Source organism: Triturus cristatus, chromosome 7, assembly GCF_964204655.1.
Source record: "Triturus cristatus chromosome 7, aTriCri1.1, whole genome shotgun sequence".
Classification (NCBI taxonomy): domain Eukaryota; kingdom Metazoa; phylum Chordata; class Amphibia; order Caudata; family Salamandridae; genus Triturus; species Triturus cristatus.
This window is the reverse complement of record NC_140590.1, coordinates 4938836-5083014: the sequence shown is the minus strand read 5'-3', so window position 1 is coordinate 5083014 and position 144179 is coordinate 4938836. Positions and strand designations below refer to the sequence as shown.

Below are 144179 nucleotides of genomic sequence, written 5' to 3'. Positions count from 1 at the left end.
AGGGAGAGAGATGTTCACACTGGTCTACCCGGTAAAGACTTTCTAAAGCCCTGGCATCACAAAATGGATGCCTCTGCCACAGACACGGGTCTTGGCTTCTGCTGCTGACTGAATCTCCGCAGGGGAGGCCTGGACAATAGGTTTCCTTTCTCAGGGAGGTGTAGCCACCTCCCCAGACAGGCATATGTGTATTGGGGCTGGGCGGGAGCACTCTCTGGTGCTTTGAAGTCCTGCACTGGGGGCACACTTGGTGTCCCTGTGCATAGTCCAGTTCAAACCGGTTGAAGGGGCTACCTGCCCCTGCTCTGGTGCAAAACTGGCAAAGGAAATGGGTGTAACCACCCCTCTTTCCTAACCCTCCCATAGGTGGGTCCCTAGAGTATGTCCAACCCCCAAACTTAGTTTAAGTATGGGAACCCAGTCCTTGCGACTTTAGATTACCCTGGGCGAAACTCTGCAATATATATCCTGGACCTCCGACTTTCTATTTCGACTAAAAGACTGAAGATATCTCCCTTGGGGTCAAGGATTGACTCCCCTGCTTGGCAGGCACCAAAGAAGCAACTGACCGGTATGCATCCCTGAAGCTCCCGCCGGACACCGAAGTCTTTGCATCACCAGAGGTGGATTTTCAGCCTTCCCCAAGGCTAGCCTGAGTTCACAGCAAAACTGAGGCCCGTGGCTATAATGGGTGACGTGGAACCTTGACCACTGTACAAAGTGATCTTTTGCAGCTCCATCATCTTCCTTGTCTTCCTCGAAGTTGTGGTTTGGGCTCCAAGTAGCCCCAGCCTTGAGCACCTCCTGCACCGAAGATTTCTGGCCTCCACTCCACGAGTGATCCGTAGGCCAGTTTCCAGTGCGACCGCTCGAGGCTCCTTTGCGATCGCTAGCCTGTTGGCTACTAGGTCCCTACGAAGGCAACTCCACCTCTGATTGGGCTTTCCTGGTTGCTCCAGATGTGCCCCGACTTACCCTCGCTGGGTGAGTTCCCCAGAGCTTGCTGGTCTGCACCGCTTTCCTTTCTCTGATTCCAAGGGACTTGCCAAGGCTTGTTGGGTCCAATCTGGTCTCCGACACTGCAGCACTTGACAGACTTTGTGTTGCAGCTCGAATCCAGCTCCTGGTTGTCATCGGCACCTCCTGGACCTCATGGCTGAAGAGTCAAGACATCCGTCAACTCACCTGAAGCACCCGACATCTGTGGGCATTGGTCCATTGTGCCCTTGGTCACTGGTAAGTGACCTAGACTCTGTCCCCTCTGCTTTCAGGTTCCTTCCATCCTAGATCCAGACTTGGATCACTTCGGACACTTCTCCTCTTCACGGCAGAAGCACTTGTGCGCCAGCTTCCATTGAAATCGACGACGCGACCCGACACCAAAGACACCTATGCACCCGGCTTCCCTGGGTGAGGTAACACGAGTATTCCGATGCTCCCATGGGTGCTAGCCCTAGAACTTCCAAAGTCCAAAACAGTTTGGTCATGACTCATTTCTAAATGTCCCTAACCTTTAAATTTCCAACTGCGACATTGCCCATAGAAGCTAAAGGGAACCCGCGGCTGTGTTCACACACTGCACACGGCCCCGTGGGTCCCCTATGTCCTTACCTTGCGTGGTTCCTTGGGGTCCCAGCGATTCTACAGGCTCCAGGCCTTGTGTCTAGTTCATTCGTGGTTCTTGTACCACTTTATGGGTATATGGTTGGTACGCCCCTAGGGCCCAAACGTGTATTTGTGCTATTACTGGTGATTGCTAACTTGTAACTTAAGTACTACGAACTCCAGCCTCATAAAGGGACTAGAGGGGTGTGTTTTATCTTAAATACATATATTTTAAATATATACCTGGTGTGGTTGTCCTTTCATTTGGTAATTCAAGAGATTATAGACTGGTAAAACAAGCTGCTTTACATTCCTTCAAGACTTAGCCTGAAGGCTACTCTCCAAAGCTACCACTAGGATAGCTTTCAATAAAGGTTGTCTTTAACCTATCACCATAAGGGGTTGTTTGGACTGATACAAGGTGCTCACTAGAACTAGTGGACAGCATATATCAGGCCAACTTCTCACAAGCAGTATCTGCAGATTCTATAACACGACAGATTACAAGTGCGCAATACCTGCAGATTCTATAACACAACAGATCACAAGTGAGCAGTAGCTTCAGATGTTATACCACAACAGATCACAAGTGGGCAATACCTGCAGAGTCTATACCACAACAGAGCACAAGTGAGCATTAACTTCAGATTCTATACCACAACTGATGACAAGTGAGCAGTACGTGCAGATTCTATAACACAACATATCACAAGGAATCAACCCTGCAGATTCTACAACACAACAGATCACAAGTGAGCAGTACCTGCAGATTCTATAACACAACAGATCACAAGTGAGCAATAGTTTCAGATTCTATACCGCAACAGATCACAAGCGAGCAGTACCTGCAGATTCTATAGCACAACAGATCACTAGTGAGCAACCCTGCAGATTCTATAACACAACAGATCACAAGTGAGCAATAGTTTCAGATTCTATACCGCAACAGATCACAAGTGAGCAGTAGCTGCAGATTTTATACCACAAGAGATCACAAGTGAGCAATACCTGCAGATTCTGTACCACAACAGATCACAAGTAAGCAGTACCTGCAGATTCTGTACCACAACAGATCAGAAGTGAGCAGTAGCTGCAGATTTTATACCACAAGAGATCACAAGTGAGCAATACCTGCAGATTCTGTACCACAACAGATCACAAGTGAGCAGTACCTGCAGATTCTATACCACAACAGATCACAAGTGAGCAATAGCTTCAGATTTTATACCACAACAGATCACAAGTGAGCAGTAGCTGCAGATTTTATACCACAAGAGATCACAAGTGAGCAGTACCCGCAGAGTCTATACCACAACAGATCACAAGTGAGCAATAGCTTCAGATGTTATACCACAACAGATCACAAGTGAGCAGTAGCTGCAGATTTTATACCACAAGAGATCACAAGTGAGCAATACCTGCAGATTCTGTACCACAACAGATCACAAGTGAGCAATAGCTTCAGATTTTATACCACAACAGATCACAATGAGCAATAGCTTCAGATTCTATACCACAACAGTTCACTAGTGAGCAGTACCCACAGAGTCTATACCACAACAAATCACAATGAGCAACCCTGCAGATTCTGTATCTCAATAGATCACAAGTGAGAAATACCTGCACATTCTAGTACATGACAGATCAACACTGAGCAATAACTTCAGATTTTATACCACAGCAGATTACAAGTGAGCAATAGCTTCAGATTCTATACCACAAGAGATCAGAAGTGAGCAGTACCTGCAGATTCTGTACCGCAACAGATCATAAGTGAGCAGTACCTGCAGATTTTATAGCACAAAAGATCACAAATGAGCAATACCTGCAGACACTATACCACAACAGGTCACAAGTGAGCAATACATGCAGGGCCCGATTCACAGAATTGACTTAAGACAAAATCCTAAACTTACCACTTTTGGTATTCACAGAATGGATTTACGACTACTAACTTTACGTCCGCACTCGGGCTGGCAATTCCGGCCCGGAGGCGGAGCTTCCGGCCCGGAGGCGGGGCTTCCGGCCCGGAGGCGGGGCTTCCGGCCCGGACGCGGAGCTTCCGGCCCGGAGGCGGGGATTCCGGCCCAGAGGTGGGGATTCCGGCCAGTGGCGGAGATTTAGCCATGGCCAAAATCTCCACCTCTGGGCCGGAAGCTCCGCCTCCGGCCCGGAAGCCCCACCTCCGGGCCGGAAGCTCCGCCTCCGAGCCAGAATTTCCAGCCCGAGTGCGGACGTAAAGTTAGTAGTCGTAAATCCATTCTGTGAATACCAAAAGTAGTAAGTGCATTCTGTGAATACCAAAAGCAGTAAGTGCATTCTGTGAATACCAAAATGGTAGTAAGTTTAGGATTTTGTCTTAAGTAAGTTCTGTGAATCGGGCCCGCAGATTCTATACCACAACAGATCACAAGTGAGCAATACCTGCAGATTCTAGAGTAGGACAGATCATAAGTCAGCAATAGCTTCAGATTATAGGACACAACAGATCACAATTGAGCCATACCCACAGATTCTAGGAGATGTCAGATCTCAAGTGAGCAATACCTTCAGATTATGGGACACAACAGATCACAAGTGAGCAATAGCTTCAGATTCTAGAACACGACAGATCACAAGTGAGTAATACTTGCAGTTTATAGAGCATGAGTGGTCAGTACCACAGTGAATGTTTGTAAAAACCTGAATGTTAAAGACTATTGGCTGGTAATGACTGATCTACAAAGGTCATAGGTCACCAATTTCAAAAGGTATATGCCACCAGTGCACCCATACTCGAAGCTTGCAAGCTTGATGTGAGTAAACTTGGTCTTTAGAAAGCTCAGGTAGACAAGCCCTTAAGGCTCTAGAGCATGATACAATATTCCATTTATTTTAGGATTTGTATATGGGATGCTAATAGACATCCAGGTTCCTGGCTGCAGATTCCTGGTCATCTGAAAGAAGAACTGGGTTTTAGGGAAGATTAGAAGTGAGGTCCAGACAAAGAGTGAAGGAGCACCACGTTTAGGGTGTCAGCGTGGTGCACCATCCTCTCTGTGGAGGGTGGGCCCTCCTCTGTACGGCTGCAGTTGAATCCAATGAGGCATGAGAAGGTAGGAGTTGCATGAGTGGGGCATGGGTGTTCCCACGCAATACCCATGGATTTTGGAATATTTCCTGATTTACGATTACTGGCATTCCAAAGCACACACATGGAGAAGAATGCCTCATGGGATTTTCTCTGTGCCTTAAGGTATGAAGGAGTACAGAAACACAGAAACAATCCTACATACAGTGGAGGCATCCTTGCACCATGGTTCAAGAGAGCCTGCGTTGGCACTAGGCTGCCCATTGTGCGCTAGTGATGAGATATTGTAAGAAATATGGCCCATTCCTGCCCATTCCCTGTAACAAAGAGCAGCACAGCAAGGCTACTTGCTGTGCTGCCCTGCGTTACTGTTTGAGGAGTATGTCCCTAAGTGTGGGGCGCTCACAAATCAAAGAAATTACCACCCTATTCAGGTTACCTAGAAAAAGGGAGAGGTACTCTTCCCTCACTTGTCTAGAGAGAAAGCTGGTTTGCCATCTGTTAGAAACCAGGGGCTTATTTACAAGTCCAGTGCACTGCCGAAAAGTCACTTTTAATGACATTCTAGTGGCGCACTGGGCTTACCCATAGCTACGAGGCCTCGCAAATCCACACCGCATTGCTTTTCATGGCCTTGTAATATGGTGTGAGGCAAAGCAGTGCAAGTCACTGCGTTGCCTCATAGTGGGATGGGGAGTGATTTCATGGGTGTTACGGTGGGTATACCTGTGGGAAAGTGGCCCCAGATAAGTCCCTTGTAAAAGCTACCACAGGGACCAAGAGCACTGAGACCAGAGAAGGCCTCTAAGGGCTGTAGCACTTATTGTGCCACCCTTAGAGGCCCTGTTACTTTACACTCACACACTGCCATAGCAGGCTGTGTGTTTTGGTGCAGAACAAAGTGAAGAGTTGACATGATACACATACATCCCTGTGTGCCATGCCTACAATCCACTGCCATGGCATAGATCAGTCACCCCTTTAACTGGGTGCCCTATACCAGTGATGAGGGTACAGGTGCATGAGCCCTGTACCCCTACAGTGTTTAAGTCCATTCTTAGACATTGTAAGTGCAGTAATGCTATAAAGAGTATATGATATGGGAGTTTGTCATTACGAACTCCACAGCACCACAATGGCTTTACTGAAAACTGGGAAGTTTGGTATCAAACTTCTCAACCTATTAAACACACGCTGATGCCAGTGTGAGATTTAATGAAAAATCTTAGATGCCCCCTGAAAAACACCCTAACTCTAATGTCCTGGCCAAGTGGCTGCTTGCCAGCTGCCACCACCAGACATGTTTCTGGGCCCCTGAGTCGAGAGCCTGCCACTCTGGGGTCCTGAAACAAAGCACATCCTGGGTCGAGAGCCTGCCACTCTCGGGGTCCTGAAACAAAGCACATACTGGGGCAAGGTGCCAAGCCTCCTCCCCCAGGATGGGCAGGGTCCACAATTAGAAAGCTTCAAAGGCTTGCCATCTTTGTGAGCTACCCCAGCAATTTGCTGCTTCCAGCAACAGAAACTGTCCCCTCTGGTTCTGACCCCCACCTTGGGTGGGGTTGAATCGCGAGAAAAACCAAGACAGGAAGAGATGTATGCCCACCTTTGCTTGCCCCACCCCTCAGGTGGGGGAGGAGAGGTGAGGCTCAACTCTCAGTCCTCGCCATCTTGAAGATGAGGGACCCTAGCCAACCAGAGTGAGGCATATGCCCCTCCTACTGGAGGGTGGCATACTATGGGGTGTCCCCAACCCAGGAAAGGGACCCATTGGTTTCAACATTTTTAGCTACCTGTAAAGCCCCTAAATCTAGTATTTAGGGGCAACCCTGAACCTTGCCACCTCAGACCAGAGCAGAAAAGAAGAAACAAGAAGAGAAAGGACCGAACATTTGTATGGAGAGAAGAAGAGGAGGACACCCACTGACTTGGCCCCAGTCCTACTGGCCTGTCCCAACCTCAGACTCCTCCAACAGACCCTCGGTGTGTTCTGCAGCCAGCAGTCCTCAAAAACCCAGAGAGCCTACCCTGCATTGCAACTTAAAAGCATTTTGTCTCCAGTACGCAACGGACTTGCTCAAACCAAGTGTCTCTGACTCTGGCCGACTCCGTGAGTCTCCCGCACTCCGCTCCCGGCGACCAGATCCCGAGTCCAAGTGAACCCACACACTAAGAAAGCCTTCCCACCGATCCTCGTCTGTGTCCCAGTGGCTCCTGAACCTCAACAAGCTTCCAAATCAAACCTGTAGGCAACAACTAGAAGGTCCCATCCACAGTGACCGAAGGCGACACCCGAACCGACTACATAACTGACGCGGTCCAGCAAGAGCAACCACGACCATCCGACCGACTCCGTAACTGAACGCTGCAGTCACAAGACGACGACTCCCTAAGCCCCATTTGCCACAAAAGCATCTGACCAACTCCAAGGGAACCGCGGCCAAAACTGCAGCATCAGCCAGGACCACATCCCACACCTGGCCGCGCCGGCGCCGCTGGTGGTGTAGTTCTTGTGTTGGCCATTGGGTCCTACAGTTCTGACCTCGACCCCATGAGCTTTTTTTACTCCAGTCTGGTGGCCTTCTCGCCGCAGTCCCCAAGCCCACGAACGTGCTTAGCCTGTTGGCCAAAGTGTGGTCCCTGCACTCTGCACCCAGCCGCTTCTGTGCCGCTGGTGGTACGACTCGAGTGCCCATTTGACCAAACCTTTCCCACAGACCTGTAAACCCAGTTCTGCCCTCTCAGAACTAAATGTGGCTCATGAGTAATATTGAAAACCTCTAATAAGATTTTAAAACGCATTAGACCTATTTTTCCTTTCCCTCAGGAAATGCACCAGCCTTGTATCTAGAGATGCCTGGCTAGGTAAGAAAAGTAACTAAAGCAATTCTACTCTAACTGATGCGCTGCATTCAAACTGCATTTTTCTATATTGACTTGTACTAGACCTGGCTTGGTTCTAGAAAAAAAAATATAACTAATTAATATTTTTCTATACACACCCATTGGTCAGAGTTCACTCCTTGAGTGTGTGTCATCAATTCAATTTAATTCAAAATAAGCTTTATCCGATTTAAAACATGAAATCATAAAAGCATGTTATACAAAAACAATCGTGATATCATACAGGTACATTGACATGCATAATATGTAACACTCATATCGGCTTGATATTAAAAGATATTTGAAAAATAATCTTTTCAGTAACTTTAAAAAAAAAGTTCCATTGTTCACATTGTTTTGGTACTTCTAATCACGCCTTTCAATTATTTAATTAGAGGGCTAGTAAACACATCATGCTCTAAAAGTTGTTATGTAAAAAAGTCTGGGCGGCACTGTCTCACTCCTAACACCCTCAATATTGGTAGCATCCATCTTTTTCTTAACTTAGAATCAAATTTACAAAAGAGTAACGTGCATTGTAGATTGTGTAGGTATATGATCACATGGGCACGGCATAATATTCTCGACCAATCGTTCATGTTTGGAAAGGTTGTTTCCTAGACGAAAACGGGTCAACAGCGTCTTTGACGGTTACAAGATAGGGTTGCACACCAAATTGTAGTAGTAGCAATTGATTTTCTCTAACTGTAGATTTTACTATTTCGATGGAGAATCTATTTGTCTCCAAGAGCGCTAAACAATCAAACTTTAGTGGTTTCCTAGAAATTGTGGTAATGCTACCCGGGTCATCAAAATATTCGGGGTGCCCGAGATTGGTCATGAAGTTCTTGACATTTAATCCAGGGAATGTGAAGCGTCCTTTGTAACTTAACAAAATCATTTAGCATGTCCCGGTTCAAGCTAGAAAATGTAGTTGCCCATAGCTTGTGCCATAGCAAGATCGGTTGAATCTTGATTAAATCTGATATATATGGCAGCCCAAGTTCCTCATGGCAGATATAGGTAGCAGTACTATCCGGGCCGCTAATAGATATCTCAGGAAGGCGTTGTCGATTAGTTGTAAAGATTGTGGGTCGCCACAACCCCAAATACCGGCACCATACATGGCAGTGGAAACACACCTTGCTTTGTAAATCTTTATTAATCCCACGATAGATCTTTTGCTGCCGTTGCTTTTGCAAATAAATGTTTTCTGGCTAAAGTGGCGTGTGACCAGGAGCTCTTAAGTCCGGAGAGGATCCCCAGATATGAGAATCTATGGGTGAATCCTCCTTGCTGTTATTCATAAAAATGTTCTGACATTTTACACTAATGTTTCCGCATTCCATGATGTATGTTCTACGAGTATTAACTTGGAGACCTAAGTTAGTCACAAAGGCTGGAAAGCTGGACGCAGCTCTTTGTAAGCCTGGTTGTGTACGAGACATTAAAACAGCATCACCGGCTGGAAATGGACGATTGTCTACGTATGGGAAACCCTGGCATTCGCTGGTTAAGACTGGACCGAGGCCATTGTTATACAGTGTAAAAAGGAAGGGGCTAACATACACACATGCCTCACCCCCTTTCTGACTGGAATCTGGCCCTCCTAGGCCTCCGTAGCGGACCCTAGCATGCGCATCTTGATATAGCTGTTTCAGGAAGTTTATAAGTTGCATTTCCACACCCAGGTCCTCCAAAATACTCCAGAGTTTGTAATGTATAAAAAAATCAAATGCGGAGCTAATATCTATGACTGCCAGGAAGAAGTGCCCGCTTTTAGGTTGCCCCAGATGATGTTCGGGTTTAGCCCCTGTTCGGAACCCTTAGTGGAATTCTGAGATTATGCCCACGTCTGCGAGCATTATTATTATACACATTTCAAAAGTGGCGCGCCCACAGGTCCTCTCCGAGGGGTATCTCAATGGTTGGTAGATGTTTGATGCTAGAAAAGGTGGATTCATAAGCTTTACAGAAGCATGTGTGGTCTCTAAGTTTGGATGCTTCTTGTAGAGCCCGCCGTGACTCTTCTCTTAGATCCTTTCGTTCTTTACATGGAGAGTTTTTCAAGGCCGTATGGGCTTTACAACACTTTGTATCAAACCACCCCAGCTTTTTAATATGGGGTTTTGTATTATCCACGCATAGATTCTTTTTAATCTTGGAGGATATTGCCGAAATGGAATTCAAAATATCAGCCTTCGCAGCAGTCTCATCGAGACAGGCTGCAAAGTCTGATTTACAGTTAGTGAGAAGTGTCTTAGTAAATTCTGTAGGATCCGTCCTAGACCAACGGATAGAGCATCCATTGATTTTCTTTAAGACAATATCCTTAACAAGCTGTTCGATAAGTCTTTTGATGTTTAGCATATTATGTGGGAAATCAAGGGTGACGCTTATGGGAAAGTGGTCACTAAATGCAAGAGGGTGGGTTTTAATATTATGTATTCTGGTAGAGTGTGTATTTGAGACCAGAACGTAGTCAATAATAGAGCACGTCCCTTGACCATCGAATTGCAATTAAATGGGACTATGGGGGGAACATAATTAATTTGCAAATCCAAGATCAGATGAAAACTTGATTAAGTTTAAATGGTCCCCAAGTGTTGAATAAGAAAAGTGGGCAGAATCGAAACCATCGTCAGGCGTTAGACCACATATACCTCCATTGGCGTGCGGACGCAAGGCAGAGTTGAAGTCCCCCCCCCCCCAAATTACACGCACATCCCTTATTCATCTCATTCTGCGTAATATTCAAGTCCCCCTCAGCCTGATCTTGTGGTATGTTACTATGAACGTTCAGCGGGGCGGTGCAGTGCATGTGATCAATATGCAGGATCAATACCTGGTAAGAAAAGATCTGAAATCAAGAAATCTATCTTTTTGACGTTCACTCTATGGGAGACGTTTGTGCATAAACCAGCCTTGTTCCTCCCATGAGATGATGATGCCGCCGGGGAGTGAAAGGTTTTATGGCCATTTATGTGTAGGGTATCCTCCGCCCAGGTTTCTTGCAGGCATAGGGGCATATCAACAAGGGCTTTATCTCTGCTTTTTTGGCGTTAAAAGCCAAAAAAGCAGAGATAAAACTAGCGCCCTATCAACAACAGGGTACTAACATGCAAATTTGCATGTTAGCACCCTTTTACTCTACGCTTCCCCTTGCGTCTCTAATGAGATGCAAAGGGGGCGTTCCAGAGTAAAATAATAGGAGAAATGTCGCTAAGCGACATTTCTCCTATTATCAAGAATGTCGCTAACCCTGTTAGAGACAAAAAAAGCAGCGCTAACCGCGGTTAACGCTGCTTTTTTACGTCTGGTATTTTTCTGACTTAGCCATGATATCCTATGGAAGGAGGATATCATGGCTAAGTTTGCCTGTCCCTATCAACAAGGTAACGTGAGATTATCGCTGGGTTTCCAGCGATAATCTCACGTTAGCCTGTTAGCGTGAGGATATTTATCGCTATTGAGATAAGCGTTGCTAATAGCACGCTATCTCAGCGATAAAAATTCACGCTAGCCGGCGATAATTATCCTCACGCTAAGGGCGCTTAGCAATAATTATCGCCGGTTGTTGTTGATATGCCCCATAGTACGTCAAAATCCTCTACAAAATCTTGCCATTAGAGAGTCTAGCGCACAGTCCCGCCACATTCCACAATAATCCTTTACATGTTGGAGTCCTTCCGTGATCACAGTAACCGCGGTCTTTTCTCCTATTGTCAAGCACTGTAGTGAGAGGCTGTTCTGCGGGTGTCAGTGGGTTCTGGCTACAAGCTGGAATATTTATATCATAGATTAAATTGTGCCATTGACAGAGAGTACCATGGCAACGAGAGGAGACGAGTTTGCGATAGTGTCAATCTGGCCCTCGTCCTTTTTTTGGGGTTACACCTGTGTTTGAGGTCTCAAGTCAACCGATGTCTTCCCAGGAGGGTAATATATCGAAACGGCTCTGCTTGGGGGTGCTGTGGAGGTGCGGTGAAGTACCATGAGGGCCTCTCCTGCGTATTCTTATCTGATGTTAGTGGATGGTTGATAAAAATATCCCAGAGGCGTAACGTTAATATCCGTAGTCATGGCGTCTTCATTGCGAGCTCCAGTGAGAATCTCTCGAGTCCGTTGCGGCGATTTAAATGTCACCTGGAAGTGTTTTGTGATCCCTACCGACCCACCCAACCCACCGTACCATCTTGAGTTCACCAAATAAGGCCTCTGTTAGCCCAGTTGTTGTGCCCAACCAGAGGGGAGCTTTATTTCTCAGTGAGTTCCATGTTTCTTTTGCCTGAATTGGTAGGTGAGGTACCATATGGTGTGGCCGCAGGTGGCAGGTCCCACCTGGCTCCTTCTGTGTCTGGGTCGCTTAAGTGTGATGGTGGACTTTGGGGCATTGTCCCTGTGCTAAGGTGGCTGGTGCCCTTAGTTCCTAGTCCTTGTTTTGTATCCATTAGGGGGCGTTGGACCCTTGTCTCGGAGGCTATGGTCGGGTATGTCTATTGGCCCTGTCTTCATGTGTGGTTCCTTTTAGTAAAACCCTCTTTCTGTCTGTTCGGCATGCTTAGGGATAAGCTGTTATCTGGGCCCCTGCTGGATTGAATGTATTAGTCTTAGGAGGGTCAGGATATACTCCTAAGTGGTCGTGAAGCGCGCCTTCGATTCCTACCACCCTGGCCCTTAGATTTGATGGAGCATCAGTAAATATTTATTGTAGCCCGTCTATTTTAAGTGATACCTTGTTGGAGTCCTCAATATGACTATTTGTTTGAGCATTAGATAGAGGCAGTCCTCTTCTCCCATTATCGGATTTAGGGCCATAATATCAAGATCAGCGTTAAAATGATCGCTGCTTTAGCGGCAGGAAACTGCCGCTAAAGCAGCGATAATGGGCTTGATAATATGCCGTAGAGAATTCCCGTAGAAGCCCATGTTCTGGTGTCAACCTGGGCTTCTATGGCAATTCTCTGCGGCATATTATCAAGCCCATTATCGCCGCTTTAGCGGCAGTTTCCTGCCGCTAAAGCAGCGATCATTTTAACGCTGATCTTGATAATATGGTCCTTAGGGGCATATCAGCAAGGGCCGGCGATAATTATCGCTAAGCCCGCTTAGCGCGAGGATAATTATCACTGGATTTTATCGTTGAGATAGCGTGCTATCAGCAACGCTTATCTCCAAAACGATAAAATTTCAAGCGCAAGCTGCCAAATGTGCGATTATCGCTGAAAATCCAGCGATAATCGCACAACGTTTGGCGATAGCTTGATGATAGGGCAGGGCAGACTTAGCCATTATATCCACCTTCAATTGGATATAATGGCTAAATCAGACTGAAAGCAGGCGTAAGGAAAGTAGCGCTAACCGCTGTTAGCGCTACTTTTCTTATCGCTACGCAGGTTAGCATGCAGCTTGCTGATAGGAGAAATGTCTGTTAGCGACATTTCTCACATACTTTTGGAGAGGAACGCCCACGTTTTATCTCATTAGCGATGCAAAGATGAGCGTTGTGGAAATGGGCGCGAAAGCATTGAAACACGAGATAGCGTGTCTTTGCTGATAGGGCGATAAAATTATCGTTGATTTTCGCCCGAAAACAGACGCTAAAGCGGCGATAATTTTATCGCGGACCTTGATGATATGCCCCCAAGTCTGTTTGGTAGTTTTTTTAACCCTTTTTTGTTAAAAAGTCAGACCTGGAAACAGGTGGATCACCATCAGGGGTCTCTAATACAAACCCAGGGTTTCGAGGGCGCTTTGAAGAGGGTTGAGATTTGCGTTCCTGGTCGGACGCATATATGTGGTCTGACACTTCCTGTCCTCAGTATTGGCTCTGATTCTTGCTATGGGTTCATTTCTGGGCTATGCATAGAACCCTCAGGCTGCACGCCCAGTCCTTAGGTTTGGTTCCAGTGCTCAGCTGCGGGCCCAGTCCTCAGTATTGGCTCTGATTCTTGCTATGGGTTCATTTCCGGGCTATGCATAGAACCCTCAGGCTGCACGCCCAGTCCTTAGGTTTGGTTCCAGTGCTCAGCTGCTGGTCCAGTCCTCGGCTACTGGTGCAGTCCAGAGGTTTGGTTCTATTCCTTGGCTGTGAGTCCAGTCCTCGGCTGTTTGTCCAGTCCTCGGCTGCTTGTTCAGTCCTCCGGTTTGGGTCCAGTCCTTGGGTGCGGGTCCAGTCCTCGGCTGCTTGTTCAGTCCTCAGGTTTGGGTCCAGTCCTTGGCTGTGAGTCCAGTCCTCAGCTGCTGGTCCAGTCCTCGGCTGCTTGTTCAGTCCTCCGGTTTGGTTCTAGTCCTTGGCTGTGAGTCCAGTCCTCAGCTGCTGTTCCAGTCCTCGGCTGCTTGTTCAGTCCTCCGGTTTGGGTCCAGTCCTTGGCTGTGAGTTCAGTCCTCGGCTGCTGGTCCAGCCCTCAGCTACAGGTTCAGTCCTTAGCTGCGGGTCCAGTCCTCGGGTGCGGGAACAGTCCCCAGTCACGAATCCAGTCTTCAGGTTTGAGTCCAGTTTTATGCAGAGTCCAGTCCTCGGCTGCTGGTCGAGTCCTCGGCTGCTGATTCAGTCTTTGGCTGCAGGTCCAGTCCTCAGCTGCAGGTCCAGTCATCGGCTATGGGCCCAATCCACAGATGAGGGTCCAGTCCTCGGGTTTTGGGCCACACTTCAGGTTTGATTCAAGTTCTATGAAGAGTCCAGTCCTTGGCTGCTGGTCCAGTCCCCAGGTTTGGATCCGTCCTCGGCTGCTGGCCAGTCCTTGGCTTTGGGTCCAGGTCTTCTTCTTTTGTTCCAGTTCTTGGCTGCTGGCCAGTCCTTGGCTTTGGGTCCAGTGATTGGCTGCAGGTCCAGTCCTCAGTTGCAGGTCCATTCCTCGACTGCAAGTCCAGGCCTCAGCTGCAGGTTCAGTCCTTGGCTGCTGGTCCAGTCCTTGGCTGCGGGTCCAGTGATTGGCTGCAGGTCCAGTCCTCTGCTTTGATTCCAGTCCTTGGCTGTGGGTCCACTCCTCGACCTCAAGTCCAGTCCACTGCTACAGGTCCAGTCCTTGGCTGCTGGTCCAGTCCTTGGCTGCGGGTCCAGTGATTGGCTGCAGGTCCAGTCCTCTCTTTGGTTCCAGTCCTTGGCTGCGGGTCCACTCCTCAACTACAAGTCCAGTCCCCAGCTGCAGGTCCATTCCTCGACTGCAAGTCCAGGCCTCAGCTGCAGGTTCAGTCCTTGGCTGCTGGTCCAGTCTTTGGCTGCGGGTCCAGTGATTGGCTGCAGGTCCAGTCCTCTGCTTTGATTCCAGTCCTTGGCTGTGGGTCCACTCCTCGACCTCAAGTCCAGTCCACTGCTACAGGTCCAGTCCTTGGCTGCTGGTCCAGTCCTTGGCTGCGGGTCCAGTGATTGGCTGCAGGTCCAGTCCTCTGCTTTGATTCCAGTCCTTGGCTGTGGGTCCACTCCTCGAGCTCAAGTCCAGTCCACTGCTACAGGTCCAGTCCTTGGCTGCTGGTCCAGTCCTTGGCTGCGGGTCCAGTGATTGGCTGCAGGTCCAGTCCTCTCTTTGGTTCCAGTCCTTGGCTGCGGGTCCACTCCTCAACTACAAGTCCAGTCCCCAGCTGCTGGCCCAGTTCTGGTCTGGTTCTCTGGTAATGTCCAGTCCCTGGGCACTGTGTTCAGTCCACATCTGCTAGTCCAGTTCTGGTCCGGTTCTCAGCTAATGTCCAGTCCTTGGGCCGCGTATCCAGTCCCCGGGCCCATTGTCCAGTCCCCAGCTGCGGGTCCAGTTCTGGCCCAGCTCTCTGCTAGTGTCCAGTCCCCAGTTGCTTGTCTAGTTCTGGTCCGGTGATTAGCTAATGTCCAGTCCCCTTGTTGTTTGTACCGTCCCCAGCTGCTGGTCCAGTTCTGGCCCAGCGCTCTGCTAGTGTCCAGTCTGGTCCGGTTCTCAGCTAGTGTCCTGTCCTCAGGCCGTGTGTCCAGTCTCCAGATGCTGGTCTGCATCTAGTCAAGTTCTCTGCTGGTGTCCAGTCCCCGGGCTGTGTGTCCAGTCCCCAGCTGCTGGTCCAGTTCTGGTCCAGTTCTCAGCTAGTTTCCTATCCTCAGGCCGTGTGTCCGGTCCCAAGCTGCTGGTCCAGTTCTGGTCCGGTTCTCAGCTAGTGCCTAGTCCCTAGTCCCCGGGCTGTGTGTCCAATCCCCAGCTGCAGGTCCAGTTCTGATCCGGTGATTAGCTAATGTCCAGTCCTCTTGTTGTTTGTCCAGTCCCCAGCTGCTGGTCCAGTTCTGGTCTGGTTCTCAGCTAGTGTCCTGTACTCGGGCTATGTGTCCAGTCCCCAGCTGCTGGTCCAGTTCTGGTCTGGTTGTCTGCTAGTGCCCAGTCCACGGGCTGTGTGTCCAGTCCCCAGCTGCTGGTCCAGTTCTGGCCTGGCTCTCTGCTAGTGTCCAGTCCCCAGCTGCTGGTCCAGTTCTGGCCCAGCTCCCTGGTAGTGTCCAGTCCCCAGCTGCTGGTTCAGTTCTGGCCTGGTGATTAGCTAATGTCCAGTCCCCTTGTTGTTTGTCCAGTCCCCAGCTGCTGGTCTGCTTCTAGTCCAGTTCTCTGCTGGTGTCCAGTCCCCGGGCCCCGTGTCCAGTCCCCAGCTGCTGGTCCAGTTCTATTCCAGTTCTCTACTCATGTCCAGTCCTCCAGCTGTGAGTCCAGTCCCTAGCTGCTGGTCCAGTTCTGGCCCAGTTCTCAGCTAGTGTCTTGTCCCCAGCTGCTGATCCAGCTCTAGTCCTGTTCTCTGTTGGTGTCCAGTCCTCCAGCAGTGAGTCCAGTCCCCAGCTGCCGGTCCAGTTCTGGTCCAGTTCCCTGCTAGTGTCCAGTCCTTGGGCCACATGTCCAGGCCCCGGGCTCATTGTCTGGTCCCCAGCTGCGGGTCCAGTTCTGGCCCAGTGATCTGCTAGTGTCCAGTCCCCAGCTGCTGGTCCAGTTCCCAGCTGCTGGTCCGCTTTGAGTCCAGCTGCTGCTGGGTTCCTTTGTGTGCGGCCGGGCTTGTGCTCCGCTGAGCACACTTGCATCAACTTTCCCCCTCAACCTTACGAACGGCCGGGTTTGGCTCCGCCGATAGGGACTTCATTTCCCAGCATTACATGGTAACCAGGTAACGCTCCCGCTCCCGCTGACGAGCTTTCCCGCGCCTGGAGGCGTTCAAATCTGAGGGCGGTGGCGAGGACTCTGTCGGGTTCCTCAGCTCCTCAGGATCGGAACGATGCTCGTTATTGTCCACCCCTCGACAGCTTAAAATCTGATGGCTATTACAGCGCAGATTATTGAAGTGGTCGAGTGAGGGAAGGAAAGGGAGGGGACAGCGGGGAAGGAGATCTGAAATGATATAAGAACAGCACGTGAAACACTGATCCTCCACCCCCCCTCTCTCCTCTACTAGGTCGTATGTGCGTGCAGTTCCCTCACTATCCACACTACCTGTAAAGGAAAATAATGAAGTACAATGTTCGTCAACTGAGGCCTTCAGTCTTTCACCCTCAGCTCGAGGGTCCGGAGGACTAGGTTTGTTCAAGTAATAACAGTGAGGTCCCACTACAAGAGAGAGAGCACAGGATGGATTATACGCCACTACAACCCTTTAGAGTATTCGCAAATTTTCAGTTCTAATCCCCAACGTACCCACGTGTTATAGACGTTCTGCATCACAGGGGTAGTATGAGCCCTTCACCTGTCAACCACATACCCCTGTTAAGAAAACACAATCAGGACAGTTTATGTGCAATGACCTTTTTGTAAGGTGATATAATAACTCAATCAAATAATATAATTCCACACTCCTGTGTGTAGAATACACGTGACCAAAGTTCCGTGTTAACGACACACGGTCTTGTTACTGGTTCCACAAATGCTAAATGTTCGTGGAAGGAATGGGGTTCCGACACTGGTATTCCTGCAACTCGCAATAGCCTACAAAAGTGTGGCCCTCCAACGAGGAGGAACACCTGGTGCGAGTATTCCACTCAAAGCCTTGCATAGTTCAGTTATGGCTAGGCGTATCCAAAGTTCGCAAGAAGGGTGTTAACCCTAACGGTGGTAAATGGTTAACACGAGGTGGTGCACAGCACCCTTACCGATACCCCAACCGGAGGGAGAGAAACACCAGCTCTACAGGCGTCGCCCGCTGCCACCAGGCTGCTGCAGAATAGGGACCCCAACCGGAGGGAGAGAAACACCAGCTCTGCACGCGTCGCCCGCTGCCACCAGGCTGCTGCAGAATAGGGACCAAGAACCAAACAACCGGAGCCCACAGCTCCGTACGGTTACCAAATTCCAAGGACTAGTTGAGGATTCGGACGAAGGAAGAAGACTGCAACCGAAACACGCTGTGTCTTCTCTGCTAACAGAATAATCGGCAACGCCGCCAGCACGGAAGTGCTCTTTGAAGCCTTCCGCGTTTGCGCGCGCATGCCGGAGGCGCTAGTGATCATGGGAGATGTAGTCTCTAGGTCTTACGGCGCTGAACGGAAGAGACCCTGTGTTTTTGAGAGGGGGCTGCGTGTGTCCCTGACAACTCTGTGCGCTGCTGCTGGGTTCCTTTGTGTGCGGCCGGGCTTGAGCTCCGCTGAGCACACTTGCATCAACTTTCCCCCTCAACTTTACGAACGGCCAGGCTTGGCTCCGCCATAGGGACTTCATTACCCAGCATTCCATGGTGACCAGGTGACGCTCCCGCTGACGAGCTTTCCCGCGCCTGGAGGCGTTCAAATCTGAGGGCGGTGGCGAGGACTCTGTGCGCTGCTGCTGGGTTCCTTTGTGTGCGGCCGGGCTTGTGCTCCGCTGAGCACACTTGCATCAACTTTCCCCCTCAACCTTACGAACGGCCGGGCTTGGCTCCGCCGATAGGGACTTCATTTCCCAGCATTCCATGGTGACGCTCCCGCTCCCGCTGACGAGCTTTCCCGCGCCTGGAGGCGTTCAAATCTGAGGGCGGTTGCTCGTCCCGCGAGGACGCGCGCGGGACGCGCCGGGCTAAGCCCGGGCAAAGGGCGGGCCCTCTGTGGCCTGAGGAGACTGGACTGGGCCAGAGACTCTGCATGTGCAAGTATCATTGTTATCATCACTTTCAGTTTAAAGATCGTTGTGTACTTAGTTGTTGTACTGCGCGTTCAATTGGTAACTCCCCGCTTGTAATTAGTGACCAATTGTATTGTCACCTGATGGCAAAGGGTAACAACGCGAGTACACTGCAAGGGGCAGGCACCTTGGATAATTTTCTAATTAAAAAGGTTAATTTAATCAACTCTGCTCGAAGAGCCTCCCTGGGAAAGGATGCTCACATTATCTTATCTGAGGAGTTGGCTTCCACCCCTGTAGATATACACACCTCAAGTGATCCTAGTGTCAATGTAGGCAATTCTGTACTGACATTAGCACAAGTGCACGATAATATACATGTACCTCAACTAGTCAACCCCAAGGCGGACGCCGATTTGGACTTGCTATCTGTCAAGTCGGCACGTAAATTCAAAAAAGCTCTTCGGAGACATAGGGGGAATGTAATTCAAAATAAAGTATTAGCCACCAAACACAATAGAGTTTTGTCCACTGGGGGCATAGGATCTGAGATACTCTTATCGGCCAATCCTATTACTCCCTCTGGAGATCATCTAGATTTACCTAACTCTGGGGTTGTAGAGGAGGTGGAGGATGCGGGGGTACTTTTGGGCAGCCCTCGCTTGGATCATTCCTTCAGTTCGCCTGACATAGATGGTCAGTTGTTGCCAAGTTTTTCTATTAGTAGCGATGGAGGGGGCTCATCGTATTGTCCGGGTTTTTCTCCTGCGTCTTTTTCTTCCCCTTCCCTAAAGAACACATCCTTACACAAACTTGATTGTAAGCAAAGAGGGGGAGGATCATTGTTAAAGCCACAAAGAGAAAATCCTACGAGGACCTCATATCCAACCTTGAAGACCGCAAGAGATCTTACAATCCCCTGTGAGGTCACTCGAAATGTCACCAATGAGGGGGACCTTATAGGAAAAATTGAGTTTTTGATTAAACTTTCTATGAAACCCCTCTTTGAACAAATTACGAGAATTAATACGCACTTGGATCTGATCGAGAAGAAAGTAGACAAAAATTCATCCTCACTTTCCGGTCTGGCACGTAATTTAGGTAACATGAACCCTAGCAAAGCTCCTGTAAAAGTACTGACAGTGTCATCATCTATTCCATCATGCCCTGCGGCTACCCTTAAACCTACTCAGAGTAGACAAATCTTATCTTGTCCTTCCCAACTTGAGGTGCCAACCGCCCCCTTGCCAACTTCAAAGATTGTCAAGAGGACGGAATCTTTTAGTAAAATAGGAGATTCAAAAATAGTTAACTCGACCCAGGAAGAGAAAATTGAATTCTCTCAACACAAGGCAATTAAAGCCAATAAGGGTAGGAAGGTAGGTAATACTAGCAATAAAACTAGGTATCCCCATAGCACTGTAGATTTACCCCCGGAAGCTGCCCCATACGTGATTGTTATGGTGGGTGTCCCGGAGCTTCCTCTTGAAAATAAGGAAGATCATCAAGCTCTAAGGAACAAAGTTATTTTTTGGCTGAGTAATAACAGACCTCTGCCCGCCCACATTAATGGGGAAATCTTACATGTTAGGCGCTGCAACTGGGTGGGGGCTCGCCCCAAAGATAAATTAGGTGACGTGATCATTATAAATTTTAAAGATCACAGAGCCGTTAGGCATATTGGGGACTGGTTTGTCTCAAGTAGTAATGATTCCATTTCCACCTATTATCTAAATTATTTCTATCCTTATCCTTTAGCCCAAAGTTGTAAGAATTATGAGACAAGAAGGTACCCGATGAGTAGGCCTGTTTATACGTGTTACGACCCTAGCTGGACCCCATCGTGGCAACCAGTTAATCTACCCAATTCCTATCCTAGGCACCATTTTCCCCTTATCAGAGGTTCGAATTACGGTGATAACCCCCTACGGGCCACTAGAGGCACGGCTCCGATTTTCCACAATATACCAACTTATAATCGTTTTGAGGCCTTTATGGACCTTGACTGTGTGGATTGACACGAGAAGGCCTCTTGTGACAGATCACTGCTAGCCTTAGGGGGGCATGCTAATATTCTTAGTGACAACATTAACGTGCATAGGTCCTTGATTTCTATTGAGGGCTGCTCACAAACTCAAATAGTTCTCAATGTGTCTAAAATCGATATTTTTAATAACTGCTGCGAGGCAGGAAGTAAATATGATGCCAAGATTGAGGGTAAAAATGAAGGCTTCCGCCTCAAGCATATTGGAAAGGTTATGGTTAAGGATCACCTATGTGAAGACCAGGTTAACGAAATAAGGAAAACCTGCACACTCCTCTTCTGGAATGTGGCAGGGTTAAAGGAGAAAATTTTAAATCCTTCCTGGGAAACTGTTACAGTAGGGCATGATATACTGTCCTTTCAGGAAACCTGGTCTATAGATCCAGTTTATTTTAATGGGTATAGAAGTTTTGTTACCCCGGCAGAGGGAAGCCAGCATGGAAGAGCTAAGGGGGGCCTACTTACCCTGGTATCAAATCAGCTCAATTGCGCTGAGATTCAGTTTACGCCCAAAACTAGTTTTTATCAACTAATCAGCCTAAGAAACAAGAAGGGGTTTAGTATTGTTCTTATAAATCTTTATAACAACATTCCTAGGAAAGAAATCCCTAGCATCTTAATAATGCTGCGGGAGGATATACAACATGAAACAGATAAAATTGGCAGGGATTTTAGGATTTTATGGGGAGGGGATTTTAATTGTAAACTCTGCCCTAGGGGACCGCAGGGCATTTGCGGTTTATCAACAGAACAGGACATAAATCCATCTCACTTTAATCATTCCTTGCTTGGGGACTTACTAAATGACATACTGTTCATGTATGATTTGGGCTTTGTAAATGAAATTGCACAGATACCTACACCTTTTGTGCCCACATTTATTGGTAGAGGAGCTTATTCCACAATTGACTTTATTATCGCCTCAAATAACTGTAAACATAAGATTCTTGACTCCAATATTTTGGAATTACCAATTAGTGATCATCTGCCCCAAATAATGGAGGTTGAAAATTGTTTTAATCTGCACGAAGATGTACCCATTGTGCGTACTGTTCCTGATGTACTTTTAGGTAGACAGAATGGGTATAACTTAAAGTGGAGCAAGGTGGTCCCGGAAATGTTTTTGGGTAGGCTGGTGAATGCCTGCCCAGATAGCTTCTCCATCTGTTTGGACCAAGAATCTAATAGCGAGATGATAATTGAGCATTTTAACATAATAGCTTCCGCAATAAAGGACAACCTGTGGGTGGAGGTAAGGAAGAGGACTAAGGGTAATAAAAGCTGGTTTGACAATGACTGTACCCGGTCTCTTACTGACCTTAAACGTGCAATTCACAGGACACCTCGTAATCCCTCAGAAGTGAGAGACTGTAGGAAAAAATACAACGCAGCTCTAAAAAATAGGAAAAATGCCATTAAAAAAGAGGCCCTGGTAGCCCTATGTGAAGCATCACAATTAAAGGATGCATCTGCATTCTGGAGGGCCGTAAATACCCCATTCCTCTACGATAATTCTAAAGCACGTATAGAGATTGCTATTGCGGAGGAGGGTTGGGTGGAGCATTTTTCATCCCTTTACAAATCACAAGACATATGCCATGTTATAGATTCTCCAGTAAGGGCCATTGAGGATGTAGGGAATGAACGACTCGTAGTGACGTTGGAGGAAGTCATTGCGGGCTTGAAGGCAATGAAGGGTGGCAAGGCGGCAGGGCCGGATGGGATCCCTGTAGACCTGTTTAAGGCAAACCTTGAGGTCTGGGGTCCATTGCTGGTGCAGCTCTTTAATGCTGCACTAGCAGGGGGCCTAAACCCGTCTTGGCTCACCTCGATCATTGTACCCATCTTCAAGAAGGGAGATAGACAAAGCTGTGCTTGTTACAGACCTATCTCCCTCTTGGACTCATCCATAAAAATTCTGGGGAAAATCGTCCTGGCAAGATTACAAAGCTGGACTGAGGAAAATGATTTAATGAGTGATTTGCAGTATGGATTCCAAAAGGGCATCGGCACAATTGAACAATGCCTAAATTTAATGATCCTCCAATCTAAATATACAAGGATTAAAGGCGAACATTTGTACTTTACGTTCGTGGACCTTTCCTCGGCCTTCGATTGTGTATCTCATGTCAAATTATGGGCAATTTTGAAAGAAATGGGTGTGGAAGACCCCATCATCTGCTTTATTAAAGACTTATATTCTGGGGCCACGGCTTCGGTCCGTTATGGTAACGGGGGTCAGTGCACCAGAAGATTTGTGGTGGGTTGGGGTGTCCGCCAGGGCTGTGTCCTGGCCCCCTTCCTATTTTTGCTATACATAAATGGTCTGGAGCGCCACTTATTGCAGGAGTGTGAGGACTTGCCCAAGGTTGGGAGGAGGTCTGTTCCTGCGCTCCTGTATGCGGACGATGCGGTCCTGATGGCCCGCACCCCTATGGCATTGCAAAATCTGGTTAACTCTTTTGAGACCTTTATGACTAGTCTTGATCTGAAAGTTAATTGTAACAAAACCTTCTCCATGTACTGTGGAAATGGTTCTCGAAAGCAGAAAAAAAGAATGTTTTTGAACAATGTTCCCTTGGAAGTTGTCCCTACTTTTTCATATCTTGGAGTCTTGTTCCATGACACTGGGGTATGGTCTAGTGCGGTCAAGGCCAGAACCTTGTTGTTCCAAAAAACTATAATGGCCTTGAAAAATGTTATTAAAAAACTGGGTAAGAAACCAACAAAGGAAATTTTAACAATATATAAAGCTACTTGCATTTCGGTAGCTATGTATGGGTCGGCCCTTTGGGGGTATTCCAACATCGACTCAATCCAAAAAGTTGAGAATAGGTTTTTGAGGTATATTCTGACTGTCCCCCAAAGTGTTGCGACATATATATGCCACATTGAATTGGGTTTATCGTATATTTCTGACATTATTAGAATTCAACCCATACTTTTGTGGCACAGGGTATGGACTATAAGGGAGTGCGTCATGAACCGGGCCATCCTACGGGATGTATTAACCCTGGATAATGTTGGCAGATCTGACTGGTTAAATTATGTTAAAAATGTTATGGTTAATATTGGATGCCAACACTTTTATGAAGACCCACTCTCAATGGTCAATATACCTAGAAACCTACTGTTTAAGTTATGTACGGAATACCTCGAGGACAAAAGAAGACAAGAGGAAGAGAAGAAAAATTCAGTAACCCTGCACCTCTGTGTGTCAACCCATCGTAAAGTACAGCCTTATTTAACCTTGCCGTTGTCTAATCATGATCAATTTCTTTTGACTCGCTTTAGGTTGAATATTCTGTTTAGACTCCTGACTTTCCCAGTAATGAATTTATGGTCGCGTAATCTCCCCATGTGTCCGTGTGATGAATCCTCACTCCAATCTGATATCCATATTTTATTCTTCTGTAAATTTTATTCTTTACCTCGTAGGCAGTTAATTATACCACTTCTTAAAGAAATGAATTTAAATCAATGTCGTCCAGCTTTTTTAGCATTCCAACGAATGGAAACTGTCCTATCTGTCACCGTACTTTTAAGCTTTTTTTAAATTGTTTTTAAACTTCGGAAAACGATTGGGCTGGGATGAATTATAATATGTTCCGTCGTTTTTCTATTTCTAACATTATCCTTGTGTAAATCTGTATTCTGATGTTGTAGCTTTCATGGTTTTTGTTTTTTAAACCGAATAAAGTATTTTTGAATTGAATTGAATTTGAGTCCAGTTCTCTGCTGGTGTCCAATCCCCGGGCTAGTTGTCCAGTCCCCAGCTGCTGGTCCAGTTCTGGCCCTGTGCTCTTCTAGTGTCCAGTCCCCAGCTGTTGGTCCAGTTCCTGGTCCGGTTCTCAGCTAGTGTCCTATCCTCGGGCCACGTGTCCAGTCCCCAGCTGCTGTTCCACTTTGAGTCCAGTTCTCTGCTGGTGTCCAATCCCCGGGCTAGTTGTCCAGTCCCCAGCTGCTGGTCCAGTTCTGGTCCTGTTCTCAGCTAGTGTCCTGTCCTCAGGCTGCGTGTCCAGTCCCCAGCTGCTGTTCCACTTTGAGTCCAGTTCTCTGCTGGTGTCCAATCCCCGGGCTAGTTGTCCAGTCCCCAGCTGCTGGTCCAGTTCTGGCCCTGTGCTCTTCTAGTGTCCAGTCCCCAGCTGCTGGTCCAGTTCTGGTCCTGTTCTCAGCTAGTGTCCTGTCCTCAGGCTGCGTGTCCAGTCCCCAGCTGCTGTTCCACTTTGAGTCCAGTTCTCTGCTGGTGTCCAATCCCCGGGCTAGTTGTCCAGTCCCCAGCTGCTGGTCCAGTTCTGGCCCTGTGCTCTTCTAGTGTCCAGTCCCCAGCTGTTGGTCCAGTTCCTGGTCCGGTTCTCAGCTAGTGTCCTATCCTCGGGCCACGTGTCCAGTCCCCAGCTGCTGGTCCAGTTATCTTCCGGTTCTCAGTTAGTGCGCAGTCCCCGGGCTGTGTGTCCAGTTCCCAGCTACAGGTCGAGTTCTGGTCCGGTGATTAGCTAATGTCCAGTCCCCTTGTTGTTTGTCCAGTCCCCAGCTGCTGGTCCAGTTCTGGCCCAGTGCTCTGCTAGTGTCCAGTCCCCAGCTGCTGGTCCAGTTCTGTTCCAGTTCTCAGCTAGTGTCCTGTCCTTGGACTTCGTGTCCAGCCCCCAGCTGCTTGTCCAGTTCTGGTCCAGTTCCCTGCTAGTGCCCAGTCCCCAGGCTGTGTAACCAGTCCCCAGCTGCTGGTCCAGTACTGGTCTGGCTCTCTGCTAGTGTCCAGTCCCCAGTTGCTGGTCCAGTTCTGGCCCAGCTCCCTGCTAGTGTCCAGTCCTCAGCTGCTGGTCCAGTTCTGGCCCAGTGATTAGCTAAGGTCCAGTCCCCTTGCTGTTTGTCCAGTCCCCAGCTGCTGGTCTGCTTCTAGTCCATTTCTCTGCTGGTGTCCAGTCCTCCAGCTGTGACTCCAGGCCCCAGCTGCTGGTCCAGTTCTGACCCGGTTCTCTGCTGGTGTACAGTCCCTGGGCCCCGAGTCCAGTCCCCAGGTGTTGGTCCAGTTCTAGTCCGGTTCTCTGCTGGTGTCCAGTCCTCCAGTTGTGAGTCCAGTTACCAGCTGCTGGTCCAGTTCTGGTTCGGTTCTCTGCTAGTGTCCAGTCCTCAGGCGGCGTGTCCAGTCCCCGGGCCCCTTTTTTCCAATCCCCAGCTACGGGTCCAGTTCTGATCCGGTGATTAGCTAATGTCCAGTCCCCTTGTTGTTTGTCCAGTCCCCAGCTGCTGGTCCAGTTCTGGCCCAGTGCTCTGCTACTGTCTAGTCCCCAGCTGCTGGTCCAGTTCTGGTCCAGTTCTCAGCTAGTGTCCTGTCCTCGGGCTTCGTGTCCAGCCCCCAGGCTGCTTATCCAGTTCTGGTCTGGTTCCCTGCTAGTGCCCAGTCCCCAGGCTGTGTGTCCAGTCCCCAGCTGCTGGTCCAGTTCTGGTCTGGTTCTCAGCTAGTGTCCTGTACTCGGGCTATGTGTCCAGTCCCCAGCTGCTGGTCCAGCTCTGGTCTGGTTCTCTGCTAGTGCCCAGTCCCCGGGCTGTGCGTCCAGTCCCCAGCTGCTGGTCCAGTTCTGGCCTGGCTCTCTGCTAGTGTCCAGTCCCCAGCTGCTGGTCCAGTTCTGGCCCAGCTCCCTGCTAGTGTCCAGTCCACAGCTGCTGGTCCAGTTCTGGCCTGGTGATTAGCTAATGTCCAGTCCCCTTGTTGTTTGTCCAGTCCCCAGCTGCTGGTCCAGTTCTGGCCCAGTGCTCTGCTAGTGTCCAGTCCCCAGCTGCTGGTCCAGTTCTGGTCCAGTTCTCAGCTAGTGTCCTGTCCTCGGACTTCGTGTCCAGCCCCCAGCTGCTTGTCCAGTTCTGGTCCGGTTCCCTGCTAGTGCCCAGTCCCCAGGCTGTGTGTCCAGTCCCAAGCTGCTGGTCCAGTACTGGTCTGGCTCTCTGCTAGTGTCCAGTCCCCAGTTGCTGGTCCAGTTCTGGCCCAGCTCCCTGCTAGTGTCCAGTCCTCAGCTGCTGGTCCAATTCTGACCCAGTGATTAGCTAATGTCCAGTCCCCTTGTTGTGTGTCCAGTCCCCAGCTGCTGGTCTGCTTCTAGTCCATTTCTCTGCTGGTGTCCAGTCCTCCAGCTGTGAGTCCAGGCCCCAGCTGCTGGTCCAGTTCTGACCCGGTTCTCTGCTGGTGTACAGTCCCTGGGCCCCGTGTCCAGTCCCCAGGTGTTGGTCCAGTTCTAGTCCGGTTCTCTGCTGGTGTCCAGTCCTCCAGCTGTGAGTCCAGTTACCAGCTGCTGGTCCAGTTCTGGTTCAGTTCTCTGCTAGTGTCCAGTCCTCAGGCGGCGTGTCCAGTCCCCGGGCCCCTTTTTTCCAATCCCCAGCTACGGGTCCAGTTCTGTTCCGGTGATTAGTTAATGTCCAGTCCCCTTGTTGTTTGTCCATTCCCCAGCTGCTGGTCCAGTTCTGGCCCAGTGCTCTGCTACTGTCTAGTCCCCAGCTGCTGGTCCAGTTCTGGTCCAGTTCTCAGCTAGTGTCCTATCCTCGGGCTTCGTGTCCAGCCCCAGCTGCTTGTCCAGTTCTGGTCCGGTTCCCTGCTAGTGCCCAGTCCCCAGGCTGTGTGTCCAGTCCCCAGCTACTGGTCCTGTTCTGGTCTGGTTCTCAGCTAGTGTCCTGTACTCAGGCTATGTGTCCAGTCCCCAGCTGCTGGTCCAGTTCTGGTCTGGTTCTCTGCTAGTGCCCAGTCCCCGGGCTGTGTGTCCAGTCCCCAGCTGCTGGTCCAGTTCTGGCCTGGCTCTCTGCTAGTGTCCAGTCCCCAGCTGCTGGTCCAGTTCTGGCCCAGCTCCCTGCTAGTGTCCAGTCCCCAGCTGCTGGTCCAGTTCTGGCCTGGTGATTAGCTAATATCCAGTCCCCTTGTTGTTTGTCCAGTCCCCAGCTGCTGGTCTGCTTCTAGTCCAGTTCTCTGCTGGTGTCCAGTCCTCCAGCTGTGAGTCCAGTCCCCAGCTGGTGGTCCAGTTCTGGCCCAGTTCTCTGCTGGTGTCCAGTCCCCAGGCCCCGTGTCCAGTCCCCAGCTGCTGGTCCGGTTCTATTCCAGTTCTCTGCTGGTGTCCAGCCCTCCAGCTGTGAGTCCAGTCCCTAGCTGCTGGTCCAGTTCTGGCCCGGTTCTCAGCTAGTGTCTAGTCCCCAGCTGCTGATCCAGCTCTAGTCCGGTTCTCTGTTGGTGTCCAGTCCTCCAGCAGTGAGTCCAGTCCCCAGCTGCCGGTCCAGTTCTGGTCCAGTTCCCTGCTAGTGTCCAGTCCTTGGGCCACATGTCCAGTCCCCGGGCCCATTGTCCGGTCCCCAGCTGCGGGTCCAGTTCTGGCCCAGTGATCTGCTAGTGTCCAGTCCCCAGCTGCTGGTCCAGTTCTGGTCCTGTTCTCAGCTAGTGTCCTGTCCTCAGGCTGCGTGTCCAATCCCCAGCTGCTGTTCCACTTTGAGTCCAGTTCTCTGCTGGTGTCCAATCCCCGGGCTAGTTGTCCAGTCCCCAGCTGCTGGTCCAGTTCTGGCCCTGTGCTCTGCTAGTGTCCAGTCCCCAGCTGTTGGTCCAGTTCCTGTTCCGGTTCTCAGCTAGTGTCCTATCCTCGGGCCACGTGTCCAGTCCCCAGCTGCTGGTCCAGTTCTCTTTCGGTTCTCAGTTAGTGCGCAGTCCCCGGGCTGTGTGTCCAGTTCCCAGCTACAGGTCGAGTTCTGGTCCGGTGATTAGCTAATGTCCAGTCCCCTTGTTGTTTGTCCAGTCCCCAGCTGCTGGTCCAGTTCTGGCCCAGTGCTCTGCTAGTGTCCAGTCCCCAGCTGCTGGTCCAGTTCTGGTCCAGTTCTCAGCTAGTGTCCTGTCCTCGGGCTTCGTGTCCAGCCCACAGCTGCTTGTCCAGTTCTGGTCCGGTTCCCTGCTAGTGCCCAGTCCCCAGGCTGTGTGTCCTGTCCCCAGCTGCTGGTCCAGTTCTGGTCTGGCTCTCTGCTAGTGTCCAGTCCCCAGTTGCTGGTCCAGTTCTGGCCCAGCTCCCTGCTAGTGTCCAGTCCTCAGCTGTTGGTCCAGTTCTGGCTTAGTGATTAGCTAATGTCCAGTCCCCTTGTTGTTTGTCCAGTCCCCAGCTGCTTGTCTGCTTCTAGTCCATTTCTCTGCTGGTGTCCAGTCCTCCAGCTGTGAGTCCAGTCCCCAGCTGCTGGTCCAGTTCTGACCCGGTTCTCTGCTGGTGTACAGTCCCTGGGCCCCGTGTCCAGTCCCCAGCTGTTGGTCCAGTTCTAGTCCGGTTCTCTGCTGGTGTTCAGTCCTCCAGCTGTGAGTCCAGTTACCAGCTGCTGGTCCAGTTCTGGTTCGGTTCTCTGCTAGTGTTCAGTCCTCAGGCGGCGTGTCCAGTCCCCGGGCCCCTTTTTTCCAGTCCCCAGCTACGGGTCCAGTTCTGATCCGGTGATTAGCTAATGTCCAGTCCACTTGTTGTTTGTCCAGTCCCCAGCTGCTGGTCCAGTTCTGGCCCAGTGCTCTGCTACTGTCTAGTCCCCAGCTGCTGGTCCAGTTCTGGTCCAGTTCTCAGCTAGTGTCCTGTCCTCGGGCTACGTGTCCAGCCCCCAGCTGCTTGTCCAGTTCTGGTCCGGTTCCCTGCTAGTGCCCAGTCCCCAGGCTGTGTGTCCAGTCCCCAGCTGCTGGTCCGGTTCTGGTCTGGTTCTCAGCTAGTGTCCTGTCCTCAGGCTATGTGTCCAGTCTCCAGCTGCTGGTCCAGTTCTGGTCTGGTTCTCTGCTAGTGCCCAGTTCCTGGGCTGTGTGTCCAGTCCCCAGCTCCTGGTCCAGTTCTGGCCTGGCTCTCTGCTAGTGTTCAGTCCCCAGCTCCTGGTCCAGTTCTGGCCCATCTCCCTGCTAGTGTACAGTCCCCAGCTGCTGTTCCAGTTCTGACCCTGTGATTAGCTAATGTCCAGTCCCCTTGTTGAGCATAAGATGCCTTTGCACACGTCAGCAAGTCAATTATGTAAGTACATATAGTAGTGGAGAGAGCACAAGTACAAGAAACACTTAATAAGTCCGATAAGGTGAATATTTCTTGTTTTAATATGGTTCCGTTGCCCAGCCAACACGTGTTTCATCCGGGTATGAACCCACGACGTCTTCAGGGCTACAAAAACATATAAGGGTACAATGTAGATATGGTTGTAATCTCAACATACAATGGTTGTTTAGAACGTAAGGAACACCAGACACCGCGACAGTGAGTATATAAATAAAACACCCATGAAATGGAAAATCTGTTAAAAGGATCCAAAGAAAAAAGAAAGAGAAGGCACCTGAAAAGGATAGTAGAACCTAACATGTGATACCATAAAATAGGTGCATGACAGAATAGTGCAGAAAAGACCCATAATCAAAGGCAATACAGCGAAGATCCTATACAGGCTTGAACAGTGTAAATTATACATCAAGAATGGATGAATCAATCTAATAGTGAAGGTAAGGTCATATCGGACCTTAGTACATTTAAGGCTATCAGTATTCAAAGCATATTGGTTGAAGAAAATGTCGGACCCAGTAAACATCTAACTAATAAGAACAAGGACACATAGACTACTTGTGGTAAGGATCCAATAGGATCACCTCCGCAGAACGTAAAACAGGTAGGAGAGAGAGGGAAAGAACAGAACAGTCAGTAGAAAAAGGGTGAAGTGAACTTCAATCCGATCGTGCCTTTGGGGTGAACAAAACAGAACCAAACAATCCTAACTAATAGGCGAACAGGAAAAAAGTAACTGATCTACAATAATAAGCAAAATAGTGAGCTAGATCAGTCACACAATTGGCATCTACACGTGTCAGAGTAAGGGTTATTTGTCATGTGAAAGTGACCAGCTCACCTCTCCGCCGGTTATAATTCCGTCCCGGCTGCGCGGGAAAAAGTGAGTGATGGACACTTGATGAGTGTGAAACCGGGGGAGTACCCCTTCAGAGTAAGGACCTACGAGAAAAGTGGCAAGACGACGTCAGCACTGCGAGAGAAGCTCCATGGTGCCCGACCACACGTTCGAAATATAGAACAGCAAAAACGGGTCTTAAGTTCCAAGGTTCTTAAGGATCTAACAGAAACAAAAAGTATATAGGTCCTGCTAATGTGGACATAGTTGATCAACTCCAAAGTCATGATAAGAATAAGCTAAGTAATGTTATGCACCACGTTAATCAAAAGACCACTAATATGAGCCCCAGAAGTAGGATAAACCTATTCAATGGCGTCGGTAAAAAAGTAGCATAAATCTCACACTCTCCCGATCCCCGCCTCGGTAAGGCGTAACCAAGAAGAACCCAAATTAACAATTGTTAAAACGAGTGCCACGTCCCTATCCCTGATGATGACGAGAAAACCAATGTAAGGCCATTCTTACCTTCAAGACGAGTACGCCACAAAGTAAGTGGGATTCAAATTCGTAAGTGAACCGGAAGTGACAAAAACTGACGTTATAACGTCAGTCAAAAGCGGGCAACTAGACCGCAGAGCGCAGAAATGCTAACAAATACCCGGAATTTCTTTAATAACTAGGGTAACTGAGTAGAACCAAAACGATAGAGTCAGATACAAGCACTGTTGCTCCAACTCTAAAATTCCAATCAATCACGAGAATAAAAATGGACTTAATGGTATAGGGTGCATTATAATACAAGGTAAAACTGCTCCTGAGTAAGAGCCATAAGTCCATAAATCCAAATTTATATGTGCAAACATCCCCTGACAATTGGCGTACCCTTAATCCAGGATCGGGATGAAAGCCCGCTGGTACCAACCAATCGGCACAATTAAAGGGTGAGATGCAATAGAAAAAACGTACAACAGCTCATGAGTAAGAGCCAAAATTAGTAATATAAAACTATTAAGTACAAACTCCAAACCAGGGGCGTTACCCACAGTGCATGATCGGATTGAGAACCCGGTGGTATCAACCATCGGGGAAGAGAAAATGCCCTCCAAGGCATAAAAAGGATGAGCAAAGAGGAAAAAGGAAAATAGATCAATAGAAAACAGCAAGAAGGTTGGGATCGGAATAGAAACACCAGTATTCCGAGGCAAACCGACATGTAGTGATCAGACAGAGAAAGCCCGTCAAGGCTCATTAATATCATGAGCGTTAACTAAAAGTATGGTTAGGACTCCAAACCGTTTTTTACAGAGAAACAAAACATTTTTTACATATATTAGGAACATATTACGCAGGATAGAGCAAGATCTCTAACAAGTGAAATTAAAGTCAAAATTCACTACATCAGAAAATTACAGTTATTTGGAGAAGTCTTGCGTCAATTAAAAGTGAATGATGCTTATAATCATGGTACATGAAACACAGTACAGCACAAAATTCCATAAGACATGTAATCCCTGTACGATGTTGATAGCTTTCAGAGGGAAGGAATATTTAAAGTCATCCAGACATCAGCCCCAAAAAGGGTAAAGAGCACTGACCCTCAGCATGTTAGTTGCCCAGGAAGAATTGAAGCTCATGGTCTGTATTAAGACCTCGCTCCACCGCATACAAGCGCATAATCCAAGTTGCTTCAGAACGTCGTAGCGCCAGTTCTCTATCTCCACCCGCCAGTTTTTCAGTAGGGCCCCGTACTGTCTCCAGTGTAGGGGGTCCTACTGAAAAACTGGCGGAATATGTTGACCTATTCTTACAACCCTTGGTCCAGAATCTCCCTGCCTATATTAAAGATACCAAACATATTCTCAGCCTTTTGTCTGACTTAACCTGGCAAGATGACATCATCCTAGCTTCACTAGACGTAGTTTCCCTCTACACCAACATTGACCCAATAATAGGCATGGAAGCTCTGAAATGGCAACTGGAGTTTGTACTTAATAGTTTTATATTACTAATTTTGGCTCTTACTCATGAGCTGTTGTACGTTTTTTCTATTGCATCTCACCCTTTAATTGTGCCGATTGGTTGGTACCAGCGGGCTTTCATCCCGATCCTGGATTAAGGGTACGCCAATTGTCAGGGGATGTTTGCACATATAAATTTGGATTTATGGACTTATGGCTCTTACTCAGGAGCAGTTTTACCTTGTATTATAATGCACCCTATACCATTAAGTCCATTTTTATTCTCGTGATAGATTGGAATTTTAGAGTTGGAGCAACAGTGCTTGTATCTGACTCTATCGTTTTGGTTCTACTCAGTTACCCTAGTTATTAAAGAAATTCCGGGTATTTCTTCTATTAATTCCGGGATTTGTTAGCATTTCTGCGCTCTGCGGTCTAGTTGTCCGCTTTTGACTGACGTTATAACGTCAGTTTTTGTCACTTCCGGTTCACTTACGAATTTGAATCCCACTTACTTTGTGGCGTACTCGTCTTGAAGGTAAGAATGGCCTTACATTGGTTTTCTCGTCATCATAAGGGATAGGGACGTGGCACTCGTTTTAACAATTGTTAATTTGGGTTCTTCTTGGTTACGCCTTACCGAGGCGGGGATCCGGAGAGTGTGAGATTTATGCTACTTTTTTACCGACGCCATTGAATAGGTTTATCCTACTTCTGGGGCTCATATTAGTGGTCTTTTGATTAACGTGGTGCATAACATTTACTTAGCTTATTCTTATCATGACTTTGGAGTTGATCAACTATGTCCACATTAGCAGGACCTATATACTTTTTGTTTCTGTTAGATCCTTAAGAACCTTGGAACTTTAGACCCGTTTTTGCTGTTCTATATTTCGAACGTGTGGTCGGGCACCATGGAGCTTCTCTCGCAGTGCTGACGTCGTCTTGTCACTTTTCTCGTAGGTCCTTACTCTGAACCAGGAAGCGATAGAAGTCATGTAGGGTGGACTCTGTGCCAGACCAGAGTAACAAGCAGTCGTCTATATATCGACCCCAGTACACGATATATTGACTAAAATAACTACCCTTGTCACCCCAGAGCCATTTAGATTCGAAGTACCCCATGAAAAGGTATGCAAATGAGGGTGAAAATGTAGAACCCATGGCCACTCCTCGTGTTTGTCTGTACCACTGGCCCTCACACAAAAAACAATTGTTAGTTAGAATAAGTTCAGTCATCGCTACTAGCATTGTTGCGTGTTGCCATTGTGTAGCTGGTAGTTTCCCAAAATGCCATTTCAGAGCTTCCATGCCTATTATTGGGTCAATGTTGGTGTAGAGGGAAACTACGTCTAGTGAAGCTAGGATGATGTCATCTTGCCAGGTTAAGTCAGACAAAAGGCTGAGAATATGTTTGGTATCTTTAACATAGGCAGGGAGATTCTGGACCAAGGGTTGTAAGAATAGGTCAACATATTCCGCCAGTTTTTCAGAAGGACCCCCTACACTGGAGACAGTATAGGGGGCCCTACTGAAAAACTGGCGGAATATGTTGACCTATTCTTACAACCCTTGGTCCAGAATCTTCCTGCCTATATTAAAGATACCAAACATATTTTCTTCAACCAATATGCTTTGAATACTGATAGCCTTAAATGTACTAAGGTCCGATATGACCTTACCTTCACTATTAGATTGATTCATCCATTCTTGATGTATAATTTACACTGTTCAAGCCTGTATAGGATCTTCGCTGTATTGCCTTTGATTATGGGTCTTTTGTGCACTATTCTGTCATGCACCTATTTTATGGTATCACATGTTAGGTTCTACTATCCTTTTCAGGTGCCTTCTCTTTCTTTTTTCTTTGGATCCTTTTAACAGATTTTCCATTTCATGGGTGTTTTATTTATATACTCACTGTCGCGGTGTCTGGTGTTCCTTACGTTATAAACAACCATTGTATGTTGAGATTACAACCATAGCTACATTGTACCCTTATATGTTTTTGTAGCCCTTAAGAAGTCGTGGGTTCATACCCGGATGAAACACGTGTTGGCTGGGCAACGGAACCATATTAAACCAAGAAATATTCACCTTATCGGACTTATTAAGTGTTTCTTGTACTTGTGCTCTCTCCACTACTATATGTACTTACATAATTGACTTGCTGACGTGTGCAAAGGCATCTTATGTTCAACTGCTTTTGACCTTGGTCTATTTGAGGGGTTTAGGGTTTGTTTCCCCTCGCCCTTTTTGCACCATTATATTTTCACTTTTAGACTAAAACGTACACACCAGTGGGCGCCACTGCATACCGGAAACCTGAAACCCTTCGCAAGTATTTCTCAGTCCCCTTGTTGTTTGTCCAGTCCCCAGCTGCTGGTCTGCTTCTAGTCCAGTTCTCTGCTGGTGCCCAGACCTCCAGCTGTGAGTCCAGTCCCCAGCTGCTGGTCCAGTTCTAGCCCGGTTCTCAGCTAGTGTCTAGTCCCCTGCTGCTGTTCCAGTTCTAGTCCGGTTCTCTGTTGGTGTCCAGTCCTCCAGCTGTGAGTCCAGTCCCCAGCTGCTGGTCCAGTTCTGGTCCAGTTCCCTGCTAGTGTCCAGTCCTTGGGCCACATGTCCAGTCCCCGGGCCCATTGTCCGGTCCCCAGCTGCGGGTCCAGTTCTGGCCCAGTGATCTGCTAGTGTCCAGTCCCCAGCTGCTGGTCCAGTTCTGGTCCTGTTCTCGGCTAGTGTCCTGTCCTCAGGCCGCGTGTCCAATCCCCAGCTGCTGGTCTGCTTCGAGTCCAGTTCTCTGCTGTGTCCAATCCCCGGGCTGGTTTTTCAGTCCCCAGCTGCTGGTCCAGTTCTGGCCCTGTGCTCTGCTAGTGTCCAGTCCCCAGCTGTTGGTCCAGTTCTGGTCCAGTTCTCAGCTAGTGTCCTATCCTCGGGCCACGTGTCCAGTCCCCAGCTGCTGTTCCAGTTCTGTTCCAGGTCTCAGCTAGTGCCCAGTCCCCGGGCTGTGTGTCCAGTTCCCAGCTACAGGTCCAGTTCTGGTCCGGTGATTAGCTAGTGTCCAGTCCCCTTGTTGTTTGTCCAGTCCCCAGCTGCTGGTCCAGTTCTGGCCCAGTGCTCTGCTAGTGTCCAGTCCCCAGCTGCTGGTCCAGTTCTGGTCTGGTTCTCAGCTAGTGTCCTGTCCTTGGGCTGCGTGTCCAGTCCCCAGCTGCTTGTCCAGTTCTGGTCCGGTTCTCTGCTAGTACCCAGTCCCCGGGCTGTGTGTCCAGTCCCCAGCTGCTGATCCAGTTCTGGTCTGGTTCTCAGCTAGTGTCCTGTCCTCGGGCTGCATGTCCAGTCCCCAGCTGCTTGTCCAGTTCTGGTCCGGTTCTCTGCTAGTACCCAGTCCCCAGGCTGTGTGTCCAGTCCCCAGCTGCTGATCCAGATCTGGTCCCGCTCTCTGCTAGTATCCAGTCCCCAGCTGCTGGTCCAGTTCTGGCCCAGCTCCCTGCTAGTGTACAGTCCCCAGCTGCTGGCCCAGTTCTGGCCCGGTGATTAGCTAATGTCCAGTCCCCTTGTAGGTTGTCCAGTCCCCAGCTGCTGGTCTGCTTCTAATCAATTTCTCTGCTGATGTCCAGTCGTTCAGCTGTGAGTCCAGTCCCCAGCTGCTGGTCCAGTTCTTGCCTCATTCTCTGCTGGTGTCCAGTCCCTGGGCCCCGTGTCCAGTCCCCAGCTGCTGGTCCAGTTCTAGTCCGGTTCTCTGCTGGTGTCTAGTCCTCCTGCTGTGAGTCCAGTCACCAGCTGCTGGTCCATTTCTGGTTCGGTTCTCTGCTAGTGTCCAGTCCCAGGCCGCGTGTCCAGTCCCCGGGCCCCTAGTCCAGTCCCCAGCTGCAGGTCCAGTTCTGGTCCGGTTTTCTGCTGGTGTCCAGTCCCCAGACCCCGTGTCCAGTCCCCAGCTGCTGGTCCAGTTCTAGGCCGGTTCTCTTGTAGTGGCCAATCCCTGGGCCCCGTGTCCAGTTCCCAACTGCTGGTCCAGTTCTGGCCCAGCTCTCTGCTAGTGTCCAGTCCCCAGCTGCTGGTCCAGTTCTGGTCCGGTTCTCTGCTAGTGTCCAGTCCCTGGGCCCCGTGTCCAGTCCCCAGCTGCTGGTCCAGTTCTGGTCTGGTTCTCTGCTGGTGTCCAGTCCCCGGGCCGTGTGCCCAGTCCCCAGCTGCTGGTTCAGTTCTGGTCCGGTTCTCTGCTGGTGTCCATTCCCCGGGCCCCCTGTCCAGTCCCCAGCTGCTGGTCCAGTTTGAGTCCGGTTCTCTGTTGGTGTCCAGTCCTCAGGCAGCGTGTGCAGTCCCCGGGCCCCTAGTCCAGTCCCAAGCTGCAGGTCCAGTTCTGGTCCGGTTTTCTGCTGGTGTCCAATCCCCAGGCCCCGTGTCCAGTCCCCAGCTGCTGGTCCAGTTCTAGGCCGGTTCTCTTGTAGTGTCAAGTCCCTGGGCCCTGTGTCCAGTCCCCAGCTGCTTGTCCAGTTCTGGTGCAGTTCTCTGCTGGTGTCCAGTCCCCGGGCCCTGTGTCCAGTTCTCAACAGCTGGTCCAGTTCTGGCCCAGCTCTCTGCTAGTGTCCAGTCCCCAGCTGCTGGTCTAGTTCTGGTCCGGTTCTCTGGTAGTGTCCAGTCCCTGGGCCCCGTATCCAGTACCCAGCTGCTGGTCCAGTTCTGGTCCGGTTCTCTACTGGTGTCCATCCCCGGGCCTCATGTCCAGTCCCCAGCTGCTGATCCGGTTCTAGTCCATTTCTCTGCTGGTGTCCATTCCCCGGGCCCCATGTCCAGTCCCCAGCTGCTGATCTGGTTCTAGTCCATTTCTCTGCTGGTGCCCAGACCTCCAGCTTTGAGTCCAGTCCCCAACTGCTGGTCCAGTTCTGGGCCGGTTCTCTGCTGGTGTCCAGTCCCCGGGCCGCGTGTCCAGTCCCCAGCTGCTGATCCGGTTCTAGTCCACATCTCTGGTGGTGTCCAGTCCCCGGGCCCCGTGTCCAGTCCCAAAATGCTGGTCCAGTTCTGGCCCAGCTCTCTGCTGGTGTCCAGTCCCCAGCTGCTGGTCCAGTTCTGGCCTGGTTCTCTGCTGGTGTCCATTCCCGGTGCCCGTGTGCAGTCCCCAGCTGCTGATCTGGTTCTAGTCCAGTTCTCTGCTGGTGCCCAGACCTCCAGCTGTGAGTCCAGTCCCCAGCTGCTGGTCCAGTTCTGGTCCGGTTCTCTGCTGGTGTCCATTCCCCGGGCCCCATGTCCGGTCCCCAGCTGCTGATCCGGTTCTAGTCCAGTTCTCTGCTAGTGCCCAGACCTCCAGCTGTGAGTCCAGTCCCCAGCTGCTGGTCCAGTTCTGGCCTGGTTCTCTGCTGGTGTCCATTCCCGGGGCCCCGTGTCCAGTCCCCAGCTGCTGATCCGGTTATAGTCCAGTTCTTTGCTGGTGCCCAGCCCTCCAGCTATCAGTCCAATCCCCAGCTGCTGGTCCAGTTCTGGTCCGGTTCTCTGCTGGTGTCCCGTCCCTTGGCCCCGTGTCCCGTCCCCAGCTGCTGATCCAGATCTGGCCCAGCTCTCTGCTAGTGTCCAGTTCCCAGCTGCTGGTCCAGTTCTGGTCCGGTTTTCTGCTAGTGTCCAGTCCCCGGGCTGGTTGTCCAGTCCCCAGCTGTTGGTCCAGTTCTGGTCCAGTTCTCTGCTGGTGTCCAGTCCCCGGGCTGGTTGTCCAGTCCCCAGCTGCTGGTCCAGTTCTGGCCCTGTGCTCTGCTACTGTCCAGTCCCCAGCTGCTGGTCTAGTTCTGGCCCGGTTCTCTGCTGGTGTCCATTCCCCGGGCCCCATAGCCAGTCCCCAGCTGCTGATCTGGTTCTAGTCCACTTCTCTGGTGGTGTCCAGTCCCCGGTCCCCGTGTCCAGTCCCCAAATGCTGGTCCAGTTCTGGCCCAGCTCTCTGCTAGTGTCCAGTCCCCAGCTGCTGGTCCAGTTCTGGTCCGGTTCTTTGCTGGTGTACAGTCCTCGGGCCGCGTGTCCAGTCCTCTGGTCGCGTGTCAGACCCTTTGCCCTCCATGTCAGGCCCCCTCGGCCTGTGCCCTCGACGCTGACGTCTGTGTAAACAAGGCTCTGACCGGCCTGTTGGTTTGGACTTGGACCCGGTGACAGGGGTCAGTGTCCGTCGCTCGACGCTTCTCTCCACTTCTTGATCCGCGAGGGACGAGTGAGAGGCCGGGGTCCCTCCTAGACTGAGCACTGCGAGGACCGAGAGAGCGCTTGGAAGCGAGACAAGAGGCGCCTGGAGGCGAGAAAAGAGGCGCCTAGAAGCGAGAGAAGAGGCGACACCTGGTAGGAACCATGGAGTGAGGGGCTGAGGGCCAGGATGGAGGTGGGGGGGCACGCTAGATAGGCAGAGACCAGAGACTGAGGAGTGCGAGGGCCGAGTGACAGCGCCTGGAGGCGAGAGGAGAGGCGCCTGGGGGCGAGTGAAGAGGCGCCTGGGGCGAGAGAAGAGGCGACACCTGGTTGGAACCGTGGGGGGTTTACAGGAGATCCTGGAGGGAGGGGCTGAGGGCCGGCGGGGGGGGGGGAGGGGGCGGGGGGGCGGTGGTGGGGGGTAGAAAAGCGGAACCATAGATGCAAGGGTCAGATATCAGAGGCGCAACTATTGCCAAATTTCGGGGGTGGGGGGGGGGTGGGGGGGGGACTGAATCTTTTAAGCCATAGGCAGAGTGGAACTGCAGGGGCTCTTAGAAGGGGTGAAACAACAGCGAGGCCTCATTAACACGCAAATGGTCTTTTAAAGACCTGTGAAGTGCTCGGGTGCGGCTGTGCGTGCCTGGGAGGCTGTAGCCCTTTAAATCCAATGGGTTTGGCGCGCCTGCCAGGTATCATAGAGGTAGCGACCAGATACCATAGAAGTAGGGGCCAGGGGCCAAGAACCAGGTACCAAGGAGCCAGAGACAATAAGGGAGAGGCCAGAGACCTTAGAAAATGGATGGAGAGGCCAAGAACCAGGCACCAAGGGGATCAAAGGGGAAGAGACGTCCAGGGATCATAGAGATATAGACCGGCGATCATAGAGGAAGAGACCAGGGATCATAGAGGAAGAGACTGGCGATCAAAGAGGAAGAGACCGGGCATCATAGAGGAAGAGACCGGGGATCATAGAGGAAGAGACCGTGGATCATAGATCAAGAGACCGGGGATCATAGAGGAAGAGACCGTGGATCATAGATCAAGAGACCGGGGATCATAGAGGAAGAGACCGGTGATCATAGAGGAAGAGACCGGTGATCATAGAGGAAGAGATGGGGGAACATAGAGGAAGAGACCAGGGATCATAGAGGAAGAGACCGGGCATCAAAGAGGAAGAGACCAGGGATCACAGAGGAAGAGACCAGGGATCATAGAGGAAGTGACCGGGGATCATAGAGGAAGAGACCGGGAATCATAGAGGAAGAGACCGGTGATCATAGAGGAAGAGACCGGGGATCATAGAGATACAGACCGGCGATCATAGAGGAAGAGACCGGGGATCATAGATCAAGAGACCGGGGATCATAGAGGAAGAGACCAGGGATCATAGAGGAAGAGACCGCTGATCATAGAGGAAGAGACCGGGGATCATAGAGGAAGAGACGACCAGGGATCATACAGGAAGAGACCGGCCATCACAGAGGAAGAGGCCGGGGATCGTAGAGGAAGAGACCGGGGACCATAGAGGAAGAGACCGGGGTTCGTAGAGGAAGAGACCAGGGATCATAGAGGAAGAGACCGGGGATCGTAGAGGAAGAGACCGGGGACCATAGAGGAAGAGACCGGGGATCATAGAGGAAGAGACCAGCGGTCAAAGAGGAAGAGACCGGGGATCATAGAGGAAGAGACGACCAGGGATCATACAGAAAGAGACCGGCCATCACAGAGGAAGAGACCGGGGATCGTAGAGGAAGAGACGACCAGGGATCGTAGAGGAAGAGACCGGGGACCACAGAAGAAGAGACCGGGGATGTGAGAAGTTGGCCTGGTATATGCTGGTCACTAGTTATAGTGACCACCTTGCACCAGTCCAATTCGACTCTTGGTAGATAGGTTTAAGACAACCTTTCAAAGAAAGCTATCCTAGTGGTAGCTGTGGAGAGCAGCCTTCAGGCTAAGTCTCAGAGGAATGTAAAGCAGCTTGTTTTACCTTATAATCTCTTGAATTACCAAATGAAATGACACCACACAGGTATATATATCAAATATATATGTATTTTTTACTAACAACTCTCTACTAACCTCTTTATGAGATTAGAAGTCAAGGACATATGCACAAATCAACATTTCACAACAAGTTAAGCACTTATATGGCTGGGGCCCGAGGGGCGTACCAGACCATATACTAAAAAAGAGACTTGCGAGGGGACAAGGCCTAGGGCCTTCAGAAGCGCTGGGGCCTCACGAAACCACCCAAGGCAGGTAAGTAAAGGACCCACGGGAGACGCATGCAGTGTGAGAACACAGCCACGAATCCCTATTGACTTCAATGGAGCAAGTCGCGGTAGGAATTTTAAAGTTTTAGGATACTTCGGGAGAGTCTACAAGCAAGCCACTTACAGGGTAAGTAGTTCTAGAGACAACACCCACAGGAGCACCGTAGTGCTGGAGTTACCTCACCCAGGGAAGCCGGGTGCATAGGTGTCTTTTGGTGTCGGGTCACGGCGTCGTTTTCCATGGGAGCCAAAGAAGATTTGCTGCTTGTGAAGACAAGAGAAGTGTCCGGTGGAATCCAGGGCTGGATTCAGAAGAAGGAAGGCCTGAACGCAGATGGAACAGTGTTCACAGTCACTTGGCAGTGACCCAGGGCAAGGAAGATGGATGCCCACAGCCGTCGGGTGATTTCAGGTGATCACGGGTGTCTAGGTCCAGTAGGTGTCAATGATGACCAGGAGCTGGATTCTTTGTGTCCCACAAAGTCTGTAGCTTACTGCGGTGTCGGTGACCAGATTGGAGTCAACAAGCCTTGGTAACAGCAAGTCTTGTGGAAAGGACAAAAAGTCAGCGGTGCAGATCAGCAAGATCTGAGGGACTCACCCAGCAAAAGTAAATCAGGGCAGGTCTTTGGAACTGTAGAAAAGTCTTCTGGGGACCCACGAGCCAACCGGCAAGGGATCGTGAAGGCGCCTCGGGAGGATTCACACAACAGGGGCCCACGGTCACTCGGGTCGGAGCAGACCTCTGATCTTTGGAGGGAATCCTGCTGGAGGCTTGGACCACACTTGGTCCAATGCACAGGTTCGTAGAACGTCGTGAAGGGGTTGCAGTCGAAAATAGTGCACGGTACCCAGGGATTGCGGTTCCTCATCACTCGTGGGGTCCACTTGCCTCAGCGTCACTGGGGTCTAACGATGGCCTTGGAGAAGTCAGGAAATTCTCCAAGGCGGAGAAGTGTGGCTCAATGATTAGAGCGGCAGACCCTGATGCAGAGGTCTAGCCCGGGACCAGGGTTCAATTCCCCGCCTCGGTGGGTCTTGGGCTCAAAAATTCCACGGACCTGATAATTCTCGCCTCTGTGCCTATTCCAATCATGGAGTCCCACTCTGCAACTCTGGGCAATAGCTTGCTTAATCTCCACAACGGCCCCCACAACGCTAAGGATGCCTGGCCTCCACCTTGGGGATGCCCAGGAGTGGACGCCTCACAGGGAAAGCCAGGATGGATTCCACAGCGGTATTCGTACAAGCGCCTTGAGACCCTTGCGGGTGAGTAGTGCGCTATACAAGTCTCTACAGAGGAAGAGATCGGGGATCATAGATGAAGAGACCGGGGATCATAGAGGGATAGACCGGGGATCATAAAGAAAGAGACCGGGGATCACAGAGGAAGAGACAAGGGATCACAGAGGAAGAGACCTGGGATCATAGAGGAAGAGACCGGCGATCAAAGAGGAAGAGACTGTGGATCATAGAGGAAGAGACCAGGGATCATAGAGGAAGAGACTGGTGATCATGGAGGAAGAGACCGGCGATCATAGAGGAAGAGACCGTGGATCATAGATCAAGAGACCGGCGATCATAGAGGAAGAGAGCTGGGATCATAGATGAAGAGACCGGCGATCATAGAGGAAGAGACCGGCGATCATAGAGGAAGAGACCGGGGATCATAAAGGAAGAGACCAGGGATCATAGAGGAAGAGACCGGCGATCATAGAGGTGGGACCGGGGTTCATAGAGGAAGAGACCGGGAATCATAGGAAGAGAACAGGGATCACAAAGGAAGAGAAGAGGGATCATAGAGGAAGAGACCGGGGATCATAGATGAAGAGACGACCAGGGATCATACAGGAAGAGACCGGCCATCACAGAGGAAGAGACCGGGGATCATAGAGGAAGAGACCGGGGATCACAGAGGAAGCGACCGGGGATCATAGAGGAAGCGACCGGGATCACATATGAAGAGACCGGCGATCATAGAGGAAGAGACCGGGCATCATAGAGATACAGACCAGCGATCATAGAGGAAGAGACCGGGGACCATAGAGGAAGAGACAGGGGATCATAAAGAAAGAGACCGGCGATCATAGAGGAAGAGACCAGGGATCATAGATGAAGAGACCGGGGATCATAGAGGAAGAGACCGGGCATCAAAGAGGATGAGACCGGGGATCATAGAGGAAGAGACCGCACATCAAAGAGGATGAGACCGGGGATCATAGAGGAAGAGACCGGGCATCAAAGAGGAAGAGATCAGGATCTTAGAGGAAGAGACAAGGGATCATAGATGAAGAGACCGGGGATTACAAAGGAAGAGACCGGCGATCATAGAGGAAGAGACCAGGGATCATAGAGGAAGAGACCGGGGATTAACGACGAAGAGACCGGGGATTACAGAGGAAGAGACCGTGAATAATAGAGGAAGAGATGACCAGGGATCATAGAGGAAGAGACCGGGGATTACAGCAGAAGAGACAGGGGATCACAGAGGAAGTGACCTGGGATCATTGAGGAAGAGAGAGGGGATCATAGAGGAAGAGACCAGGGATCATAGAGGAAGAGACCGGGGACCATAGAGGAAGAGACAGGGGATCATAAAGAAAGAGACCGGCGATCATAGATGAAGAGACCAGGGATCATAGATGAAGAGACCGGGGATTACAGAGGTGGAGACCGAGGATCATAGCGGAAGAGACCTGGGATCATAGATGAAGAGACAGGGGTTCACAGAGGAAGAGACCTGGGATCATAGAGGAAGAGACCGGGGATTATAGAGGAAGAGACGACCAGGGATCATAGTGGAAGAGACAGGGGATCACAGAGGAAGAGACCGGGGATCAAAGAGGAAGAGACCAGGGATCATAGATGAAGAGATCGGGGATTATAGTGGAAGAGACAGGGGATCACAGAGGAAGAGACCGGCGATCATAGAGGAAGAGAAAGGGGATCATAGATGAAGAGACCGGGGATTACAGAGGAAGAAACCGGGGATCATAGAGGAAGAGATATGAGATCATAGAGGAAGAGACCGGGCATCATAGCGGAAGAGGTCAGCGATCATAGAGGAAGAGACCGTGGATCATAAAGGAAGAGACCAGCGATTATAGAGGAAGAGACCGGGGATCATAGATGAGGAGACCAAGGATCATAGAGGAAAAGACCGGGGATCATAGAGGAAGAGACCGTGCATCATAGAGGAAGAGATGGGGGAACATAGAGGAAGAGACCGAGGATCGTAGAGGAAGGGACCGGGGATCGTAGAGGAAGAGACCGGGGAACATAGAGGAAGAGACCGGGGATCATAGAGGAAGAGACGACCAGGGATCATAGAGGAAAAGATGGGGAATCATAGAGGAAGAGACCGTGGATCATAGAGGAAGAGACCGGGGATCATAAAGGAAGAGACCGACGATTATAGAGGAAGAGACCGGGGATCATAGATGAGGAGACCGAGGATCATAGAGGAAGAGACCGAGGATTACAGAGGAAGAGACTGGGGATTATAGAGGAAGAGACCGGGCATCAAAGAGGAAGAGACCGGGGATCATAGAGGAAGAGACCGGGCATCAAAGAGGAAGAGATCGGGATCATAGAGGAAGAGACAAGGGATCATAGATGAAGAGACCGGGGATTACAAAGGAAGAGACCGGCGATCATAGAGGAAGAGACCAGGGATCATAGAGGAAGAGACCGGGGATTACAGACGAAGAGACCGGGGATTACAGAGGAAGAGACCGGCGATCACAGAGGAATAGACCGGGGATCACAGAAGAAGAGACCAGGGATCATAACGGAAGAGACAGGCGATCATAGAGGAAGAGACCGTGGATCATAGAGGAAGAGACCGGGGATCATAGATGAAGAGACCGGCGATCATAGAGGAAGTGACCGGGGATTACAGAAGAAGAGACCAGGGATCATACCGGAAAAGACCGGTGATCATAAAGGAAGAGACCGGTGATCATAGACGAAGAGACCAGGGATCATAGATGAAGAGACCGGGAATCATAGAGGAAGAGACCGAGCATCACAGAGGAAGAGACCGGGCATCATAGAGATAAAGACTGGCAATCATAGAGGAAGAGACCGGTGATCATAGAGGAAGAGACCGGGGATCATAGAGGAAGAGAACGGGGATCACAGAAGAAGAGACCGGGCATCATCGAGATAGAGACTGGCAATCATAGAGGAAGAGACCGGGGATCATAGAGGAAGAGACCGGGAATCATAGAGGAAGAGACGACCATAGATCATAGGGGAAGAGACCGGGGATCATAGAGCAAGAGGCCAAGTATCATAGATGAAGAGACCGGAGTTACAGAGTAATAGACCGGGGATCATAGAGGAAAAGACCGGGGATCATAGAATAAGAGACCGGGGATCACAGAGGAAGAGACTGGGGATCATGAAGGAAGAGACCGGGGAACACAGAGGAAGAGACCAGGGGTCACAGTGGAAGGGACCGGGGATCGTAGAGGAAGAGACCGGGGATCATAGAGGAAGAGACCGGGGATCATAGAGGAAGAGATGACCAGGGATCATAGAGGAAAAGATGGGGAATCATAGAGGAAGAGACCGTGGATCATAGAGGAAGAGACTGGGGATCATAAAGGAAGAGACCGACGATTATAGAGGAAGAGACCGGGGATCATAGATGAGGAGACCGAGGATCATAGAGGAAGAGACCGAGGATTACAGAGGAAGAGACCTGGGATCATAGAGGAAGAGACTGGGAATCATAGAGGAAGAGACGACCAGGGATCATAGAGTAAGAGACCAGGGATCGTAGATGAATAGACCAGGGATTACAGAGGTAGAGACCGGGGATCACAGCGGAAGAGACAGGGGATCACAAAAGAAGAGACCGGGGATCATAGAGGAAGAGACCGGGGATCACAGAGGAAGAGACCAGGATCACAGATGAAGAGACCGGGGATTATAGAGGAAGAGACCGGCGATCACAGAAGAAGAGACCAGGGATCATAACGGAAGAGACAGGCGATCAGAGAGGAAGAGACCGTGGATCATAGAGGAAGAGACCGGGGATCATAGATGAAGAGACCGGCGATCATAGAGGAAGAGACCAGAAATCCTAGAGGAAGAGACCGGGAATCATAGTGGAAGAGATGACCAGGGATCATAGAGGAAGAGACCGGCGATCACAGAGGAATAGACCGGAGATCACAGAAGAAGAGACCAGGGATCATAACAGAAGAGACCGGCGATCATAGAGGAAGAGACCGTGGATCATAGAGGAAGAGACCGGGGATCATAAGGGAAGAGACCGGGGATTATAGATGAAGAGACTGGCGATCATAGAGGAAGAGACCAGAAATCATAGAGGACGAGACCGGGAATCATAGCGGAAGAGACTGGGAAACATAGAGGAAGGATCATAGAGGAAGCGATGGGGGATCATAGAGGAAGAGACCAGGGATCATAGATGAAGAGACCGGGGATTACAGAGGTAGAGACCGGGGATCACAGCGGAAGAGACAGGAGATCACAGAGGAAGTGACTTGGGATCATAGAGGAAGAGACAGGGGATCACAGAGGAAGAGACCGGGGATCATAGAGGAAAAGACCGGGGATCATAGATGATGAGACCGGGAATCATAGAGGAAGAGACGACCAGGGATCATATAGGAAGAGACCGGGGATCACAGAGGAAGAGACCAGGATCACAGATGAAGAGACCGGGATCTCAGAGGAGGAGACGACCAGGGATCATAGAGGAAGAGACCCGCGATCACAGAGGAATAGACCGGGGATTACAGAAGAAGAGACCAGGGATCATAACGGAAAAGACCGGTGATCATAAAGGAAGAGACCGGTGATCATAGACGAAGAGACCAGGGATCATAGATGAAGAGACCGGGAATCATAGAGGAAGAGACCGAGCATCACAGAGGAAGAGACCGGGCATCATAGAGATAGAGACTGGCAATCATAGAGGAAGAGACCGGTGATCATAGAGGAAGAGACCGGGGATCATAGAGGAAGAGACCGGGCATCATAGAGATAGAGACTGGCAATCATAGAGGAAGAGACCGGGATCATAGAGGAAGAGACCGGGAATCATAGAGGAAGAGATGACCATAGATCATAGGGGAAGAGACCGGGGATCATAGAGCAAGAGGCCAAGTATCATAGATGAAGAGACCGGGGATTACAGAGTAATAGACCGGGGATCATAGAGGAAAAGACCGGGGATCATAGAATAAGAGACCGGGGATCACAGAGGAAGAGACTGGGGATTATGAAGGAAGAGACCGGGGATCACAGAGGAAGAGACGCCCTCCCTTGGTCTCCCTTTTCTTCCAGTATCCCAAAGCCCTCCCCTTCCCTTGTCTCCCCCTTATCTTCCACTATCACAAGTCCCTCTCCCTCTATGGTCTTCCTTTTCTACCAGAATCACAAATCCTCCCCATCTCTAGTCTCCCTTTTATTCTAGGATCACAAGTCCCGCCCCCTCCCTCGTCTTCCTTTTTTCCTTTTCTTCCAGAATCACAAGTCCCTCCCTGGTTCTTCCTTTTCTTCCAGTATCACAAGTCCCTTTCCCTCCCCGACCTTCCTTTTCTTCCAGTATCACAAGTCCCTTCCCCTCCCTGGCCTGCCTTTTCTTCCAGTATCACAAGTCCCTCCCCGGTCTCTCTTTTCCTCATGTATGACATTCTTCATTGGATAGACTTTTCATTGATGTCCAGTTTTCTCCCAGTATCACAGGTTACATCCCTCACTTGTCTTCCTTTTCTCCCAGTATCGGATTTCTCATTGTCAGTCTCTGGTTGGTGTTCACATTTCTCCCAGTGTCAGAGTTCAGAATACTCACTGCTCTGCCTTTTCTTCCAGCATCTCCAGTCGGACTCGGTGTAACCATGAACCCTTGTGTGGCTGCCACTGTTCTCCTGCTCCTCGGAGTCTGCACAGGTAACTGCAGTTTTATAAAGGATTCTCCCACACAGCTGCTTCCTTGTGACACACATCAGCCTTCCTTGTCCCCATCCTGCAGACAGCGATGTGTCATCTCATATTCTTTTGTATCTCTCCCTTGATTCACTCCTATCTCAGTGCCTTGCCCCAGGCATGCCAGGGTTTAGTGGGGCCTGGGTCTAAAACATGAGATGGGGCCCTACATAGCTAGAACATCTAGACTGAAATGTAAATAAATGTCCTACAGGGAAGGTGAGACCCTGGCAGGTCCAGAGCCTGGTTACAAGTGGGAGAGGAGCCTTTCTTGCATCATCATGACCAGTCAGGGCAGGCTTTCATGACCAGTCAGGGCAGGCTTGGCTTCATCATGACCAGTCAGGGCAGGCTTTCATGGCTAGTCAGGGCAGGCTTTCATGGCCAGTCAGGGCAGGCTTTCATGGCCAGTCAGGGCAGGCTTTCATGATTAGTCAGGGCAGGCTTGGCCTGGCTTCATCATGACCAGTCAGGGCAGGCTTTCATGATTAGTCAGGGCAGGCTTGGCCTGGCTTCACCATGACTAGTCAGGGCAGGCTTGGCTTGGCTTCACCATGGCTAGTCAGGGCAGGCTTGGCTTCATCATGACTAGTCAGTGTTAGGTTCCACTGCGACTCCTTAAGATCCGAGCGATGTACAAAGAGTTCCACCTCCAGAAGTCCCCGACTCTGGATTAAACCAACACAGACTACTCGGGCAATCAGGCGGGGGAAAGGAATTAGGGGACAGCGGGGAGGAGGACTCCTGCAACGAAAGAATGCAATAATATAAACAGCACAACAAAAACTGCTACTCTCATTAGGTCTCCCTATAACCGCCTAATACCTGTGTGTCTCTCTTAGCACTCCACTGTGCATACAATAAATCCACATAGAGATGCGTCTCCCCATGAAAGGCACAACGTACCCTGCACCACAAAGCAATATCAGTCTATCCATTCCTTGCCCCTCCCATCTGGCCCAGAGTAAACACACACACACAGGCCTATCCGATTGCTCCCTTCCTTCTTAACTAAAAGGTTGCCAGAAAGCCAACATTCCTAGTCAGTCCTGGAACTGCAACCAACTCAAGGCTTGAATTATTTAAGGAAAAAAAACTGAAGTTGTTTTCCTTCCCCCCCAAAGTCGCAATCAAAACTAAAGATTAGTCCATGGGCATCCGGAAGAAAGAGTCCCGAACTAAGCAGCTCACCCAGTACCTGTCTGACAGTTCGCCTGCGAGGGTTGTCGTCTTTTCCGTAGCGCAGCTCGAGCCCGAGCAGCGCTGAAGAGTAACCTCTGCGAAAAGCGATGATCAACTCCCCCCGTAGACGCGGATCTCTGTAACCACAGGTGGCGCTTCCTCTATTGCCTTCCCGGCACCGGAGTCCGCCGCTGTGCGAGTCTTCAGCCACTTCTTGGTGGTGAAATGGGTTTCTCTTTGTTCTGGCAGCCGCCCCGAAGCGGTCTCCCCAGTCGCGGGAACCGCAAAAGTTCAAATCGGAAGCCGAGCGTCCTCACGGCTTCCCACTTCCATTAACAGTATAACGCGCACCTGCGAGGTCGCGTCCCCGGGATTTAAGGCGTTGGCCACGCCTTCCAGCAGTCGGTTGTTCTGGGGACTGTAGTATCGGGTCCTTCCAGAGTCCCGGTAGGTGCCCATGCTCGGCGCCTGACAGGGCAGGCTTGGCTTCATCATGACTAGTCAGGGCAGGCTTGGTTGGCTTCATCATCACTAGTCAGGGCAGGCTTGGCTTCATCATGACTAGTCAGGGCCGGCTTGGCTTCATCATGACCAGTAAGGGGAGGCTTGGCTCCATCATGATTAGTCAGGGCAGGCTTGGCTTCATCATGACTAGTCAGGGCAGGCTTGGCTTCATCATGCAAAGTCAGGCAGGCTTGGCTTGGCTTCATCATGACCAGGCAGGACAGGATTGGCTTCATCATGCAAAGTCAGGCAGGCTTGGCTTCATCATGACTAGTCAGGGCAGGCTTGGCTTCATCATGAATGGCCAGGGCAGGCTTGGCTTCATCATGACCAGTCAGGGCAGGCTTGGGTTCATCATGACCAGTCAGGGCAGGCGTGGCTTCATCATGACTAGTCAGGGCAGGCTTGGCTTCATCATGACTAGTCATGGCAGGCTTGGCTTGGCTTCATCATGACTAGTCAGGGCAGGCTTGGCTTCATCATGACCAGTCAGGGCAGGCTTGGCTTCATCATGACCAGTCAGGGCAGGCTTGGCTTCAGCATGACAAGTCAGGGCAGGCTTGGCTTCATCATGACAAGTCAGGGCAGGTGACCAGTCAGGGCAGGCTTGGCTTCATCATGACTAGTCAGCTCAGGCTTGGCTTCATCATGACAAGTCATGGCAGGCTTGGCTTCATCATGACTAGTCAGGGCAGGCTTGGCTTCATCATGACTAGTCAGGGCAGGCTTGGCTTCATCATGACTAGTCATGGCAGGCTTGGCTTCATCATGACTAGTCAGGGCAGGCTTGGCTTCATCATGACTAGTCAGGGCAGGCTTGGCTCCATCATGACCAGGAAGGGCAGGCTTGGCTTCATCATGACAAGTCAGGGCAGGCTTGGCTTCATCATGTCTAGTCAGGACAGGCTTGGCCTCATCATGACTAGTCAGGGAAGGCTTTCATGACCAGTCAGGGCAGGCTTGGCTTCATCATGACTAGTCAGGTCTGGCTTTGCTTCATCATGACCAGTCAGGGCAGGCTTGGCTTCATCATGACCAGTCAGGGCAGGCTTGCATCCAAACGTCTTTATAACATTTAACGCATGAGTGGCCACTTGAGAAGGTGTGGGTCCTAGGGATTAATGTCCCTGGCACCTGTTGCCCAAGTGATGCTGGGCCTTGTAGCTGGTGATGTTCATGTTCATTGGCAGAGATTGCTAATCTATGGTGCGAGGGTGTGTGCTTGGCGCACGTTAGCCTAAAGTGCAGCAGCACAGTGGATGACAGAGCAGTGGACACCCTTTTAGATATGAGATGTCCTGCTGTCTCCCTCTCACTCCGCAACGCAGCTCAGCAGCCTCTGTTGCTGCTCTGTGCTTTGTTGTTTCTAAGTACATCAGGCACAAAGTATTTTTCACCAGAAAGCTGGCCTTTTGTCTGCGTGAAATAGTGCTTTTTACTGATGTGAATGACTTTGCATGAAGGGGACATTACATGAGAGTGAAATGGTCAGATCACCGCAAGCACATCCTTCAAGCAGCCGCCAGCATGGGGAAGGGTTTGCACATGCTCCTCATGAGCTGCACTGTACAGCACACATCCAAAGTGTCGGCTACATCTGAAGTTGTCAAGGCACAGACTTGTGTAAAGGAAGGTGAAAGGTGTGCATGGCACTCGGCAGCCTGTTTGTGAGTCAGCGCAGAGATGACAACCGCAACACTCGAGTTTTAAGACATGTATCCCTGCGATGCCGCAGCACAGCGTTGTGCTAAACATGAATAAACCTTCCCCTTCTCCCTGTCCCCTTCGCGTTGTTGGGACAAGCAGTGCCTTCATCTCGAAAGTCAAGACCCTGAAGTAATCTTGGATGGTTTCTGGATGTAGCATCTGTTCACCCTCCTGTGCAAACACCGGCATCTGCTGCGACTCTTGTGTCCACATTAAAGACTTCACGTTTACACTCACCATTGGTCATCCGCCTGCTACCCTCATCAGAACACCAATAAGGCACCTGTCACCCAACACAAGCTCTGCTTGTGCACAAACTACTCGCATCAACTGTCTTTTATTCTTTATTTTTTTACTTTACTGTTTATAATATAGAACTCAATCAATCAAGGATTTATAAAGTGCCACAACTCACCCGCGAGGCTCTCGAGGCGCTGAGGATGCTGCTGCTTCATGGTGATCTGTTCATCTCAGCAGCCAGGTCTTAATTCCTTTCCTGAATTGTTGGAGCGATGAGGTGGGCCTGGGGTGTCGGGAAGGTGGTTCCAAACCTTGGCCACTAGGTGGGGGGAGGAGCATCCTCCACCGTTGCCTCTGTGGATCTGGGGGTTGTCCGCAATAAGGAGGGAGGCGGGTCGTAGGTGTCTGGTCGGTTGTTGGAAGGTCATGAGTTTATTGTATGCTGGTCCTTCGTTGTGCAGGGCTTTATACGCATATGTCAGCATCTTGAAGTGTCATCTCTTCTGGATCAGGAGCCAGAGTAGCTTCTGGAGATGAGGTGGGATGTGGGTCCATCTGGGAGGGTCAAGGATGAGTCGTGCATCTGAGTCTTGTATTGTCACTTGTCTATACAGGAGGGGTGCAGGGATTCTTGCGTAGAGTGTGTTTCCATAGTCCAGCCTGTTGTTGATGAGGGCCTGCGTGATGATTCTTCTCGTGTTGTTTAAGAGCCACTTGAAGTTCTTGCGGAGCATGTGTTGGGTGTTGAAGCAGGCAAAAGAGACTGAGTTTACCTGTTTCTTCATAGATAGCTTCCAAGATGATGTTGAGGTTGTGGGCGTGGTCTGTTGGGGCAGGGAATGCGCGGAATTTGGTGTGCCATGATGCATCGTGCCACGATGAGGTATTGCTCCCAAAGATGAGGACTTCACTCTTGTCCGTGTTGATCTTGAGACCGTTGTCCTTCATCCAGTTGGTGACATTCATCATGCATCTGTAGTAGTTGGCTTTGGCGGTGGGGGGTTTCCTAATAGTGAGAGGATGAGCTGGGTGTCATTGGCATAGGAAATTATGTTGAGTCTGTGCGATCTGACTGAGTCGGCTGTGGGTCATGTATGTGCTGAAGAGGGTGGGACTGAGGGACAGTCCATGGGGGCGCACAGATGATCTTCTTGGGTTCAAAGGTGAACGGCGGGAGACAAATTCTTTGGGTTCTTTCAGTGAGGAATAAGGCGATCCATTTGAGGGCGTCTCCATGGATTCCAATATTGTGGAGTCTGTTCATCAGGATGTGATGGAAGACGGATGAATGTGGCTGACAGGTCCAGCACGATGAGGGCTGCCACTTCGCCACAGTCCAGGATGCGTCGGTGGCAGTGATCAGGGCTGTTTTGGTGCTGTTGTAGGGTTAGAATCGGGAATCACATGCATTAACTGCCAACAGTCAACGTCCTCTGGGCGCGCCGTAAATACTTCGCTGGAAGCGAATGGAATGTTTGTTTGAGATTAATGAAACATGGAGGTTAATCTTCAATTCCAAGCTTTAATTCATAGAAGTTAAGATCAGTTCATGTGATCAAGTGCTGGAAATTGCATTCATGGGGTAACATCACAGTGTTAAATCTCAACTCGAGTGTTAAACTCAGTCCCAATGCATTTCGGGCCCCTCTGGCCCTTCATGAGGGGAATCTGATGTGTTCTAATGGTGTCAGTCAATCTCGCATCGTTTCATTAATCTCAAACAAACATTCCATTCGCTTCCAGCGAAGTATTTACGGCGCGCCCAGAGGGACGTTGACTGTTGGCAGTTAACGCATGTGATTCCCGATTTCATACACTCTTTGGGATTTGAGAGTGATACCTCTGTGGCACCTGACAACATTGCAAATTGTTCAACTTTTGGCCTGTGCACGCTCCAAAAACTGTAGGGTTAGAATCCGCACTGAGAGGGTCCAGGAGGTTGTTATCCTCCAGGTGTGCAGTGAGTTGCTGGTTCTTTACCTTCTCAAGAAACTTGTCTGAAAGGGGAGCAGGGAGATGGGCGAGTGGTTCTTCCTAGGGTGTTCATCATTCTTTGTCTTCTTTGCACTTACTCCTGCTATAGGGGTGACTCCTATTATAAAGCTTAATCTCACCATGGTGCTTACTCTTACAATATCACTTACTAACATCAGAGCACTTACTCCCACTGTAGCACTTACTCTCACTATAGCACTTACTACACTTTAGCACTAACACCTGCCATGTCATTTACTCCACTGTAACACTTACTCTTACTATACCACTTACTACTCTATAGAGCTTATTCCTACTATAGCATACCTTCCACTGTAGCACTTACTCCCACTACAGTGCTTACTCCTGCTAAATCACGTACTCCACTATAGCACTTACTCTTACTATAGCTCTCACTCCACTGCAGCACTTACTCCCACTATAGCTCTCACTCCACTGCAGCACTTACTCCCACTATAGCTCTCACTCCACTGCAGCACTTACTCCCACTATATCACTTACTCCATCATAGCGCTTACTCCTGCTAAATCACTTACTCCATTATAGCACTTACTCCTGCTATATCACTTACTCCACTATAGCACTTACTCCTGCTATATCACTTACTCCACTATAGCGCTTACTCCTCCTATATCACGCACTCCACCATAGCACTTACTCTTACTATAGTGCTTACTGCCACTGTAGTACTTACTCAACTATAGCAGTTACTATCATTATAGTGCTTACTCCAGTGTAGCACTTACTCCCACTATAGCTCTCACTCCACTGCAGCACTTACTCCTGTTATATCACTACTTCCACTATAGCGCTTTCACCCACTGTAGCGCATACTCCCCTATAAAACTTACTCTTACTATATCACTTACTCCACTATAGTGCTTACTCCTACTATAGAACTTACTGAACTGTAGTACTTACTCTCACTATGCCGCTCACTCCACTATAGCGTTTGCTCCTGCCATATCACTTACTCCACTATAGTGCTTACTCCTATTATATTGCTCACTCCCAGCATTCAGTTATTTCAAACCAGCAAGCGCGGGAAATGAGTGATGGAAAATCAGCCAGAATAACTAGAAGGCAAGTGGGTAAGAAAGCAGCGAGGATAACTGCTGACTCTCTTTGCCTCTCTCCTCTGGCCTGTAGTGTTCACATCTCTCTCCTCCTGTCTGTAGTGTTCACATCTCTCTCCTCCTGTCTGTAGTGTTCACATCTCTCTCCTCCTGTCTGTAATGTTCACATGTCTCTCCTCCAGTCTATAGTATTCACATCTCTCTCTTCCTGTCTGTAGAGTCAACCTCTCCTCCTGTCTGTAACGTTCACATGTCTCTCCTTGTGCCTGCAGTGATCACATCTCCCTCCTCCTGTCTGTAGTGTTCACATCTCTCTCCTCTGGTCTGTAGTGTTCACATCTCTCTTCTCATGTCTGCAGTGTTCACATCTCTCTCCTCCTGTCTGCAGTGTTCACATCTCTCTCCTCCTGTCTGTAGAGTCAACCTTTCCTCTTGTCTGTAGCGTTCACACGTCTCTCCTCCTGTCTGTAATGTGCGCATCTCTCTCCTTGGGCCTGCAGTGATCACATCTCCCTCCTCCTGTCTGTAGTGTTTGTATCTCTCTCCTCCTGCCCGTTGTGTTCACATCTCCCTCCTCCTGTCTGTAGTGTGTATATCTCTCTTCTCCGGCCTGTAGTGTTCACATCTCTCTCCTCCTGTCTGTAATGTTCACATCTCTCTCCTTGGGCCTGCAGTGATCACATCTCCCTCCTCCTGTCTGTAGTGTGTATATCTCCCTCCTCCTGTCTGTAGTATTTATATCTTTCTTCTCCTGTCTGTAGTGTTCACATCTCTCTCCTCCTGTCTGTAGTGTTCACATGTCTCTCCTCCTGTCCGTAGTGTTCACATCTCTCTGCTTGGGCCTGCAGTGATCATATCTCCCTCCTCCTGTCTGTAGTGTTCACATCTCTCTCTAACCAACAGAACGTTTGTTGTAGAAATGGATGGACTAGCTTCCGAATCCTACAAACTGCCATGTGGGGTGCCTCAGGGTTCATCTCTGAGCCCCACCCCTTTTAATATGTATGTGGCCCATCTAGCAGCAATTATCAGGCAATGTGGCTTCTTGGTTGTCTCCTACACTGATGACACGCAGGTGGTGGTATCAGTGTCAAATAATATTGAGGAGCCAGCAGATTGTTTTAACACCTGCATGTCACAGATTAATTTTAGGATGCAGAAAAACTGCCTCAAATTAAATGGCGAAAAAACAGAGGTGTTGATACTAGGGTCAAAGACCTCACTTTGGTCCCCAAGATGGTGGCCGGCTGATCTGGGCGACTGCCCAACTCCTGTCACAAAGGTCAGGAACCTAGGGGTAATATTTGATGAAAGACTGACATTTGAATGTCAAATTAATAAGCTTGCCTCCACTTTTTGGGGCATTCAAAAAATGATTAGGAAGATCCATCCTTTCATCCCCTTGGACGCACTAAAAGCAGTGGTCACAGCCTTGGCTTTATCACGACTGGACGACGGCAATGCATTATATGTGGGACTTCAATCACAGCTCCTACTTAGACTTCAACGAATGCAGAATGCAGCGGCAAGAATGATTCTGGACATTCCCTAATATGAGTCAGTCTCCCATCGACTGAAAGACCTCCACCGGCTTCCAGTGGGTAAAATAATTATATTTAAGTCGCAATGCCTGGCATATAAGGCATTACAGGGAAAAGGGCCACTGTACCTGAGAACACATCTTAAGAAATACATGCCAGTCAGAGATCTAAGGTCAGCTCAGGCACAACTACTGTCAATCCCCAGGTATAGGCAAGCTCGCAGGGGGGGCAGGAGCTTCCTGTTAGGAACAGCGAAGACCTGGAATTCCTTAGCTATATCGATAAAAAACAGAAAGTCGCTAATGTCATTTAGAGGGCCGCTGAAAACATGGTTATTTAAGAACTGAAAGGTCAGAAGTATGGCTAATCTGCAAAATTCAGCATGCCCGTCATTGATAGCGCCAAGACGCCCTCGGGCATATGTGCGCTCTATAAGTCTGTAAATAAAATAAAATCTCTGTCCTCAAGCCTGTAGTGATCACATCTCCCTCCTCATGTCTGTAGTATTCATATTTCTCTCTCCTCATGTCTATAGTGTTCACATCTCTCCTCCTGTCTGTAGTGTTCACCTCACTCTCCTCCGGCCTGTAGTGATCACATCTTCCCTCTTGTCTGTGGTTTTCATATCTCTCATCCTGTCTGTAGTGTTCACATCTCTCTCCTCTGCCCTGTACTGTTCACATGTCTCTCCTCTGGCCCATAGTGTTCAGATCTCTCTCCTCTGGCCTGTAGGGTTCAGATTTCTCTCCTTCTCTCTGTAGTGTTCACATGTTTCCTCTTGTGTATTGTTCACATCCCTCCATCTGTCAGTAGTGTTCACATCTCTCTCCTCCTCTCTGTAGTGTTCACATCTCTCCCCCTGTCTACATTGTTAACATCTCTCTCCTCCTGTCTGAAGTGTTGACATCTCTCTCCTCCTTCCTATAGTATTCACATCTCTCTCTCCTGTCTGTGGTTTTCACATCTCTCATCCTGTCTGTAGTGTCCACATGTCTCTCCTCTTGCCCATAGTGTTCAGATCTCTCTCCTCTGGCCTGTAGTGTTCTGATTTCTCTCCTTCTCCCTGTAATGTTCACATGTCTCCTCTTGTGTATTGTTCACATGTCTCCTCTTGTGTATTGTTCACATCCCTCCATCTGTCAGAAGTGTTCACATCTCTCTCCTCCTCTCTGTAGTATTCACATCTCTCTCCTCCTGTCTGTAGTGTTCGCATCTCTCGTCCCGTCTTTAGTGTTCACATCTCTCTCCTGAGGCCTGTAGTGTTGACATCTCTCTACTCCAGTCTGTAGTGTTCACATCTCTCTCCTGAGGCCTGTAGTGTTGACATCTCTCTACTCCAGTCTGTAGTGTTCACATCTCTCTCCTCCTGTCTGTAGTTTTCACATCCCTCTCCTCCTGTCTGTAGTGTTCAAATCTCTCTCCTCCGGCCCGTAGTGTTGTCATCTCTTTACTGCGGTCTGTAGTGTTCACATCTCACTCCTCTTCTCTGTAGTGTTCACATCTCTCCTCTGGTGTATAGCTTTCACATCTCTCCTCCTGTCTGTAGTGTTCACATCTCTCTCCTCCTGTCTGTAGTTTTCACACATCTTCCCCCTTTTCCATCACTCCTTTCTCTCTCACTTGCCTGTAGTATTCACATCTCTCTCTCTCTTTCTGTCTGTGGTGAGCACATCTTTTCTCCTGTCTGTAGTGTTCACATCTCCCTCCTCCTGTGTGTAGTGTTCACATCTCTCTCCTCTTCTCTGTAGTGTTCACATCTCTCCTCTGGTGTATAGCTTTTACATCTCTGTCCTCCTGTCTGTAGTGTTCACATCTCTCCCTCCTGTCTGTAGTGTTCATATCTCACTCCTCCTGGCCATAGCGTTCATATCTCTCCTTCTGTCTGTAGTGTTCACCTCTCTCTCGCCTCCTCTCTGTAGTGTTCACATCTCTCTCCTCTTGTCTTTAGTGTTCTTATCTCTCTCCTCCGGCCTTTAGTGTTGACATCTCTCTACTTCGGTCTGTAGTGTTCACATCTCTCTCTTCCTGTCTGTAGTGTTGATATCTCTCTCATGCTGTCTATAGTGTTCACATCTCTCTCAGCCTGTCTGTAGTGTTCACATCTCTCTCCTCCTGCCCGTTGTGTTGTCATCTCATTACTCAGGTCTGTAGTGTTCACATCTCTATCCTCCTGTCTGTAGTGTTCACATCTCTCTCCTCCTATCTGTGGTGTTCACATCTCTCTTTTCCTGTCTGTGTGTTCACATCTCTCTCCTCCTATGTGTAGTATACACATCTCTCCCCTGTCTGTAGTGTTCACATCTCTCACTCCTGTCTGTAGTGTTCACTTCTCTCTGTCTCCAATATGTAGTGTTCACACCTTCCTCCTCCAGTCTGTAGTTTTCTCAGATCTCTCCCCTTTTCCATCACTCCTTCCTGTCTCTCCTGCCTATAGTATCCACATTTCTCTCTTCCTGTCTGTAGTGTTTACAACTCTCCTCCTGTCTGTAGTGTTCACATCTCTCTCCTCTGGCCTGTAGTGTTTACATCTCTCTCCTCCTGTCTGTAGTGCGCACATCTCTCCCCGCATGTCTGTAGTGTTCACATTTCTCTCCTCCTGTCTGTGGGGATCACATCTCTCCCTCCTGTCTGTAGTGTTCACATCTCTCCTCTTGTCTTTAATGTTCACATCCTTTCCCGTTTCCATCACTCCTTCCTCTCTCTCCTGCCTGTAGTACTCAAATCTCTCTCCTCCTGTGTTTAGTCTTCACATCTTTCCTCCTGTCTGTAGAGTTCATATCTCTCTTCTCCTGTCTTTAGTGTTTACATCTATCTCTTCCTGTCTGCAGTGTTCACATCTCTCTAATCTGGCCTGTATTGTTCATATCTCGCTCCTCTATGTATGTAGTGTTCACATCTCTCCTCCTGTCTTTAGTGTTCACATCTCTACTCTTGTGTGTAGTGTTCACATCTTTCCTCTGGCCTGTAGTGTTCACATCTCGCTCCTCTATGTATGTAGTGTTCACATCTCTCCTCCTGTCTTTAGTGTTCACATCTCTACTCTTGTGTGTAGTGTTCACATCTTTCCTCTGGCCTGTAGTGTTCACATCTCTCTCCTCTGTTTCTGTACTGTTCATATCTCTCCTCCGGTCTAGAGTTCATATCTTTCTCCTCCTCTCTGTAGTGTTCACATCTCTCCTCTTGTCTGTAGTGTTCACATCTCTCTCCTCTGGCCTGTAGTATTCACATCTCTCCTCCTGTCTGTAGTGTTCATAGCTCCCTTCTCCTGTCTTTAGTGTGTACATCTCTACTCCTGTGTGTAATGTTCACATCTCTACTCTTGTGTGTAGTGTTCACTTCTCTCTTCTGGCCTGTGGTGTTCACATCTCTCTCCTCTATGTCTGTAGTATTCATATCTCTCCTCCTGTCTATAGTGGTCATATCTTTTTCCTCCTCTCTGTAGTGTTCTCATCTCTCCTCTTGTCTGTAGTGTTCGCATCTCTCTCCTCTGGCCTGTAGTGTTCACATCTCTCCTCCTGTCTGTTATGTTATGTTATGTTATTAAATCATTTATTGAGCGCACCAACACTGATTAGTTTCTTGGCGCTAAAATTGACAGGAACACAATCGAAGGTAGAAAAGATGGATTAAAAAGCTTGTCTAAAAAGCCAGGTCTTCAGTGCTTTCCGGAAAGGTAAGAGATCTTGGCAGGACCGGATTTCCAGGGGAAAGGTGTTCCATAGGCAGGGGGCCAATATGGCAAATCTACGTCCACCAGAACGTTTAAGTTTAAAGGGAGGGGTCTGGAGAAGGCCTAGGTGGAGTGAACGAAGGTTACGGGAGGGAACGTATCTGGTGATTAATTGATTAATGAATTTAGGGCTTTTGCCGTGTAGTGACTTAAAGATCATACAACCTGCTTTGAAGGAACAACAATGTATGACCGGAAGCCAATGCAGCTTGATGAGGAGAGGAGTCGCCGCCTGCCACCTTGGTTGCTTCAGGATCATCCTAGCAGCATAGTTCTGCACCATCTGGAGACGTTTGAGTAAATAGTTTGGGAGACCCAGGTAGATGGCATTCGCGTAATCCAGATGGGACAGAACAGTGGCGATCACAACCTGGGTAATAGCTTCTGGCGTTAATAGTCGCCTGACCTTCCTGATTTTTTTTTGCTGGTAAAAGCACTTGGAGACCACTTGTCCCACTTGTGCTTTTAGTGAAAGGTCACTGTCCACAATGACTCCAAGCGTTTTAGCCGATGGTGATGGTTGCGGAGCTTGACCCAGATCTGAAGGCCAATAGTGAGGACCCCAGTACTTAGCACTGTCCCCAGTCAGTACCAGTTCGGTTTTACCTGGATTTAGTTTCAGCTGATTTTGATCCATCCAGGATTTAATAAACCTCATGGTTGACTGGAAATGACTCATAGATTTTTCGGAATTATCAATGGTGAAGAGTAGCTGCAGGTCATCTGCATAATTAAAAACTCTCACCTGTTTGTCCCTCAAGGTTTGTATAAGGGGGAGTATGTATATGTTAAAAAGATGGGGTGACAGGGAGGAACCCTGTGGCACTCCACATGAGATGGACTGTTTAACACCGATCAAGTCCCCCAGACGCACCGCTTGGGAGCGATCCTCCAAGAAGGACCTCAACCAGCAGGCCGCCACGCCCTGTATGCCGGCCTGTCCGACACGGTCGACCAGGATGTTGTGGTCGACCGTGTCGAACGCGGCCGACAGGTCCAAAAGCACCAGGGCCTGGGGAGAATGTCTATCTGCGCAGTCTCGAAGTGTGTCCAGAACTGCAGTGACCACTGCCTCCGTAGAGTGTGCAGGCCGGAATCCAGCCTGATGAGGGTCAAAGCAGGAGGACTCCTCCAAAAAATTAGAGAGAGTTTTCGCCACGTGTGCCTCTAGAATTTTTGCCAAGTAAGGCAATAAGGAGATGGGCCTGTAGTTTGCCTTACATCCAGGATCCGCCCGGGTTTTTTTAATAGAGGTATGACCGTGGCTTCTTTGAAAGCGGACGGGACTATGCCCGACAAGAGGGAGTCATTTAGAAGGGCAAGAACAGGGGTTGGATAGGTGGAAAAGCATTCTTTCAAGATACGAGGGGGGACAGATATCCAGTGGGGAGCCAGATTTGACTCATCATTAATTCCAAGAGCTGGCCATGAGTTATGGGTTGAAAATTGGTAAGGGTGGCAGAGCCAGTCTTTATTGCCATGCCGGTCGTGATTAGGGTCTTTGATTGGGGAATGCTAGTTTTTATGTCTGTGATTTTGTCACTAAAGTAAGAATTCAGTGAGTCACACAGACACTGAGTGGGGATTACTTTAGGACGGACATTCTCCAAGTTGGTCAGTTCATTAAAGACAGAGAAGATATCTTTAGATTTGTTTGAGTCTAGAATACGAGAAGAGAAATACTCCACCTTTGCTGCAGAGATGGCATTCATATATTCCTTCCTCGCCCTAGTATATTTAATTTTTCCCTCAATGTCATAATCACGGCGCCACAAGCGCTCAAGATGACGGAGAGTCAGCTTCCTGCTTTTCATGTCGGCGGAAAACCATCTATTGGCATCCGTGCGCCTTGCAAGTTTAATTCTTTTGTACGGGGCATGGAGATTGCTGGCCGCTTGTAGCCAGTCGGTTAGAGAAGAAACTGACAGATTTATGTCATTGTCCAAGGAGGGGACATCATTAGCTAATGACTGTAAAAAAGCAGTCTTATCCATAGCGTTCCAATTCCTGGCTAATCTGCCGGCAATTGGCACAGTGGTTCTGATGTGAGTAACACAAATCTTAAATTTAAGGATAAGATGGTCTGACCATAGACAAGGCAAGGTTAGCGGGGAGGTCACGCAAGTGGTATTAGACCACACCTGATCCAGTATGTGTCCTCTATCGTGAGTGGGGGAGAGCACCAGTTGCTTGAAGTTGAGGATAGACAGAAGGTCAGTCAGCTCCGCCGATTGAGAGCCCTCTGCTGGGTCTTTATACCAGTAATTGAAATCACCTACTAACATAACCCTGGCGTGATCCAAAGCTAGGTTAGCGACTTGCTCACTAAAGGCCATGGGAAACAATGGCATTGAGGTGGGCGGTCTATACAAGAGGACACATGCTATAGTCATGTGAGGAGTGGCAATCTTTAGTACAAGATGATCTGTGTTGGCGAGTGTCAGACAGGTAAGAGTAGTGACATCCAGGCTAGAGTGGATAATCGCCGCAACTCCACCTCCTCCTTTCACGCTGGCGCGGTCTGCCTGGATAATATAGTAGTCAGGTGGTAGAGCTGCTATGATATCGGGTGCTGAGGTAGGAGATGGCCACGTTTCTGCCAGCAGAAGGATGTCCGGTTCCTCCGTGTCGAGTAACAGGAAGATGTCCATCTGATGCTTGACAAGGGAACGGGTGTTGAGGTAAAGGATAGCGAGCGAATTGGGGGGTGGATTGGATGGAGCCGAACATGCTGCACGAGTGGAAAGGCGACAGCCTTGGCTCGGGATACCGCGCTTACAGAGCTGGTGGAGTGCATCCTTTGATAGGAGTAAATGATCATGGTTCTTATTGCACTCCAAAAGGTCGGCCCTGGAGTAATGGAAAGTTTGGGTATTATGAGGTGCCCCTAGTCCCGGTCGGTCGCGGACGGGCGCAGACGGGCTTTCCTTTGGCGCGCCTTCGGCGCGCAATCGTCGCGCCCGCTGCGCTCGTCCGCTGCGCTTCCGAGGAAAGCACATGATTTATAGAAGAATGGACTGACGGTCGGTGGGCGTGGCCTCTGAAGGGGGCGTGGCCTGCGGGCTGAGCGAGGCGCTGGAAAGCGTTCCACGCCTAGTTATAGGACAGCGCTGAGTCCGCTTTACAAGCGTGAGAAGTGAGGGTAAGTGAGTTTTAAAACAACAGAAATAATAGCAACAACAATTTTTAAAATAAGCTGCCTCCCGGCTTTCCACCTCAGGAGTGTGTCACGACAAAGTGGTGTTCATAGCTCCCTTCTCCTTTCTTTAGTGTGTACAATGTACATCTCTACTCCTGTCTTTGGTGTTCACATCTCTCCTCCGGTTTGTAGTGTTAACAGCTCTCTTCTCCTTTCTTTTTTGTTCACAACTTTCTCCTCCTCTCTGTAGTGTTCACATTTCTCCTCCTATCTGTAGTGTTCACATCTCTCCTCATGTCTTTAATGTTCACATCTCTCTCTTCTGGCTTGTGGTGTTCACATCTTTCTCCTCCTCTCTGTAGTGTTCACATCTCTCCTCCTGTCTGTAGTGTTCACATCTCTCCTCATATCTTTCGTGTTCACATCTCTAATCCTGTCTGTAGTGTTCATGGCTCCCTTCTCCTGTCTTTAGTGTTCACATCTTACTCCTCCCCTCTGTAGGGTTTACAGATCTCTCCTCCTGTATTTAGTGTTCACATCTGTGTTGTGTTCACATCTCCCTCCTCTGGCCTGTAGTGTTAACATCTCTCTCCTCTGGCCTGTAGTGTTAACATCTCTCTCCTCTATGTCTGTATTGTTCACATCTGTCCTCCTGTCTGTAGTGTTCATAGCTCCCTTCTCCTTTCTTTGTTGTTTACATCTTTCTCCTCCCTCCTCTTTGTAGTGTTCACATCTCTCTCCTCTTGCCTGTACTGTTCACATCTCTCCTCCTGTCTTTAGTGTACACATCTCTCCTCCTGTCTGTAGTGTTCATAGCTCTCTTCTCCTGTCTTTAGTGTTCACTTCTCTACTCCTGTGTGTAGTGTTCACATCTCTCCTCCTGTCTTTAGTGTTCACATCTCTCTCCTCAATGTCTGTACTGTTCACATCTCTCCTCCTGTCTTTAGTGTTCACATCTTTCCTCCTGTCTATAGTGTTCATAGCCATCTTCTTCTGTCTTTAGTGTTCACATCTCTCCTCCTGCCTCTAGTGTTCACATCTCTCCTCCTGTCTGTAGTGTTCACATCTCTCCTCTGGCCAGTAGTGTTCATGGCTCTCTTCTCCTGTCTTTAGTGTTCACATCTTTGTATTGTTCACACCTTTCTCTTCCTCTCTGTAGTGTTCTCATCTCACTCCTCTATATCTGTAGAGTTCATAGCTCTCTTCTCTTGTCTTTAGAGTTCACATCTCTCTCCTCCAGCCTGTGGTGTTGACATGTCTCTACTCCGGTCTGTAATGTTCACATCTCTCTCTCTTCCTGTCTGTAGTGTTGATGTCTCTCTTATGCTGTCTATAGTGTTCACATCTCTCTCCTCCTGTCTGTAGTGTTCACATCTCTCTACTCTGCCCGTTGTTTTGTTATCTCATTACTGCGGTCTGCAAGTGTTCACATCTCTCTCCTCCTGTCTGTAGTGTTCACATCTCTCTCCTCCTATCTGTGGTGTTCACATCTCTCTTTTCCTGTCTGTGTGTTCACATCTCTCTCCTCCTATGTGTAGTGTTCACATCTCTCCTCCTGTCTGTAGTGTTCCCATCTCTCTCTTCTTGTCTGTAGTGTTCATATCTCTCCTCTGGTATGTAGTGTCAACATCTCTCTCTGTCTTGTCTGTAGTGTTCACTTCTCTCTGTCTCCAATATGTAGTGTTCACACCTTTCTCCTCCACTCTGTAGTTTTCTCACCTCTCTCCCCTTTTCCATCACTCCTTCCTGTCTCTCCTGCCTATAGTATCGACATTTCTCTCTTCCTGTCTGTAGTGTTTACAACTCTCCTCCTGTCTGTAGTGTTCACATCTCTCTCCTCTGGCCTGTAGTGTTTACATCTCTCTCCTCCTGTCTGTAGTGTTCACATCTCTCCCCGCATGTCTGTAGTGTTCAAATCTCTCTCTCCTGTCTGTAGTGTTCACATTTCTCTCCTCCTGTCTGTGGGGCTCACATCTCTCCCTCCTGTCTGTAGTGTTCACATCTCTCCTCTTGTCTTTAATGTTCTCTTCCCGTTTCCATCACTCCCTTCTCTCTCTCCTGCCTGTAGTATTCACATCTCTCTCCTCCTGTGTGTAGTCTTCACATCTCTCCCCCTGTCTGTAGAGTTCATATCTCCCTTCTCCTGTCTTTAGTGTTTACATCAATCTCTTCCTGTCTGTAGTGTTCACATCTCTCTAATCTGGCCTGTATTATTCATATCTCTCTCCTCTATATCTGTAGTGTTCACATCTCTCCTCCTGTCTTTAGTACTCACATCTCTACTCTTGTGTGTAGTGTTCACATCTCTCCTCTGGCCTGTAGTGTTCACATCTCGCTCCTCTATGTCTGTACTGTTCATATCTCTCCTCCGGTCTATAGTGTTCCTATCTTTCTCCTCCTCTCTGTAGTGTTCACATCTCTCCTCTTGTCTGTAGTGTTCACATCTCTCTCCTCTGGCCTGTAGTATTCACATCTCTCCTCCTGTCTGTAGTGTTCATAGCTCCCTTCTCCTGTCTTTAGTGTGTACATCTCTACTCCTGTGTGTAATGTTCACATCTCTACTCTTGTGTGTAGTGTTCACTTCTCTCCTCAGGCCTGTAGTGTTCACATCTCTCTCCTCCTGTCTATAGTGTTCATATCTTTTTCCTCCTCTCTGTAGTGTTCTCATCTCTCCTCTTGTCTGTAGTGTTCACATCTCTCTCCTCCTGTCTGTAGTGTTCATAGCTCCCTTCTCCTTTCTTTCGTGTGTACAATGTACATCTCTACTCCTGTGTGTAGTGTTCACATCTCTGCTCTGACCTGTAGTGTTCACATCTCTCTCATCTATGTCTGTAGTGTTCATATCTCTCCTCCTGTATATAGTGTTCACATCAATGTAGTGTTCACATCATTCTGTTCCTCTCTGCAGTGTTCACATCTCTCTCATCTATGTCTGTAGCGTTTTATTTTTTATTTTTCAGTGAAAACACTGGGTGGTTGGTTAACAGGTAACAACAGTGAAGGGCTCTAGAGGGCTTTACAATGTAATTATGAAAGAGCATCTTTAACCCCTTCAGTGCCCGCCCCTTTCCCCGCCCAGTGCCGGCCGTTGCATTAGCGGGCGGGGTCTATGACGAGCTGGACTCGTCATGGGCACAGCGCCACCGCGGCCCATGACGAGTCCAGCTCGTCATGGGCACTGAAGGGGTTAAAGTAATTGTGACAATGAGAAGTAAAATTAGCATCTTGTAGTCCCAGGTCCATTTTCTCCTCTAGCGTTGGGGAAGAAGGCAGACCACTGGGTCCAAAGCAGGGTGACTACAATTACCACTGGTGGGGGTGACCAAAAGACAGAGGCCAAAGTGACCCCCCAAGGAAAAGATGGTGACCAAAAAGAGAAAAACAAAAATGAGTCTTCCCCACGCACCCAAAAACCTACTTAGGAGGGTGGGCCCAGAAACTTACCAGGGTAAGAGCTTGGACCCCAAGATGGCTTGGTGTCGGGATTGTAGGGCCCTTGGACACCAAACTGGAGACCCTAGCTGTAAAACCACAAGGAATGCCTCCAGCACACCTGCAGCAGCTGTGCATCTCCAGATGGGATCACAGGGGAGCCCTGACCAGGTCCAGGTGCTCACTGCGGCAACTCTAGTCTCAGAGGGAGGGATGGATGTAGCTACCCTGGCAGCCGGGCCCAGTAACCTGAAGAGATACAGACAAGAGCCACATATCAATGGTGTTAGGGTGGAATCGCTGAGGGACACTGGTGCCAGCGACACCGTGGCGGCTGAGCCACTGGTGTCCCCAGATCAATATCTCCTTGGACCGACCTATACAGTCCTCAGCGCTGACACTTAGGCTAAGGAACATCCAATGGCCTAGTGACCTTAGATTGGGGAGGGGTTACTGACCTCAAAAGGGTAGAAGTGTCTTCTGCTATCCCGGCGCAGCGTCCGCTTGGAAATGGTTTGGAGCACTCAACTTGGGCTGAGGTAGAAAAGAAACCCCGCGCAGCCACGCTGGGAACCCCTGGATGCGTGAGCGGGAAAACCAGAGCACAACGCGAAACCCAAGGTGCAAAAGAAGTGTTGGAGCCTTACATTATGGACCAACCTTTCGGGAGAAAGGAAAGGAAGTGTGTAAAACCAGCTTCAAAACAGACACCAGACCAAGCCCCCTCTCCTCAGGGAGAAGACCCGTCAGCCCCAGAGGGAACTGAGCCTCAGGAGCGTGGGCCTCACACGGCAGAGCTCCTAGGCTCAGGGGACACTCTAGGGAAGATCTGTGCCAGGAGCAGACAACCTGTCGCACTCTTGAAAGCCTGAGGCAGCAAGGAAAAGGGAAGTGTTAGTGGTACCCACAGAACCTATTGGGGGCAGGCACTCCTACACACGGAGGCCAGAGACCCCAGACTTGTTGCCAGTAGGAGTAGAGTTGTAGCACCTCAGCAGTTTGAAGAATTCCTCCTTATTGGTCTAAGTTAGACGTTTGGTCTAAGTTTACCTTTGTGAATCAGCCCCTCATCTTAATTAATCCTCACCGATGCCAGTGATGGATTTATTCATAAATTCACATCAGAGACCCGTTTTAGGGTGTCCTTTGAAAACCTACTAAGCACGGGTGTGGTTCCTGTCTGGTTTTCGTCAGCCTGCCACCACCAGGCATGGTTCTGACCGCATGGGGTGAGGGCCAGCGCCCTCAGAGGACTGAGACGAAGCCTACTCTGGGCGGGGGTGTTTCACATCTTCTCCAAGACTGGAAGGCCTTCCTGGGAGTGAACCCTCAAAGGCAATGCCGCCATTGAAATCCAAAATAGGAACCCCCAGGCGGTGGGGGAGGCCAAAACCCACCTCCTGCTCCACACTAAGCCCCCTATCCTACTCCACTTTCGACAGGAGGGTCCTCCCTTAGCCTGCACCACCCCTAGGGTGGGGCCGGCGAGGTGAACCCCTCTCTTATAATTCCACTATCTTGACATGGTGAAAAAACCTCCTATCAGGGCCAGGGCAGGGACTCTTCCCGAAGGAAGTGGTCACTAGAGTGTGTAGACACCCTAAAGGCAAGTAGCCCTTTGAGTATCTAGGTGGCTACCGGAGACCTGAACTCCAGATTCATTGGACTAAAGAAGCTGAGGATGAGGAAGAGCCGCCGCACGAGAACTGAAGCCCTGCTGCAGAAGAACAAGGCGCCAGACCCTGCCAGCTGCTCCAAGGACCCGTCCATGGCTGCCTGCTGGGCTGTCCTGAACCTGCAAGGACTCTAAGAGCCCTGGAGCACCCACAGCCTTTGAGAAATCACAGAGAAGCTCTTTTACTTGCAGTTTATAAGTTAAAATCATAATCTAGAGCCGTGAGCTGTTAACTGTCATCAAAGAGCTGCGTGCAGACTGCAGGCTACAGGTTAGAGTGTTATAATCCCCCCCTCCGGTCTTTCATAATAATCCTAATGTTACAAAAAGAGTTCACTTGGGTAGAAATCAATTCTCATCATTAAAGAGTACCCCCAACCATGGTGTTACGTTTCAAATTCTTAGTTTGTGCTTCTCCAGACCAAGCACTCTTAAACTATCGGCCTACCAGGACGGGTGACGTGTGACTCCTACACCTTGTAGTCCTCTGTCTTATGTAACGGTTCAGTTCTTATACTCTGATTTACACACCTATGATTGACTGTCTCGGTGTAACATGTGTGTAATGTGAAGTGCTCTGAAGCCCTACATTGGTATGAGTGGCGCTATATACTAATTAATGGCATCTGAGAAAGAGAGTGGTTATGGAGACTGCAGGGGCACTGTTAGGGTGGTAGTTTGCGCCGTCATGGCTAAAGCCGGAAGTGCCATCTCTCTTCCTTTCTCCCACTCCCTCCTGCCCTCTCTTTCTCCCCTATCAGTACACACCCCTCCTCGTGCCCCACTCTCGCCTCTCTTTCTCTTTCCCAACTTTAACTAGACATCCCGCCTCCTTTCTCCCAATCTCTCCCTCTCTCCTCTCCCTCTCAGTACACTCCCCTCCCAGATTCCCTCACTCCCTCTCTCACTATCTCCCTCTCAGTACATACCCCTCCTCGTTTACCCCACTCCTCTCCCTCTCAGTACACATCCCGCCCTGGTTGCCTCACTCTCTCCCGCTCTCTTTCTCTCCCTCTCCGTACACATACCTCACCAGCTTCCCTCCCTCTCTCTCATATCAGTACACATCTCTCCACGGTTCCCTCACTCTCTCCCGTGAGGCCCTCTTGATCGAGAGGGGTCTCAGAGCAACTCTCCTGCCCTCTCTACCCAGGGCAACCCCACTTCGGTGTGTGCCACGCACTCCCCTCTCCTCCTCTCTCTTTCAGGGGCAGAGGGGTACCGCCTCCAGAAGAGGGAGGAGCCTGCGGGGTACCTGGAGCAGGTGCAGGGAATGCTCACCTCCTCCCACGAGACCATCAGCTCCTGGGCCCAGCACCTACTGGACAAGGTCAAAGAGGTCGGCGTGGAGCAGCGGCTGATGTGAGTACAACCCCTAGCTCTACCCTCACCTGACTGACCTGCTGTAGGCCTGGCACTACCCTCATCTCCCTCACAGATTGACCTGCTGCTGGGCTGGCTCTACCCTCACCTCCCTCACAAACTAACCTGCTGTTGACCTGGCTCTACCCTCATCTCCCTCACAGACGGGTCTGGCTCCACCCTCATCTCCCTCACAGACTGGCCTGACTCCACCCTCACCTCCCTCACAGACTGACCTGGCTCTACCCTCATCTCCCACACAGACTGACCTGCTGCTGGCCTGGCTCTACCCTCACCTCCCTCACAGACTGACCTGCTGTAGGCCTGGCTCTACCCTCATCTCCCTCACAGACTGACCTGCTGTAGGCCTGGCTCTACCCTCACCTCCCTCACAGACTCGCCTGACTCCACCCTCACCTCCCTCACAGACTGACCTGGCTCTACCCTCATCTCCCACACAGACTGACCTGCTGCTGGCCTGGCTCTACCCTCATCTCCCTCACAGACTGGTCTGGCTCCACCCTCACCTCCCTCACAGACTGAGCTTGCTCTACCCTCACCTCCCTACAGCCTGGCCTGCTGCGGTCCTGGCTCCACCCTCACCTCCCTCACAGACGAGTCTGGCTCCACCCTCACCTCTTTCACCGACTGGCCTGACTCCACCCTCACCTCCCTCACAGACTGACCTGGCTCTACCCTCATCTCCCACACAGGCTGACCTGCTGCTGGCCTGGCTCCACCCTCACCTCCCTCACAGACTAACCTGCTGTAGACCTGGCTCTACCCTCATCTCCCTCACAGACGGGTCTGGCTCCACCCTCACCTCCCTCACAGACTGGCCTGCTGCGGTCCTGGCTCCACCCTCACCTCCCTCACAGACGGGTCTGGCTCCACCCTCACATCTTTCACAGACCGGCATGGCTCCACCCTCACCTTCCTCACAGACCGACCTGGCTCTACACTCATCTCCCACACAGACTGATCTACTGCTGGCCTGGCTCTACCCTCACCATCCTTGCTGACTGACCTGCTGCTGGCCTGTCTCTACCCTCACCTCCCTCTCAGATGGGCCTGCTGCTGGCTCGGCTCTACCCTCACCTCCCTTTCAGACTGACCTGCTTCTGGCCTGGCTCCAGCCTCACCTCCCTCACAGACTGGCCTGGCTGCACCATCACTTCACTCACAGACCGGCCGGGCTCCACCCTCACCTCCCTCAAAGACTGGCCTGGCTCTACCCTCAGTTGCCTCACAGACTGCCCTGCCGCTGGCCTGGCTCTACCCTCACCACCCTCACAGACTGGCTTGGCTCTACCCTCACCTCCCTCACACACTGACCTAGCTTTACCCTTACTGCCCTCACAGACTGGCCTGGCTCTACCCTCACCTCTTACACATACTCACCTGGATTGTTCCTCACTTCCCTCACAGACTGACCTGCTGCTGGCCAGGCTCTACCCTCACTTCCCTCACAGACCAGCCTGGCTCTACCCTCACCTCCATCACAGACTGGCCAAGCTCTACCTTCACCTCCCTGACAGACTGGCCTGGGTCTACCCTCACCTCTCTCACAGACTGGCCTGGCTCTACCCTCTTCTCCCTCAAAGACTAGCCGGCTGCTGGCTTGTCTTTACCCTCACCTCCCTCACAGATGGGCCTGCTGCTGGCTTGGCTCTACCCTCACCTCCCTCACAGACTGACCTGCTGTAGGCCTGGCTCTACCCTCATCTCCCTCACAGACGGGTATGGCTCTACCCTCACCACCCTCACAGACTGGCCTGCTGCGGTCCTGGCTCCACCCTCACCTCCCTCACAGATGGGTCTGGCTCCACCCTCACCTCTTTGACCGACTGGCCTGACTCCACCCTCACCTCCCTCACAGACTGACCTGGCTCTACCCTCATCTCCCACACAGACTGACCTGCTGCTGGCCTGGCTCTACCCTCACCTCCCTCACAGACTAGCCTGCTGCTGGCCTGTCTCTACCCTCACCTCCCTCACAGATGGGCCTGCTGCTGGCATGGCTCTACCCTCACCTCCCTTTCAGACTGACCTGCTTCTGGCCTGACTCCACACTCACCTCCCTCACAGACTGGCCTGGCTCCCCCATCACTTCACTCACAGACCGGCTGGGTTCCACCCTCACCTCCCTCATAGACTGGCCTGGCTCTACCCTCAGTTGCCTCACAGACTGGCCTGCCGCTGGCCTGGCTCTACCCTCACCACCCTCACAGACTGGCTTGTCTCTACCCTCACCTCCTACACAGACTCGCCTGGATTTTTCCTCACTTCCCTCACAGACTGACCTGTGCTGGCCTGGCTCTACCCTCACCTCCCTCACAGACTGACCTGCTGCTGGCCAGGCTCTACCCTCACATCCCTCACAGACCATCCTGGCTCTACCCTCACCTCCCACACAGACTGGCCTGGCTCTACCCTCACCTCCCTCACAGACTGGCCAAGCACTACCTTCACCTCCCTGACAGACTGGCCTGGCTCTACCCTCACCTCCCTCACAGACTGGCCTGGCTCTACCCTCTTCTCCCTCAAAGACTAGCTGGATGCTGTCCTGTCTTTACCCCCACCTCCCTCACAGATGGGCCTGCTGCTGGCTTGGCTCTACCCTAACCTCCCTTTCAGACTGACCTGCTTCTGGCCTGGCTCTACCCTCACCTCCCTCACAGACTGACCTGCTGCTGGACTGCCTGAACCCTCACCTCCCTCACAGACTGGCCTGGCTCTACCCTCAGTTGCCTCAAAGACTGGCATGGCTCCACCATCACTTCACTCACAGACTGGCCGGGCTCCACCCTCACCTTCCTCAAAGACTGGCCTGGCTCTACCCTCAGTTGCCTCACAGACTGACCTGACGCTGACCTGGCTCTACCCTCACCACCCTCACAGACTGGCCTGGCTCTACCCTCACCTCCCTGTTGGAAGGCGGACCCCGAGGAGTCGGTGAGACCACCAAGGGGGGGCCCTCTCACTGCACGAAGTAGCCGAGCGCTGCCGAGAAGTCTCCTGAGAGATCCTTCTCCTATCCCGTACTAGCACAGTAACACCACCACACCGGACTCAAGGAGGTTGTCTCAAGACAAGCAATTCTTTATCATCAATAAAAGGTTACGAGTTCAATATTTACACGAAGGGATCGAGGGATCCACCAAAAGTCTCAATGTCTCTTTGGAAGGGTAGGGGTAGCGGGACAGTCTTTGGCAGGAATGTGGTACGAGGGTACCTGGGGCCCAGTTCTTATCCTCACACTGGAGGACCTCCGATCTCGGAGGGGTCGAGCCGCGACGGCGTCAGCAGGGCTCTGGCGGACAGTTCGTGGAGAGCCGCGATTCAATCAGCAGGGCTCTCAAGATGGTCTCTGTTCAGCTCGAGCCGCGACGTCGTCAGCAGGGCTCCGAGGAAGGTTCCAGCGAGGTTGGGCCGCGACAGCGTCAGCAGGGCTCCGATGTTCCAGGTGGTTCAGAAAGAGTTCACAAGAGGGAGCCGCGACGCAGTCAGCAGGGCTCGTGATGGTTCCGACAAGAGTTCTTCTCCGTAGGGTCAGCCGCGATTCAATCAGCAGGGCTCTCGACTCCGGGATACAACTGCCGAGCTGTGGTGGGGTCGCCCCAGATATAGGTCTGGAGCCCTTTGATGTCCGGACCTATGCGCCCGAGGGGGCGGAGTGGCCGGGTGGAGGTGGCCAGACGCCCAGCAGGAGAGGCGCCAGGCCCATGGGAGTTGCCGGGCGATCACACCTCGAGAGGGGAGGACAGTTGGGGGTCCCATCGATACTGTCCTCCGCCGGGGGCGATGAATGGTTCCTGCGGCACCCCCTGGCTAGTTCGTGGTGCCTCGATGTCGGGCTTCGCTGGGGTCGAGGCCGGGTTGGTGCACGGGGTGACGTGGATGCCAACAAGATGGCGGAGCCACGAGGAGTATGCGACCACGTGCAGCTCCGGGTGAAGGGCCTTGGTGCAGTTCAGACGGGTGGCCCGTAAAGGCCGGGGCGGGGAACGGGCACAATCCAGGGGGTTAAGGACCACGCCACGAGGCCGGGTCCAACAGGCGTCCCCCCCAGCCGAAGGCATGGAGAGTCACCCATCTCCTTGGGGATTCTCCTCGTCAAGGCGGAAGAAGCGGGACAGGCCGTCGGCGTTGGCGTGGTCATTGCCGGGCCGGTGTTCGACGTCAAAGTCCATCCCTTGTAGCGAGATGGACCACCGCAGCAGCTTGGGGTTCTCGCCCCGCATTTGCATTAACCATTGCAAGGGCCGGTGGTCGGTCTGGACCCGGAAGTGGGTGCCAAAGAGGTAGGGCCGGAGCTTCTTGAGGGCCCACACCACAGCGAAGGCCTCGCGCTCAATAGTGCTCCAGCGTTGCTCTCGGGGCAGTAGTCGTCGGCTGATGAAGGCCACTGGTCGGTCGAGCCCCTTTTCGTCGGCTTGGGATAGGACGGCCCCGATCCCATACTCGGAGGCGTCCGTCTGTACCACGAACTCCTTCTGATAGTCCGGGGCCTGCAGCACCGGGGCAGTACACATGGCTGTCTTTAGGGTGTCGAAGGCTGTTTGGCAGCGGGGTGTCCAGTGTACCTTCTTGGGCTGCTTTTTGGACGTTAACTCTGTGAGGGGGCCAACAATGCTCCCATAGTCCCGGATAAACCGCCGGTAGTATCCGGTGAGACCCAGGAAGGCCCGGACAGCGGTCTGGGTAGTGGGGGGTTCCCAGGTCTGGATGGCATCTATCTTCGCTTGGAGGGGGGCCACCTGCCCGCTCCCCACTTGATGGCCCAGGTAGGTCACGGACCCGTGGCCGATTTGGCATTTGCTGGCCTTGATTGTGAGCCCGGCCCGCTGGAGGGCGGCCAGGACGGCCTCCAGGTGGAGGAGGTGCTCGGCCCAGTGGTTGCTGTACACGGCAATGTCATCTAAGTAGGCCGCGCTGAAGGCCTCAAGCCCGGCCAAAACCTTGTTCACCAGTCTTTGGAAGGTGGCCGGGGCGTTCTTCATTCCGAAGGGCATCACCCGAAAGTGGTAATGCCCATCCGGAGTCGAAAAGGCGGATCTTTCTTGGGCGCCGGGGGTGAGCTGGATTTGCCAGTACCCGGCGGTGAGGTCCAGCGTGCTCAAGTAGCGAGCGGCCCCTAGGCGGTCGATCAGTTCGTCGGCCCGGGGTATCGGGTGTGCGTCCGTCTTTGTTACTCCATTCAGTGCTCGGTAGTCCACGCAGAATCGCAACTCCGGGGGGTGACCGGGAGCTGCGGCCTTGGGCACCAGGACGACAGGGCTGGCCCACGGGCTGTCGGAAGGCTCGATGACCCCCAGGGCCAGCATCGTCGCTACTTCGGCCTGGATGCAGGCCCGCACTCGGTCAGGCACCCGGTAGGCTCTGTGTCGTATGGGAGGGTTCTCCCCGGTGTCGACGTCGTGGACGCACCAGTGGGTCACCCCCGGGGTGAGAGAGAAGAGGGCTGCGTAGTCCCGCAGTAATCGCTGGCAGTCGTTGCGCTGCTCCGGGGTCAGGGACGAGGCGAGTTGGACACCTTCGATCGATCCATCATGGATGTTGGACTGCAAGAGGTCGGGCAAGGGCTCGGAGTCGTCCTCGCTCCCCTCGTCGGTCGCCAGCAGCAGGCTCAGTTCGGTCCGGGCGAAGTGGGGTTTTAGCCTGTTCGCATGTAGGACCCAGAGGGGGTTCCGGGGGGACTCCAGATCGACCAGGTAGGTGACGGGACTTTTCTTCTCCACCACCTTGAAGGGCCCGGTCCACTTGTCCTGGAGGGCGCCGGGTTCGACCGGGGCCATGACCCATACTTTCTGACCTGGCTCGAATTCTACCGTAGAAGTGTTGCGATCGTACCACCGCTTCATGTCCTCCTGGCTGGCCTCGAGGTTGGCTTCGGCTATGGCTCGGAACTTGCGGGTCTGGTTTCGGAGGGTCAGGAGGTATCGGTAGACGTCAGGAGGGGCGCCTCGGGGCTTCATCTCCCAGCCCTCCTTGACCAGGCTGAGTGGTCCGCGGACCGGGTGCCCATACAATAGTTCAAACGGGCTGAACCCCAGGGACTTCTGCGGGACCTCCCGATAGGCAAACAGGAGGCAGGGCAGCAGGACATCCCATTTCCGCCTGAGGGGTTCTTCCAGGCCCTGGATCATACATTTCAATGTTCGGTTGAACCGCTCAACCAGCCCGTTCCCCTGAGGGTGATATGGGGTCGTGAACTTGTATGTGACCCCGCATTGTTGCCACAGGGACCGCATGTACCTGGAGATAAAGTTCGTGCCACGGTCGCTTACCACTTCGCTGGGGAATCCCACTCGGGAGAAGATCCCCATCAAGGCCCGGCCTACCACAGGGGCCGTTATAGTTCTGAGCGGGACCGCCTCCGGGTACCTGGTGGCGTGGTCCACGAGGACCAGGATGAAGCGGTGGCCCAGGGCGGTTTGGGGGTCCAGGGGTCCCACAATGTCGATTCCTACTCGTTCAAACGGGGTGCTGACGGCGGGAAAGGGGTGGAAGAGGGCCCTGACCCGACCCCCCGTCTTTCCGCTGGCTTGGCAGGTCTGGCAGGACCGGCAGTGGTTGTCCACATCTCTCCGCATCCGAGGCCAGTAGAAGTGGGTCACCAGACGACTGTACGTTTTGTCTTGCCCCAAGTGTCCGGCGAGGGGCACATCATGGGCCAGGTTGAGAAGGAACTCCCGGAAGCGGAGGGGGACCACCAACACGCGGCCGGCCCCGAGTTCTGCCACTTTCTGTTCACTGTACAACAGGCCCTCGGCCCAGTAGATCCAGTGGGTGCCGGTCTGGTCACCGTTGGCTTGCGCGGTCGCCTGCTGTCGGACCCCTTCGAGAGAGGGACAGGACTGTTGCTCTTGCTGGAACTGCTCTCGGGTGGGGCCCCCTTCATGATGCCATTGCGTCAGTTCTGGTAGGGCGCTCGGAGAAGCCATCTCTTCGGGGGAGGATTCGCTGGGCCCGGGGTCGGTGTCCGCCTCCTCCTCGCTGCTGGCGGGAGGGGGTGTGAGCCCCTCGGGTCGGGCCGTCCCGGAGGTCGAGGAGGAGCTGGGGGCCTGGGCGGTCATGGACCGGGTGATGGCGCAGGCCCAATCAGCCAGTCCCAACATTCGGAGGTGCTCTCGTCGTTCTACTTGAGCCCAGGGGGAACTCTCCAAGTCGTTCCCCAGGAGGCAGTCGACCGGGGCGTCGTCGCGCACCGTCACCTTCAGCAGGCCCGTCACCCCTCCCCACTCGAAGGGGACCAGGGCCATCTGGCATAGGCTTTCACTGTTGTCGGCCGTCCGCACAGGGCACAGCACATTCGGTAGAATCTGTTCAGGGGTCACCAGGTGGCAGCGGACAGCGGTGATACTGGCGCCGGTGTCGCGAAGGGCTTCGGCCCGTTGTCCGTTGACCGTGACCTGCTGCCGGTACTTCTGGGTGTTGGTTGGGATGGGGGTGCAGGGTACCATCTCTCGGCTACCCAGGCAGACCAGGGACATGGCTGCCGGCTCCCACTCAGTGTTTTCTCGGTCGAGGGCCTCTTCTTCCTCCTCTCCCCCCAAGGCGGCGGCTGTCAGCTGCCGGGGCGGGGGCCCGCCGGCCCCGTTTCTTCGGTTCAGGGGGCAGGCCGGGTCGCTGGCAAAGTGTCCGGTTTGTTGGCAGCCATAGCAGGTCACTGGTGGCCGTGGTCCGGGTCAGGCCGGGCCCACCCTTCGCGCTAGGCTCGGGGAGAGATGTGGCTGCGGTGGCCCTCGAGGGGGGCTCCTGGGGGCCCCAGCGGGAGGGTCTCGGTTCCTGTTCGGCCCTCCCCCCCACCGCGCTGGCGTGGGGGTCCGTTGGGGTTCCTCTGGTACTCCCCCATTGAGCTCCGGGGGACCCGGGAGTTGACCCATCGATCGGCCTCGACGGCAAGTTTGCGCGGGTCGGTCATTTTGCTGTCGAGGAGGTGCTGTCTCAGTTCCACGAAGCAATTATTGGAAAGGTGTTCCCAGACGATGAGGTCGACCAGTTGTCCGTAGGTGGTTACTTTGCTGCCTTTGATCCACCCTTCTAGGGCCCGACTGAAAAAGTCCACATATTCCACCCATGTGGTACCCGGGATTTTCTTGCAGTCTCGGAACCGCTGGCGGTACATCTCCGCTGTTAGTCCATATCGGGTGAGCAGGGCCTCCTTCATGTGATCGTAGGAGGTCATCACCTCCTCCGGTAGCTGGAGCAGCGTGTCCCGCCCTACACTCAGGAATCGCCCCCACAGGCCTGCGCCCCAGTCTTTTCGGGGCACCCGATGGGAGGTCATGGCCACCTCGTAGGCCTTGAACCATTGTTGGATATCGTCATTCTTGTAATACTCCTTGACGACCTCCTTCGGGATATGCACCTTGGCCTCGGGGGGCGGTAGAGTGTCTCTAGTACTGGGGGTGTCGGTCCCTCCGTTCTTGGCCTTGATCTCGAGCTCCTTGAGACTGCGCTCGTGCTCAAGAGTTATTTTCTTTTCCTCCAACTCCCGGTGTCGTCTCTTCTCTTCTATTTCTTCTTGAAGGCGTAGCTGCTCGAGGGCCAGTTTCTTTTCTGCCAGCTGGAGTTCGCCGTCCAGCCGCAGTCGGGCGAGCTCTAGTTCGTGGCTCCGGACCTTTTCCCGCTCTCGTATTTCTTCCTCGGAGAGGCCGGTTTCTAGGCTCTTTCTTCCTCCGGTTGCCGGGGTCAGTGCGGTTGCTGTGGTCTCCGTCAGGGGCAAGGGCCCTTCTTCCTGGGAGGGGCCTGCCCCAGCCTCCAACCATGCCCTCAGAGCTTTCTGCATCTCTTCCTTGGTACCGAGGCTGGTGGTTGCAATGCCTTTGTCTCTGCAGAACTGTTTTAATTCTTTGTGCGTATATTCCTCCAGCCGTTCGGGCTGGAACTCCATTGTCGCGTTGTTTTCCTGGTTGCTCATGATGCTATTTGTTTGGATGGGTAGCTAGTGGGTACTGGCTGGTACGTACTGCGTTCGGCTCGGATCCCGTCGCTGGCCACCAAATGTTGGAAGGCGGACCCCGAGGAGTCGGTGAGACCACCAAGGGGGGGCCCTCTCACTGCACGAAGTAGCCGAGCGCTGCCGAGAAGTCTCCTGAGAGATCCTTCTCCTATCCCGTACTAGCACAGTAACACCACCACACCGGACTCAAGGAGGTTGTCTCAAGACAAGCAATTCTTTATCATCAATAAAAGGTTACGAGTTCAATATTTACACGAAGGGATCGAGGGATCCACCAAAAGTCTCAATGTCTCTTTGGAAGGGTAGGGGTAGCGGGACAGTCTTTGGCAGGAATGTGGTACGAGGGTACCTGGGGCCCAGTTCTTATCCTCACACTGGAGGACCTCCGATCTCGGAGGGGTCGAGCCGCGACGGCGTCAGCAGGGCTCTGGCGGACAGTTCGTGGAGAGCCGCGATTCAATCAGCAGGGCTCTCAAGATGGTCTCTGTTCAGCTCGAGCCGCGACGTCGTCAGCAGGGCTCCGAGGAAGGTTCCAGCGAGGTTGGGCCGCGACAGCGTCAGCAGGGCTCCGATGTTCCAGGTGGTTCAGAAAGAGTTCACAAGAGGGAGCCGCGACGCAGTCAGCAGGGCTCGTGATGGTTCCGACAAGAGTTCTTCTCCATAGGGTCAGCCGCGATTCAATCAGCAGGGCTCTCGACTCCGGGATACAACTGCCGAGCTGTGGTGGGGTCGCCCCAGATATAGGTCTGGAGCCCTTTGATGTCCGGACCTATGCGCCCGAGGGGGCGGAGTGGCCGGGTGGAGGTGGCCAGACGCCCAGCAGGAGAGGCGCCAGGCCCATGGGAGTTGCCGGGCGATCACACCTCGAGAGGGGAGGACAGTTGGGGGTCCCATCGATACTGTCCTCCGCCGGGGGCGATGAATGGTTCCTGCGGCACCCCCTGGCTAGTTCGTGGTGCCTCGATGTCGGGCTTCGCTGGGGTCGAGGCCGGGTTGGTGCACGGGGTGACGTGGATGCCAACAAGATGGCGGAGCCACGAGGAGTATGCGACCACGTGCAGCTCCGGGTGAAGGGCCTTGGTGCAGTTCAGACGGGTGGCCCGTGAAGGCCGGGGCGGGGAACGGGCACAATCCAGGGGGTTAAGGACCACGCCACGAGGCCGGGTCCAACAGCCCTCACACACTGACCTAGCTTTACCCTCACCACCCTCACAGACTGGCCGGGCTCTACCCTCACCTCCTACATAGACTCGCCTGGATTTATCCTCACTTCCCTCACAGACTGACCTGTGATGGCCTGGCTCTGCCCTCACCTCCCTCACATACTAGCCTGGCTCCACCCTCACCTACCTCACCGACTGGCCTGGCTCTACCCTCACCTCTCTCACAGACTGGCCAAGCTCTACCTTCACCTCCCTCACAGACTGGCCTGGCTCTACCCTCACCTCCCTCACAGACTGGCCTGGCTCTACCCTCACCTTCCTCACAGACTGGACTGGCTGCACCCTCACCTCCCTCCCAAACTGGCCTGGCTCCACCTTAACCTCCCTCACGGACCGGACTGGTCCCGCCCTCACCTCCCTCACAGACTGGCCTGCGGCTGTCCTGGCTCTACCTTCACCTCCTGTACAGACTGGCCTGGCTCTACCCTCACCTCCCTCACAGACCGGCCTGCCTCCACCCTCACCTCCCTCACAGACTGGCCTGCTGCTGTCCTGGCTCTACCCTCACCTCCCTCACAGACTGGCCTGGCTCTACCCTCAAATACCTCACAGACCGGCCTGACTCTACTCTTACCTCCCTCACAGACTGGTCTAGCTCTACCCTCACTTTCCCAACAGACCGGCCTGGCTCCACCCTCACTTCCCTCACAGACTGGCCTGGCTGTGGCCTGGCTCTACCCTCACCTACATCAGAGACTGGCCTGGTTCCACTCTCGCCTCCCTCACAGACTTGCCTGGCTCTAGCCTCACTTCCCTCACAGACTGGCCGTCTACTGGCCTGGCTCTACCCTCACCGCCCTCACAGACCGGCCTGGATCTACCCTAATGTCCCTCAGAGACTGGCCTGGCTCTCCCCTCACCTCCATCACAGACAGGCCTGGCTCTACCATCACTTCCCTCAGAACCTGACCTGGCTCTACCCTCCCCTCCCTCACAGACTGGCCTGGCTCTACCCTCACATCCGTCACAGACTGGCCTGGCTTCACCCTCACCTCCCTCACAGACTGGCCTGGCTCTACCATCACTTCACTCACAGACCAGCATGGCTTCACCCTCACAGACTTGCCTAGCTCTACCCTCAGTTCCATCACAGACTGGCCTGCCGCTGGCCTGGCTCTAAGCTCACCGCCCTCACAGACTGGCATGACTCTCCCTTCACCTCCCTCACAGACTAACCTGCTGCAGGTCTGGCTCTACCCTCACCTCCCTCATAGACTGGCCTGGCTCTACTCCCTCTTCCCTCAAAGACCGGCCTAGCTCCACCCTCAGCTCCCTCACAGACTGGCCTGGGTTTACCTTCACATCCTTCACAGACTGGCCTGGCTCAACCCTCAACTCCCTCACAGGCCAGCCTGTCTCAACCTTCACCTTCCTCACAGAGTGGCCTGGCTCTACCCTCACTTCCATCACAGACTGGCCTGCTGCTGGCCTGGTACTACCCTCACTTCCCTAACAGACCGGCCAGGCTCCACCCTCACCTCCCTCACAGACTGGCCTGGCTCTACCCTCACTTCCCTCAGACACTGGCCTGTCGCTGACTGGCTCTACCCTCACCTCCCTCTCAGACTGGCCTGGCTCTACCCTCACCATCTTCACAGACTGGCCTGGCTCTACCCTCACCTCCCTCACAGACCATCCTGGCTCAACCCTCACCTCCCTCACAGACTGGCCTGGCTCTACGCTCACTTTCCCCACAGATCGGCCTGCTGCTTGTCTGGCTCTACTCTCACCTACCTCACAGACTGACCTGCTGCTGGCCTGGCTCTACCCTCATCTCCCTCTCAGACTGGCCTGGCTCTACCCTCACCATCCTCACAGACTGGCCTGGCACTATCCTCACTTTCCTCACAGACCAGCCTGGCTCCACCCTCATCCCCCGCACAGACTGACCTGGCTCTACCCTCACCTCCTTCACAGACTGACCTGTGCTGTCCTGGGTCTACCCTCACCTCCCTCATAAACTGGCCTCGCTCTACCCTCACCTCCCTCGCAGACTGGCCTGCTGCTGTCCTGGCTCTACCCTCACCTCCCTCAAAGACTGGCCTGGCTCTACCATCACTTCACTCACAGACCAGCCTGGCTTCACCCTCACAGACTTGCCTAGCTCTACCCTCAGTTCCATCACAGACTGGCCTGCCGCTGGCCTGGCTCTAAGCTCACCGCCCTCACAGACTGGCATGACTCTCCCTTCACCTCCCTCACAGACTAACCTGCTGCAGGTCTGGCTCTACCCTCACCTCCCTCATAGACTGGCCTGGCTCTACTCCCTCTTCCCTCAAAGACCGGCCTAGTTCCACCCTCACCTCCCTCACAGACTGGCCTGGGTTTACCTTCACATCCTTCACAGACTGGCCTGGCTCTACCCTCAACTCCCTCACAGGCCAGCCTGTCTCAACCTTCACCTTCCTCACAGAGTGGCCTGGCTCTACCCTCACTTCCATCACAGACTGGCCTGCTGCTGGCCTGGTACTACCCTCACTTCCCTAACAGACCGGCCAGGCTCCACCCTCACCTCCCTCACAGACTGGCCTGGCTCTACCCTCACTTCCCTCAGAGACTGGCCTGTCGCTGACTGGCTCTACCCTCACCTCCCTCTCAGACTGGCCTGGCTCTACCCTCACCATCTTCACAGACTGGCCTGGCTCTACCCTCACCTCCCTCACAGACCATCCTGGCTCAACCCTCACCTCCCTCACAGACTGGCCTGGCTCTACGCTCACTTTCCCCACAGATCGGCCTGCTGCGTGTCTGGCTCTACTCTCACCTCCCTCACAGACTGACCTGCTGCTGGCCTGGCTCTACCCTCATCTCCCTCTCAGACTGGCCTGGCTCTACCCTCACCATCCTCACAGACTGGCCTGACACTATCCTCACTTTCCTCACAGACCAGCCTGGCTCCACCCTCATCCCCCGCACAGACTGACCTGGCTCTACCCTCACCTCCTTCACAGACTGACCTGTGCTGTCCTGGGTCTACCCTCACCTCCCTCATAAACTGGCATCGCTCTACCCTCACCTCCCTCGCAGACTGGCCTGCTGCTGTCCTGGCTCTACCCTCACCTCCCTCAAAGACTGGCCTGGCTCTACACTCGTCTCCCTCACAGACCGGCCTGGCTCCACCCTCACCTCCCTCCAAGACCCGCCTGGCTCCACCTTCACCTCCCTCACAGACTGGCCTGGTTCTACCCTCACCTCCCTCACAGACCGGCTTGGCTCCACCCTCATCTCCCTTCTAGACTGGCCTGGCTCTACCCTCACTTCCCTCACAGACTGGCATGCTGTTGTCCTGGCTCCACCCTCACCTCCCTCACAGACTGGCCTGCTGCTGGCCTGACTCCACCCTCACCTCCCTCACAGACTGGCCTGCTGCTGGCCTGGCTCCACCCTCACCTCCCTCACAGACTGGCCTGCTGCTGGCCTGGCTCCACCCTCACCTCCCTCACAGACTGGCCTGCTGCTGGCCTGGCTCTACCATCACCTCCCTCACAGACTGACCTGCTGCTGGCCTGGCTCCACCCTCACCTCCCTCACAGACGGGTCTGGCTCCACCCTCACATCTTTCACAGACCGGCATGGCTCCACCCTCACCTCCCTCACAGACTGACCTGGCTCTACCCTCACCTCCCTTGCAGACTGACCTGCTGTTGGCCTGGCTCTACCCTCACCTCCCTTGCAGACTGACCTGCTGCTGGCCTGGCTCTACCCTCTTCTCCCTCAAAGTCTGGCACTTCTGGACCTCTCATTCGCCACTGTCCAGGGTCTTCCAGATCTCTCACTCACTCACCATTGTTCTGGAAACTTCAGACCTCCCACTCTTCACTGTCCTGGCTCTTTCATACCTATCACTCTCCACTGTCCTGGCTCTTACAGACCTCTCACTCTTCACTGTCCTTGCTCTCAGACCTCCCACTCTTCACTGTCCTTGCTCTTTCAGACCTCTCACTCTTCAGTGTCCTGGCTCTTTCAGACCTCTCACTCTTCAATGTCCTTGCTCTCAGACCTCTCACTCTCCACTGTCCTGGCTCTTTCAGACCTCTCACTGTTCACTGTCCTGGCTCTTCCAGACCTCTCACTCTTCACTGTCCTGGCTCTTCCAGACCTATCACTCTCCACTGTCCTTTCTCTTTCGGACCTCTCACTCTTTACTGTCTTGGCTCGTTCAGACCTCTCACTCTCCACTGTCCTGGCTCTTTCAGACCTCTCACTCTTCACTGTCCTTGCTCTCAGACCTCTCACTCTCCACTGTCCTTGCTCTTTCAGACCCCTCCCTCTCACTCTCCACTGTCCTTGCTCTTTCAGACCTCTCACTCTCCACTGTCCTGGCTCTTTCAGACCTCTCACTCTTCAATGTCCTTGCTCTCAGACCTCTCACTCTCCACTGTCCTGGCTCTTTCAGACCTCTCACTGTTCACTGTGCTGGCTCTTCCAGACCTCTCACTCTCCACTGTCCTTTCTCTTTCGGACCTCTCACTCTTTACTGTCTTGGCTCGTTCAGACCTCTCACTCTCCACTGTCCTGGCTCTTTCAGACCTCTCACTCTTCACTGTCCTTGCTCTCAGACCTCTCACTCTCCACTGTCCTTGCTCTTTCAGACCCCTCCCTCTCACTCTCCACTGTCCTTGCTCTTTCAGACCTCTCACTCTCCACTGTCCTGGCTCTTTCAGACCTCTCACTCTTCAATGTCCTTGCTCTCAGACCTCCCACTCTCCACTGTCCTGGCTCTTTCAGACCTCTCACTGTTCACTGTGCTGGCTCTTCCAGACCTCTCACTCTCCACTGTCCTTTCTCTTTCGGACCTCTCACTCTTTACTGTCTTGGCTCGTTCAGACCTCTCACTCGTCACTGTCCAGGCTCTTACAGACCTCTCACTCTCCACTGTCCTGGCTCTTTCAGACCTCTCACTCTTCACTGTCCTTGCTCTCAGACCTCTCACTCTCCACTGTCCTTGCTCTTTCAGACCCCTCCCTCTCACTCTCCACTGTCCTTGCTCTTTCAGACCTCTCACTCTTCACTGTCCTTGCTCTCATACCTCCCTTTCTTCAATGTCCTGGCTCTTTCAGACCTCTCACTCTCCACTGTCCTTTTTCTTTCGGACCCCTCCCTCTCCCTGTCCTAACTCTTCCAGGCCTCCCATGCTGCCTCCTCTCTGTCAGCTAAAAACAATAATACAATAACAAAATGGTTTCCCCATTTCATTTTCAAACTTTGAGAAATATGAGCCTTGTAATTCCATTAACAATCTACGTGAACACTTCTTTTGCTTTAAGAAAATCAATGTCAACCAAGCAAAGCAGCCCCAAGGAGTGACTGCTGCGAGGCGCATTTAAATGAAATAGTAAAGTGTTTAGTGTGAAGTATTCCTGGCTGGCATGACTGAGATACTACTAACGCCCATTATTCCAGTTTGCGGAAAACTTGCAAAGGGGAAAGATTTTTAAAAACATTGTCATGCTGGACAAGAGTTCGGTATCATGAAGAATTGCTTCCAAGCTCTGGGCCAGTCTCACTTTCACACAATTTAGTTTCGACCCTGGCTCTGAACGGAGTAACAATGCAGGTCGATACCTCGGGAGACAGTTACACTTGTGCAAAGGGACGTGTTTTTGTGGGTTCGCAGTTATTGCAAAGCTCACTGATGATTGGTTGAACCTCACTCCTGTTAGAGAAGTCTATGCCAAAGCTCGCTGGTGATTGGATGGACCTCACATCCACTAAGTTCACTCTACAGCAAAGCTCACTGGTGATTGGACGAACCTCACATCTGTTAGGATCAGTCTATACCAAAGCTCACTGGTGATTGGACGGACCTTTTTAACTATTAAGGTCAGTCCACGCCAGAGCTCACTGGTGATTGGACGAACCTCACTTCCATTAAGGTCAGTTTACGCCAAAGCTCACTGGTGATTGGATGAACCTCACACTCGTTAGGGTCAGTCAATGCCAAAGCTCACTGGTGATTGGACAAAACTCACATCCGTTAGGATCAGTCTATGCCAAAGCTCACTGGTGATTGGACGGACCTTCCAACATTAAGGTCAGTCTACACCAAAGCTCACTGGTGATTGGATGAACTTCACATCTGTTAGGATCAGTCTATGCCAAATCTCACTGGTGATTGGATGAACCTCACATCCATTAGGATCAGTCTATGCCAAAGCTCACTGTTGATTGGATGAACCACACATCCATTAGGGTCAGTCTGTGCCAAAGCTCACTGGTGATTGGATGAACCACACATCCAATAGGGCCAGTCTTTATGTTTGTAAGTCTTCAAGAGCCCATGGCCTACCCATAAGGACAGCGGATAATGCACAGCACGGGTTAGCGTAATAAACTATGATGGGGTCTTTCTAGAGAGATAACCCAATCCCTGGCAGATGCTTCTCAGAGCAACAGGTGCAGTGGCACCGAAGCCCAGGGGTGTGCGAGATCCACTGCAGCCAACAAGTGTATGTCTTTGACTAGTAGGGGGCACATGTTCTTGGCTTTCATGAGGCCAAACTCCCTTAGCAATGCTACTGGTGAAAAAAAACAACAGAATTTTTAAGATCTCTGAATCCAACTTCAGATCTCTGACATGATGCCCAATGACAAACAAGCACTGACCAATCCAATAGGTCGATGTTATTTCAGGTGAGATGTATTTTAAAAAGCTTGTGCTCATGTGAGTCTTCACCTGCTGAGCAATGATCTGTGTCGTTCTTTCAGCGACACAGCGGCAGAGAATTCCTGCAAACAGACACCTCAAGTTTCCCTGTTCCATGGGTGATTAAATCATCCAGTCTTCTTCTGTGCATTGTGGGATATGCAGTCCTGGCTATCCTATTAAAACATTAGGACTGCAAGTGCCAGGACACAATGAAAGATCTGTGATGGGATCAGATACTCAGCCATGGACATGGGAATCTCATGAACTATGTGAAAATATGAAAAACAGGAACACTCTGTCCCAAACAAGCATTTGCAACGCCCACAGCTCTCGTGTTTAGGATTCTTGCTAATGTTTCTTGGCGATGCTGTACAGCTGAAGAAGAATACAAAAGGCCTATGATGTGGTCATTTATGTCCTTTTCTAGGTGCTTGAACCATGCTAGTTTTTTTTTTCCTTTTTAAGTACTGATCCAAGCTACATTAGTACATAAAAAGAAAACAAATAGTGCCATTGAGCTGTGTTTTTAAGTGAATGGGTGGAAGCACCACAAGGGTCAACAGAATCAACATGGGGTGGGGGATGGAGCAGGTGAAACAAACAATGGGTCGTTGGTGGGAGAGCAACATGGAGGGCGCTGGACGAATGAAGCATCACAGAGGGCCCGGGTGGGGAAAGCAACACAGAAGTTGCTAAGGAGGAAGTGCAGAGAAAGGCAGATGAGAGAGAGCGGGAGAGAGAGAGAGAGAGAGAGAGAGAGATAGAGAGAGAGAGATAGAGAGAGAGAAAGAGAGAGAGAGAGAGAGAGAGAGAGAGAGAGAGAGAGAGGGGAGAAGACGAACATGATGACAAGCATCTCAAGTAAGGGGGAGTGGGAGAAACACAGGTGTTAGAAATGAGGGGGCTCTGGTTGGCGCAGGTGTGTACCCACAACAAGCAGGGACCCTTTACTTCTTGTCAGGGCGAAGGATGACTCCCCAGAATAACCCCTGCTCACCCTCTAGGTGCGTGGCGCGAGCAGTCTAGGCTAAGTCTCAGGCGTACACGGTTAAGCAAATGCAATTACACATACAGTAAACCCCTTGCATGCACCACAAACGGACACCAATCAGGAAGTATATAAAAATAAGCTTTTATGTAGATTCAGCAGATTCAATACAAGGCCCAGTAACGTTAAACTGATGGGGCCACAATTCTTAGGAATACGGTAAAGTTCTCTTTGTTACGGAAAGTTCTTAGGCAGCCCAAGGTAACTGTGGGCCTCAGCGCACTTCGTGCTGAGGCGGCGACCGGGAAGCACACGGCAGATGACAGGGAAATCAGAACGTTGCGGACCCTGGATCCGATGCGAGTTCGCGGTCGAGTTCGTAAGTACAGTACCTTGTTTCTTGACGCGGGATTTCAGCGGCTCTTCGACAGAAGGGCGAGGCGGCGTCCGAGACTCCCACACTTCACGATGGGGGTCTGATCTTCAGGCTCACGACAAGAGCGGGGTGTTGCAGGTAGCGGGTGAACAAAGCAGGGCAGCCGGGCACGCAGGTTACGTCCGGGCCGTCCGAGGCTTGGAGATGCTCACGACGCTGATTCCGGCGGGAGGGTGAAGGTGCACAGCGAGCCTCCAGCGAGCGAGGTGACAGGGGCAGCCCAGCACAGCGTAGGGGGAGCGGCTCCGATCGAGCGAGGCTCTTCCCAAGGCGGGGGCGACTAAGCAGTCCTGGTCACGGCTCAGGGAGGGACTGGGGCACGAGGGTCACAGCTCCGGCGAGGGAAAGGACACCACAGTCCAGCGGCAGGCGAGTGAAGATCAGGTAGAGCCCAATGGTCCTGGGGCTCCTTTCAGGGGGCAAGCTCAGTTCCAAGCCCTTGGAGATCGTTTTGGAAAAGCACAAGTCTTGAAAGTAAAAATAGCAAAGTCTTCAGCAACAGTTTCTCTTCTCCCCTTTGGCAGCAAGGTCACCACTGCAGTCCAATCCCCCAGGACAGGGACAGTCTTCCTCCTACAGCTTTCCCGGTGCCTCCTCCTCAGACAGAGATTCTTCTTGGTCAAAAGCGGATCTAGTTTCTTAGGAGCAGGGCTCCTACATTTATACAGCAAATCTTTTGTTTCCCCAGGCCAGGGGGGCCCTTGCCTAGTCCAGTCCGGTTTCTGAGCACTTGGTTTACGCGATGCAGGCTTCTTCTTTCAGAGTGCAGGGCAGAGTCCTCAGACGCTCCACAGGGGGCGGAGCCGGCATTGAGGTGGCAGAGCACTGTCCTATTCAGAGCCTAGGAGTACTCCTCCTACCCATCTACCTGTCGATCGTCCTATTCACCACCAGGCTACCTAGCCCTGCCCATCTGGGTTCCCCCAGCCCTGTCACTCACACCAGCCAGACATCAGATACACATCACGCAGAGGCGGGCTGAAATGTTTAGGCAAGCAAAGGCCAGCTTTCTTAAAGCGGCATTTGCAAACGTGGAATATTAAAATAAACTTTGGGAAAAGATGTACCTTATTATTCCGAGTTCAGGCATACTAAACTCGATCTTCTACCATGTTCCCTGGGTCGGTTAGGATCATAGGATGTAACAATCCTAGCCGCCCATACTGGCCTATGAGAACAGGGTAGCCTTACAGTAGTGAACAACAAGATGGCGGTCATTCACTACTAGGACATGCCACGCATCCAGGCTTGTCCGACCTTATGCTTGCAACGCACCCTGCCCGTGGGCCTACCAGAGGGGTGACTAACATGAAGTTAAGGGAAGGTTTAGGGACCGGCAAGTGTGGGCACTTGCCAGTCAGCATGTCAGTACCAGACTGCACGCAGGTTCTGCGATGGCAGACCTTAGACATATTTTACCGGCCGCTTCTGTGGGTGGCACAACCAGTGCTGCAAGCCCACCAGCGGTGTTTGCATTTACATGCCCTGGCGCTCCTGGCGCACTTTACTGGGGTCTGACAGTAAACCAAACAATCCAATCATGGAATCCAACCAACATACACAATTTACATAGGGAGCACTCGCACCGCGACACTGGTTGGCAGTGGCACAGCGCGCTGAGCGGCCAACACCATAAAAGCACCTGAGGCACAGCGACAAAAAGAGGAAGGGAGACTCACGCCAAGGTGCCAGGTCTAACACGTGTCCCCTCCAGCTGAAAAGTGGGGAGAACTACCCTACCCCAGGGAGTTCCTCATCACTAAGGCGGAAAAATCTGGACAGACCGTCAGCATTGGCGTGATCTGTACCAGGGCGATGTTCCACCGTGAAATCCATACCCTGTAGGGAAATGGACCACCTCAACAGCTTTGGATTCTCACCCCTCATATGCATCAACCATCTGAGGGGCCTGTGGTCCGTCTGAACCCGGAAGTGAGACCCAAACAGGTAGGGTCTTAGCTTCTTCAGCGCCCAGACCACAGCAAATGCCTCACGCTCAAAAGCACTCCACCTCTGTTCCCGTGGAAGTAACCTCCTGCTAAGAAAGGCTACGGGTTGATCTAGGCCCTCCTCATTAATCTGTGAAAGAACAGCCCCCACACCATGCTCTGAAGCGTCTGTCTGAACGATAAACTCTTTGGAGAAGTTGGGAGCCAAGAGCACGGGCGCCGTGCACATAGCAGTTTTCAGGGCCTCAAAAGCTTTTTGGCAGGTGTCAGTCCAAATCACTTTCCTGGGCTGCTTCTTCGAAGTCAGTGCTGTCAAGGGGGCAACCATGTTGCCATACCCCTTGACAAACCTCCTGTAGTACCCGTTGGGACCTAGGAAGACTCTCACCTCTGTCTGGGTTTTGGGCGACTCCCAATTCAGGATGGTTTCTATCTTGGGCTGAAGGGGTGCCACCTGGCCACTCCCAACTTGGTGCCCCAAGTACACCACGGAACCCTGCCCGATCTGGCACTTACTCGCCTTGATCGTGAGGCCTGCCTTGCGCAGCACCATCAACACTTCCCAGAGGTGGCGCAGGTGTTCCTCCCAAGTGGAGCTGAACACCGCGATGTCATCCAGGTAGGCTGCACTGAACGAATCCAGCCCAACCAACACCTGGTTGACCAATCTCTGGAAGGTGGCAGGGGCATTCTTCATCCCAAATGGCATAACCCGGAACTGGTAGTGCCCATCTGGGGTGGAAAATGCTGACCTCTCTTTGGCCCCCTCGGTCAAGGCGATCTGCCAATAACCAGACGTTAAATCAAACGTGCTGAGGTAGTGGGCAGCCCCTAGCCGATCTATGAGCTCATCAGCTCTGGGGATGGGGTGTGCGTCAGTCCTAGTGACTGAATTGAGTCCTCTGTAGTCCACACAGAACCGGAGTTCGGGTGTGGCTCCCGGCGCTGCAGCCTTTGGGACCAAGACCACGGGGCTGGCCCAAGGACTGCTGGACGACTCAATTACCCCGAGTGCAAACATCTTGGAGACCTCCTCCTTGATGCATGTCCTCACCCTGTCAGTCACCCTGTAGGCCTTGTGCAGCACAGGTGTACTATCCCCAGTGTCCACATCATGGACGCACCAGTCGGTGACACCGGGAACCAGGGAAAACAGATCAGAAAATTGTCCCAGCAACTGGCGACAATCATTCTGTTGCTCAGGGGTCAGGGTTGAAGAGAAGATGACACCATCCACTGACCCATCTTGCTCCTTGGCTGACAGGAGGTCAGGAAGAGGTTCTGTCTCCTCTTCCATCCCAGCATCTGTTGCCAAGAGCATGCCCACTTGGGACCTCTCCAAGTGGGGCTTGAGGCGGTTAACATGTAGGACCCTTAAGGGGTTCCTAGGAGACTTCAGGTCCACCACGTAGGTAACAGGACTCTTGCGCTCCACCACCTCAAAGGGACCGGTCCACTTATCCTGGAGCGCACACGGCTCCACGGGATCCAAGACCCATACCTTCTGTCCAGGCTGAAGCTCTACCAGAGTGGCATTCTGGTCGTACCACCGCTTCATCTCCTCCTGGCTGGCTTCCAGATTTGCCTCAGCAAGCTGCTTGAATCGCCTAGTCTGATTCCTGAAGGCCAGCATGTAACTGTATACATTCTGGGGAGGTTTCCTGGGAGATTGCTCCCAGCCTTCCTTGACCAGACTTAGAGGTCCTCTGACTGGGTGACCATACAGAAGCTCAAAGGGACTGAACCCCAGAGACTTCTGTGGCACCTCACGGAAAGCGAAGAGAAGGCATGGTAAGAGGACGTCCCACTTACGCCTCATGGGTCCTTCCAGGCCCATTATCATGCCTTTGAGGGTTCGGTTGAATCTCTCAACCAACCCGTTTCCTTGGGGGTGGTAAGGTGTGGGGAATTTGTAGGTTACACCACACTCTTGCCAAAGGGATTTCATGTACTTGGACATGAAATTGGTACCTCGGTCAGACACCACCTCTAGAGGGAATCCCACTCGGGAGAAAATTCCCATCAGTGCCCGTCCCACCACGGGGGCCGTCACTGTCCTCAGAGGAATGGCTTCCGGGTACCGGGTGGCATGGTCCACCAGGACCAGGATGAACCTATTGCCCATCGCTGTCCTGGGGTCCAGTGGCCCTACAATGTCAATCCCCACTCGCTGGAATGGGGTACCGACCACAGGGAATGGCTGAAGTGGAGCCTTCTGCTTCCTTCCACTCTTTCCACTTGCCTGGCAAGTCTGGCATGTCCTGCAGTGAGTATCTAAACTCCTGCGCATTTGAGGCCAATAAAAGTGGGTGACAAGCCTTTCAAAGGTCTTGTCCTGCCCCAAATGCCCTGCCAATGGCACATCGTGAGCCAGCCCCAGTAGGAAGGCTCTGAAGTCCTGGGGTACCACCAGCGCACGGGCTGACCCAGGCTCGGCAACCTTAGGCTCTGTATATAGGAGGTCGTTCTCCCAGTAAACGAAATGTGATCCTGACTGATCACCTGCGGCCTGGTCTGCAGCCTGCTGCCGCATACCCACGAGAGAAGGGCACTCCTTCTGCACCTTACAAAAGTCCTCCCTGGTGGGACCTCCTTCCTGCTGCCAATGGGTCAGCTCCGGCAGGTCTCCCAGTTCAGCAATCTGTTCCCCTGTAGGCTCCAGGGCATCCCCCTCAAGGTCTGCTTCCTCCTGGACCGTGGGAACTTCAGGGGCCGGCTTCCCGCGCCCCTTGCTCCTTCTCTATGAGGCCGGTTCCTGGGCCTCCCTCTCAGGCTCCAGGACCTCTTGAGTACCTCTACTGGCTGCCATGGACCGTGTGGTGACACACGCCCAATCCGGCATACCCAACATCTCCGGGTGAGCACTCCGCTCCACCTTAGCCCAAGGTGAGCTCTCCAAATCGTTCCCTAACAAACAGTCTACAGGCATGGCGGGCCTCACAGCTACCTGAAGAGTACCAGAGACCCCCCCCCACTCAAAGGGAACCTGAGCCACCTTGCAGTGCCTCTCTATGTTGTCAGCGGCAACAACGGGATAGAATGCATTTGGGACCACCTGCTCCTGAGACACCAGGTGACACCTGACAGCTGTCACACTGGCTCCTGTATCTCTAAGAGCTTCCACCCTATGGCCATTTATGGTCACCCACTGCCTGTACTTCTTAGTGTTCTCAGGCAGCTGGGTTGGAGGGACCACTTCACGGTCTCCTAGCGAGACATGGGACATCTCTGCGGGACCCCACCCACCTTGGATATCCCTCTCCTCCCCCAAGGCTACACTCGTCACCTGCCGGGATGGAGCACCAGTGGGTGCTGGTTTACCAAACAATGGACACTTTACATCAGAGGCAAAATGCCCCAAATTGTTACACCTGTAACATCTTACGGGCCCCTTCTGAACAGGAGGACCTGTCGGGGCCCCGGTCGGTTTCTGGGGTGGGGGAGGCTGAGAACCCTTCCCTGGGTTCCCTTGGGGACTACTTTGGGGCCATTTTGGGAACTGCTTCTGTTTACCCCTGTCCCCCCCACTCTTCTGCTGGGGACCCTGTCCACCTTTGGCGGAATCTCCCACGGGACCCTTGTGGACCCTGGTACTGACCCAGCGGTCCGCCTCCTCAGCAAGCTTCCTAGGGTTAGTCAGCCTACTATCTATCAGGTGCTGGCGTAGCTCAGGAAAACAATTACTGGACAAGTGCTCCCATGCCATTAAATCAAGAAGCCCTTGATAATCATTTACCTTACTACCCTTTACCCAACCATCCAGCGCTCTGCAAAAGAAAGTCACATACTCCACATACGTACTTTCGGGAATCTTAGTGCAACCCCTGAACCTCTGTCTATATATCTCAGGGGTCAACCCATACCTAGTCATCAATGCTTCCTTCATATGGGCATAAGAATTATGAACATCAGCAGGTAAATCTAACAGTGTGTCCCGCCCTTCACTCAGGAACCGTCCCCACAACCCCGCTCCCCAATCTCTCTCAGGGACCCGGTGGGAAGACATGGCTACCTCGTAGGCTCTGAACCACTGCCCGATGTCGTCATTCTTGAAGAACTCCTTCACTACATCCTTGGGAATATAAACTCTTGGTTCCGCCGGTACTGGCGGTGTGCTGCCACCAGAGGGATTAAGCTCCAAACTTTTTGCTTTCAGCTCCAGCTCCCTCAGCTTCATGTCATGCTCTAATTGTAGTTTCTTTTCTTCCATGGCTAATCTTTGTTTTTCCATATCCATCTGCCCATGAAGTCTTGCCATCTCCACTTCGTGTGCCCGGGTTGCTGCCCTGTCTGCCAACTCTTCTGGCGACAGGCCTCTGCCAAACTCATGGACACTTTCTGGTGGAACCATTTCCACCTGATTCTCTGGTGCCTTTGACTCATGCCAGGCCCTCAGCGCCTTCTCGAGTTGGGCCTTGTTTTTCAATCCAGTTTGGGCAACCCTGAACTTGGAGCAAAAACCTTTCAATTCTTCATTGGTATGATTCTGAAGTGCGCCTTCTTCCCAATCTATGTCCTCAAATCCAGAGATTATAGAGGTTGCCCTTCCGGCGGGGAGTGAACCAGGCATGGCTTTAACAACGGAGATTCTTGGCAAAACAAAAATAATTGCTAGTCTTGTGGCTGTGTTACTGGTGTGCTCTCACTACGTGGTGATCAGTGGTTCACTATACGCAAACCACAAATGCAAATCCGTAAATCCTCACCGCTGCCACCAATGTTAGAAATGAGGGGGCTCTGGTTGGCGCAGGTGTGTACCCACAACAAGCAGGGACCCTTTACTTCTTGTCAGGGCGAAGGATGACTCCCCAGAATAACCCCTGCTCACCCTCTAGGTGCGTGGCGTGAGCAGTCTAGGCTAAGTCTCAGGCGTACACGGTTAAGCAAATGCAATTACACATACAGTAAACCCCTTGCATGCACCACAAACGGACACCAATCCGGAGGTATATAAAAATAAGCTTTTATGTAGATTCAGCAGATTCAAATACAAGGCCCAGTAACGTTGAACTGATGGGGCCACAATTCTTAGGAATACGGTAAAGTTCTCTTTGTTACGGAAAGTTCTTAGGCGGCCCAAGGTAACTGTGGGCCTCAGCGCACTTCGTGCTGAGGCGGCGACCGGGAAGCACACGGCAGATGACAGGGAAATCAGAACGTTGCGGACCCTGGATCCGATGCGAGTTCGCGGTCGAGTTCGTAAGTACAGTAACTTGTTTCTTGACGCAAAGGCGGGTGCGGGATTTCAGCGGCTCTTCGACAGAAGGGCGAGGCGGCGTCCAAGGCTCCCACACTTCACGATGGGGGTCTGATCTTCAGGCTCACGACAAGAGCGGGGTGTTGCAGGTGGCGGGTGAACAAAGCGGGGCAGCCGGGCACGCAGGTTACGTCCGGGCCGTCCGAGGCTTGGAGATGCTCACGACGCCGATTCCGGCGGGAGGATGAAGGTGCACAGCGAGCCTCCAGCGAGCGAGGTGACAGGGGCAGCCCAGCACAGCATAGGGGGAGCGGCTCCGATTGAGCGAGGCTCTTCCCAAGGCGGGGGCGGCTAAGCAGTCCTGGTCACGGCTCAGGGAGGGACTGGGGCACGAGGGGCACAGCTCCGGCGAGGGAAAGGACACCACAGTCCAGCGGCAGGCGAGTGAAGATCAGGTAGAGCCCAATGGTCCTGGGGCTCCGTTCAGGGGGCAAGCTCAGTTCCAAGCCCTTGGAGATCGTTTTGGAAAAGCACAAGTCTTGAAAGTAAAAATAGCAAAGTCTTCAGCAACAGTTTCTCTTCTCCCCTTTGGCAGCAAGGTCACCACTGCAGGCCAATCCCCCAGGACAGGGACAGTCTTCCTCCTACAGCTTTCCCGGTGCCTCCTCCTCAGGCAGAGATTCTTCTTGGTCAAAAGCGGATCTAGTTTCTTAGGAGCAGGGCTCCTACATTTATACAGCAAATCTTTTGTTCCCCCAGGCCAGGGGGGCCCTTGCCTAGTCCAGTCCGGTTTCTGAGCACTTTGTTTACGCGATGCAGGCTTCTTCTTTCAGAGTGCAGGGCAGAGTCCTCAGACGCTCCACAGGGGGCGGAGCCGGCATTGAGGTGGCAGAGCACTGTCCTATTCAGAGCCTAGGAGTACTCCTCCCACCCATCTACCTGTCGATCGTCCTATTCACCACCAGGCTACCTAGCCCTGCCCATCTGGGTTCCCCCAGCCCTGTCACTCACACCAGCCAGACATCAGATACACATCACGCAGAGGCGGGCTGAAATGTTTAGGCAAGCAAAGGCCAGCTTTCTAAAAGCGGCATTTGCAAACGTGGAATATTAAAATAAACCTTGGGAAAAGATGTACCTTATTATTCCGAGTTCAGGCATACTAAACTCGATCTTCTACCATGTACCCTGGGTCGGTTAGGATCATAGGATGTAACAATCCTAGCCGCCCATACTGGCCTATGAGAACAGGGTAGCCTTACAGTAGTGAACAACAAGATGGCGGTCATTCACTACTAGGACATGCCACGCATCCAGGCTTGTCCTACCTTATGCTTGCAACGCACCCTGCCCGTGGGCCTACCAGAGGGGTGACTAACATGAAGTTAAGGGAAGGTTTAGGGACCGGCAAGCGTGGGCACTTGCCAGTCAGCATGTCAGTACCAGACTGCACGCAGGTTCTGCGATGGCAGACCTTAGACATATTTTACCGGCCGCTTCTGTGGGTGGCACAACCAGTGCTGCAAGCCCACCAGCGGTGTTTGCATTTACATGCCCTGGCGCTCCTGGCGCACTTTACTGGGGTCTGACAGTAAACCAAACAATCCAATCATGGAATCCAACCAACATACACAATTTACATAGGGAGCACTCGCACCGCGACACTGGTTGGCAGTGGCACAGCGCGCTGAGCGGCCAGCACCATAAAAGCACCTGAGGCACAGCGACAAAAAGAGGAAGGGAGACTCACGCCAAGGTGCCAGGTCCAACAACAGGACACAGAAAAGGGAAGTGAAGCGCACTATAGCTGGAAAACGCATGCAATCTCATGAAGTATTTAAGTCAAAATAAAAAAGTAGTTCCCTAAAAGTGAGCAGTGGAAGGACACAAGTAAATTAGTAATGTTCCACGGGCAGGGCAAAGACAAGATGGACAAGGCTAGCTATCGAATAAGAAGCAGGTAATTGAGAGTGACAGTAAACTCAACCAGCAGTAAGCAATGGGTCGTGGCAGGCCCCTCAGTGTCTTGGTAAGCCACAATATGTCTTTCGTGTTTGGTACGCCTGGCCTTAAAAGGTTCACTCTCTAAAAAGGATTTAAAATTGCAATCCCAAAAGGCACCGAATGCAGAGCACTGTCCATATTCTTATAATGTGTAGTAAGATGTGGGCCCATTGCACAGCATTGGGACGGGTTTGTCCACTGCACAGAGAACTGGCCCGTACCCCTGACTGAGTGTCTGACTGTAGATGAAACAGATCTCCTGGCCTTTTCTTTAGCCCTGGGGTCATGCTAGTCAAGCATGTGCACAGAGGCTTAGACTAGTCTCTCGTAATCGAGGTCTAGAACCTGCTCTGTGACCTGGCGGCTGCACAGAGCATGCCCACCTGGTGGACATAGGACTACTTTCCACCCCCTTGGTGATGAGCATGAAGGGGTGGTGGCAGCGTACCAAGTTTTTATCATTCATTAATGTGACCAGACATTTCTCTCTGTGTCACTAGACAGTGCAGTTTACTGCCCTTCTTGTGTAAAATTGTGCTTTAATTTGAACCCAGACTTTACACTAACATTTGTGTTTGTCAAGTGTGTGTATGAACATAATGTATGTAGCTCATGTATGGTAGCATGACTCGGGTGTGTTGTCAGCTCCAGACCCACATATACAAAGCCTTCCATGACCAAGGACCCACCTACATGCCTGATTGTCCACCTACCTACCAGGAACCTCCACTCTGCTCACGTCGCCCTCGCAGAGATACCCCGCATTTGCCGCTGCCGCACTGGAGGATGCTCCAGTGCCACATCGCCCCCAAGTCCTGGACCACCCTTTCCCACCACGTCCGTACTTCACCCTCGCTGACCCACTTCAGGAAGGGACTCAGGACCTGGCTCTTCGACTGACACTGCAGCACAGTGCCTTGATACACTCTCAAGTGATAAGTGGCACTATATAACTACAGCCGGATTGATTGATAGATGAAGTAGCGGGACCAGCGGAATCCATGTTTGATGGCTCTTGCATTAGCATGGCACAGACGGAGGGTGTACACAGCTTCCCAGACAGTCAAAGAGTATTGCCAGCAATCCTGTGATTGGAGGATGAAAACCTAAGCACTAAAGTTAGGTAAGCTGGACATAGGCCTGCCCTTAGAAATTCAGGGGCATATAATCAACCAATTATCGCCACGTTAGCGGCACTTTTCTGCCGCTAATGGGGCGATAATTTTATCACAGTATTAGCAAGCTGCAGCTAACGGGCCTTAGCTCGAGTCATTTGGCAATAGCGACCCGTTTGTTTATCTCAAAGCATATTAGCGATATTTATCGCTAATTACATGCAAAGTAGGCGTTACGGTGCAAAAAGTCACGCAAACACCACTACTCCATATTATCAAGGGGCTCCTTGAAATTCTGAAGAGACAAAAACTGGCTCTAACTGCAGTTAGAGCCAGTTACTTAAGACCAGAAAAACGCTGGTCATAAAAATGGTGATAAAACTTGGGCCCATATCTCTGCAGGTTTTGGTGCTGGCCAGCGCTGCAAGTAATATTGCAGCGCTGCCCTGCGACAAAACTACAGTGCAGGATGGCACACAATCAATAAGATAGTGTGCATACCTGTGCCCCAGTCATGAAAAGTGTTGCTGCGCTGTGACAAGACAGCGTTGCAACACTTCTCACTACGCATTTCTTGCGACAGCATGGATGCGCTTTAATCACTGGACAGCTTTCCATGACACAAGTAATGACAGATAAGTCAGGAATCCTAATGTATCTGCCTTCGCTAAAGTCATGCATTGCAGCTGTTGTGTCACAACCATGACGCAACTCCAGCAATGCATGGGGCCAGCCTATCCCTGTGGCACTGCCTCACCCTCATGCCTGCCATCAGGCAGGCGGAAGGTACTGACGCAGTGCTGTTCATGAGGGGTGCCCGAATGTCGGCGCTGTTGGAGATCCATCGGTGGTGTTTGCGCGCTGCGGTATCATCGTTTGGAAGCATTGGTGGAGTTTTAGTGCGGAGGGAATTGACGAAATGTTCTTCGATGGCCTTGATCCAGCTGCGAGGGGGTGCGATGATGGAGGTGGCGTCCGGTGGGCAAGGTGAAGACGTGATGTTACCAATGATGGTCGGTCCAGGAGAGTCCGGTGTTGTGGCTGTAGTTGAAGTACCCAAAGGTGGAGGTGGCGTGCTCGACCATGTGTCCTGCTATGGGGCCTGTTGAGGTGACTTGCTGCTTGTGTCTGATGTTGGTGACCCTCCCCGGGGGGGTAGTGTTCTGCTCACTGGGGTTGTCCAGGTGGAACTTGAGTTCAACGAGTAGTATGCCATTGGTGGATGGGAGACCATGGGGTGCAATGAGGTCAACAATGGTATTTGAGAATGGGGGGCCATGGCCCAGGGGGCCTGCATACGAGGGTGCCACAGAGGATGTTCTTGGGCTTGGTCCGGATCTGGGAGCTGACGTGGTCCATGGTCACCCTTGGCACATTAGATTGTGTTGTCAGTCGGAGTGTGCCTCTGTAGGTGATGGAAACGCCTCCTCCTTGACGGTCGGGGTGCTCCTTGCGGGTGATACTGCAGCCGTCAGTGATGGCAAAGGCGATGTCCGGCATGGAGCAGAGGTTGGTCCTGGCAGGCGGGGTTGATGGCGAGGAGGGCGCTGGCATCGTAGCGGTGGAGTGTCCAAGAGGAATGCTTCTTGGTGCTGAGCATGGTCCAGGGGCAGACGGACGCAAACGGCGTAGCCTATGGGTTGCCTTTGGCACGGGAGACGACCATTACAATGCAGGCAGTACATCGTTAACAACGCAACTCCCACAACGCGAGTACCTTAACATCACATTTGATCACAACGCATTGTGAGGTCAGAAATGGGGTAATTTAAAGTTTCTCAGGTGTGTATGGGTTTTGGGGTGAAATTTGAAAATGTAGGGTTTTTTGGGGTAAAATATGAAAAATGGGGTGTTTTCCAGGGTAAAATATAAAAAATGGGTGTTTGCTGGGGTAAAATTTAAGAAATGGGGTGAATTTTGGGGTAACAAATGAAAAATGGTGTGTGCATTTGTCTCAAATGTGATTTTTATGTGTGTTTTGGGGACTCAAAAAAGGATTTCCAGGGTTCACGGTTGGGTTTGTGGTGCAAAGGTTAGTTTTGGGTTGCTCTCACTGAAGTAGGAACAGTGATCTTTATGTCTCCTCTATGCAACACCCACTCTACTGTTGCAATGTGCCTAGTATCGGTATACATTGGAATGGAATGCAAGGGGATGGCATACGTTGCAACTATGTATGTGCCTTTGGCACACGAGTGGTACGCCCGCTGTGCATGGGTGCACAGCAGCCACCATTGAGAAGTGCGGGGGGGCTGGACAGCTGTGAGGTGGAAACACCGGGAATAACACTGGATGGTGCGTGGACGCAGGGATGTGTGTGTGAGCGTGTGTTGTTAAAAATGTATTGAGGGAAGTCTTACCTCGAAGCTGTATCCCGTGTCTTTGTAGCTCCTGCTTTCCTGCGTCTGCTTCCAGGAAAAGGAAGTAGACAGCCAGTCTCCCTCCCCTGAGTCAATCACAATGCTGCAATGCAGTGGTGGGATTGGTAATCGGCAACGGGACAAGTCATGCAGCCAGGGGCTGTAGGGGTGGCCATGTTCTCCATGCAGGCTTTAATGCAGCCTCCATTGCGAACAGGGAAGTGCGCATGACTGCTTTGGGTGGCCTGAGTGGGCCGACCAAACAGTCACTCCGCACTTGAGTGGGCATGCCAATCCGCCCATGCCCTGATCCTTGTTTGGAGCAGTCCTACCCACCCTCCCCCTTACAGATACATAGCATGATTACATCAGTTAGTTAGCCCTTGTTTTTAACTTCTGAACTGTTTCTTTGGCTTCTCAGGGCCTTCACTTCCCACCGCTGCTGCTCCTGTGGCCCCGCAACCCTGTCCTTGCCCATTGCCACCTCCCAGCTGATCGTTCCTCCCCCCTCCCCTACTAAATGGTTGACGCTTTGCGGTCTTGCAGCGGATGTGCACCACTGGCGCGCAGAAGATGCTCCTAAGCCAAGTCTGTCTGTGCCTGTCTGCGACCCAGCCGCGACCAGCGCCAGGAACCCTGGATCTCAGGCTACCCACTGCTACAGCACAGCCACCCTCCACGCACTCAACCCCGGAAAAGTCAGAGACTGCCAACAGGCCTCACCAAACATGACCTACAGCCAGTTCTCCTGCTTCCACTGCCGTCAGACCTTAAGCACTCCCCTGGACTCCAACACAGCCGATGCCAGCACTGGCGACACCCTAAGATGCATCCTTCTCAATGTGCACTCCGTGCACAAACACGCCATGCAAATCTGCTCAACTCTCTCTCGCCTGACAACGCCTTCTTCACGAAGACCTGGACCAACGCCTCCTCTGTCCCTGACATCAATACCGCCATCCCGGACGAATACTAGATCCAGAGAAAGGACCGCCCCAACCACCCAGGAGGGGGCCTGGCCATCGCCCACAAGAGCACCCCCCGCCTCAACACCTCCAGCTAAACCTTCCCCTCTGCCAAACACCTGCACTTCCAGATCCAGACAAGCCACAACTCCACACGCTGAGGAACCCTCATCTACAGACCCCCCCCGGCTCCCAGACACCCTTCGTCACCACCATCACCGACTTCATCGCACGCCATCGCCTCAATGAACGACATACTCATTGGAGACCTGAACTTCCACGTCGACAACCCCAGCGACCCCAACTCTACCACCCTTCGTGACCACCTTGCCAACATCGGACTTAAACAACTCGTCACCACACAGACCCACAGAGCAGGCAACACCCTCGACCCCATCTTGCAGCGGGAAACAGCGTTCACTTCAGCCACACAACGCAACTGCCATGGACCGACCATCACTGAGTACACTTCGCCGTTGACAAACACAAGGCACCCAAACCAGCCCCACGCACACCACGGAGGAACTGGAGCAAGGTTACCGACGAGCAACTCAACTCAACCCTCACCCGAGACAACCACACCTGGGCACACAACACCAACGTCGCAGCCAGAGAACTCCACACTTGGATCTCCAACTGCACATACAAGCTCGCCCCGCTGTGCAACCCTGACAAACAGCACCCCAGGAAAGCCACCTGGTTCACCACCGATCTCCAAGAAGCAAGACGCACCTACAGATGCCTGGAGAAGAACTGGAGAAATATCAAGACACCCGAAATCTACACCACCTACAAAGACGCCATTACAGACTTCCACAACCAAATCAGGACCACCAAGAGGGACTTCATCCACAACAAACTCCTTGACAACTTCACCAACTCCAAGCAACTTTTCAGTGTCATTCATGTCATGAATTCAACAACCCACACAGCGAAGCCACAGACATCACCCGTCCCAGGACCTCTGCGATAAGCATGGAACCTACTTCCTCCTCAAGATCAAAAAACTCTCCAACAACTTCGCATAACATCCAGCAGACACCACAGCTGCTCCCTAGACATACCAGCCAGCCCACCATCTCCGCCTGGATGCCGGTCACAGCTGAAGACACCGCCTCAACCATGAAAGGCATCACCTCAGGGACCCCCACCGACCCCTGCCCTCCTCACATCTATCACAGAGATGCACCATCAACATCACCTTCCAAAGAGGCACCTACCCAGACAACTGGAAGCGTGCAGAAGTCAGGCCCCTGCTCAAAAAGCATACAGCTGACCCCACCAACCTCAAGTACTACCAGCCCATCTCGCTCCTCCCCTTCGCAGCCAAAGTTGCAGCGTAAACAGTCAACAGGGAACTGACACGATTCATTGAAGACAACGCCATCCTCGACCCATCCCAATCCGGATTGCGAAGCAACCACAGCAACGAGGCCGCCCTACTCGCTGTCACAGATGACATCCACAACCTCCTGGACCAAGGCCACTCTGCAGCCCTCATCCTACTCAACCTTTCAGCAGCCTTGGACACCGTCTCCCAACGCACACTAGTCGCCAGACTACATGACACCGGCATACAAGGAGCAGCCCTAGACTGGATCCGATCATTCCTCATCGGAAGAAGCCAAAGGATCAAACTGCCTTCCTTCTACTCCGATCCCACCTAAATCACCAGCAGAGTCCCACAAGGGTCATCTATGAGCCCAACCCTCTTCAACATCTACATGGCCCCCTCACCGCCATCGTCTGACAACACAGCCTCAACATCGTATCCTACACTGATGACACACAGCTCATCCTCTCCCTCACCAAAGACCCAAACACCACCAGACTCACCTTCCAGAAAGGAATGCACAACATCGCAGTCTGGATGACCAACAGCTGGCTGAAGCTCAACGCCGAGAAGACAGAAGTCCTTGTCCTTAGAACCACCCCTTCAGCATGGGACAGCACCTGGTGGCAGCCGCCTTTGGAAGCCCACCGACCCCCTCGGACCATGCAAAAAACCTCTGCATGATACTTGACTCATCCCTCACCATGAACTGACATGTCTACGCCTTCACCTCCAACTGCTTAAACACCCTCCGCATCCTCCGCAAGACCTACAAATGGATCCCCCCAGAGTCAAGGAAGACAGTCACCCATGCACTCATCACCAGCAGACTCGACTATGGAAATGCACTCTACACTGGCATTTACAAGTCCCTACTCTGCAAACTCCAGACATTACAGAACACTGCCGCCAGACTCGTCCTCTGCATCCCACGACATGAACACATCAGCCAACACCTACGTAGACTCCACTGGCTCCCCGTGGAGTAAAGAGTCACCTTCAAAATCCTCACTCACACCTACAAATGCCTACACAACAACGTAACCAAATACCTCAATGACAGAATAAACTTCCACGTACCCAAAAGAAACCTCCGATCTTCCAAACTCGCTTTGGCCAAAACCCCGCGCATCCACAGAGCCAGAGCAGGTGGAAGTTCCTTCTCCCACATTGCGGCCAAGACCTGGAACGAGCTCCCGGCAGACATCAGAGGTGCCCCCTCCCTGAACACCTTCAGGAAGACCCTCAAGACCTGGCTCTTTGACTAAGATATCTGTGCCCCCCCCCCCCCCTCAGTGCCTTGAGACCATCACAGGTAAGTAGAGCGCTTTCAATTCCCCTGATTGATTGATTGATTGATTGAGTTATCATCATGTGATGATTGATCCTCTTCTGCACTGCTTGAGGCGGTGAGGCAACGCTCTTCCGCCATAGCGGAAGAGCCGCCACTGGGGGTGCGTCATCTACGTGGGATAGGCATGAGCGACTCACCCCTTTGAATTCCTGTGCTACGCGTCCCACCTTCTCCTTACCCGGACATTGACACCGTGGCACAATCCACTGCACTCACTCCAAATCTGTGATTCAGCCAGCAGGAGCCTGAGCCAGGCGGGAGTTCACTGGGCTGGGTACAGCAGTCACCGCGTAGTCCGCTGGTGGACCTCCCGATGCAGTTGATGCAGCAGGGCTCCCTTAGGCGTGTAGTTGCAGCGTTCAGGCCACACAAGTTGGGCGTAGCACAGGGGCCTCAGCCTCCACAGCGTACGTCCAGCCCAACATCATCCGGCCTGTGATACAGGGAGACGGCAGCCACTGTTGGTAATCCCCTCTGTGCACCCCGGTGTAGTGGTAGATTGTAGTATGCGATGCGGACCTCACTACGTTGGTGTGCAGGAGCGCCTCTTCCATTCACTGGTCCAAGGTGTGCAAGGCGGACTTCTCCCACAGGTCAGCAAACTGTCACTATGCGACCTGTCAGACTTCACCACCAGGTAAGGGCGATCGCCGCACCTCAATGTCTACCGCCACGACTCATCGACTCCACAGCTCCTCCACATCCCACTCCAGGCTCCAGACGCAGGTCCAGCGAGGCATCCAGGCTCCAGACGCAAATCCAGCAGGCATCCTGGCTCCAGACGCAGGTCCAACAAGGAATCCAGGCTCCAGACGCAGGTCCAGCTAGGCATTCAGGCCCCAGTCGCAGGTCCAGCGAGGCATCCAGGCCCCAGGTGCAGGTCCAGCGAGGCATCCAGGCTCCAGACACAGGTCCAACGAGGCATCCAGGCTACAGACGCAGGTCCAGCAGGCATCCAGGCTACAGACGCAGGTCCAACAAGGAATCCAGGCTCCAGAGACAGGTCTAGCGGGGCATCCAGGCTCTAGACGCAGGTCCTGCTAGGCATCCAGGCTCCAGGCACAGGTCCAGCGGGGCATCCAGGCTCCAGACGCAGATCCAGTGAGGCATCCAGGCTCCAGACGCAGGTCCAGCGAGGCATCAAGGCTCCAGACGCAGGTCCAGCGAGGCATCCAGATGCAGGTCCAGAGGGGCATCCAGGCTCCAGACGCAGGTCCAGCGAGGCATAAAGGCTCCAGACACAGGTCCAGCAAGGTATCCAGGCTACAGATGCAGGTCTATCGAGGCATCCAGGCTACAGATGTAGGTCCAGCGGGGCATCAAGGCTCTCATCCTGGTCATCCTGGATGTTGGCTTGAGGGGGTTGTTGTGTGCTGCACTTGGCCCTGGCTGCTCCATTTTGCATTAAACATTTTTTGGACCTCTTTTCTATGGGAGGTGGACTGATAGGCTATTTTTTCTAAGTCCACACTTGCAGCCTAGCGTGTGTTTTTTTATCGCTAAGGGCTTATCGCTAGATTCTGGCTCCATCGCGCTGATGTTAGTGACAGTTTTCGCCGCTGATCCCTGAAACTATCGCCTGTTAGCGACGTGTTGGTAATACGTTGCTAACAAGGTGATAACTTTCAGGGATAGACGGTGATAAAAAAACTGCCGCTAACTTGCGTTAGCGATAGTCAGCGCCACCCCTTGATAATATCCCCCTGTGTCTTTTCACTGAGTTGCAGGTCTCGAAATGCAGTTTTTTGGGCTGTTTTCCATTTGGGGCCTCGATGTGCTGCTGCGTCATTGTAAATAAAACCACACAGGATGTATATAAGCATTTCTAGAAATGACACGATTTGGGTTTCATAATATAAGGTCCTTATTACTTTAGATTTCTATTCTTGATCCGTCTCATGCGAGGGTGATGTGTTGATGCAAGGCCGCGAGCCAGGTCTGATGTTGTCAATAATGTGCTTTAGTTTACATGCTTCAACATTTCCTTGACTAAAGCTGAAAGGCAATGCAGCTCTCCCCCAGGCTGCTCTTGTGAATAGGAGAGGAATATTTCATGTGTTGTGGTCTGTGGGGCCGGGATCCCAGATATGTCATGCAGCTAGGAATGGCGCTGTACTGTAATGCTCAGCGCGTCTCGTGCCAATGATACATAAACGTTCAGTGCCCTGTTGATGGTGATTTGGATCACACTTGGCATGCCTGAAATGCTCAACAGAATGCCACTGCGGCTTGAAGCACGCTGACACTGCCCGCGGCGTCCAAGTTTATTGAAATAGGTAAGTGTGCAGAATGCGTTAGTGAAAGGCATGTATATAGTTTTTTTTGTTTATCATGTGCCAGAACAGATCACCCCTCTGCAGTAGGTCTACAGTCTGCTTAAACATCTATATGTGTCAAAGGCCAAATTTAAATTTTTCCAATGATGCCAGGGCTGTCATGAATTGTGCCCAAGATCACACAGTGTCAGTCGAGCAGATGCGAACTAGATTCTAGTTCTGCAGCACAGTTTCCAACTGATAAATGCCATTTAAATGCATATACACAAAATACTGTGATACCATTAATGCCAGATTTGATTAAATATTTGTATTTTGAACCCATCTCCGTTTGTATTGGCCTAGGCCTCTCTATTGTTACAGCATTTGTCTGTAGTGACATATATGACATAAGGAGGTGCTTGGAAGTTTTAGGTGGCTCAATAAACACTGCAGCCAAACCGTTTTAATTCGGGCCAGTTCCTTCTCTCTTAGAGAGCGGAAGCCCACACCAAGGACCTTGCGGCCTTGGTGTGAGGAGGGAACCCAATGATGAAGTGAGTGAGGGCTGAGTGAGGGTCCTCGTCCTTTAAGAGTTCTCTCCTCAGGGCAGTAATGTCACACTGCTCCACACACACAGAGCCACATTTATATGTGCAGGGCTCTTCTTCTCATCATTGACCAGACGCACTTTTTGTAAACTTTAGTTCAGACAAGGAGTAGAACGTCACCGGTTGCCCCTCCACTAGATTCCTTGTGGGTTTATGACCCCACACCACCGTCCCACCATCATACCACCACCACCACATCACCACCTTTCCTTTCATAACACTTGATTCCGTTTTTACAAGGAAAAACACAAAAGTAAAGAACACACATTAAAAAATCTCCATCTGATACATAGCAAAGCAGCACAAAACGACCATTGTGCGTCCATAACTACAGCGCTAGAGAGAAAACAAAGAGTATATCAAGAAGAGGACAGTCCAAGTTGCAGTAAAGGACTCCTTGCAGTACTATAAAATACAGAATTAATCGTGAGAACTATATCAGGTACAATAAAAGCGTCCATCACAAGATCCAAGGTTGAACCCTATTAAAACCAAACCCTATTATCGCAGTGTCAGGTAATTGGCCGTGAGGGTTATTCACAGCTGGACCTAGGCCTAATGGCGGCCCTAAAAAGTTAAGAACATGCAAAACTGAATGCTTAGAAAGCAGGTCTAACCAGAGTAAAACTGTCTTTTTTAAGAAGAGGAGTGATAAAAGACTTTCTAGGGACCTCATAAAAACTACAGAACATTAAAAAGTGCATCATATCCCGTGGAAACTTTACGTCACAGGGTTTGAGGCACTGCCCTCCATAAACCCCACGAGGATGGGCCAGGAGAAAATGAATACGATCCAATCGACATCTAGTCAATTAAAACGGCCATGGATACTTTTAATCCATACAAGACAAGGTTCGATTGATGGCCCAGTTTTCAACAAAAGGTACCTCCGTACAATAGACTTCCTCAGCTCCACTTCTTCTCACCTACATATGCTTCTGAAAAAAGTTCTCCTTCACCCAGGTCATATCCCTACTACAAATTTCCTCTGGGTTCTCAAATAAATCCGTCCTCCCCAGGCTGGAGAGGCGTTCTCAAATGTACTTAAGCCAGCAAACACGATTCACATGATCGAGCGAAAGGCAATCCCCCAAAATTTCCTTACGAAGGGCATTTTCCTTCGTGTTCCAGATTTCCACCGATAGCGATAGGGGGTGAAATACCAACACATCTGAGAGGAAAACCATTCCTAGTTCTTCATGCGCTACAAATGATGGGGTTCTCTGCACCACGCCACCCTTTAAAGTGCTTTTGTGTTGATAATTTCTACGGTGTCACATGCGGGCAATGCTCGACTCCGTACTTCTTGTGGTGAGGCGATGCCATATGACGTTTCCGCTCTCTTTCCGTGCAGGGAGATGTACAATAAAGGAAGCAGTGCTGTGGGGACCTACACCAACATCCTGTCCGACCAGATCTACCACATGTGGCAGGGGGCGTGATGTGTGAGACGGGCAGCTGCCAGCCTGGGGCGCCACCCAGCACCGCCCCATGCACCGCCTGCTCAAGAGATATCCACATGTTTCTGAGCCCCCTTGTCTAAAAAAAATAAACAGACTTCTTATTAACAAACGTGTGTGTGTTCGTGGGGGTTCAGGGCCAGTGGGAGACCTGGCACGGAGGAACCAGGGGAACTCTAGAATCATGCTGAAAACAGCCCTGAGGAAGACTTCACTCACACAGCAACACTGAGGGACTTCACGGCCAGAGGGAATTCACTGCCACTAGCAGCAACACTGAGGGACTTCACTGCCACTAGTAGCAACAATGAGGGACTTCACTGCCACTAGAAGCAACAATGAGGGACTTCACTGCCACTAGCAGCAACACTGAAGGACTTCACTGACTCAGCAACACTGAGTGACTTCACTGACACAGCAACACTGAGGGACATCACTGCCACTAGAAGCAACAATGAGGGAATTCACTACCACTCACAGCAACACTGAAGGACTTCACTGACACAGCAACACTGAGGGACTTCACTGCCACTAGAAGCAACACTGAAGGTCTTCACTGACACAGCAACACTGAGGGACTTCACTGACACAGCAACACTGAGGGACATCACTGCCACTAGCAGCAACACTGAGGGAATTCACTGCCACTCACAGCAACACTGAAGGACTTCACTGACACAGCAACACTGAGTGACTTCACTGACACAGCAACACTGAGGGACTTCCCTGCCACTAGCAGCAACATTGAGGGAATTCACTATCACTCACAGCAACATTGAGTGACTTCACTGACACTTTGAGCAACACTGAAGGAGTTAACTGACATGAACTCTGAGGGAATTCACTGCCAATCACAGCAAGACTGAGGGAATTCACTGACACTCACAGCAACACTGAGGTAATTCACTGCCACTAGCAGCAACACTGAGGGAATTCACTGCCACTCACAGCAACACTGAAGGACTTCACTATCACTCACAGTAACATGGAGCGACTTCACTGACACTTTGAGCAACACTGAGGGAGTTAACTGACATGAACACTGAGGGAATTCACTGCCACTCACAGCAAGACTGAGGGAAAACACTGCCACTCACAGCAGCACTGAAGGACTTCACTGACACAGCAACACTGAGTGACTTCACTGACACAGCAACACTGAGGGACTTCACTGACACAGCAACACTGAGGGACTTCACTGACACAGCAACACTGAGTGACTTCACTGACACAGCAACACTGAGGGACATCACTGACACAGCAACACTGAGGGACATCACTGCCACTAGCAGCAACACTGAGGGAATTCACTGCCACTCACAGCAACACTGAAGGACTTCACTGACACGTCAACACTGAGTGACTTCACTGACACAACAGCACTGAGGGACTTCACTGCCACCAGCAGCAGCACTGAGGGAATTCACTATCACTCACAGCAACATTGAGTGACTTCACTGACACGTTGAGCAACACTGAGGGAGTTAACTGATATGAACTCTGAGGGAATTCACTGCCACTCACAGCAACACTAAAGGACTTCACTATCACAGCAACACTGAGCGACTTCACTGACACTAACAGCAATACTTCACAGCCACTCAGAGCATGTCTGAGGGAATTCACTGCCAATCACAGTAACACTGAGGGAATTCACTGACACTGACACTAACAGCAACACTGAGGGAATTCACTGACACTCACAGCAACACTGAGGGAATTCACTAACACAGCAACACTGAGTGACTTCACTGACACAGCAGCACTGAGGGACTTCACTGCCACTAGCAGCAGCACTGAGGGAATTCACTATCACTCACAGCAACACCGAAGGACTGTACTATCACTCACAGCAACTTTGAGTGACTTCACTGACACTTTGAGCAACACTGAGGGAGTTAACTGACATGAACTCTGAGGGAATTCACTGCCACTCACAGCAACACTGAAGGACTTCACTATCACAGCAACACTGAGCGACTTCACTGACACTAACAGCAACACCTAGAGCCTTCACAGCCACTCAGAGCATGACTGAGGGAACTCACTGCCAATCACAGTAGCACTGAGGGAATTCACTGACACTCACAGCAACACTGAGGGAATTCACTGACACTAACAGCAACACTGAGGGAATTCACTGACACTCACAGCAACACTGAGGGAATTCACTGCCACTAGCAGCAACACTGAGGGAATTCACTATCACTCACAGCAACACTGAAGAACTTCACTATCACTCACAGCAACATTGAGTGACTTCTCTGACACTTTGAGCAACACTGAGGGAGTTAACTGACATGAACACTGAGGGAATTCACTGCCACTCACAGCAACACTGAAGGACTTCACTGACATAGCAACACTGAGTGACTTCACTGACACAGCAACACTGAGGGACTTCACTGCCACTAGCAGCAACACTGAGGGAATTCACTATCACTCACAGCAACACTGAAGAACTTCACTATCACTCACAGCAACATTGAGTGACTTCTCTGACACTTTGAGCAACACTGAGGGAGGTAACTGACATGAACTCTGAGGGAATTCACTGCCACTCACAGCAACACTAAAGGAATTCACTATCACAGCAAGACTGAGCGACTTCACTGACACTCACAGCAACACTGAGAGCCTTCACGGACACTCAGAGTATGACTGAAGAAATTCACTGCCAATCACAGCAACACTGAGGGAATTCACTGACACTCAAAGCAACACTGAGGGAATTCACTGCCACTGGCAGCAAAACTGAGGGAATTCACTGCCACTCACAGCAACACTGAAGGACTTCACTATCACTCACAGCAAAATTGAGCAACTTCACTGACACTTTGAGCAACACTGAGGGAGTTAACTGACATGAACACTGAGGGAATTCACTGCCACTCACAGCAGCACTGAAGGACTTCACTGACACAGCAACACTGAGTGACTTCACTGACACAGCAACACTGAGGGACTTCACTGACACAGCAACACTGAGGGACTTCACTGACACAGCAACACTGAGTGAGTTCACTGACACAGCAACACTGAGGGACATCACTGACACAGCAACACTGAGGGACATCACTGCCACTAGCAGCAACACTGAGGGAATTCACTGCCACTCACAGCAACACTGAAGGACTTCACTGACACGTCAACACTGAGTGACTTCACTGACACAACAGCACTGAGGGACTTCACTGCCACCAGCAGCAGCACTGAGGGAATTCACTATCACTCACAGCAACATTGAGTGACTTCACTGACACGTTGAGCAACACTGAGGGAGTTAACTGATATGAACTCTGAGGGAATTCACTGCCACTCACAGCAACACTAAAGGACTTCACTATCACAGCAACACTGAGCGACTTCACTGACACTAACAGCAATACTTCACAGCCACTCAGAGCATGTCTGAGGGAATTCACTGCCAATCACAGTAACACTGAGGGAATTCACTGACACTGACACTAACAGCAACACTGAGGGAATTCACTGACACTCACAGCAACACTGAGGGAATTCACTAACACAGCAACACTGAGTGACTTCACTGACACAGCAGCACTGAGGGACTTCACTGCCACTAGCAGCAGCACTGAGGGAATTCACTATCACTCACAGCAACACCGAAGGACTGTACTATCACTCACAGCAACTTTGAGTGACTTCACTGACACTTTGAGCAACACTGAGGGAGTTAACTGACATGAACTCTGAGGGAATTCACTGCCACTCACAGCAACACTGAAGGACTTCACTATCACAGCAACACTGAGCGACTTCACTGACACTAACAGCAACACCTAGAGCCTTCACAGCCACTCAGAGCATGACTGAGGGAACTCACTGCCAATCACAGTAGCACTGAGGGAATTCACTGACACTCACAGCAACACTGAGGGAATTCACTGACACTAACAGCAACACTGAGGGAATTCACTGACACTCACAGCAACACTGAGGGAATTCACTGCCACTAGCAGCAACACTGAGGGAATTCACTATCACTCACAGCAACACTGAAGAACTTCACTATCACTCACAGCAACATTGAGTGACTTCTCTGACACTTTGAGCAACACTGAGGGAGTTAACTGACATGAACACTGAGGGAATTCACTGCCACTCACAGCAACACTGAAGGACTTCACTGACATAGCAACACTGAGTGACTTCACTGACACAGCAACACTGAGGGACTTCACTGCCACTAGCAGCAACACTGAGGGAATTCACTATCACTCACAGCAACACTGAAGAACTTCACTATCACTCACAGCAACATTGAGTGACTTCTCTGACACTTTGAGCAACACTGAGGGAGGTAACTGACATGAACTCTGAGGGAATTCACTGCCACTCACAGCAACACTAAAGGAATTCACTATCACAGCAAGACTGAGCGACTTCACTGACACTCACAGCAACACTGAGAGCCTTCACGGACACTCAGAGTATGACTGAAGAAATTCACTGCCAATCACAGCAACACTGAGGGAATTCACTGACACTCAAAGCAACACTGAGGGAGTTCACTGCCACTGGCAGCAAAACTGAGGGAATTCACTGCCACTCACAGCAACACTGAAGGACTTCACTATCACTCACAGCAACATTGAGCGACTTCACTGACACTTTGAGCAACACTGAGGGAGTAAGTGACATGACCACTGAGGGAATTCACTGCCACTCACAGCAACACTGAAGGATTTCACTATCACAGCAAGACTGAGCGACTTCACTGACACCCACAACAACACTGAGAGCCTTCACAGCCACCCAGAGCATGACTGAGGGAATTCACTGCCAATCACAGCAACACTGAGGGATTTAACTGACACTTACAGCAACACTGAGGGAATTCACTGCCACGAGCAGCAACATTGAGGGAATTCACTGCCACTCACAGCAACACTGAAGGACTTCACTATCACAGCAACACTGAGCGATTTCACTGACACTCACAGCAGCACTGAGGGAATTCACTGCCACTAGCAGCAACACTGAGGGAATTCACTGCCACTCACAGCAACACTGAAGGACTTCACTTGCACAGCAACACTGAGGGACCTCACTGACACAGCAACACTGAGGGACTTCACTATCACTCACAGCAACACTAAAGGACTTCACTATCACTCAGAGCAACATTGAGTGACCTCACTGACACTATGAGCAACACTGAGGGTGTTAACTGACATGAACACTGAGGAAATTCACTGCCACTCACAGTAACACTGAAGGACTTCACTGACATGAACACTTAGGGAATTCACTGCCACTCACAGCAACACTGAAAGACTTCACTGTAGGAGAGTAGGATCTGCTTCACATGGGTACCCCCACTTTTTTGCTGGTGTTTCACTGTTTTTCAACCTTAGTCTGGCTGAGGCCCTGCTAATCAGGACCCCAGCCTAGCTGCTTCCTGTCTAAAATGGTTTCCTTGTACTTTAGGTACATTTCTAATTGGATTCTGGAGTGCCTTATAAGCCTCTAGTATATGGTATACTATGTACCTAGGGCATAGGTACCTCAAAGGCCAACCAGGGGCTGAAGCATGTATTATGCCACCCCTGGGAAGCACTCCAAAATGACACCACAGGTCTGCTACTGCAGCCTGAGTAAGGTGGTGCTTGCACCCCTTACTGTGGTATAGGCTACCTATATCACTACCATTATACAGACACATATAAACCTATAAGTCACTCCTATGGCAGGCCTTAACAATCCTGAAGGCAGAGTGCTTGGTTTGTATGTGAGAGGGTGCCCCTGCATGAGCAGAGCCCCTCTGCAGCATTTGGAGTACCTCCTCTTATACTGTTTGTGGTGCAGCCTGACCATATACTCTTAAGTGCATTATAACCTTGTGGTAAATGCTAACTTTGGGATGGCTGCACGGAAACATGTCGTGTTTGGTGTCAAACGTTTTGGAATACTACCACCCCCCCCCCCCCCACCAGTTCTGGCGGCGGGGGTAGCATTCCACCCTTCTAAAGGGAGAGACATGTTCACACTGGTCTAACCCGGTAAAGACTTTCTACAGCCCTGGCATCACAAAATGGATGCCACTGCCACAGACATGGGGCTGGCCTCCTGCTGCTGACCGAAACTCTGGCAGGGGAGGCCTGGACAATAGGTTTCCTGTCCCAGGGAGGTGTAACCACCTCCCCAGACAAGCAGATGTGTATTGGGGTTGGGCGGGAGCGCTCTCTGGTGCTTTGAAGTCCTGCACTGGAGGCACACTTGGTGTCCCTGTGCATAGTCCAGTTCAAACCGGTTGCAGCCCTACCTGCCCCTGCTCTGGCATGAAACTGGACAAAGGAAATGGGTGTAACCACCCCTCTTTCCAAACCCTTCCATAGGTGGGCCCCTAGAGTATATCCAACCCCCAAACTTTGTATAAGTATGTGAACCCATTCCTTGAGAATTTAGAGTACCCTGGACGAAACTCTGCAACATATATCCTGGACCTTCGACATTCTATTTCAACTAGAAGACTGAAGAAATCTACCTTGGGGTCAAGGAGTGACTCCCCTGCTTGGCAGGCACTAAAGAAGCAACTGACCGGTCTGCAACGCTGAAGCTCCTGCCGGACGCTGAAGTCTCTGTATCCTCAGAGGTAGATTTCCAGACTTCTCCCAGGCTACCCTGAGACCACAGCAAAGCTGAGGCCCGTGGCTATCGTGAGTGACGTGAAACCGTGACCCCTGGACACCGTGATCTTTTGCTGATCCATCATCTTCCTGGTCTTTCTCAAAGTTGTGCTTTGGGCTTCGTGTAGCCCCAGCCTTGAGCACCTCCTGCACCAAAGATTTCTGGCCTCCACTTCACGAGTGACCCGTGGGCCAGTTTCAAGTGCGACCGCCTGAGGCTCCTTTGCGATCGCTAGCCCGTTGGCTAGTGGGTCCCCACAAAGGCAACTCCTCTTCTGATTGGGCTTTCCTGGTTGCTACAGACGTGCCCCGACTTACCCTCACTGGGTGAGTCCCCCAGACCTTGCTGGTCTGAACTGATGTCCTTTCTCTGATTCTAAGTGACTGGCCGTTGCCAAGGCTTGTTGGGTCCAATCTGGTTGCCGATACTGCACCACTCGACAGACTTTGTGGGACAGCTCGAATCCAGCTTCTGGTTGTCATCAGCACCTCCTGGACCTCATGGCGGAAGAGTCAAGAAACCCGTCAACTCACCTGAAGCACCCGACATCTGTGGGCATTGTTCTATCGTGCCCTTGGTCACTGGTAAGTGATCCAGACTCTGTCCCCTCTGCTTTCAGGTTCCTTCCATCCTAGATCCAGGCTTGGGTCTCTCCGGACACTTCTCCTCTTCAGGGCAGTAGCACTTCCTGAGCAGCTACCATTGAAAACAGCGACGCAACCTGTTGGACTTGGCCCTTCTGGCAAGTTCCCCCCTAGAACTTTTTGCAGTATCCTAGCCTTTTTTCTGTGTTGTACTAGTGGTTTTAGGCCTCTAGGCGCTTTCACACTGTGTCCCAGTGGAAAGCGCGTGCGCTCTGGGTATGGTTTGGTGAGACTGACCTGCCCTCCCATAGGAATGCATGGGGGAATGTATGTGTCCCTGGTAGTTCCTGATGCGTGGGGAGTGCAGGTGCGAGATTAGTATGTACGGACTCGTGTGATGAAATGCTGCGCGATGATGTGTGCGGCATCCATGTAGCTAGTGTAGAAGTGCCACTTCTAGACACTGGAACCCATCACCATTTGACACCTAAGCACCCGGATTCCCTGGATGAGTTAACTCGAGTACTCTGGTGCTCCCGTGGGTGTTGGCCTGTAGGAAGGTGGAATCTGACTATATGGTTGCCCCCAACTTTCCTGGTATTTGAATGGTTTTTGACTAGTCTGGCTGGTGTGGAAATATGGATTGTTCTGGTCAGTTATGTCCCCTATCTTGGACCCCAACGGTTCTATGTGCATGTTACAAGTACATGTATGTTCCCTCCAGTTCCAGTTATGAAGACGCAAACACATGTGCGTCCACCGTCAACATGTCCTCTGTCAGATCCGCCATGAATAGGCCGGATATTCCATTCCTAAGTATGAAAAGCCACCGGCTTTATATGGTTCACTTATGCCATTTTACAGTCCAGGCAAGTAGGCCCTGATTCTGTCATCAAGCTTTTCTTGCCTTCTGCCTCTGAAAACTCCAGTCTGAGCCTGCATCTGTGACCATGAACTTTGTCTCATTCTCTGCGCGGCTCACGAAGCCTGACATCAGCCTATTCTCTGCCAAGAACTGTATTTCACCTTCGAGTTATCTGCTTCCCCCCTCAGCCGATGCATTCCTGTCTAGTAGTCTAAGTAAACATTCTTCCAGCTACCGAGCAAAAGGCCCGGCTTCTCTGTCTTTATACAAGTAATTCATAGCCCTGTTACTATGGAAGATTCCTGCCTCCGCATTTAGTGTAGACACTTAGACGCTTGTACACGCACACACAGTCAGTATAGAATAGATTCTGTCCGAGAGTCCTTCTTTTTTGGATAACATAGTTCTTTAAACATAGGATGTTAGATATGATTTGGGATTAGGTTGACTTGACCCCCCAGACTTTTCGTCTCCACATGTAGAGCTAAATGTCAAGTCCCCTTCACCCCCTAGTTGCACGTCAATCACACGTCATGCTGCTGCGCGCGCATCTATGCCAAGTATTATCTTATAGATCCACCTATATATGACATCATAACCAATTATGTTCCTTTTTACTCCTTATTACACCCATTTTCGGTTACACATATGAATCGTCATTTTCCTTATCAATTGTTACGCCTACTGCATTCGCTTCATTGTAATGTATGTACTATAAAAGTCATTTCTTGTCAATAAAGTATGTACTTCACTTCCTGAACCTCCGTGGTGACGGAACTTGGAGCAACCGATTATAATCGTTCATTGGAATAAAGCCCATTCCGAACCTCTAATACCACGGATTCTGCCTCTCATTTTACTGAGCTGTTTTATTATGTTTCCGTATCAAATTAAGTCCCGGTAAAGGAAAATTATTTACCACATGAATGGCGCCCGAATAGGGACACTTTCTCATCTCACGCGCCGGCGGTGAGTTGCAGGCCCGGTCTCCTGCCACAGCTGGACGGACAATTACGCGTACCAGCAGGATTTCCTGTATCTCCCTCCGGTCAAGCGGGGGCGACTGAGGCTGCGATCAACACCCAGACGAGGCGGTGAGAAGTGCGAAGTATCCCGACCAGAGCCTAGCTGAGAGAGCAAGATCCGAGGTATACAGAGGCCCACCAGTTTCCGAAGTCCCAAGTCGAGTCCAGTTTCCGACGAGTCGAGTTGAGTCCAGTCCGGTCCAAGTCCAGTCTCCGAGGCCTTCCGTTTCCGAAGCTACCCGGTGAGTACCATTACTGGGGAGGCATTTCTGACGTGCACATAGGTTGTGCCGGTCAAGACGGGTTTGGGTACACAAATCCGGTCTGCACTGTTTTAGCAGTGTATATGTACTGTTTAGCAGTATATCAAGTATTCCGAAGTATCTAGTTATTGTCAAGAATTATGCTTGGTGATTAGTTATGCAGACGATCATCATTGTTGGTTATTTTAAAGGTTAAAAAAATGTTTAATGTTTAATGTTTAATGTGTTAAACGTCCTGCATATTGTGGTATGAATGGTTGTTCATTATTGTGCTTTTGTACTAAGTGTGTTCAAGATTAAGTATCAGATCAGTTCTCAATATGCCGCTCTTTTCGAAACTTAGACAGATCACTACAAGAAAAGGGGTACTCGAAGAAGCCGTTCCTATTCCTCCTAGGGACACTCCAGGGTACTTCATGTATCATAAACATGGCTTAGACGCTATATTATTTCTTGATTTATGGGTAGACTACACCAAGGAATTACCAGAAAGTCAGAGGTGGCCCACAGCGGGAACCTGGGATGCAGAGTGCATCATGAAAGTCGAGGAAGAGTTATGGAAAAGGAAAGTCAGACAGTCACAGAAAGATGCCGTTGAGTTATGGCGTAAAGAATCTCATAGACGTACAGAAAAAGCACGTAGACAGGAAGAGAAGAGTAAAGAGAATTCAAATAAAGTTCGAGAAAATCTATTAATTGAGGAAGGGATCCGAGTGAAATCAGAACAAGTAGACAGACAAAGAAATGCCCTTATGAATGGTATGTATCCCCTTCTGGCCGAAGGATTACCTAAAGCTACTCCAGAAATACCGAAAGACTTGCCGCCCCCATTATTTCCAATAAAGGTACATCCTAAGGGGCATCCTAGAACCGCAGAAGATGTTTTTCTTTCTTCATATTTAGATGACGCAGCTCCCGAGTATGCAAATTCCGCCCCACATAGACCGCATACCAGGGAGATTCAACGCCAAGATCCGACACCCGTACCCCTACAGCAACAGATCGAGTCACAAGTTCCGGCAAGCACATCTGTCTCTACATCTGTTCCTACAGCTGCTTCTATAGCTGTGTCCACACCTATAGTTGCTGTGTCACGTTCAACGAATCCTTTCACACCCGACACCCCAGATGGGGCTACGGGAGGTGCTAGTAACATTTTTTCTACGCCACCCAGAATAAATAAACTTGTTTTTCAAGAGTCAGCACATTCACGTACCCCCAAACTCATAAATGCCCGTACGCTTAAGGAACTTCTTATAGATTGCAGATATGACCCTGTGCCCGGCAAGGAGGACGAAATGATCCTGGCATCCTTGCGTATCAGACGAGCCGCAGTGTATTTAGGGAAGTTACCAGGAATGACTGCACATCTAGATAAAATATATCATTTTGTCCAAACAGGGCGAGATCCAGAATGTATTAACAGAGCTATGGAATACCAGAAAGTGGAGATACAGGGGGAACTGTTACGTTTCCTCATAAATTGTGTGATCAGAAATGAAGACCGACCGGGGGTAGACCCGGAAGCAATGCAAATTCTTACCAGATGGAGCCAGAATATATCAGAAGGTAGACATGATAAACAAAATTGTATAATAGCCATGTGCCGAAAGATCCGTAAAGAAATAGAACGCCTACACGAAGAAAGATTAGCGGTAGACGAGTTCGAACAAAACGAGGAGGAAGGGTCTGGACTGCCCGCAGGACAGTCAGACACCATAGCCTATGTAGGAAGAGGAAGATCTTGTAATAGTACTAGATGTCTTACTGATCCGATACGTCCGATGTGTCTAGAAAATAACAGGAAATTTCAAACACCAATAATAAATATAAGGTCTAACGAGCATTCATTCCAAGCAGCAGATAAATTACTCCGAGAACAAAGGGGTTATCATTTTCTCGATTCTATGGATGAACAAGAATTAGCCAGGGCAGCTGTCCATTGGGTGGACAGTCCCGGAAAATATAGTGATGATACAGTAGCACGCACATTTTTGAATCTCACCCCAGATGAACAGCGTTTAGCTGGGATTTATATGATTCAACAACTCATTATACTATATCGGAGTCAGCATTCGGACCCTGGTCCCTTACCTGACATATTGACTGAATTGCTTATGAATAAATGGAGAGGTTCAGGTACTAAATTAATTAAAGAAATTCTAGAATCAAGAAAGCAGTATATTCTTTTTGTATGTTCAGACCGTGTCTCATTACCCGTCAAGGAAAGAACAACGTATTACATGGATAGACAGAATCCCTTACGAGAAGTGCACCCAATAAAAGGCGAGGACAACGAGTTTAAACGCGTATTTGTATATACGCCCATATCAAAAATAGAATTGTTAGAAATGAAGAAAGTGGTACCCAGTCATGACAAAGACCCAGCGGGTTTTCACCGAGAAATTAAAGACATGTTACTCATGGGAGAGTATACCTATCCCGACATTATGACAATATTAAAGGTATTGATGCCTGCTGGCATTTATGAGAAACTCAGGGAAAAGGAGTGGGAGGTAGGAGACCAAAAGATAGAATGGTCAGCATTGGAAGCAGAAGAAAAGGCCCGAACTGCAGGAGCAGGACTTGGGGATAAAACTAAAGCACTACCAGGTTTATTAGTACAGGTACTGCCACGTTTATTAACTACGAAAAAGGAAGATTGGGGTACAATTTCAGCCTGTAAACAGAAGCAAGATGAAGACACTAGTGATTACTATGCCCGATTTGAAAAATGTTTTGGTATAAATAGTGGCCTAAAAGCAAGTAGCGAATCATACCCACATCTGTTCGTAACAAAATTAGTAGAAAATGCCCTGCCCCAAGTAAAGAATAGAGTATTAAAATTCGAGAGTACCTGGCAAGGTAACACTCCATCACAAATGTTACAAATGTTACAATACCATCACAATAGAATTAGAGAGGAACAAGAACATGAACACAGACGCATGAAAGACACGAAAATGAAAATGTTAGTTTCTCAGACAGTCCCAGCTGAAGGACATAAAAAGGGTATGACACATTCCGGTGATTCAGCCGGACCTGTAAAAGGGACATGCAATTATTGCAAAAAGCCAGGTCATTACGTACACGATTGTCCAGTTTTGAAACATAATATCAGCATAGGTAAAACACAAGAAAGACCACGGCCACCTAGACAGGACCAGAATGAACAAGGAGCTCCGCAGCATGCACAGTCCATGCCAGCTTCACAACAGTCTATACAGTTTGTGCCAGCTGCACCAGTGCTGCCTGTTGCTGCCACACAGACAACAACACGACAAATGTATCAGACCGCACAGTATGAATATCCTGAGTACCAGCGTTACGCATGAAAAAGCCTAGAGAGGGAAGTTGACTTACCCCTTATTGAAATCCCAGTAGATCAAGAAGGACCTTATGTACATAGTGAATTATTAGGCCAAGATAGAAAATTTTTACTTGATACAGGGGCAAGTCGAACGACCATAAAACGTAGTGAAGTTCCAGGGGCACCCCTCTCAGGCTCACAGAATATTTCCCTTGGTTTTTCAGGAAAGCCTATTGTTAATGAAGTGTCACAGCCTCTCCCACTTACGATAGGACCTCTGACCCGAACTACAGATTTATTGCTTACTGAATCATGTCCCGAAAATCTGTTAGGAATAAAAACGCTGAAAGCTCTAGGAGCCATAATATGTTGTTCTCCGGAAGGAGTAAGGTTGTTTTTACGTGATTTTAAAGGTCACTATGTGTCTAGAGACATGGATCCCCGACTGCAGACTGTACCTACACATCTATGGGCACAAGGCCCTACTGATGTCGGATGCATGAATATTACACCATATCGAGTCACATTAAAGGCAGGAGTGGTGCTACCACGAATGCGACAATACAAGTTACCACCAGATGCTGTAGTGGCTTTACTACAAATCATTGACGAGCTCATTGCCCAAGGAGTAGTTGTGGAAACAGACTCCAATGTATGTAATTCACCGATAATTCCGATTCTTAAACGAACAGATCCAAAGGCCCCGCCAGTCTATCGATTGGTTATTGATCTGCGCGAATTAAACAAATGCATTGTGCCACAATTTCCTGTGGTCCCAGATATCTCGTCATTACTGACAGCTATTGATTCCGAAGCGACATTCTTTACTGTAATCGATCTCAAGAATGCCTTTTTCAGCGTCCCAATAGATCCGGAAAGCCAATATTTGTTCGGATTTAGTTTAAATGGGCGTAGCTTTAAATTCTCACGCGCACCTCAAGGATTTACAGAAAGTCCCAGCATCTATAGCCAAGCACTGAAACGAGAACTTGACAGTATCCACATGCCAGTTGACACCGCCTTGCTTCAATATGTCGATGATCTGCTGATCACCGCCCGAAGCGAACCAGAATGTGAAAAAGCATCACTGACAGTTTTACAATTTCTAGCCGAAAAGGGGCACAAGGTGTCCCCTTCTAAGCTGCAATTCTGTGTCCAGCGAGTTATTTATCTTGGACACTCGCTGTCCAAGGAGGGAAGGCAGCTTACACCCGACCGCATTCAGTTAATAGCTAACATGCAAATACCCAAGACACAAAAGGAGGTGCGGGCTTTCATAGGCCTCACTTCATACTGTAGACAGTGGATCCCGCAATACGCATTTCTAGCAAAACCACTCATTCAGTTGACAACACAGGAGGCAGCCACATCGACTGTTCTCCCTTGGACTCAGGAACATACACAAGCTTTTGAAAGCCTAAAGAAAGCTTTATGTCAAGCACCTGTTTTAGCAACACCATGTTACAGAAAACAGTTTACACTTTTTGTTACAGAACGCGAAGGTACTGCCTTGTCAGTACTCACACAGGAACAAGCAGGAGCACACAAACCATGTGCTTATTTTTCTAGTACATTAGATCCAGTAGCACAGGCTTTGCCTGCATGCCTAAAATCAGTGGCAGCGACAGCTTTAGCAATCAGACAAAGCGACGCCATAGTGTTAGGACATCCATTGACAGTTCAAGTACCACATGCAGTAGAGGTTCTTGTAAATAGAACGCAAACACAACACTTGACTATAGCGCGACTTACAGGGTACGAGCTTACATTGTTTCAGCCACATATAGAAATCAAACGCTGTAACACATTGAATCCTGCCACACTTTTGCCAGTAACCGGAACAGACCCACTAGCCCATGACTGTATTGAAGTTATTACTATAACGACGAAACCCAGACAAGACTTAACCGATGTCCCATTGTCAGACCCAGACCTGACATTGTATGTAGATGGTTCATGTATGAGAACAAATACAGGAGAATTAGTGGCTGCTTACGCAGTCACAACAGATACTGAAGTCATTGAAACTAATCGTATAAATACTTTGTCAGCTCAAGCCGCAGAGCTCATCGCTCTGACACAAGCCTGTATTCAAGCCACAAATAAAAAAGTCAACATATACACTGATTCACGTTATGCATTCGGAGTTGTACATGACTTCGGCGTGCTGTGGCGAGAGAGAGGTTATTTAACTTCCCATGGTGCCCACATTCAGCACGGACCCCTCATTCATGCCTTATTAGATGCAATACATCTACCTACTGCAATATCAATTATGAAATGTAAGGCTCATACGAAGGTTACTGATATCATTTCCCAAGGCAATGATCTAGCCGACAGAACAGCTAAACAGACTGCTCAAACCCAAACATCCGACATGACAAATACAATAGTCCCGATGCCGACACATTGTATGACAGTTAAAGATCCTACTCTTGACGTAATTGACATACAGACACATGCTACACCAGATGAAATAAAGAAATGGACTGAATTAGGAGGGATCCAAACGGACCAAGGATGGATGATGAAGGAAAAATCTGTGTGGTTCCTTCCTGATTCAATGGTCCAAGTTATAATTAACACTATACATAGTCCAGCACACCTAGGAGAAAAAGCTATGCTAGATAGCATTCAACACATTTGGTTCAATAAACATTTACGAACAGCAGCCAAACAAAAGGTCCGTACCTGTATGATCTGTTGCCAGTTCAACCCAGGAAAAAGTGTTCCCGTAGAACAAGGTGGATTTCATCCTCCTAATCACCCTTTTGAAGTACTCCAGATGGATTATATCCAGATGGAACGATGTCGAGGATTCAAATATGTTCTCGTAGTTGTCTGCGCTCTGTCCCGCTGGACGGAGGCATACCCGGTTTCAGATTACACTGCCCCGACTACTGCCAAACAGTTAGTTCGAGAATTCTTCCCACGATACGGTTTACCACGTGTTGTTCACTCAGATAACGGCCAGCCGTTCTCATCCGAATTAATGAAACATGTTTCACTTTTGTTAGGTTATCAGTGGAAATTCCACTGTGTCCGACACCCCGAGGCAGCAGGTCTCGTAGAAAGACATAACCAGATACTGAAAATCAGATTGTCCAAAATATGCAGAGAGAAAGGTGTCGACTGGGTAGTAGCGTTACCCGTTGCACTCTTTTACATGAGAATGGTAGCACACTCTCGAACAGGGCTATCCCCGTATGAGGTGATTTTCGGCAGACCACCAAATATGTGGGGGACGCCCATACCACGCAAAATAACTGATATTGACTGTAATATGCTGACAGATTACCTGGCTTCCTTGATGTCTGCACTACAATCTTGTCGTTCACAGGTAGCTGCAGCCTTTCCCGACAACACTGAGGTGAAACCCCATGACGTAGTTCCGGGGGACCTCGTACTTGTGAGGAATTTCGACCGAAAGACTCAGCTGGAGCCCAGGTGGAAGTCACCCAAGTTGGTCCTGCTGACCACAAGAACAGCCGTGAAGATTGAAGGCAGGAAAGGCTGGATTCATTCAAGTCATATCAAGAAATTTCATGGACTTCCTGCAGATGTAAACAGCCCACCTCGTGTGTCTTCACCCATTGACTCAAAACTTCCTTTTGTTGAACAGAGCAACTCTGAACACTATAAACTAAAACTTAGGCCCAACCAGTCGAGCAATTTGATTGTTTAAGTCCTCTCCAAGGTGAAGCGGTTGAATTGTCTCTGACATGTATCCCTTGGACCTGAGTAGAGAAAGCACCCGGAAAATGTTGAAACGACAGGCGTATTGTAAATCACTGCGTAGCCACTGCATAGTGACATTATTAATCTTGTTTTTCTTGAGTCTTTTAATAATTACTGCAAGTATATTGTTGCACATATATTACCCTATTGCCAGAAATGTTTACAATGTTACTGCTGAACATTCTTTTAGTGACTTACCTCCGCATGAATTGTCTTATAGATTTGCGCTGCGCAATAACACTTTCATTAGTATGTTACATCATTCCCATCAGACTAGTAATGCAACTAATTGTTGGGTGTGTGGCCGGCTCCCTCCCTATCAGAATTATGAAGGAGTCTTGCCTTTCTTTCCACATCCGTTTACACATAATGGATCCTGTGGAGCATGGTTTAGTTTAATCAATTCCATAGACTCAGACACAGCAGTTTACCAAGACCAGTGGGTATGGGGAAATCTGAACCTAGTTTTATTCAAAGTCTGTTACCCTGACCAGGAGGGTTGCCCCAAAGGAACAGGAACTGATCTAGAAAATGAAGTATATGGATTAGGTAACTTCACACCTAATCTCATGATTCTGAATGTCGAATCCGAAGTTGAACTAATTTTGCCCACCATGTCAGTATTCCCAGCGAAAGGTGAATTGTGTGTAAGAAAAGTTGGTTCCATACATATGGGCCATAGTAAATGCACTACTACAGTAGAATTCAGTGATCAAGGCAAATCTTCATTTAGAGCTTATCGCCACTCCTACTTTATATGTGGTCAGACTGCATATATGCGTCTACCTCTAGATTGGGATGGTACCTGCTACATTGCATTCCTTTTGCCACCTGTTTTCCTAGCTCCTCCTGATTATTATAGAAATATTCATTTAGTACACAACAGAGAGCGGAGAGATCTCCCAATTGTCGATTACACTGAAACAGCATGGGAAAAATACACAGATTTCAATAAAGGCATCTTTCCTTATATAGGTACTGTTACTAATAGTAAGCTGATACGTAGATTAACTAGAACCCTTGAAGCAGTAGTGAACGAAACTATTTCCGCCTTAGGCAATTTAACAGAAGAGCAGTCTGCTATGCGGATTGTTGTGCTTCAAAATCGTCTTGTCCTTGACGTCATCCTGGCTGATAGGGGCGGAGCTTGTAGGGTCATCGGATCAAGCTGCTGCGTATTCATACCAGAAAATTCGCCATCTGTATATAAAGCTATAACTCGCCTTCACAAGATTGTAAGCCAGATACACCAGAATCCAGGCACCTGGACTTGGTCCGGTTGGTTTTGGAGTGTGATATCAGCCTGGGGATGGAGAGTTCTATCCTTCCTAGGTATTGGCCTTCTTATACTATTCAGTTGCTGTCTATGTCTACAATGTGGACCAGCGATCTGTGGTCTGTGTGCCACATCGTGCATTCCACATCAAGATTTTCATTCAAGATCACGGAAGAAGAAAGAAGAACAAATGATGTTATATGAACAGATCAATGGATTGATGAAGATTGATATCTCTTAACGGGCAAGTAGGGGACAAGGAGGGAATGTGGAAATATGGATTTTTCTGGTCAGTTATGTCCCCTATCTTGGACCCCAACGGTTCTATGTGCATGTTACAAGTACATGTATGTTCCCTCCAGTTCCAGTTATGAAGACGCAAACACATGTGCGTCCACCGTCAACATGTCCTCTGTCAGATCCGCCATGAATAGGCCGGATATTCCATTCCTAAGTATGAAAAGCCACCGGCTTTATATGGTTCACTTATGCCATTTTACAGTCCAGGCAAGTAGGCCCTGATTCTGTCATCAAGCTTTTCTTGCCTTCTGCCTCTGAAAACTCCAGTCTGAGCCTGCATCTGTGACCATGAACTTTGTCTCATTCTCTGCGCGGCTCACGAAGCCTGACATCAGCCTATTCTCTGCCAAGAACTGTATTTCACCTTCGAGTTATCTGCTTCCCCCCTCAGCCGATGCATTCCTGTCTAGTAGTCTAAGTAAACATTCTTCCAGCTACCGAGCAAAAGGCCCGGCTTCTCTGTCTTTATACAAGTAATTCATAGCCCTGTTACTATGGAAGATTCCTGCCTCCGCATTTAGTGTAGACACTTAGACGCTTGTACACGCACACACAGTCAGTATAGAATAGATTCTGTCCGAGAGTCCTTCTTTTTTGGATAACATAGTTCTTTAAACATAGGATGTTAGATATGATTTGGGATTAGGTTGACTTGACCCCCCAGACTTTTCGTCTCCACATGTAGAGCTAAATGTCAAGTCCCCTTCACCCCCTAGTTGCACGTCAATCACACGTCATGCTGCTGCGCGTGCATCTATGCCAAGTATTATCTTATAGATCCACCTATATATGACATCATAACCAATTATGTTCCTTTTTACTCCTTATTACACCCATTTTCGGTTACACATATGAATCGTCATTTTCCTTATCAATTGTTACGCCTACTGCATTCGCTTCATTGTAATGTATGTACTATAAAAGTCATTTCTTGTCAATAAAGTATGTACTTCACTTCCTGAACCTCCGTGGTGACGGAACTTGGAGCAACCGATTATAATCGTTCATTGGAATAAAGCCCATTCCGAACCTCTAATACCACGGATTCTGCCTCTCATTTTACTGAGCTGTTTTATTATGTTTCCGTATCAAATTAAGTCCCGGTAAAGGAAAATTATTTACCACACTGGGATCCTGCTATCCAGGACCCCAGCCTTATCTGCTTCCTCTCTAAACAGATGTGAGTACCCTAGGTACATACCAATTGGATACTGAGGACACCCTGTCACCCCCTTGTAAATGGCACCCTAGGTACCCAGGGCATGGGTCCCTCAGAGGCCTACCAGGGGCTGCAGCACTTATTGGGCCACCCCAGGGACAGCCATACAAACTGACACCACCAGACCACTACTGTAGTCTGGGTAAGGGGGTGCTTGCACCCCTTACAGGGATATAGGTATCCTATATCCCACCTAATACAACACATATATCCTCATAGGTCACCCCTAAAGCAGGCTTTGCTAATCCTACAAGGCAGGGTGCTGAGATATGTGTGAGGGGGAACCCCTGCCTGAGTAGGGCCCCTCTGCAACCTTCATAAAACTTTTACAGGGCTGTTTGTTGGGCAGCCATACCATATACTCTTAACCGCATTATAAGTAAATCGCGATAGCGTGATAACTTGAGAGTGGCTGCACAGAACCATGTCGTGTTTGGTGTCAAACATGTAAGAATCATACCCCCAGTCCAGCCATGGGCATGAGGGCATGATTCCCCCTGCTAGAGGGACGATATGGGAAAAGCGGCAGAATTTAGACACCAATTTAAAAGTGCACACGTAGTAGAAAATGGATGCTACCCGACACCCACACGACTCTGGCTGCCTGTTGCTGGGCACAACTCCAGCCATGGCAGCTGGACAATAGGGATCCTGTTGCAGGGAGGTGTTCCCACCTCCCCAGACAGACTATGTGGATTGGAACTGGGTGGGTGCACCATAGGATGCCTTTCAGAGTTGCACGTAGGCTTCCCCAGTGCCTACATTCTGCATAAACTGCCTGGAACCGGTTCAGGGGCATCCTGTCCCCTGCCCTGGTGGGAAACATACAAAGGGGAGAGGGTGTAGCCACCCTTTTCCCGCCTGACCTCTCATTGGTGGGCTCTGAGCTGGACACTCCCCTAATCTTTGGATAAAGGTGAATACTGGGTCCCCAGAGCCTCAGATTATTCTTGGACTTCACAGACTTGAACTTCAACTTGCTGCCGCTCAGCTAAAGGAAGAAATCTCCCTTGGGGTAAAGGAGTTACCCCCCTGCTTGGCAGGCACCTGAAACACTGTAAGTGACCCGGTTAGAACTTCGCTGCTCCTATGGACATCGACGACTCCTATCTACCTTGAGGTGGGTTTATAAGCATCCCAGAGGCCAGTGAGTGTGCACAGCAAAGCTCAGCACCGTGGACCCCGTGGGTGCCGAGGTCCCCAACCCCAGGACACCGGCCACCTCTTGCACAGCACACGACCCCGACGAGTGGGGAAGTTGTGCTTTGGCCCATTATTGAACCGACCTCTCAGCATCAACTGTGTCAAAGATCAATGCCCTAGCCCCCTCTGGCGACCCATGGGCGCATCTTTATGCACACCAAATTGCTGCCTCCCGCGGTCCCTTGTCTCTCGACTGGTGGGCCCTAGCAGAGGCCAATCTTTACTTTCAAGAGTTCCCCTAGTTGCTCCAGGCCTGCTCATCAGTCTCCTCGCTGGAGATCTTGCTCAGACCTTGTGGGTCTGCACCAGTAGCTGTTGTGTGAATCTTGCATGGGTTGCGGTTGCCAAGGCTTAGTCGATCCAATCTGGACACTAACACCGCAGTGACCTTCATCCTACGTGGGACAGTCGCCCTCCCGAAGCTGGCCTTCCTTGAAGCCTCCCGGAGCCCATGGCTGCTGATCCGAGCTACACATCTTCCACCTGGAAGCACCCAACAAGGGCTCTTTCTCTTGAGCTCCCTGGTCACTGTGCCATGACCCAGACTCTGTCCCCTCTGTTTTCAGGTCCTTCTCTTCAAGATCTACTTCTTCAATCTTCACGACATCGACGACGCTTCTTGCTAGCAGCAGTTCTTCACGTTTTGCCATTGAAAATCAGCCTGCGACCCGACATCGAAAACGACCTATGCACCTGGCTATGCACCTGGCTTACCTGGCTTCCCTGGGGCAGGTAACACTGGTACCGCGGTACTCTCGTGGGTGTGGGCTCTCCAAAAGCTTAACTCTAAGTTGCTGAACTTGATCTCCTGCTAGAAGTGTTTTAATCTTTGTAAAATTCAACCGCGACATTCTCCATAGGCTTTAATAGAGATCCCAAAAGTAGCTTCTGCCCCTTCCTCACTACCTTGGGTGGTTTCACAAGGGGCCAGCGACCCTAAATGCCCTAAGCATTGTCTGTAGAATTGTCGTGGTTCTCATACCACTTTTTTGATATATGGTTTGGTCCCCCCCTGGGGCTCTAAGATTCCAGTGCTATTTATTGTAACTATCAATGCTTGTTTGAATTGTATCTTTACCTCCAGCCTCATAAAGAGACTAGTGGGACTATTCTTAGAATAAATACATATATTTTATATATATACCTGTGTGAACTACTCTTTCAATTGGTCATTCAAGAGGTTATCTATGGTAAAACAATAAGCTTAACACTCCTTCAAGACTTAGCCTGAAGGCTGCTCGCCACAGCTACCACTAGGATAGCTTTCTTTAAAGGTTGTCTTTTAACCTATCACCTTAAGAGTTGAATTGGACTGGTGCAAGGTGTCCCCTATAACTAGAGGACAGCATATGCCAGGCCAACTTCTCACAGACTTTGATCTCTTCGCGCACTTCTCCTATTCACAGCAGCAGCAGTTCTTTGCAGGCTTCCATTGAAAACGACGACGCGACCCGACACCAAAAGACACCTATGCACCCGGCTTCCCTGGGTGAGGTAACTCGAGTACTCCAGTGCTCTCGTGGGTGATGACCCTAGACACCTCTGAGTCCAAAAGGGTTCGCTCGTAGTCATCCTCTAAGTGTCCTTAACTCTTAATTTCCAACCACGACTTTCCCCATAGAAGTAAACAGCGATTCGCGGCTGTGTTCTCACACTGCACGCGTCCCCCGTGGGTCCTCTGTGTCACTGCCTTGGGTGGTTCCTTGTGGTCCAAGCACTTCTACAGGCTCTAGGCCTTGTGTCTAGTTCAGCAGTGGTTTTTATACCACTTTATTGGTATATGGTTAGGAACACCCCTAGGGCCCAAACATGTATTTGTGCTATTACTGTTGATTGCTGACTTGTAACTTAAGTAGTTCAAGCTCCAGTCTCATAAAGAGACTAGAGGGGTGTGTTTTATCTTAAATACCCTTGACCCCAGCAGGTAGGTCGCTCCCCCTCTGCACAGCACCGCCTCTGTGTCCCTGTCCCAGCTGCCGCTGCTGCTGAGGAAATTCGAGGCCCTCCATCACCCGCAGGCTACCACCTGTGCCTCATCCCTGGTGGCCAGTGGTAGGCCGTAGGTTTGTTCATCTTGCGCTCTATTGTTTTATTGTATTGCCTGTATTTCAGTGTTGTGTCTGTGACTGCTTTTGTTCTGTCTTGCCCCGCTGCCTGTTCGTGGTCCGTGCCTGTTTTTCTCCCTCTGTTCCCCTCGACGTCCGCATGTCTCTGCCTGGTTTTTCCTTCTGTACCCCTCGCTGCCGCCGTGTCTCTGCCCGGTTTTTCCTTCTGTACCCCTCGCTGCCCCCGTGCCTCTCCGCCCGTTTTTAGGTCTCGCTGAGTCAGCGCGCATGCGCTGCTCGGAGAGACCTTTTGTAGGTGAGTTTTCAAAGTGCTGCTGGCTGGCGACAAGCTTGCGTTCACGCGTGCGTGCACGCGCGCAGCCAGCAGCTTTGTAATATGTACAGCTGCGTTCACTTTTGCACGCACAGCCTACTTTCACTTTTCGCGCGCGCGCGCGCGCATCACTCGTGTTTCTTGTTTTTTTTCAATTTTATTATTTTATAGATATACATTATTCTGCCTCTGACTTTCGCGCGCGCAGCCTACTTTTACTTTTCGCGCCCCCACACGCGCACGCACCACTCGTGTTTCTTGTTCTAACATCTTTTCCTGTGCCTTTCCTCTACTTTGTAACAAAAGCCCTAGCTTATATAGTTTTGACTTGCTCACATGAGGCATAGAAATGCTTACAAACAACATTGTAATCCTTGTTTAATAATAGTGAGTGTTGTATATATCTGTTTACATTTATTAGCAGCACAGCTATCCCTTCTTACAAACTGTGCATGCAGTCTCTCTCTGCTTGCAAGCACCACACGCATATTGCCTGTGCTTAGAGAAAGAACATCGACTGTGAGAGGGAGTACTCTTCTTTCGGTGACGGTGTGCTTCCGATCAAATTCCTTCCCCACTTTCCACTTATATAAATGAACATGCCAAAGCTGTTCACAATACACTTATGTTCATGCACACATGCTTTACATACCTTCTATGACCCCTGATTGGTTCGTCAATGTTTTGACAGTGTTTGCAGGTCTTGGTCTGGTTCCTTCCCTTCCCTTTCTCTTCCCTTCTCTTCCCTTCCCTGCCATTCCCTTCCCTCCCCTATCCCTTTCCTTCCCTTGCCTTCCCTTTGTCTTCCCTTCCCTTCCCCTTTTCCTTTCCTTCCCTTCACTTCACTTCCCTTCCCTTCCATTCCCTTCCCTCCCCTTCCCCTTTCCTTTTCCTTTTGTGCATAGCCACGTACAGACCCTACCAATCCCCATCCCTTCCCTCATTCACAGCACCCAGTCAATATTCTCACCCTAAGCTTCCAGTGCCGGGCCAAGGCCCAACCAGCCCTGCAGGGCAGGAGGCCACCATAAAACAAGCATTGGCATAGCCAATAAGTCTCGCTTTTGGGACCTTATAAGTATTTAGTTATGCAGCACAATATCCTTGGTGCAACAACATCAACTGTTGCATGTCGAAACACTTATAAGGTCCCAAAGGCGAGACCTATTGGCTATGCCAATGCTTGTTGCCTTCTGTTTCTCAGCTGCCCCTGTATTTCTGTGCCCTCTTGTATTTCCCTGCACTTTTTGCCTTCTGTGTGTGAGAAGGTGGCCTGATATATGCTGTCCACCAGTTCTAGTGGGCCTCTAGAATCGCTGGGACCCCAAGGAACCACCCAAGGTAGTGACACAGGGGACCCACAGGGACTGTATGCAGTGTGAAAACACAACCGCGGGTTCCCGTTATCTTCCATGGGCAATGTCGCGGTTGGAAATTTAAATATTAGGGACACTTAGAATCGAGTCAGAACCAAACCCTTTAGGACTTAATAAGTTCTAGGGCTAGCACCCATGGGAGCACCGGAGTACTTGAGTTACATCACCCAGGGAAGCCGGGTGCATAGGTGTCTTTTGGTGTCGAGTTGCGTAGTCGATTTCAATGGAAGCCTGCAAAGAACTGCTGCTGCCGTGAAGAGGAGAAGTGTCTGAAGAGATCAAAACCTGGATCTAAGATGGAAGGAACCTGAAAGCAGAGGGGACAAAGTCTGGGTCACTAGCCAGTGACCAAGGGCAGGATAGACCAATGCCCACAGATGTTGGGTGCTTCAGGTGAGTTGATGGGTGTCTTGACTCTTCATCCACGAGGTCCAGGAGGCGTCAACAAAGTCCACAAGCCGGATTTGAGCTGTCTCACAAAGTCTGTCGAGTGCTGCGGTGTCGACGACCAGAATGGACCCAACAAGCCTTCGCAATGGCAAGTCCCTGGAATTCAGAGAAAGGACTGCGGTGCAGACCAGCAAGGTCTGAGAGACTCACCCAGCGAGGGTAAGTCAGGGCACCTCTGGAGCAACCAGGAAAGCTCACTTAGAAGAGGAGTTGCCTTCGTGGGGACCTTCTAGCCAACAGGCTAGTGATCGCTAAGGAGCCTTGAGCGGTCGCATTTGAAGCTGGCCCACATGTCACTCGTGGAGTGGAGGCCAACAATCTTCAGTGCAGCAGGTGCTCAAGGCTGGGGCTACTCGGAGCCCAAAGCACAACTTCGAGGATGTCCACGAAGATAGTGTTGCTGCAAAGGTTCACGGTGTCCAGGGGTCACAGTTCCAAGTCACCCATGATAGCCCCGGGCCTCAGCTTTGCTGTGGACTCAGGGTAGCCTCGGGGTAGTCTGGAAATCCACCTCTGGTGATGCAAAGACTTCGGCGTTGGCAGGAGCTTTAGCGATGCATACCGGTCACTTGCTTCTTTGGTGCCTGCCAAGCAGGGGAGTCACTCCTTGACCGCAAGGGAGATTTCTTCAGTCTTCTAGTCGTGATAGAAAGTCAGAGGTCCAGGATATATGTTGTAGAGTCTCGTCCAGGGTAATCTAAAGTCCTAGGGACTGGATTTCTATACTTATACCAAGTTTAGGGTATGGACTAACTCTAGGGGCCCCACCTATTGGTGGGCTTGGAAAGAGGGGTTGTTACACCCATTTCCTTTGTCCAGTTTCATGCCAGAGCAGACGCAGGTAGCCCCCGCAACCGGTTTGAACTGGACTATGCACAGGGACACCAAATGTACCCCCAGTGCAGGACTTCAAAGCACCAGGGAGTGCTCCCGCCCAACCCCAATACACATCAGCATGTCTGGGGAGGTGGTTACACCTCCCTTCGACAGGAAACCTATTGTCCAGGCCTCCCCTCCCAGAGTTTCGGTCAGCAGCAGGAGGCCAGACCCGTGTCTGTGGCAGAGGCATCCATTTTGTGATGCCAGGGCTCAGGAAAGTCCTACCGGGTTTGACCAGTGTGAACATGTCATTCCCTCTAGAAGGGTGGAATGCTACCCCCGCCGCCAGAACTGGCCAGGGGTAGTATTCCAAAGCATTTGACACCAAACACGACATGTTTTGATGCAGCCATTCCAAAGTTAGCATTTACCGCGAGGTTATAATGCACTTAAGAGTATATGGTATGGCTGTATCCCAGAACAGCCATAAGGAAGTATTTCTGAAAGCTGCAGAGGGGCTCAGCTCATGCTTGGGCACCCTCTTACACAAAACCAAGCACTCTGCATTCAGGATTGTCAAGGCCTGCCATAGGAGTGGATTATAGGTTTATATGTGTCTGTATATATATATATATATTACCTACTGGCGGTCGCCAGTAGGTAGTTATAGTTTGGACCACGTTTCCATAGGAAATCCGCAACATTCTATTTGGAATAACTTTTGCGCCGGCTGACGAATCCTCGCGAATTTTTCAAAATAGGTGGGGCGCTACGCTCTGCTCCTACCCTGAAAGTCTCGGGGGGATTCGTCAAGCGGGGGCTGAGATAAAAGGGGGGTCCCAAAACGCGTTTTTCCCATGCATTTTTCCATAGGACCTTTAGACACAGCTACAGCCCGAACGGCTGAACAGAATTACTAGAAATTTGGCAGAGAGGTAGTCCTCAGGTCAAGGAAGTGCCTTTTGTAGGTTTGGTGTAAATCTGTTCAGTAGATTCTGAGAAAATATCCTTTAAATCAATATATATATCTGAGCCAGCTTACGGTGCGCTTACGGTACGCTTACCGTACGCGTACGGTGGCGTGCGCGAGCGCGATTCTGAATGGCTCTTAGATCTTAGTAAACATTCGAATCGGTCGAAACCAGGAAGCGGCGGCCGCCATTTCGTGTGTTTCACTCAGAAAAAAAAAGAGTGATATCTTGAAAAGGGGGCAAGGAGGAGAGTTACAGACCCCCTTACATTTGTAAGGGGGTCAAAGAAGGACAGAAAAGTACAAAGACAACATTTATTGATTTTAAAAAAAATCGCGGGGTACGCGTACGGTAAGCTTACCGTAAGCGTACGGTAGAAAAAAAAAATAAAAAAATAAATGAAATTCAGATTTAAGTGTTTAGATATTAGGGGGCTCTAAAAAGAGCCGTTGTGTTTATGAAATGATTTTTTAGTGGTACCTACAAGTAAGTACCGATGCAGAGTCTAAGGTTCAAGAGGAAGACTCTGTTCCCTTCATCATTGAAGTGCACACCATCTCCTCTATAAATGTCTTGCATGTCGTAACGCAAGTTGTTGTGGTAAATGGAACCCATACCATAGTCACGGAGGAAAGCAGAAACAGATTTGTTGACGTGCTTTCTTGCTTTGTCAATCTGCGGACAGAAATGATTGGACCAGTTCCATTTTTGCCTTTGGCATATGTTAGAAAACACAAAGGCAGTTTTAGGGAAAAGTGAAAACAGTTGTGCAAAGGTGTCCTTCATAAGCATTTCCAGACCTACCCCAGTCAAAGTGCCTAGGTCATTGCCACCACAGTGCACTATTATGAGGTCAGGGTGTTGGATTTGCATGAAGGATTTCACCAATGGCATCAATTGGTGCCACTTTAACCCTCTCTGACCAATCCATTTAATGTCTACATTTGGCAAAGCAAGGTCTCTCACCATATCTGTTTTCTCTGCATACTTTTCACTCCAGAAGACATAGCTGTGCCCTACAATCCACACTGTGAACATCTTCAAAGGAGAACTGGATGCACTCAGGAGGTGTCTTTCAGTAGAATGGCAATATGAAAAGAAAGACAGTTTGGAAATGGAGGCATACATATTTTTTTCATAAAAAAAAGAACTGATTGGCTGTTTCATACCATTCTACAATAAAAACTAGGCTGTATGTGTAAATTAATAGAAGCATGTTTTGTATTGGTACAGAAAAATGTATTACCAAAGAACAGTACTATGGATTTGCTGTTAGGTTTGAAAAGTCAAGCACTCTTGCTCTTTGGAAATGAAACATTGTGTGGCGAACTTCTGACCTAACTCCACACAGCAGTGTTTCAAGAGCTGTTGCTATGGTAGCAGGCAGAAGTCAAGTTGGGGGAAGGGTACTAGGCAGAAGTCAAGTTGGGGGAAGGGTACTTTTGGAAAAGGGTTGGTTTTCAACCAATAGAAATGTGTGATTACATTTGAAAAAAAGGGGGAAGCACTGAGATTTGAAACTAACATGTATATGTGTGGAAAAAGAGAGGGAAAGTTTGGCATTATCTGGTTCTGCTGAGAGGAGAGAGGTGTAAAGAACAGAGATCCTGGCTCTGATAATCTGCTGTTTGAGTGCCACATTTCTTTCACAACTAACTAATTTTAAAGGTGAGTTTAGAGTTTGAGAGGGGATGTATATGGTAAATTAAGAAATGAATAATAGAAATGGGATTCCTTTTGTTGAAGTTGTGTTTATTATTTTCTGTTTTGGGAGAAATTTAAATGTGAAGAACATGTAAAATAATATGGACTATGTTTTCACCATAAATTAAGGTGTACTGGTAAAAATAAAAAATACTTTAAGGGTTTGAGGTTTCAGTCAGTAATGCAAATACATTAAGCATCACTAAGGCTGGTTGCCCTTGCTGGAGTGTAGGCAGACAACCAGGTTACACATGGTGCTGGTCTGAAAAAGCAGTTTGGACATGTGCTTTTTTAAGAATCTGAAAAGTGGATTCATAATGTGTCAGTCTGTAAAAGTGTTTATCACTTGCCAAAAAAAAGAGTAGTAAGTGTGCTTTCAAATTGGCAAAGAAATTTCGTTTTGTGACTAATGTGAAAACATGACTCTGTGTGCATATAGGAATTACAGGCAGAGATTTATTGCGTATTGCTCTGGTAATTTCACAGTTGCATTAGATGGAAAGGGGGAGCCATTTTTTGGTGCAGAAGCAGACTCTTAGCACACACCCAGCTGCTTACCCTGTGGAATCATGCACAGTATTCACAAGCGAGTGGGGTTTGAGGTTTCAGTCAGTAATGCAAATACATTCAGCATCACTAAGGCTGGTTGCCCTTGCTGGAGTGTAGGCAGTCAACCAGGTTAAACATGGTGCTGGTCTGAAAAAGCAGTTTGGACATGTGCTTTTTTAAGAATCTGAAAAGTGAATTCATAATGTGTCAGTCTGTAAAAGTGTTTATCACTTGCCAAAAAAAAGAGTAGTAAGTGTGCTTTCAAATTGGCAAAGAAATTTCGTTTTGTGACTAATGTGAAAACATGACTCTGTGTGCATATAGGAATTACAGGCAGAGATTTATTGCGTATTGCTCTGGTAATTTCACAGTTGCATTAGATGGAAAGGGGGAGCCATTTTTTGGTGCAGAAGCAGACTCTTAGCACACACCCAGCTGCTTACCCTGTGGAATCATGCACAGTATTCACAAGCGAGTGGGGTTTGAGGTTTCAGTCAGTAATGCAAATACATTCAGCATCACTAAGGCTGGTTGCCCTTGCTGGAGTGTAGGCAGTCAACCAGGTTACACATGGTGCTGGTCTGAAAAAGCAGTTTGGACATGTGCTTTTTTAAGAATCTGAAAAGTGGATTCATAACGTGTCAGTCTGTAAAAGTGTTTATCACTTGCCAAAAAAAAGAGTAGTAAGTGTGCTTTCAAATTGGCAAAGAAATTTCGTTTTGTGACTAATGTCAAAACATGACTCTGTGTGCATATAGGAATTACAGGCAGAGATTTATTGCGTATTGCTCTGGTGATTTCACAGTTGCATTAGATGGAAAGGGGGAGCCATTTTTTGGTGCAGAAGCAGACTCTTAGCACACACCCAGCTGCTTACCCTGTGGAATCATGCACAGTATTCACAAGCGAGTGGGGTTTGAGGTTTCAGTCAGTAATGCAAATACATTCAGCATCACTAAGGCTGGTTTCCCTTGCTGGAGTGTAGGCAGACAACCAGGTTACACATGGTGCTGGTCTGAAAAAGCAGTTTGGACATGTGCTTTTTTAAGAATCTGAAAAGTGGATTCATAATGTGCCAGTCTGTAAAAGTGTTTATCACTTGCCAAAAAAAAGAGTAGTAAGTGTGCTTTCAAATTGGCAAAGAAATTTCGTTTTGTGACTAATGTGAAAACATGACTCTGTGTGCATATAGGAATTACAGGCAGAGATTTATTGCGTATTGCTCTGGTAATTTCACAGTTGCATTAGATGGAAAGGGGGAGCCATTTTTTGGTGCAGAAGCAGACTCTTAGCACACACCCAGCTGCTTACCCTGTGGAATCATGCACAGTATTCACAAGCGAGTGGGGTTTGAGGTTTCAGTCAGTAATGCAAATATATTCAGCATCACTAAGGCTGGTTGCCCTTGCTGGAGTGTAGGCAGTCAACCAGGTTACACATGGTGCTGGTCTGAAAAAGCAGTTTGGACATGTGCTTTTTTAAGAATCTGAAAAGTGGATTCATAATGTGTCAGTCTGTAAAAGTGTTTATCACTTGCCAAAAAAAAGAGTAGTAAGTGTGCTTTCAAATTGGCAAAGAAATTTCGTTTTGTGACTAATGTGAAAACATGACTCTGTGTGCATATAGGAATTACAGGCAGAGATTTATTGCGTATTGCTCTGGTGATTTCACAGTTGCATTAGATGGAAAGGGGGAGCCATTTTTTGGTGCAGAAGCAGACTCTTAGCACACACCCAGCTGCTTACCCTGTGGAATCATGCACAGTATTCACAAGCGAGTGGGGTTTGAGGTTTCAGTCAGTAATGCAAATACATTCAGCATCACTAAGGCTGGTTTCCCTTGCTGGAGTGTAGGCAGACAACCAGGTTACACATGGTGCTGGTCTGAAAAAGCAGTTTGGACATGTGCTTTTTTAAGAATCTGAAAAGTGGATTCATAATGTGCCAGTCTGTAAAAGTGTTTATCACTTGCCAAAAAAAAGAGTAGTAAGTGTGCTTTCAAATTGGCAAAGAAATTTCGTTTTGTGACTAATGTGAAAACATGACTCTGTGTGCATATAGGAATTACAGGCAGAGATTTATTGCGTATTGCTCTGGTAATTTCACAGTTGCATTAGATGGAAAGGGGGAGCCATTTTTTGGTGCAGAAGCAGACTCTTAGCACACACCCAGCTGCTTACCCTGTGGAATCATGCACAGTATTCACAAGCGAGTGGGGTTTGAGGTTTCAGTCAGTAATGCAAATACATTCAGCATCACTAAGGCTGGTTGCCCTTGCTGGAGTGTAGGCAGTCAACCAGGTTACACATGGTGCTGGTCTGAAAAAGCAGTTTGGACATGTGCTTTTTTAAGAATCTGAAAAGTGGATTCATAATGTGTCAGTCTGTAAAAGTGTTTATCACTTGCCAAAAAAAAGAGTAGTAAGTGTGCTTTCAAATTGGCAAAGAAATTTCGTTTTGTGACTAATGTGAAAACATGACTCTGTGTGCATATAGGAATTACAGGCAGAGATTTATTGCGTATTGCTCTGGTAATTTCACAGTTGCATTAGATGGAAAGGGGGAGCCATTTTTTGGTGCAGAAGCAGACTCTTAGCACACACCCAGCTGCTTACCCTGTGGAATCATGCACAGTATTCACAAGCGAGTGGGGTTTGAGGTTTCAGTCAGTAATGCAAATACATTCAGCATCACTAAGGCTGGTTGCCCTTGCTGGAGTGTAGGCAGTCAACCAGGTTACACATGGTGCTGGTCTGAAAAAGCAGTTTGGACATGTGCTTTTTTAAGAATCTGAAAAGTGGATTCATAATGTGTCAGTCTGTAAAAGTGTTTATCACTTGCCAAAAAAAAGAGTAGTAAGTGTGCTTTCAAATTGGCAAAGAAATTTCGTTTTGTGACTAATGTGAAAACATGACTCTGTGTGCATATAGGAATTACAGGCAGAGATTTATTGCGTATTGCTCTGGTGATTTCACAGTTGCATTAGATGGAAAGGGGGAGCCATTTTTTGGTGCAGAAGCAGACTCTTAGCACACACCCAGCTGCTTACCCTGTGGAATCATGCACAGTATTCACAAGCGAGTGGGGTTTGAGGTTTCAGTCAGTAATGCAAATACATTCAGCATCACTAAGGCTGGTTTCCCTTGCTGGAGTGTAGGCAGACAACCAGGTTACACATGGTGCTGGTCTGAAAAAGCAGTTTGGACATGTGCTTTTTTAAGAATCTGAAAAGTGGATTCATAATGTGCCAGTCTGTAAAAGTGTTTATCACTTGCCAAAAAAAAGAGTAGTATGTGTGCTTTCAAATTGGCAAAGAAATTTCGTTTTGTGACTAATGTGAAAACATGACTCTGTGTGCATATAGGAATTACAGGCAGAGATTTATTGCGTATTGCTCTGGTAATTTCACAGTTGCATTAGATGGAAAGGGGGAGCCATTTTTTGGTGCAGAAGCAGACTCTTAGCACACACCCAGCTGCTTACCCTGTGGAATCATGCACAGTATTCACAAGCGAGTGGGGTTTGAGGTTTCAGTCAGTAATGCAAATACATTCAGCATCACTAAGGCTGGTTGCCCTTGCTGGAGTGTAGGCAGTCAACCAGGTTACACATGGTGCTGGTCTGAAAAAGCAGTTTGGACATGTGCTTTTTTAAGAATCTGAAAAGTGGATTCATAATGTGTCAGTCTACAAAAGTGTTTATCACTTGCCAAAAAAAAGAGTAGTAAGTGTGCTTTCAAATTGGCAAAGAAATTTCGTTTTGTGACTAATGTGAAAACATGACTCTGTGTGCATATAGGAATTACAGGCAGAGATTTATTGCGTATTGCTCTGGTAATTTCACAGTTGCATTAGATGGAAAGGGGGAGCCATTTTTTGGTGCAGAAGCAGACTCTTAGCACACACCCAGCTGCTTACCCTGTGGAATCATGCACAGTATTCACAAGCGAGTGGGGTTTGAGGTTTCAGTCAGTAATGCAAATACATTCAGCATCACTAAGGCTGGTTGCCCTTGCTGGAGTGTAGGCAGTCAACCAGGTTACACATGGTGCTGGTCTGAAAAAGCAGTTTGGACATGTGCTTTTTTAAGAATCTGAAAAGTGGATTCATAATGTGTCAGTCTGTAAAAGTGTTTATCACTTGCCAAAAAAAAGAGTAGTAAGTGTGCTTTCAAATTGGCAAAGAAATTTCGTTTTGTGACTAATGTGAAAACATGACTCTGTGTGCATATAGGAATTACAGGCAGAGATTTATTGCGTATTGCTCTGGTGATTTCACAGTTGCATTAGATGGAAAGGGGGAGCCATTTTTTGGTGCAGAAGCAGACTCTTAGCACACACCCAGCTGCTTACCCTGTGGAATCATGCACAGTATTCACAAGCGAGTGGGGTTTGAGGTTTCAGTCAGTAATGCAAATACATTCAGCATCACTAAGGCTGGTTGCCCTTGCTGGAGTGTAGGCAGTCAACCAGGTTACACATGGTGCTGGTCTGAAAAAGCAGTTTGGACATGTGCTTTTTTAAGAATCTGAAAAGTGGATTCAAAATGTGACAGACTGTAAAAGTGTTTATCACTTGCCAAAAAAAGAGTAGTAAGTGTGCTTTCAAATTGGCAAAGAAATTTCGTTTTGTGACTAATGTGAAAACATGACTCTGTGTGCAAATAGGAATTACAGGCAGAGATTTATTGCGTATTGCTCTGGTGATTTCACAGTTGCATTGGATGGAAAGGGGGAGCCATTTTTTGGTGCAGAAGCAGACTCTTAGCACACACCCAGCTGCTTACCCTGTGGAATCATGCACAGTAATCACAAGCGAGTGGGGTTTGAGGTTTCAGTCAGTAATGCAAATACATTCAGCATCACTAAGGCTGGTTGCCCTTGCTGGAGTGTATGCAGTCAACCAGGTTACACATGGTGCTGGTCTTAAAAAGCAGTTTTCTGCCTAATTTCAAAGCATGACTTTGTGTGCACACAGGAATTATTTTTAGAAATTTAATTTGTGAAGGTGTTATTGTGATTTTCATTTATAGGAAAGGAGTTTATAGTATTTTAAGATTTCTAAAGAACATAAAAAATGTAGTAATATATTTAAATAAAATAAAGGATTTTTTTTTTAGTTTTTTTCAGGTATTGCTGAAGAGCAGTGAACAAAATTTAAGATGCCTACAAAATCCAGAGTAAAGAAAGACCACAAAAAAAACCTATATTTGAAGACAACTGGAGGACCTAAGTTAGTTGGAGATGCTCATGTTGGAAAAAAGAAAAAATCTTCTGGTAAGCAAACAAAAGATTTTTTAAAGAACATATTCAAAAAAAGAAAAAATGTACAAAATGTCTGTACTGGAAAAAATGTTTTCAATAGAAAAGGAGAGGAAAAAATTGAGCATTTAGTTAATGCAAATATACCTTCTGCAACTAAAAAGATAAACTTAAACAGAAAAACAGCGTTTAAAGAGATACGTAGAAAAATGTTTCAGAGAAGAGTTATGTCCAATTTGATAAAGGATGTGAAGAAATATAAGCAAAAGGCTAAGTTTTATAAGAGAAAAAAAGAAATTGAAGCCATTGCAGCAAAGGCATTAGAATTAAAAAGGAAACTATTCATTTTAATTTTGATTAGGATGCGTACATTAGATAAAATGGTTAATGTACTGAAATCACAAAGCAAAAGGAAAAGAGTAGTGAACAGAACAAACTTTTGTAAAGTGTTTTTAGGAAAATGGATGCATAGTTCAAGTAGTGAACCTTTTTTTAATGAAGAGAGCTATTTTCAAAGTAATAGTTTGCTGCATGCAGTTGACACCAGAGGTCGTGCTTACGAAGTGAAAAATGGTTGCATAATGGAGAAGGAGATAATGGTTCCAAGAGATGAGGTACAAGTGATGGCGGATGAGGCTATGGGGAGACGTCCTAAAGCCCCAGTGTACACTTGGAATTGTAGTAGTATTTGCACTGTGCGTCAGGAATCTATTGATAAATTTCGTGAGTTTCTAAGAGAATATAGTAAAAAAAGTGTAAAACAGAAGATTAAGGTGCTTCAAAGTCTGGATCCATGCAGAGTGAGAGAGAATACTGGTTTGCAGGGTCATTCTCTGGCTTGTCTATCTAGAAAAGTGTGTAATAGTGTTTTCCATCATTTTAGGATGCTGGCTGCTCATCATACTGAAATGAGAAAGTTTGTGAGACGGTTGTATTTTGCTAAAAGTCCAGCAATAAAGTTAGTTGAATTGAATAGGGCTCTGTTCCGTGGATCGGTATCAGATGTAGAGAAGGTTGTTGATGAAATTCAGTTTTGTTACTTTGGTCCTGAACAAAACAGTGCAGAAAAGGACACAGTAAATGAGGAAGAAGTGGAAGAGAATGTAGAACCCTCTGTAAGTAAGACATTTAATGATCACATAACAAAATTTGCAATAATCTCTAATGAAAGACCAAATATTACTTGTATTTGTTGCCGCAGAACTCATTATAGAAAACAAACCAGGTATGTTGATCTCTATAGAAAAAGTGAAAATGAAGATAATTATAAGTGGAAGGATTTTGCCACATATATATTTCTTGAACATTGTTTTGAATTGGGTGAAGTTCAGCGTATTTGTAAATACTGTTATAATAAGTTAGAAGAAAATAGAATGCCGACCAGAGCTGTACATAATAATTTAGAATTGGATGCAATTCCTGCTGAACTTTCTGAATTAAATACATATGAGTCTATACTCATTCAATGTGTTCATCTGTTCCAGACCATAGTACGTATGGAGCCCAAAACTGGTAAATTACCTCCTTCAGATTTACTGAGAGGTTTAAAAGGTAGAGTGGTGTATTTGCCCTTGGATTTGAAAAAAAATATGGAAACTATTGATGCGGATACTTTGGAAACTGAACCATTAATTATTCTGGTTAATGGTGTACCTACAAAGAATAAGAAGATTTGGCAGGAGCTGGTAGATGTACGGAAAGTACAAAGAGCAAATTTGTATTTGAAAAGGAATAACAAATGGTATGAATCAATTTATATAGAAGAAGAAGAAGAAGAAGATTTACAAGAAGACACAGAAACACCAACTGGACAAATTGAAAAAGTGGACAAGTCAAAGGAAGAAGAAATTTATGAACATTTTAGCATACATCCTCTTCATTCAAAAGAAGTTATGGGAGACAATATTGATCTGTTTCAGATGAAGAAAGCAAAAGGAACTCCCGTGAGTGTAT

At 50.0% G+C, this 144179-nt stretch overlaps 1 protein-coding gene across 2 annotated transcripts; it reads left to right on the top strand.

Annotated features, from left to right (window-relative positions):
- Nucleotides 1-38560: 38560 nt before the first annotated feature.
- On the top strand, nucleotides 38561-108396 carry APOC2 (apolipoprotein C2). 2 transcript variants are annotated; one of them, XM_085615464.1, is made up of 4 exons: nucleotides 38561-38742; nucleotides 47721-47798; nucleotides 69264-69417; nucleotides 108179-108396. In XM_085615464.1, exons 2-4 carry the CDS (start codon nucleotides 47747-47749, stop codon nucleotides 108264-108266), a joined length of 294 nt encoding a protein of 97 aa, XP_085471590.1. In that variant the 5' UTR covers nucleotides 38561-38742; nucleotides 47721-47746; the 3' UTR covers nucleotides 108267-108396. The 2 variants fall into 2 exon arrangements, with proteins under 2 accessions (XP_085471590.1, XP_085471591.1); XM_085615465.1 differs by lacking the exon at nucleotides 38561-38742 and adding an exon at nucleotides 38871-38918.
- The last annotated feature ends 35783 nt before the right edge of the window (nucleotides 108397-144179 follow it).

Bases quoted from the DNA above. Each gene is read 5' to 3' on its own strand.
- APOC2 (XM_085615464.1), top strand. From the start codon at position 47,747: ATGAACCCTTGTGTGGCTGCCACTGTTCTCCTGCTCCTCGGAGTCTGC. The intron at 47,799-69,263 runs GTAACTGCAGTT...TCTCTCTTTCAG, and splicing joins GCTCCTCGGAGTCTGCACAG to GGGCAGAGGGGTACCGCCTC. The intron at 69,418-108,178 runs GTGAGTACAACC...CTTTCCGTGCAG, and splicing joins GGCGTGGAGCAGCGGCTGAT to GGAGATGTACAATAAAGGAA.